The 144,179-nt window shown below is 39.4% G+C and overlaps 6 protein-coding genes across 10 annotated transcripts; 1 reads left to right on the top strand and 5 right to left on the bottom strand.

The window, feature by feature from the left end:
• Positions 1-12,415: 12,415 nt before the first annotated feature.
• On the bottom strand, positions 12,416-32,846 carry rps6ka4 (ribosomal protein S6 kinase, polypeptide 4). The gene is made up of 18 exons (XM_079474664.1): positions 31,981-32,846; positions 31,528-31,599; positions 30,008-30,075; positions 27,397-27,547; positions 26,805-26,920; positions 23,601-23,708; positions 22,943-23,023; positions 22,517-22,620; positions 22,221-22,371; positions 21,320-21,481; positions 20,720-20,845; positions 20,505-20,638; positions 19,609-19,702; positions 19,331-19,501; positions 18,119-18,316; positions 17,542-17,701; positions 15,928-16,091; positions 12,416-15,158 (listed from the first exon to the last, which is right to left on the bottom strand). Exons 1-18 carry the CDS (start codon positions 32,066-32,068, stop codon positions 14,946-14,948), a joined length of 2,361 nt encoding a protein of 786 aa, XP_079330790.1. The 5' UTR covers positions 32,069-32,846; the 3' UTR covers positions 12,416-14,945.
• A 948-nt stretch (positions 32,847-33,794) lies between these two features.
• On the bottom strand, positions 33,795-40,759 carry rom1a (retinal outer segment membrane protein 1a). 3 transcript variants are annotated; one of them, XM_079451308.1, is made up of 5 exons: positions 40,200-40,759; positions 36,058-36,488; positions 35,408-35,654; positions 34,771-35,119; positions 33,795-34,687 (listed from the first exon to the last, which is right to left on the bottom strand). In XM_079451308.1, the coding sequence occupies exons 1-4, from the start codon at positions 40,347-40,349 to the stop codon at positions 34,910-34,912; spliced, it is 1,038 nt and encodes a 345-aa protein (XP_079307434.1). In that variant the 5' UTR covers positions 40,350-40,759; the 3' UTR covers positions 33,795-34,687; positions 34,771-34,909. The 3 variants fall into 3 exon arrangements, with proteins under 3 accessions (XP_079307434.1, XP_079307435.1, XP_079307433.1); XM_079451309.1 differs by having other exon boundaries at positions 33,799-34,666; positions 34,995-35,119; XM_079451307.1 differs by having other exon boundaries at positions 33,882-34,687; positions 34,762-35,119.
• Positions 40,760-61,657: 20,898 nt separating this feature from the next.
• Positions 61,658-67,898, bottom strand: cdca5 (cell division cycle associated 5). Its single transcript, XM_079487613.1, has 7 exons — positions 67,788-67,898; positions 67,499-67,669; positions 67,284-67,396; positions 67,010-67,089; positions 66,448-66,510; positions 65,862-66,365; positions 61,658-62,454 (listed from the first exon to the last, which is right to left on the bottom strand). The coding sequence occupies exons 3-7, from the start codon at positions 67,336-67,338 to the stop codon at positions 62,374-62,376; spliced, it is 783 nt and encodes a 260-aa protein (XP_079343739.1). The 5' UTR covers positions 67,339-67,396; positions 67,499-67,669; positions 67,788-67,898; the 3' UTR covers positions 61,658-62,373.
• A 762-nt stretch (positions 67,899-68,660) lies between these two features.
• rwdd2b (RWD domain containing 2B) lies at positions 68,661-71,125 on the bottom strand. Its single transcript, XM_079451155.1, has 5 exons — positions 70,837-71,125; positions 70,425-70,654; positions 70,280-70,347; positions 69,629-69,994; positions 68,661-69,374 (listed from the first exon to the last, which is right to left on the bottom strand). Exons 2-5 carry the CDS (start codon positions 70,617-70,619, stop codon positions 69,134-69,136), a joined length of 870 nt encoding a protein of 289 aa, XP_079307281.1. The 5' UTR covers positions 70,620-70,654; positions 70,837-71,125; the 3' UTR covers positions 68,661-69,133.
• Positions 71,126-71,250: 125 nt separating this feature from the next.
• zfpl1 (zinc finger protein-like 1) lies at positions 71,251-78,029 on the top strand. Of its 2 annotated transcripts, none has more exons than XM_079483664.1 (8): positions 71,251-71,418; positions 71,746-71,862; positions 71,971-72,082; positions 72,177-72,370; positions 73,811-73,886; positions 75,097-75,267; positions 75,957-76,080; positions 76,215-78,029. In XM_079483664.1, the coding sequence occupies exons 2-8, from the start codon at positions 71,761-71,763 to the stop codon at positions 76,399-76,401; spliced, it is 966 nt and encodes a 321-aa protein (XP_079339790.1). In that variant the 5' UTR covers positions 71,251-71,418; positions 71,746-71,760; the 3' UTR covers positions 76,402-78,029. The 2 variants fall into 2 exon arrangements, with proteins under 2 accessions (XP_079339790.1, XP_079339791.1); XM_079483665.1 differs by having other exon boundaries at positions 71,269-71,532.
• A 14,481-nt stretch (positions 78,030-92,510) lies between these two features.
• LOC306904714 (serine/threonine-protein kinase PAK 3) lies at positions 92,511-120,952 on the bottom strand. Of its 2 annotated transcripts, XM_079474760.1 has the most exons (16): positions 120,741-120,949; positions 108,051-108,241; positions 106,370-106,470; positions 105,982-106,135; positions 105,374-105,411; positions 103,052-103,114; positions 101,660-101,812; positions 101,232-101,406; positions 100,331-100,394; positions 98,521-98,569; positions 97,528-97,640; positions 96,820-96,937; positions 96,629-96,728; positions 96,241-96,437; positions 95,779-95,916; positions 92,511-95,703 (listed from the first exon to the last, which is right to left on the bottom strand). In XM_079474760.1, exons 2-16 carry the CDS (start codon positions 108,217-108,219, stop codon positions 95,614-95,616), a joined length of 1,722 nt encoding a protein of 573 aa, XP_079330886.1. In that variant the 5' UTR covers positions 108,220-108,241; positions 120,741-120,949; the 3' UTR covers positions 92,511-95,613. The 2 variants fall into 2 exon arrangements, with proteins under 2 accessions (XP_079330886.1, XP_079330887.1); XM_079474761.1 differs by lacking the exon at positions 103,052-103,114 and having other exon boundaries at positions 120,741-120,952.
• Between the last annotated feature and the right edge of the window lie 23,227 nt (positions 120,953-144,179).

Raw genomic sequence — 144,179 nt, 5'->3', positions numbered from 1 at the left:
TCAAGAGACCGATAGAAAGGGAACGTCTCGGTTAGGTATGTTTCTCTGTTCCCTGATAAAGGCAACGCAACGTTTTGTCCTTCATGCCACAACATTTGCTGTCCACTGCAGCAGTCGAGAGATGCTCTCAGGCTCCTCAGCACAAAAGGTGAATGAATGCAGCAGGCCGTCTCCCCTTTATAACAGGATATCCGGGGCGGAGTCCGGCATGCAAATGTAATTGACCTTTTCAAAACTAGTCAGAAGATGATAGGTTCTCAAGTCAAACCCCATCTGTCTGTTCAACACAACGTCTCGTTCCCTCCATCAGGGAACAGAGGGTACATACGTAACCGAGACGTTCCTCTGTGTTGTCTCCTGTCCGTCCTTGCTTGTACATGCTTCTTCTATCTGTAATCTTACTTTCTCTCCTTCCTCATGGTGTCTTTTTCTATTCTGGCTAGCCTCAGGGAGAGCCTCACCTGACTGACTAGGGCCTTCCTCACCATCATCAGCAATTGCCTGCACCCCATGAGTACAATGTTAACATTTGAAATCTTATAATTTCAGTTAACACTCTACACCTCTACAATTTTGAAATACAACATATTCCAGATATTTTTTACTAAAACTACTAAAGTAATGACTGTTCATTATTTCACAAGTCTAAGAATAACTCATAAACTATTTTAAATTGTTAATTACAGGTTTGTTGCAATTTATAGATTAGAAATGATAGCTTTTTCAAATGATATGTAACTAAAATAAATATCCATGTTTTCCATAGCCCTTAATTTAATAGCGGGCATAAACATGATTTTGTAAACATGAACTATCAAGCTGAAGATCTGTATCCTCCGTATAACTGATTCGTAACTTTAATAACCGCATTAACTCATCCACTGCATTGTTACTTCAACAACTGCATTAACTCACCTATTGCATTGCAACTTGTTTAGTCTAAATTATTATCTGCCCATATCCACCTGTACATTAATGTACTTAGTATTAATGTTCATAGTATAAAGTAATCTGTATATATTGTTCATAGTAAATACCTACTGTCATATTTCCATAGAACATACCTACTGTAACATATTTTCATAACTGTATAATATTTTCTCAATATTGTATTCTGTATTTATTCTAACTGTATATCCTGCACTTGCTAATTGCACTTCTGGTTAGACCTAAACTACATTTCGTTACACTGTACTTGTATATGTGTAATGACAATAAAGTTGAATCTAATCTAATCTAATAACAAAAACATGATTTCCAGCTATAAGAGGATGTCAAAAATTCTATAGGCTTTATTTATGGCTTGCATTAACCTTGCACCACACAAATTTATTTAAAATTATTATTTTTTAAATTATAGTGGCTTTCACATGAGTAAATTTACCTCAGTCAACTTATATAGTACATTGGGTTAGATGATAATATTATGCCAGGACACTTATTTAGCCTTCCAAGTGCTGATAAAACTTTATTTCCTGCCAATTTTTTATTTATCTAACCATTCTTTTTGTGTTAATTCGCTATTTGCCTCTGTCCACTCACCTAATTGCATAGTCATGCTCTCCACGTTTTGCTGTGTTTGCTATATACAAAATAAATAACAAAACTAATCTGCCACATGATCTGGGAAAAATCAACTTACATTTGTTTTGGGAAAAAACAAGGTGATTGTTTTGTTTCACTAGCTAAGTTGAATATCGGCATTTGATCACTATGGTTACCTCTGTTAAAGGCACAATTGAGGCAGCTAACAGCTCGTCATAGGACCATAGTGCGAACTACAGGGGAGCTCAGCTCCGCTTAATAAGACATGGGCTTCCCTGAAAACGAGATATGTGACATTTTGTGGGGTTTCAAAAAATATTGACAATGTGAATATTTCAAAGTGCAATTTCAGTTGTGTAATGTGATCGTGATCGATTATTACGTGTAAAATAGCAAAAATATTATTCATTTATCAGGATCCAGACATGGGGTTCCAGAGGTCTGGTCTCGGGTGCCAGACTGTGCCCTTCTCGGCAGGGGGGAGTGACCGTCAGAGCGTGTGCTCTGAGAGCCAAGTCTGGTTGAGCCAATTGAGCGTAAATAGCAGACTTAGATGCTCCTCTACCCTGGCTACGCACAATACCTGTGCAGGGAGGTTCACTGGGGGGAAGATGTACTCCCACTTGTCCTGTAGCCAGCTGTCTCTGTCAGGGAGTACCCAAGCGGGCAATGGGAGGTGTGCAGGGTAGCCAACAGGATCCCAATGAGCTGGACGAGCTGGATGAGTTGGAGTCACCAACTTCCGCGGAGCGACCTGTCGAGAGAGCACGTCGGCTGTCTGATCAAGATTGTCCGGGATATGAATGGCCCGCAGGGACACCACCCACTGCTGACTCCAGCGGAAGCGGCGGGCGAGTTGCAAGATCTGCCATGAATGAACGCCACCTTCTCACTACTGTCCGGGCAAGCACGGCTGAAATTTCCATGTCGGCCTCGTCCTGGGCTCAACCGACCGTAGCCGGGAGCTGCAGGGAGTCCTCAGTGTTTGATATCAGGAAATCGCCACATGATGTTACAACCGAAATCTCATTCTCTGCACGCCATGGGACTGTATGGCGACGCTCATAGGAGGCAGGTTCGGTGAGAGTGACGGGGCCTGGGTGGTCCGCGGCAATGCTGCGACAGAGTTACGCCCACCGGTACTCCAATATCTACACCGCCGCTCGCTGCCGCAGCGAATGCTACTTCAGCATGCCGTTGACCCAGACATGTGACGTAGGAAAGGGAACTCATAAGTTCCTGACATGACGTATTCCATTATTTTGTCTATTAATTTTTTCTCACAAAGCTTACATCCTTTCCCCTGTACCTCTTTGACGTGTAAAGCACACAACATGGTCATTAAATTCACAGGTTTCCTGAGATCACCTGTCTTTCTCTCCAAATGGTTTCATTTAGAAAGAAAGAGTCTTCTTTAAAATCTCCATTTAACACTGTGACATTTGCTTGTGTTTTACAATAAAGCCACATTTTTAATGACAACTGGTGAATAACTATAAGATCATAGATCAGGAGTCATTCTAACAAAATCATTGAAACATCATGTCAGTAATTATTTTAAAATACAAAGCATAATTCATAAATGTCTTCCCTAGCGTGCACAAAGAATATTTTAACATAGGAATTAATTATTTTGGTTTTTTATTGTAGATTCTGTTGAAAATATTATTACAGTAATGTGTCCAGCTACTGTATGTCTGAGTGCATGATATGTTGTCATTTAAATAATTTAGACATCAGCCATTACCTTCAAAATAATTTCTATGATAGTTTTGAGGTATAGGTTTGTCGACCATAATTCTGGAAAAGTTGACAGGTAAAAGATCACCTTTGTTAATAAAAGACATGAGAGTAGGTAAAAAGAAGACAACTTCTAAATCTGGGTTTGCAAGCATAGAATGTAAATGGCTATTGGTGCAGTAAAATAAAGTTTAAATGGAAAATAACAGGAGAATGGATAAGTGTTGGATGAAGTGATAATTAGAATGTTGGCTATTAAATTTAAATGGTAGAGATGAAATAGCTTGACAGGGTCAGATCACTGAAATGAACCAGAAATGAATGGATGAGTGAGATTAGAGGAGCCAGGGTGAAAACACAGATGTGAGATGACAAGATAGGAACAAGTGATAGAACCAGTGAAACAGAGGTTAATGGAATTGAAGCATAGTGGGGGAGGGGTGTGTTGGGGGTTGGATAATGGCACACTGAAACAGAAAATGGCTTTTCTCAGCCATCACGGAATCAATGCACCCAATGCAAACTAAGAGCCATAGCCACTCACAGCAGAGTGTGATGTGTGCTAGTTGAGGAGCTCAAGACATCAATAAAAGTATCATATAGTGCATTCAAGTTATGTCTAATAGATCATATTTACAAGTAATCCAAATTGAGAGATCTAAGATTTACTTTAATTCCCAAATTCACGAGTTGCAGGCATGTCAGTAAAAAGACAGTGAAAATCACAATACTATATGCAGTAGGTAGTTAGCTGTGACATTGTCTGTCTGTTTTATTTACAACAAAATAAGTCGTCTGCACAACATACTGTATTAACTAAATCTGCTTTTCTACAAACTAAGTTAACAAATCTTGCCGTATTTTTGTGTAAATCATTAAAAGAGGATACACTGATATCCTGCACCAAAGAAATGTTCCTGAATTCATACACAACTTCCCAGCTCCTATACAAAAAACCCACCCTTATGAAAATTGCAGTAAGTGTATTTTTTGGTGCATTGATTACTTAGGGCACTACCATTGTTTTACTTCAGTAACCATGGTTTTCAAAACCGTGGTTATTTTGTGATAACCATTGTAGTATTAATACAGTAACCATGGTTTTTCAATTTTAACTGTAGTAAAACCATGTTATTTTTTGTAAGGGAGGAGGACTTTCATGAGAATATGACGGCCCTGATTCTCACAGATTATCTCACGTTAGTTTAATTGGTGGGTTTAATGCCTCAACATTGAACTAACTTTAACTTTGAAGCAAAAAACGACTCTTAATACCTCAACTTCTAACTTAGTTGAGCCTCTTTTCTCTCAGTGTGCCATCTCTCTAATGCTTGCACTTGAGCTTTTAGATGCATCCCAAATTGCGCATGTATTTACTATTCTAAACAATTGAGTATAAAAAGTATAGATATTGACAAGTGTACTTTACGTACCCAGATACACTCATTCAACTGAAAATTTGAAGTGTGGAATACCGGACACACACTCAACCATTGCAGTTTTGCTTATGTATATCATTTGGGACACAACTCTAGTTTTTCCCTTTGTCTGCCAGCACGTATCTGCCCTCACGGTATGAGTTACTGGGAGTCATAATTTAGGGAAAAGGCTACCAACCACCTTACTGGAATGTACCTTTTAATACACACCCTCTTGTGGAGTGAAGAAATTCCAGGGATATAAAAAATCTGAAGAAATTCTAGTGAAAAAAACTGTACAACTTATGATTTTATGACTGTAAAATAAGCTGCACAGTACAGTACTGCAGGGAGCTCAGGAAACCGTAATGCGTGTGCGCTTGTGTACATTGTAGCAGAGATAGATGTCTCAGATCCACTCCCAGATGTTGACTGTTGCAATATTAAAGCATCTTGTGTAAATGTCACTGAGCGTGGTAAAAGAGAGCGAGAAGAGGAACAGAGTGGGAGTGAAAGAGTAAGAGGAATACCGAGACAGGTGAGATAGATGGTTATGTTCAGGATGGAATACTAATGTACTGCTGACTGCATGCTGTGCAGTATATTCTGGCAATGCAAATTAAAAGGCAGATGTAAAAATATGCAGGAACCAATAATAAATAATAAACATGCTAAATTGTAGTCACATGATCACATTTAATTCACATTTATTGAACACAATTCAGCAAACACGTATTTATTTAGTTAGTTATGGGTTCAGATGTCCTTAATTTGGGTAGTAAAAATAGATTTTTTATAGTTTATTTTACACTCACTGGCCACTTTATTAAGTGCCTGGGTTGGACCCCTTTTGCCTTCATTACTGCCTTAATCCTGCGTGGCATAGATTCAACAAGGTGTTGGAAACATTCCTCAAAGATGTTGGTGCTTACTGACATGATAGCATCATGCAGTTGCTGCAGATTTGTCCCCTGCACATCCATGATGTGAATCTCCGATTACACCACATCCCAAAGGTGCTCTATTGGATTGATATCAGGTGACCGTGGAAGCCATTGGAGTAAAGTGAACTCATTGTCATATTCAAGAAACCAGTTTGAGATTATTTGAGTTTTTTGACATGGTCAAAATGGATGTGGTCAGCAACAATACTCAAGTAGGCTGCAGTGTTTAAAAATTGCACAGTTGGTACTGTAAGGGGCCCAGAGTATGAATAGCCACACCATTACACCACCAACAGTAGCCTTAACTGTTGATACAAGGTTGTACAACCATTGACTTTTTGTGCCAGTAAGCATAAGCAACCATCCAAAACACACTAGCAACAATCTGAAACTTAAGTGATCATAAAACAATGTATTGAAAACTACACAGAAAATCATACCAGCCGTATAGTGATGCCCTGCCAATCATTTACATTTAGTCATTTAGCAGACGTTTTATCCAAAGCGACTTACAAAGAATTCAGGGAGCAATAAGCGGTATGTCATAAAAGAACAATAGTACGATAGGTGCTATCATCCAAAGAACTTCACATTGTGGAACAACTTAACACTACTCTAAACATGAACATACTAGTTTAATTAGTATTATTATTTGTTAAATATAAATTTGGAGAAAGAGATGTGGACTAGTTTGTGTTCATCAAACATACCTCAGCTCTGTTTTACTTGGTAATGTCTTCCCGGAAGTATAAGACAGCCTTTTACCCCCATAAGACTTAGGCTTAGAAGTCAATAGTGCCTTGATGGGCAATAGTGCTGTTCTAATATTTGGCTTTTTAATAATGAAACGTTTTTGGAAAGGAGAGATGAAAAATGTATGCAGAAATCTGAAGATATGCGATGGAATCGAGCTCAGCGCTCTTACCAGCACTAGTGGGAGTACACTTACTCGCACAGAGCTCAATAATTCAAAAGTACTTGTGAGAGAAGTTACTTAGCTTGAAAGTGTGAGACACTTAAATGTACTACAGGTCATTCATACAGGTCACTTTTGTTTACTATTGGCAGGCACTGAAATGAACCCATTTGTGTGTCTATTTATGTTGGTACAGGTTTGGCTATACTTAAAAGTGCCAAATGTTTGAAAATGTCTACTAATATAGTAAAGAATTTCAAAAACGGACTTGGAAGGCCTACTCCAAATTTGTAATTCCTGTAAAAAGAAACAGCAATCAGCCAAAATACATTTAGCATTACATCTAATAGCAACTACGGTGTCTAAATCCTTTAACAATCTCTCTCTTATTTTAAGAACTCTTTTGAAACAATAAGTAGAGTGTGTTCGTAGTCAACACTAAGACCTTGGGTGACAGCCAGAAGGGGCGAACTATAATTTATGGAATCCGTTTGATTTACGGTTTTGTTCATATCCATTTGTGTCATGCTCGATATATCACAATTTCCTATGCAAATGATCCGCTTACACATCATTTTGATAAATGGCGCTTTGACAGTCACATTAGGGCCGTTTTACCCCTTGTGTACAGCGGGCTGCTGAGAGGCAAAGGAGATTGCACTGACATCTGGTGCGCTTTACTGGCTAGTACAAGACCTAAATGATGTGTCGCCCCTGTGCATTACTATCAAAGTGAGAAAAAAAGTGAAAAAGTAAAAAATGTGCACCCACCCTGTACACTGTCAACCCTGTACCCAGTAAAGAAACCATTGTCAAAATTATTATTTAAGTTTAGTAACCATGTTTTTTGCCAAGTTACCCTAACTTTTTTAACCATAGGAGAGCTACAGATTTTTTATTTATTTGCTGTCCAATGAAATGCTTTTAAAATCTTAATTTAAAACTAAGTTCTACTAAATACTACTAAAAAGACCAAGTTCTAATTTGTACTCATCACCACACTACCGTGGAACTTCATGACTGAAAATGTAATCAAAATTCAAAGTGGAAACACTTGACAAAAGGTTATATTTGTTAACATTAGCAAAAGTAACAATAAGCAACAGTTTTTCAGCATTCATTTTTTATGTAAATTAACCCACCGAGCAGCGGTCGATACCAAGGTCAGATGCCGCTATCGCCGCAACATACAGTAGACAGCATTAAACCGCCATCTAGTCATTGTTGCTTAAATGTATGACACGGGTCAGCGCACCGGGTTTTACATTTACATTTACAAAAACTAAATCACTCTCTGACCTCACAGTAACATGTGAAGGGCTACAACATACAAACTTAGAGCGAGGGACTAGGGAAAAACGTCTCGGTTACGTATGTAACCTCCGTTCCTCTGCTTTTTAGACGAGGCTCATGTTTATATTAATAATCATCTTGGGGGACAGACTCTTTTAAAGTAATATAATCATCTGACTTCAGCCATGTCAGACAGAGCATGTATATTTTATGATCTGTTATCACATCATTAACAAAAACCTGAACCTGACCTGGGCCCCAGTGAGTCATGTTTTATCATTAAGACTATGTGCCATATTTCTAGGCAGAAAGATAGCACCAGCCCAGGACGAATGGAGACTGCCACTTTTCAACAGGTCAAGTTTTCCCTCTTAAAACCCACGATGGGGAAAACAAGACACGATAACAATAACAGCAGCAGGCAAACAGGAACAAGACTAACTAATACTGGACTAACAAAGACTAACAAATTAAATCAAACACTAGACACTACTACAATAAACTAACACTAGACTAGACGTACTTGGGGAGACTCGGGTGCGCAATACAGAGGTAGCAATACACGCGCCACACAGAGGTAGAAATACACACACACACAGAGGTAGAAATACACACACACACACACACACACACACAGAGGTAGCAATACACACACACACAGAGGTAGCAATACACACACACACACACAGAGGTAGCAATACACCAACACACAGAGGTAGCAATACACACACAAACACACAGAGGTAGCAATACACACACAAACACATACAGAGGTAGCAACACACACACACACACACCGAGGAAGCAATACAGCAATAGCAAGCCCAAACTCTGAAGGCCCGTCCAGGGATGTTGTCTGGCACTGCTGCACTTTGTGGGAGGTGATTTTCCTCAGCTCTTTGTGTACCAGAGCTGATGAAAACAGTAGGAGTTGAGGGGTCCAAGTATGTGTGTGTCTCCTCTCTGTGTCGATGCTGGAGGTCTCGATGCAGGTCTAGAAGGTGTTGAGGTCATCCAGCAGAAGCTGATAGTACTGCTCGTGGTGGGCTGTAGTCTGTGATGTGCTGTATGCCTTGCCACATCCGCCCGACATCAGCATTAGAGTAGAAACTGTCCAGCTTCTCTCTGTATGTCTCTTGGCCGCTGTAATGTCTTTTCTCAGTCCATACTTAGCAGCTCTGTACTCTGTCTCGTTGCCTGATGTAAATGCAAGAGATTGAGCACGCAGCATGTGACGTACCTGACTGTTTATCTAAGGGCTTCTGGTTGGGGAACATCCTGTAACGGTGGTCGGTTAGCGCAAGCTTTTAGCTTAGCATGAAGCCCTCCCCTCTTGCCTCAGTTGCATTGCCGTCTCAGGGGCCTTCACTTCGGGTCAGCTACCTCGCTCGAGCTCGATGCTTCTGGGCCTTCCTGAGGGTGTTGGCGGTTACTGTAGGAGCGACTAATGTGTTGTAGCTCTGGGGGTATAAAACCAGTAAATTCAAGATGGTTGACTGAGTTGGCGATGTCCGGTAATGCCTATCTGTTATACGTTAGCAGTGCACCACATTTGTGCACGACAGATAAAACAGAAAACAAACAAAAAAGAAAGAAAGAAAAAACGGTATTTGAGAGCGGAGCGAGCAAACACGTCTGCCTTGGGGGGCGCCATCTTGCCATTATTGTCTTCACGCATCTGTCTACTTCACAAGTTGTATGGCTCTGTAAGTCTCCCTTGTGGACTTTAGGTAGGAGGGGCTCTTGTGCATAAAGTAAATAAAGATTATATTTACATTACATAGCATGTTTAGTTCTTCATGATGCTGACAAAACCCCTTTTTGGATAAAAAAATATTAGTAAAATACTTTGTAAGTTTGTTATTTAAGTAGTTTTTCAGCAAACTTGAGTCATTGAGTCACTCTTACTTAAGTCATATTCTTTTTCAGTACTTCAACTTGAGTAAACTTTGCAGGTTCTGGATCATTGAAAGAAAAGCCATAACCCCCCCCCCCCCCCCCCCAGAGGAGCCTATCTGACGCGACTAATTTTTCTCTAGATGTATGTATTGATGTTCTTGCTAATATGTCTGTTTAAACATTCACCCAAAGTAGTTTGAATGAATGTGTATAACTTCTGGAATTACTCGATTTGAAGTAACTCTTTTAACCAAGATGATGTTTTGGTTCTATGAGATGCATTTGTGATTTCCTTAATGTTAATCTTTGTTGTGTTTTGGGTAATTCTGTCTATATTAGTTTTATTCAACTCTTAGACGTTTTCTTAGAAGACATCCGATCAGCTTCCACATGCAAAACAAGTGCTGGAAGACAAAGACAATTTACTTTCCCTCCAGAGGTGCCATCGTCTGATTGGGTCAGTCACATTTGTAGGGCGTGACATTTTTACAACTTAAGAGACCACTGTCTCTTCCTCTCTCTTCTCTTCTTGTTCTCGCTCTTTCGCTTTGGACCTTTTAATATACCTGCCTCGAGCAGAAACCAGTTTGTGGCGTCTCTTGAGAGACCGCCTTTCCCCCCACTGAGGGGAAAAGAAGGAACAATGGACGATGCGGCCACAAGGCCGGAACTTTTCCAGCAAGACTGCATCTTGACACCAATTGAACTTGTCCATCTCTCCAAAAGCATACGGATACACCTCTGTCACACCACTTATGGCCATGAGATAACGTAAAGTGTATTATTCATTGATGCATTCGCTAGACGAATGAATACCAATATTGTTAAACTGTACATTCCTAATCAGAGACTGTAAGATATGTATATTTAATCACGGTTATTATACGTATTTTACTTTGAGCTAAACTAATTCCTTGACTGGAACTGATGTTTTAAATAACTCAGTTCATGGATTTGATCTTGATAGATCTGGCAGAGATTTTATTCGGTGAGCTAAGCTCATCATTATTTGAACATGCAGCTAATACCGCTACAACTTGTAATTTCAGAAATAATTTACTGAAGAACAATTTTTAGTACTCTTTTCACCACTGCTGAGAAAGCAGGTCCCTTCCAATCGGAATTGGCCAAGGGGGAGAGGTCGACAGCTCCAGCAACTCGGGGGTTTCAGCCAGCCAGCTTGAGGCAACTAGTGTCATTGATTCTCTCTCGTCCTTGATCTTGCAGAGCACCAGCAGCAACATCTTCACAGAGGGCAATGCATACTTGCTGAAGCTTGGCCATGGCATTGTCAGGGCGTATTATAATAACTTTAATATCAATACACAAATGCATTGGGAACACTGCATATTCTATTCTAAATCAAAACATGAAGGAAAAAAGTATCAAATTTCTTATTATAAATAGTTCATTACAAATTCAAACATTTACTGTATAAAATTACAAATGATTGAAGATTTAGCATTCTTGTGAATCACTGAACAAATATTAAGTTGTATAGCCATGGTTTCTGACAACTGCTTCACACCTGTTTGAGTCGACCAACTTCTGGCACCTGTGAACAGGTATACCAGTCCAGGACGATTACACTTCAGACCACAACTCAGAAACAGCATTTTTGATGTCTCTCCACAACTGATCCATGATCTCCGGAATTCGATAAATAGTCCAAACACTAGTATGAAAAACATCCCCATATCCTGATTCTTGCCCCACCATGCTTCACTGTGTTCACAGTGTACTGTGGCTTGAATTCAGTGTTTGGGGATCGTCTGAAAAGCTGTCTGCGACCCCTAGACCCAAAAAAAACAATCTTGCTTTCATCAGTCCACAGAATATTGCGCCATTTCTCTTTAGCAAATATGATATAATTTTGATATAATTCCTGCCCTTCTTTATGTTTTTCCCTCTCTAATTATTTTTTTTAATCAAAGTACGCTGTTCTTCTGAACAATATCTGGAACGACGCATTTTACTCAGATTTTGAACAGTACAACATTTGCTGCCTTCGTCCTTAAATAAGGGCCACTTGTCCGACACCAGTTTTTTCACAGAATGATTTAACACCACACTGCTATTATTTTGTACACACGCTTTTCAATGAATGATTCAGTTACACAGAATTAGAAGCATGCATGTCATGATTATTGGGTCTGTTGGTTTTCTATTAATCTACTACAAATACAAGTAAAATATATAGAAATATAATTTCTACCAAAAGGTAGCTTATTAGAACTTAATTCTGGGTATGTTAGCTTCTTATGCTTGCATTGTCCTGTTTTTTGTCAGAACTGACAAGGAGGCAGCTTCCCGCAAGAGAAAGTCAATGGAGAGGGCTGGATTGTTTTCCCTCCAGTGTGGGTGTGGAATAGATGCGCTCTGTCTCTATTCGTCCCAAACATACATTTTGCACTTATGCACACGCGTGACCTCAAACTCAATCATAGTTATTTTGATTAAATTATTATTGACAAATAATCGATTGCCGATAAATCATTAACATCCCTTATTCTATTATACAACATAACGTTGAGGAACAGCACAAAGAAATCAATTTTAAGAGATTTAACAAAAACTACACTATAAGCACCTCTGGCCAGCATCAAGGGCATACAGTAAAAGCAACAAAATGTAAACCTATGACGAAAACAAATAAGAAGTGTGGTACAATGTTGTATTTTTTGCTTTGGATTCAACAATGTTCTCAATGCAACACAAAGCATATACCTTACATCATCTTAAAATAATCATAATGTCTTCTTACATTTCATTTCAGACCCAAATTTTTTCTTGAAGTTTTTTCGCAGAGACATAACACTTAAACATTTAAAGAAGAATGGAAAAAAAAGTATCAAAACATGCAATTCAGAACCCTTAACATAACATACACAGATAAACCAAGTAATAAAAACAGACAGGCTTACTCAACCTCAAACTGCAGACGTATATTCTAAGAAACATTTCTCAATCAAAAATTTACATTTCTTTAACTTCCACAAAAATATAATGCAGTGCACAGAACAACTTATTACTACTTACAAACTCATTTGCCACATAAAAAAACGAAAACCAGTCACAGACTAAATGAATGTAGCAGAAAGCCATAACACTGTGAAAAGATCACCATTTTAACGATATAGAGCGCAAAAACAAATAAATAAAATATTTGGAAAGCCAATACGCCGACATGACAAAACTTGTGTGACAGAATTGACAGAAACTTAAAATGATAGTGTAAAATATGTGTGATCCTCATTAAATCGTCCCTTAATTGCCCTAAACTAAAAATATGCATCATACGGCTGGAATAACAGTGCAATTCACATCTGAAAGATACTTTGATCAGACGGCCGGCAAAATTACACCGTTTTGACCCTTGGCATACACTATGCAAAATTAAAAGCAATTTGTCCCAGTCTTTTCACAAATAGTTGCAATGAGAAGCATTGCTTGTGCAAAAAAGAGAGAGCGTCTGTATCATAAACAATATGTGCAAGTAATGCTGAAACATTTTAAAACATAATATCCTCAACTAGCAGATTATTTTGGCACAGAAAAATTACGAATGATATAATACTTCAATAATCAATCCGTTTGACTTAATTTGTTACACACCTTTTAGGTTTTTTAGGTTTATTTCAAAATGCTTGAAGGTATTTTACTGTGACTTTCCATCTGCTCACATCTTAATAAAACCCAGTCTAAACATTTTAGACACACAGTCTAAATCCTTAGTGTTGCTTGTTTGTTTCATACACCACATTCACCAGAAAGACCAAAATATCTGAATGCTTATACAAACACACCACTAAAAACTATATTGAAGATAGTTCAAGAAATGTTCACGAATTACATATTTCTCCTTTGCAGTTCATTCCAAATTCATATGACTTAGGAGCTACTGTATGGTGGAAATGCAGAGAATTACAGACAAAAAATTGGTCTCTTCCACAAACAAAACTATCGCGTTGTAAATTAGCACACAAGTCAAATAGACAACAATACATTTTGTTGTCTTTTTTGGAGCTTGACATCCATATGCGTTTATCATATAAATGCAAAAATCTATAATCTGCCTAACAGTCTCCAAGGAATAAAGAAAATCATACACATTTGGAATGACACAAGGGTGATGAAATGACAGAACTACGCGTTCCCTTACTCTGGCTCTTGTCACAGTGCAAAAGGGAAGCTCGATTACAACATGGACAAGGTGAAAAGCGTGTGATTGAGAAAGCCCTTGAAACTCTGAGGGATTGATTGCTGTCTTGTGAACCTCAGCCCTTAAAGTCAGTAGCAGAGTTGATCAGGCAGTGAGTGCTTGGATCCCTCAGGTCAGTAGAAAAAATAAAGAGTGTGCTGGCTATTCAAAAAACAACATTTCAAATACACTAAAATAGTCTGATAAAGGTGGCAAAAGCTCAGCGGCTGATTATGAAAGCCAACCATTAATAACGCAAGCCATACCTATTAAATCAGTCAAGTAAAATGTTGACAGCATATAAATTAATCTGTACAAACTTCACACGATAACTAACAATGAAAACACACAAGGCAGCGTCATTACAGCGAGAATCGTATAAAATCGCATATTTTTAACCAGATAAGAAATATATGTTTTGGGGGCAAAATTATGATTTTGTTGGTATTATTTACACAAGATTTGACTCCCAATACTATTCTATAAAGCATTGTGTCTGAACAGGATAGATTTTCATTACTGTATTACAGAGAAACATTTCTTGTCATGTAAATGCCACAATGCAGTTTCACTGCAGTGGTTGGCTTTTGAAAATGCAAATGTTCAAAATGCTATAACCATGCATAAGTGGGAAACATTCTGGAAGTAGTGAGACAAATGTAAAGAGCCTGTACACATAAAGCTTTTCATAAAGGATCATTAAAACATTGAAATCCATTAAAATAGAAGTCCTCTCTACTGCTTACATATGGCTTTGCTCTCTTGTGGCTCCCTTGTCCACCATACCCATAAATCTGTTCAGATGTCACTATTCAAACATCTTTTGATAATCACCGATACACATATTCCTACTTTTCAATTAAATTATCTTATTATGGAGATTATTTCCTTGGCATGGAGTTGACACGAGCCAGTCTTTAGTCTTTCTGTCTTTCTTCTGCAAAACCGCAGGCTTCCGCGACATATTCTCTCACCACAGCAATGCAACATCACAGTTTGGAGTCTTCAGGGGGAGTCAATGACTGGCAGTTTGGCTTCTTGGAATGGGAAGCTGACGATGAAGAGGAAGATGAGGAAGACGAGGACGAGCTTCGTCTGGTCTCCACGCCGGTGCTGGTCATTTTCATCTTTCGACGTTTTGCTAACGGAGCATTATCAACGCTTTTAAGGAAAAACCCTTCACGTTTCCCCCGGTTAAATGCCTGGGTGTAAAAACAGGAAATAAAAATATTGTGAAGCACAGCTACATGTAAATAATATAACAAATGACAGCAAATTTTTGTGACATTTCCTTTGCCAGCAACCTGAAGCGCCCTGCGACCATGTTTCACCCATTGCACTTTAAACAGGCCTCATCACAGCAAAACCAAATCATAATTTCCTTATTAGTTAATCGTTATAGTGTGCATGGATTTTAAACATGGAAAACTTTTAGAGTCAATGGCTTGTTAGCCCAAAAATGATCTCAAGATGACTTGTGGTAAGAACAAATATGCTACAAAAGACCAACAATACAGAAATAAATTCAGTGTCAGTTGGAACAGGAGACCAAAGACCACTAGGTCAATGCTAAATAATTTTTTGTGATACTTAATATCAAATTTAGACATGTGTAATTCTTAAATGCATGTCAGAAAGAATTAACTATCTGAGATGGGAGCAGTGATTTAATGCTGGAGATGGAAATACCACACACTCTAAAACTGAACTAATTCAAACAGTAAAATATTACATGAAACATGTACATTGTCTTTCTGATAAACCACACCTGTGTGTACTTGAGCAGAAACTAAAAAACTAAAAGCGGAGTTAGTTCTGAAAAATGGTTTAGCATTATTTTGTAGCAAATATGACTTAATAATTGTCAAACGCATAATTTCTAAGTACTATCTGAAGAGAATAGAAATTTCAGAGAGAAAAAATTATGTTGTTGAAACAGACAAACAACATTATCTGATAAATAGACTAGACCTTGTAAGTGGCGTTGACGTAGGTCCGGACAGTTGGACCACAGGACTCCAAAACATCTGGGGTGCAGAGAGGGGTAGAAGACATGACGCCCCCTCCCTGAAGCCAAGCATTTTCTTTCAGAGCGGAGAGTTTCAGACGTCGCTCAGGGTCAACGGTTAACAAGCCTGTGAATGGAGAGATAAAGCGAAGAATAGAAAAAAAAATTCAGATGGGAAGCTAATTTGGGGGATGCAGATACAAAAATCCTTCATCCACTAAATCCCCCCAGTAGTATTTATAGTATGTGCTTGCTAAACTCCCCCAGCCTTCATATTGGTTTCGAAGAGTTTTTTTTAAATGAATTTCCATTACGTAAAAACGTATCTTTTAATGGTCCCATATTGGACAATTCTCCTGGAAAAGCACGCCCACATGTCAACCAGCAAGAGGTTGAGAAAAAGCACGGCCATCAATGCTTCATTCAGATTACGGAAGTTTAGCTGTGTTTGTTTGTTCGCTGCATTTTGCTGATGAATTCTATAATTCTATAAATTGTGGATATAACAGTGGATTTGCAGATCGTTTGAAACTGAAAGATCGATCGGTCGCAGCGCTAAAAGATGCTGGTCATGAACCGCACGCAGTAAGTGAAACTGAGTCACATGTCTGTGTTTTGTTGGCATTCGGCATAAACTGCATGTTTCCTTAAGGGTGTGCTCATATATGTAGTCCGGTTCTTTTTGTTAGGATAAAAAAAATGTAGTCCTGTTCACTCAGCGATCACGCTCGCATTTTAACAGCGAACCTAGGGATACCGAACTTGACAGCTTACGTGTAAAGTCTCAATGTGATTGGACAGCGTTTCTGATTTATATTTTAGAACGGAACTTACTGGGTATAATATGCTCAGTGTGTGCCTTTGCATGCCCAATTCACTGGTTTAGCTATTAATACTCCTAGAAATGTCTCTTTGCATCACATTTTATATGTGCGTAGCATACAAACACAACATTTGTTGTTGAAAGGTTTGACATATGAATACTTTCTTACTTTTCATTCAGAAGACGTTCATAAATCCAACTGAACCGAATTGATTACTTTTATTATGGATGAATGAGCAGTTCACTTTTTAAAGTTTTGAACGCTATTGTTCTTGGACACTTTTCAATGGCATTACAAAGCTGGGAAGAGCCAGGATAGTATTTATTATTGGACGAGTAAATTATTCATTTTTCATAATGATTTAAAAAATACTGATTTAAAGATATTGAGTTGCATCAATGCAAAACACTAATATGACCATTTTGCATCATGTAACATTTTTGGAAAAAAAAATAGAAAAAAATATAACAAATTTCAACGAAATTATTGCATTTGATCAGAAAAAATGCAAAGATAGAATCTTACCTCGTAGACTAAAACCCATTGGGATTTCATTTAAGTTATTACAGTATAGGCTTATATTTTACAGAAGACTATACAGTCTAGTAGTACTGTAAGTGTTCCTTGGAACTTAATTCTACAACAAATTTAAATTTTAAATCCACAACCTGATTTTCTTTCCAATTTGTGATCATACTGCCCTCGGGGAATACATGTTCACCAGTTTTTATTTCTTTTTTCTTTTATCGGTACCTCTCACTAGATCTTTGGCCTCTTCTGACACACCCTTCCAGGCTTCTCCATCTAAAGAGAAATCTCCCTCTTTAATTTTGTGCATGATGTCAGCTGCGTGTGATGATGTCATTCCTTTTTTGTCACTCTGGAATGGAACTTGGCCGGAGAGCATGGTGAACTGACAAAATAAAATCACAATATCAACAGAATGTCTGTGGAATGAATTACGAGTCACGGCAAAAGACAACGGTTTGGTAAGAAATTACAGTCAAACATCATATCACCCCATCATTTAATGACATTGTCTTTAATGACAGAAATAACATGAGAACGGTCAGACAAAACTTTTGTTTAAGGAACAGTATAACGTGTCAACCCTGTGTTCAATTTCACTTTGTTAAACCCAACATGCTTCACGTGCTTTGTTATAAATGTTGTGTAATTTAAGCAGCTAACCCTAAAGCTAACACTAACTTTATAGTAACAACCCATCCGCTTATGTGTAAATAACATTTCCCATTTTGCCTAAATGCGCTGTATTTCATTTACACACAAACATAGTCTCAAACAGTCAGCATCACACTCGCAGACCTACCAGGATGACCCCCAGGCTCCAGAGGTCACACGCTTGGTCATATCCGGAGCTGTGGAACAGCTCAGGTGCGGCGTACTGCAAGGTAAAGCAGGGAGTCTGCAAGGGGGCACTGCCACTTCCAGCGGGAAACAACCGTGCAAAGCCAAAATCAATCACTTTCAACACGGAGTCATCCGATTCATCAGCAAACAGCACGTTCTGCCGATAAAGGTGGAAGAGAAAGAAAAAAAGTCATTTCACAAATTTAGTAGACGTGTCACCATTCTACAAATCACTGTAATGCATGGCACGGTGGCTTTTTTACAGTACGAATCCACTTGTTAAGTCATGATGTAACAGAAACAATTTCGGGTCCAAGCCTCCACTCGTTTCAGGTGATGCAACTATTTAAATCATTTGACTTCATATCTTACATCAATGTTTTAATAATTCTTAAAAAATGAAATTCTGTCGGGTCATCTTGGATTTAGTTATAAATGTAAAGGTTAGAATTGTGTTTTTGGTAAGTTCACAGTATGTCATGAGTGTATATTAGCTTTTCTTGCAAATTATTCCATTATGATTTCAGTTTCGCAGTCATATCTGAATAATAAGCTCTTCAGGAAAATCTAAACAATCAAGAAAAGCTTTGAATTTACTTCTCTACAGTACTTTATTCTTGCTTATGGACAGGACATTAAGATTCCACAGCACGGAGACAGATTCAGCACATGGACAACTGAACACAATGCCAATGTTCCAATGCATAATATCATAAGTGAAGTGAAATCAGTGAAAACTGTGAGGAGTAATTACAGCTGACGGGAGATTAAAATGGGAGAAAGAGAGACTGCCGAAGCTGAATAAAAGCTGGCATGGCCAGTTACTGGCACAACAGATGCGGGAAAAATGCATCTGTCGGCACATAATAGCACGCTTTTATACAATTAGAGAGCTGAGAGAATCAATAAATAATGCACTGAAGCTCCACACTTATTTTCCAAACCTTCCAGCCTTTCCTTTATACTTCAATAGCCACATTTTGATCAATGAAAGTCTGCCATCCAAGTAATTATTTACCTGTTTGCGGTTCAGTTGTTCACACAAAAAGTGCTTAAGCAAAGTCAAAATTGATTTTTTTATTACTTTTGAAAAGTAGTCTGACAACTCTCCCCAACAAGCAGCCCAATTTGAAGCAGGCATGCAAGTTTCCTTCTCTCCGTGTCCCTTTACCTCTGGTTTGAGGTCTCTGTGTACAACTCCAGCCTCATGCATGTAGCTGACAGAGGACACCAAGCTGTTCATTAGCTGGCTGGCCTCCCATTCCGCAAACATCTTCTTTTTCCTTATCCTCTCCAACAGCTCTCCGCCTCGCAACAGCTCCATGACCAGGTACGTGTGATACTGGTTAAGAAAGCATTTTGTGTGAAAGAGTGAACGGAAAGCAGAAAAAGCACCATCGAGGCAACATATTCAAAAAGCCAGCTAAATGTATGCAGGGTGATCACTACCTGATCAGTATGGACCTCATGGAGCGTGACAATGTTAGGATGAGATTCACACTGTCTCAGTGCTGCAATCTCTCTCTGAGTCATAGCCTCCATCCTAAAACGGCATAAAATAAACAGCTTTATAGGCATTCTGTTTTTATACGACTTTATACGACTTTTTCTTCTGTGAAACACAAAAAGGACATTGAAAGATATGACTTTGAAGTTTTATGTCTATACAATCGTGTCAATAGGGGACCAATGTTAATTTGTTTTTTCCGTTCTGCAAAATATCTTATTTTGTGTTCTTTAGAAGAAACAAATCATACAGGTGTGAAATGATATGAAGGTAGGTCAAATTAATTTTCATTTTTGTGTGAACTATGCCTTTAAATTTACACTTGGTCCCCACAGTGTCAAATATGCAGTAACATCTATGTGTGTTAGGGCCAGATTGTGATATTATGTTGCCTCTACACCGGTAACACTGTATTTTGTTTCGAGCAAGCGTAGAAGCCAAAATTTAGCAAAGAGGGAAAAAAGATTGTTTCATGAAAGTTTCATTAATTGAAAATGTCAAATATATGTAGTGCATCCACAAGTTGTAGTGCAAAATGTTATTTTTAATACAGAACTATAATGTGTTAACTCAAGCCTTGTTTGTCTGAAACATTCGCTCGTGTTGTTATTGTTCTAGGAAATGTTCCCTAACTAAATAATAAGCGATAAAGGCACAAATTAAAGATCAAATAAAAGCAAAAATGTTGAAGCCAACTTTTCTTCTAGAAAACAAATCATTCACATTTAATATTTTATACCACATATATTCATTTAATCTGCTCGGATGGCCATAGCGCTCTGCCCATTGGACTTAGGTTTGCTCAGCTTGAACAAAAGTGAAACAAGTGTATCTCTACCTTCGGCTGACAATTTTCACAGCGTATTCTTGGCCACTCTGCCTGTGTCTGCACTTCCTGCATACAGAAAAACTGCCCTCACCCAGTGGCGGCCCCTGCAGGCACAGCTCATAGAGCTGAAAAAACTGTGACTCCTGAAAAAATTAAGGAGAGAGGAATTTGAACGTTTCGCAAAACCATCAAAAGAGAAGCTTTTTAAGTTTGTTACTGTGTACCTTCAGCATAGCACTGCGCTGGACGGCAGCAGAACCGGGCCTGTCGATGTTCGCCTCAGCATCTAGAACATCCCCCATTACTACATTCTTATTAAACAAGATAGAAGGAGCAACAAAGGAATATCCCTGAAACCAAGAGAATACATAGGAAGTTTTAGTGTTGTGGTTGCACTGCCAATAGTAAGATGTGACAAGATTGCAAGAGATAACATTGCGGAACAGGATATACATGACTGAGAAGGTGTTACAATAATTGCTAAACCTTGTGTGTGTGTGTTAGGGTGTGTGAGACCTCGGGATGGGGATTTAAAACTGAATGCACACAAACCCATGGGGACTCATGGGGTGTCAAAAAAAGCGTATTAATCATACAGATCAATATTTATCTAAAAATGCTAAACGTTTTCTATGATGGATAGGTTTAGGGGATAACATATACAGATGGTACAGTATACAATTCATTTCGCCTACGGACTGGCCCCACAGAGATTTGCGCGTGTTGGTATAGTGGAGTGGCAGGAAATTGGATTAAGGTTATAGTAGGGACATATATGCAGTAGTGCCCATGCAAGGCCCACAAGGGCAGGTGCATGCACGTACCTGAAACAGGCGGTCTGTACTAGGTGGTGTGCTGGCAGGGGAATATACTGGCTCCATTCCTGTAAACTCTTCAGCAAAGTTTCCCACATCCAACTCATTGCGTAGTTCTGGTCGAAATGGGCTCGCAACTTTCTTCTCTGCCAAGTCAGACCAGTTTAACCCCTAAAACACCAAGCAGTCATTTTAAATGTGAGAATCAGACAGAATTAGTTTGATAACAACAAATTTCACTAAAAAGTGCCTGAAGAATTTGCATCAGGGAGAGAGACTTATTTTGTCTCAAATCAAATACTGACAAAACGGAATGGATTTAATCCTTTCAAACTGTAGCACCAGCAGGCCCTTAGCTACAGAGTTTTATGTCACTTTGACGTAGTCTATTTACATAATAAAGATGGTAATGTTGTTGTAAAGCCTTTTTATAAGTGAAATATTTATGTTATATGAACTTGCTTCATATGTTTATGAAACATTCTATTGAAAAAAACATGAATACTTTAACAAACTACCAAAAGATATGTTATTGAATAATAATAAATGGAAAGTATTGGGCCACTGGTCAGTGGGGGAAATTGTCCCCACCTTGCGACAGCCCTGAGCCCCGGTAAGGATTGGTTTTGTATGTGTTTCATAAGGTTGTTTATAAATAAGATTTTGGTTGACAAAATTGTAGGTATAAATGTGACTTAAGTACAAAATAACTGTCAACATCGTAAATTCACAACAATAAAATGAAATAATTATATTATTTTAAATTCTAATATTCTATATTTGTACATTTGATGCAACTGCTCTTGTTCAAAACATAATGTTTAAAGCATGCAAAGTTCTGCAGGGAGAGAAAAGATGAGACAAAGAAAGACGAATAGATTATACAAAATAAAAAAATGATTGAAAGAACCTTGAAGAAAGGATGAGACTTGATCTCTTCTGCTCCTCGAGGCCCCGAGCCCAGTCTCTTATGAGGGTCTTTAACCAGTAACTTCCGCAAAAGGTCCTGAGCCAAAGGGCCGATGATAGAGGGGAAAGGAGGTTCACACCGCAGGATGCGTCTGAAAGACCGTAAGAGCTCATTTCATTCTGGGAAATGATTTAACTGATGCGATCATAACAACAGCTGTTATCACGGGGAGTTTAAATATACACTGCGTGTGAGGAGAAGGTCATTAGAACAACCGAGGTACAGTCAAAACTCACTTGGACACCTCACTCTGGGAATTTCTCTCTCCCTCCAGAGTGAATGGAGACGCTCCTGTCAGTAGCTCAAACATCAGAATGCCCAAACTCCACCAATCCACCACCTGCATGCAGACAGAAAGATCTAACTTAATTTGTCAGTCTTTATACCCATCAGTCATAGAGGTCTGCATTTCCTGAAGCATGTTAAAAACATGCAGAGGTCGTATTTCAGCCCCAAAATTAAACGAAAAGGCAATCCTATTATAAGAAAATCAATTCTATTTTATTTTAGTTTCTTAGTATTGTGAATTTTCAATGAGAACAGTTAATCAGAAATGTTTCTTTTTGCAGATTTTGCTTTTGCCTTCGTACTAGAATGTCCAAAAAGACTATTTGAAACTATATTTGTGTTAAATTCACACAATAAATGATCTGTCTTCTCACCTTGCCATGACCAGCTTTACCTCTGATGATCTCTGGCGCCATGTACTCTATAGTGCCGCAGAATGAGTAGGTTCTCTCTTTCTAAAGGTGAACAAAAAAGCAGAGCACCACATAAGAGCTGCGCCCAGGACATAGTGTAGGCACACTGAAAATTCGAACTAAAGTTTATCGAAAAGCCTTTATATTATGTGAGCAGGAACAGCACGCTGATGCAGGCTGCTGAAAACTGAGCACTTTCTAATCATCAGGCTACATGTCAAAAGCAAGTTGGTACGGTGTCGACAATCTGTGCCAATAGTAGGTGGCGGTAAGCACACTATTTAGTAGGGCCGCCCCCTTTCAGTCAACTATTTGTTATTCGATTAGAAGTCACTTCTAATGTATTGAATATAATATTAAATGTATGTATATTATTATATTATTTATACACCCTTTCGGTGTTAGGGGCGAGTTATCCCTTATTTCTCAGCATGAGAAATACAAGGTGTGCCGTGTGAACGGGCTGAAATACGTGTTTAAAGGTGAATGAATGAGTAAGACTTGAAAGCTCTGCCATTATGATCAGCAGCTTGTGACATCACCTTTTGTTCTCAAAAAAGTAAGAAAATGTGATGGTATGCTGACGGTGGCAGCTTTGTCAAAAACATCATTTTCTCACCTCCTCTTCCAGAAACTCCTTACTCAGCCCAAAGTCTGTCAGGACCACATGACCATCACTGTCCAATAAAATGTTCTCCAGTTTAATGTCCCGATACACAATGCCAAGCTAAAATACAAAACCAAGCAGGGGGCTTACAAAACACAATCACATGTTAACACATTAATAGACCTCATTGAACTTAACAATATACATAATGGAAAGCTAACATAATAAAGTATGAGTATCATAAGTTTTTGAGCTCAGTTTGATTGAATAATACTTACCCTTCAGCAAAAGTTAATGTTTAATAAATGTAGAAAGTGTACAATTTACTTTTAGCTGACTCTAGTGGTCAACCGATATACTGGCATGGTAGATATATACGGATAAGCCAAAACATTATGACTACCTATGCTGTTGGTCCATCCCGTGCTGCCAAAACAGCACCAACCTGCCAAGACATGCCCTCTGTAAGACCCCTGAAGGCACTTCAAGTTCTGCAGACATCTGTGTGACTTGTGGCATGTATTAACCTTTTCTTGGCTCGGATCAGGCGGCATAGTCTTTGTTGCCCAATGCTCTTATGAGTTGCTGAGCCTTATTTGCCCAACACCCGGACGCCAGATTGTGGCTTATTCCTCCTCGTTGTCACCACTGCTAAGTGAAAGCAATCCAAAAGCCTTTCCTTTGCAAAGACTCTGTGAGCCAGTCACCTTGCTGTAATAATTTGGCCACTGTATCTTTCTACCTGGCCATTTTCCCTGAATCTACCCAGAGCTTAATATGCTGCTGTGTTAGGAGATGATCAACAATATTGGCTTCAACTGTGAATTATAATGTTTGTCTCAGTGCATTTCTCTTAAAATAAATTGAGATAATTCTCCTGTTTGGCCGATTAGTTTTATGTGCCAACATGACTTTTTTAGGAAACAACCTCCAGCGGATTTGAAGTAGAATGGTACTGTATATAACATGTTTGAGCACACCTTTGTATAAGAAAATATGATAAATGACATACTATAGTTATCAGAGCTGTTGTTGCTGTTTCCATCATTTTATTATTATTTCTAAATAGGATGACTAAACGACAGTAAGGAAACCTGCATTTTGTAAGATGTAAACACTGGTCCAGTAGAATTTCCGGTTTCAGTTTTTTCATTTAATATTTGTTTTTTTAATCATGTATAAATATTAAAGATATTTGTTTATCGTTTCGGTTATAAGTAATGTGTTTATAGTGCTGTAGTGCTAAAATCTTCGTCGCATTAAATCACAGTGCACCACACATTATAGGAGCAAAATTATTAAATCTAGGATTTATTCTCCTCACGTTTGCGGTCTCTCACCGTTTAAATATCTTATAAGATTCAACAAAATCTTTTGGAGTGGCCCCAGCACAGGTCAAGTCACGAAAACACAAGTCCACTCCCATAAGTGGAACATTTGTAAAACATGAGCCGTGCCACCTTTCTAATTTATTAAATGTCACTCATGTTGATAATATATTATTAATTTACCTACTGAAAATCATTTGTAGACATCAATAAAGAGACAAATCTTGCACTTAACCTTTTCATGGGCATTTTGTTTTCATAGTAAGGCAGATTTTGTGATAGGGCTGTGTTTCACCAACAACTTCACGATACAATATGCATCATGGTACAAGTCCACGATACAGTTACATTTTTATTTACTAAAGATGTAACCATATACTCAGCTCACGGTGCAATACGATTTATGATACTGATCTCACAATACGATTTTGTTGAGTTTTAGAAATGAACAAGTGCAATTATAATATTTCTCAAATGCTGCACATTTATTTTTCAAATACAAATATATATTTTATGGCAAGTAACAAAACTAAGTTGCAATTTGAAAACAAAATGGGTAAAAAATTAATAATACAGAAGTGTCTTTAATATATCCAACCTTAGACTTTGACTTTGTTAGGATGCATTAAGATGATCAATTATTGTTCTGGATTACAAACTCTAGGTTCAGAACATATTACAGATTTACAACCAAATAAACTACATAGTAAAATATACTATATATTCTAAACTACTAGCGTAACTACTAAATTCATTTTGCCGTGGTACGCCCGCACACCATAAATCCCCCTTCCACGGCTTCCCATTCATCCCTTATTTGTCCGGCCTGTGTTGCTAAATTAGTGACAGTGTTACTGACTCTTTGATATATAAATACATACATTTTGTGTAAATATGCACATTGTTCGCCAGACGCAGCCAAAATCACTGCTCTTTAAGGTGTGTGGTGATCTTGTCAGAAGATGTCACAGTTATAGATCAGGACCACAGAAACAGAAAATATGTACACGAGAACGGCTTTATTGGGCAATAAGCTCTATTAAAATACAAAATGTTTAGAAAGAAGCAAAACGAGTCTAAAGCTGCAACTTAGCACAGTAAAAAAACACAAAATTCTTGCGGAAACGCTGAATGACAAAGTTTCTAGAGATACAATTAAAATGAGGCAGGTGCTGTAAGATCTTTGCTCTAAACTTAATATTACACTCACAGTTACTGTGTGGCTTTTTTTCGTCTCGTCTTTTCAAATGCCTATTATGAGCGAGATGTGCTTCATTACATCGCTATTGCAGATAATGCAGAAGCAGTGCTGCGTCACATATGCGTGTTGAATTAACAGCTTTAACTTTACACAACAGTAAATTTCTCTCATACGCAACCGTTTAAGTGATTTGAATGCGCTTTCATTCATACAGCACTCACGGATGCAGAGAGAAGGTGAGAGGTCAGAATATTATCATATTGATATTATCATACCGTGATATTATCATATTGTGAGCCATGTGCCGTATCGTATCGTGAGGTGCCCTGTGATTCCCACCCCTACTATCAAGACGATTCTGGACCAACATTTATTCAGGACTTTTACTTAATCTACTGTCACACAGATTTAATGCAGTTGAACCAATCAACCCGAGTTGATCCTACCCTTTGCAAGAAAGAGGTACCTAATAAAGTGAGCAGAATTACATAAACATTGTAGATGTAAGCCTATTGTGTTCTTTAGAAATAAAAATATGTCATGAAAATAGCATTGATCGACCACTAGATGTCACTGTCCTTAGACAGAATGTAACTTTCACAAAAAAATAGACAGACATGACCTTTACTGTGATGCATCTCAGTTTCATCTAAATGTAAACATTATTAAAAGTCAAAACATTTCTACCTTGTGCAAGTGCTCCAGGGCTAGGATAATTTCTCCGACATAGATCCTCACTTCATCTTCTGAGAAATGATCTCTCTGATACAAATGAGTAAACATCTCCCCTCCACTCACATAGTCTGCCAAAATAAACATGAGTCAAAAAACATGGATTTTCTGAGGGACACATACCTAAGAACTAGAGGAACTATTTATTTAGCCAGTAATCATTTAATTGAAATTAAAACTATTTTACAACTGCATTCTGCCCAAATAAAAGTCCTGTTAACCTGAACACTCAAAAAATACTGTAATGTACTATAGAATTAACTTAAGCAAAATGTAGTGTTCTGGTCATAAATTAATAAACTGTAGTAAACACAGTAGTATACTTTAATATTTACAATAGTAAGGTTCTCAAACGCTGCAGAATTTAGGAATTGTACTGCCGTTTCCTATAGTAAATATTACTATAGAAAAACTTTAACTTAAAAATGAAAAAAATACGATTTTAGGAAAACTAAAAACCATATGGCCCTAATTTATTATTCTCTATCCATTATTCTAAAGCTCTAAACCTGTGACCATGCAATAAAACAAGTATGCCTTCTTTTACCTAGTATAAGGTGCAGTTTGGTTTGGGTCTGAAAGGCGTAATGAAGGGTGACAAGAAAAGGTGACTGGCGAATGTGTTCTAGAACCTGCCGCTCTGTCCGAGTGTGCTCGGCAGTCTTTGCCTTCTGAACAATGGCTGCTTTCTTCAGAACCTACAGGAGAAAAGAACAATAACCGATTCAAATGTGCCTAACTTAATTAGTCTTTATATATTCAATTGAAATATTTTGAACTAGCTTGAAAAAAACTGCAACTGTTTTTAAACACTATTTCGAAACACTCAACAACACTGGTCCAGATGCACTTCCCGTTTCAGTTTAACACTAAACAACTGTTAGAACAAAATACAACTGTTTAGAACTGAATTGAAATGTTAAGTGAAGATCTTGAATACGTATTAATGCCACGGGGCAGTTAAATGCTTAATTCTGATTGGCTGAAAAATGGTCCATGGGTGTGCATTACTTTTCAGTAAAATGCACTCCTATGAAGTAGTTTCAGATTGACCTAATTACAGTTACATATCAATGCGCCAAATTTAACAAAATTAGGTCAAACTGTAGCCTACTTTCCACCACAGCATACAGATCTAACAACAAACAAAATGACTTTTCTTTTTAATTTTGACATTAATTTGGAGATAAAATGGAAAATTATTAGAAATAATTGAAATAATGCTTCATTCCTACTGCAGAGTGATGAAATTAAAAGCTATTGTATCATGTATACTTAGAACCCTTAGAAAAGATAATACATCATTGGATTATAGTGATATTTTAAACTAATTACATTTATACATTTAGCAGACGCTTTTATCCAAAGCGACGTCCAGATGAGGTAAACAATGAAAGCAATTGACTTCATTAGTTTATTTAATTAGCATCACAAACGTATCCAATCTTGTCATCAGTCATTCAGCCTATTTAAAGAGAGAAAAGTAGTCACTGTGCTGTTTGGTATCATTGTGTGCCCCACACTGAACATGGACCAGAGAAGGGACAGGATAGAGTTGTCTGAGGAGCTCAGAAAGAAAATAGTAGACATGCATTGGACAGATGAGTCAGAAATGGAGCTTTTGGGCAGGTCACATCAGCTCTGTGTTCACAGATGAAAAAAATCAAGCTTTCAAACAAGTGAACACCATCCATACAGTGAAACATGGCGGAGGCTTGGTTATGTTTTGGGGTGCCTTGAATCTGTGCAGGGCACAATTCAATCTCAAGTCTATCAAGGCATTTTGTAGCGAAACGTACTATCCAGTGTCAGAAAGCTCTGTCACAGTCTCAGGTTATGGGTCCTCCAACAGGAGAAGGACCAAAACAACAGCTAAAATCACCCAGGAATGAATAAGAACAAAACATTGGACTACTCTGAAGTGGCCTTCTATGAGTCCTGATCTGAATCCTATCGGACATCTATGAAAAGAGCTGAAACTTGCAGTCTGGAGAAGGCACCCATCAAACCTGAGACAGCTGGAGCAGTTTGCTCAGGAAGAGTGGGCCAAACTATCTGTTAACAGGTGCAGGGTTCTCATTGACAGCGACACAGAACGTTTAGTTGGGCGTCCCATCATTTTTATCCATGATATTATCATTTGTTTTATTATTTACAATATTATATTGAAAAAAATCTATTACATATGGAATAAACAATGGTGATGTCAATTTCAAGTTATTTCAGGGAAATTGTGCATTATGGAATGATGACAGTTATGGGAAGTGTTGGTTGACAGTTTGCACTAGCATGGCAGCTCGCGGACACATTTTTTTGTGAGGAGGTGCGGAGGCTTGCAGAAATTTGGTCTGATGACCAAAGCAATCAGTGTGGTCTCAAAAGGAACCAACAGCGCTGATAAATGCTCGATGTATCACTTTTTGCCATCGGTCCGAACCAAAGTAGCCAAACTAAAGGTGAGAAAGGTGTCATACATAGCAATAGAGTCAGCCCCGCCTCCTCGCTAAGATGTGATGTGTAAGACATTAGTCCTACCAAAAAGAGCATTCCAGAACAAATACCTTTATAAATATCTTGATGGAACACCTGAACAACATATTTTGGTATGGTAACCATGGTAAAGCGGAATAATTGACTCCGGTACGTCGAATTCTTCAAAAATGATGTACAGACCTTGGATGCATTATTTTCGAAAAATTCAGCGGCCCGTCGTCAATTATTCCTTCCTTATATATGTGAATTAAAGAAATGTTTACAAAACTGAAACAAGAAGTGCTTTTGGACCAGTGTTGTTTACATCTCTCGAAATGGTCTATAGACAGTTTCAGCATCCACAACATAAACAAACGTTTTGTAGCCCAAACTTAACTTCCGGTATACTGCAAAATATCACCAACTGTTGAGTAGTTTTAATTTCATTTAATACAATAACATTTTCATATTGATATCAATTGAACAAAAAATGTATTGTTATATTACTTGCCACTAGCCAGACCGATAACCAAACACAGGCCGGAAGTTAACCTTGGGCCAGGTGAGTGCATCCGATGGTACTGTCTATAGGCTTTACGAAACTTGCCCACTCATCAACTGTATTTGTTTATAAATCAAATCTTATTCTTGATATCTTTTCTGAAAAACAAATAAAAAACACAAACCTTCATGGCATAGAGTTTGCCTTTATCATGACCACTTATTTTTCTGATCAGGAATACTTTTCCATAAGCTGGTGAAAAAAGAGAGAGAGAAAAAGGAATCTCTTAATGGACATTCTGCCAACATTTTGGGGTCTCATTTATAAACGTTGCGTACGCACAAAATGGGGCAGGAAACGTGCGTGCGCCACTTTCCACGCAAAGGTTGCGATCTATTAAAAGCAAACCTGACGGGAGAATCTGTGCACATGTATGCAAACTCTGGCCCATGCATACAGACATTCTTGAGGCAAGGGGCAACACAAGTGAGTTTAAACTCAAGTTAGATTGTAGAAGTAAGCGTGATAAAGATGATTATAAGCATTAATGCCACATACACGTTTAATATCACATCATATCTGTTAAATATCCCCATGATCGAGAAGATTCAATCTACAGAGTTATTTTGCTTGAATTGAGGGATAATTGTTTGTATCCAACTCAAATCTTGAATAAAAATTCAATCTAAATATTTAATCAGCGCTGTCTCACCATCACACTTTGAGTGAATGAGGAGATGGCCCGACTGCATGGAATAGGAGAGCATCAAATACGATAACTGCAGAATACAGTGCAAATAAATAACTATATAACTTATACATGTTCCTTAAATACTGTGCATACTCATCAAACGTTAAAGTCAAATTTGATCTGAGGTTAGGCACTAATTAATGATGCGATTTTAATGCGGTGTTAATGATCAGTCTAAATGCTACAGATACGCTATATAGATGCCTCATTCATTCAGTGTTAATATAATTATTATTCATAATTATAAAAATTATTCATTTGTAAATTGCAATGAATCTCATGTGTGGCCATTTGTGATTTTGTTACGGAGATAAAGGATGGGATCGGGGGATTTCAGCAGTTTTACATCATTTTGTGTTATTTTCCGATGGCATCCGATAGCGGTTGGAACCGGAAACGGTATATGTTCATTATGGTGCGTTACGTCAGGCTTCACTAGAGGATTGGATGCCAGTTTTATATATATATATATATATATATATATATATATATATATATATATATATATATATGAATCAGCATTAATGAGGTGCTTTGCATTTACTATTTATGGGAAAGAATGGGCGTGTACAGGCGGGATATGAGGCTGATTCACCTACGCATACTTGCAGTTCAACTGTGATTTATAAAGCGAATGTTGCTTACATGGTTTTATCCGTTTGAATATTTTTGGCCGTACGCTATTTTGGGCTTTTCATACGCACGGTTTAATAAATGAGATCCCAGGTAAGGTGCAAGTGTAGCAACAAAACCTTTAAGAGGGAATAAAGAATACCAGTTACAGTACATTCGATTACCTCTGAAACCTGTGCATTGCACATAATAGTTCAATTGTATTTCCTATGCTTGTAGTACAAAGAACAGAACATCAATCTATTTGTTTGAGCAGCCAAACTGGACACAATGACATTTAATGGGTTGACTACAGTATGTATGAGTATGAACTTTCTCACCTCCAGTGCCAAGCACTTTGAGAAGTTCAAAGTTCTCCATGCCAACTTTCTCAGGATATCCTGTAAGATTAGCTGAAAAAAGATGTTCAGTTAAACTCACTTCACACAAGCCTGTACATCAATTTCATTAGGAATAAATCATTCCTTTTAAAATGATCCATTAATATTACACTACATTATAAACTGATACAACTTTTCTTCCGTGTCTCCACTCCACAATACTTTGCGTGACACATAACAGACATATATATACACAAGTATACATATCATCACCACCAAAAACAGCACAACAGGGTTTTTAGGCAATACTGTAGTATTCTTTAAGTACCATGTTCATTTCATAATCATTTAACATCATGGCTTGTATCGAGTTACCACCTCATAAAACCACAGTTGTGAAATAATACAAAATCGCTAGGGTAACGTAAATGAATGAAGTATACAGTCACCTACCATTCGTGATCTCGTGCTTAACGGTGCAGACTTTACGGTGGGTTTCTCGGTCGGAGTCTTCGCCGCTACCACTACTATCCCCCGACATGATGCGTTTTATTTATTGGGTATTTGGTCAGGAAAGTGAGTTTGACAGAAAACACTTTCAAAGAACAACCATTTACATGAAGCCAAAGAGTGCCACAAACTCCCCGGGAAATGTTAAGGATTTGTAAAGCAAAACTTTACAAACGGCTTATGACAATGAGGATGACATGTTTTATTATGCATCTCATCTTACAAATACCTTTGACATCCTGCCGTTGACACTAATCCTCATGAACCTAAACATTAATCTTACCTTTGGAAACAACAATATACTTTATCATATTCTATATATATATATATATCAAAAGCACAATGATCGCTATCGGCAACACTTCACCCGCAGTTAATTGCTCATAATGTCGGCCAAAAATGGCTGTTATTTCCGTATTACCAACTTCGACACAACTGTCGTGATCTTAAACACAACTGCAATAAAGCTCGCCGATCTGTCAGAGCCCGTCGAGCACAATGCGTTTCTCTCTTTACAGCTACATTACCTGCAACCTACTTAACGTGAAGCGATATATCGATCCGTCAACTGAGCTATACGCTAATAGCGTACTTGCTAACTATCAACCGTGACAGATAAGACTAAAAATGTCCCTAGTAGCTAATTTTATAAAGGCTAAATGGACGTGTTTTAGTGTTGTCCTTTTCTCCTGTCATCCGGATGTAGTTATGCCTGACTCGCTTTTAATACGCGTTTGCTATGGAAAAGACATTAATTTAACGATAACTGTTTGGAATAAAGTGTAAAGATCACTTCGGCTACGGAAGCCGAAGTAGTGATGTCCGATTCGCAAGTGAATCGTTGTTTGAACCGGATCTTTTTATTGATTCAATAGTCGCAAGGCATATTACATCATTCGACTGTATGATCATCCCTGGAATGATAAGGAATGCTAGATCGAGGTTTATTTAAAACACATATTCGGCTATATATATATATATATATATATATATATATTAGTTTGTATTCTCCTCAAGAGTGTATTATTTGAGCGAAACGACGGTTCATTTACATCACTATTCGAAGGAGCCGAATCCCTCAAATGAATCGGACCACGGAATCGGCCGTGCCGCTGTTGAAAACGGGTTTGAAGTATATCAGCTGTGGGTTGGTTCTCCGTGTAGGTGGTGGAAGAGAAAAACTGGTGCAATACAACTTGAAAAGGCCGTGTTAACACAATCTCTCAACCGCTCAAGTTGTATTTTGTTTGTTAACCACCTTTTGACTCTCACTGAAGGAGGAAAAGCTGTCTAACTGAATAGATAACCACTGTTAACAAAAAGTTGGGTAATTAGGCAATTGTGCGGTTTATGAAGGACAGATGTTTTCAAATAACATGTTATTGCACAACTAATACAAATTAATAAGATATATGAACCAACATGCATTACATTACGTCTTATCTAAAATCCCAACGCGGTGTTAAGATTAATCGGATACAATGAGTGCAAGTGCTTGTACAGCAGTTTGTGAATTAACAGATTAGAGCGGATTGAGAGGTGTCAGGTCAGAGGACATAGCAGCAGGGCTTCCACCGTTGTCCTTCATTATCTTGCACCTGCCTCTTTGTACCTACCTGTGTGTGTGGTCCTGGTGTGGGGGTCAAATGTCTCCACAAGGGTAATAAAAGCAGACCTCGTGGGGGCCAAAAACGCTTTAATAATATTTATTTGAAAAGGTAAAAATGCGAATAGGTTTAATATTTTTAGATTTTTATGGTGAGGGTAAGGGGATAGATTATACAGTTTGTACAGTATAAACATCATTGTGTATTTCCACAAAGGGCACGACACAATAGGTGTTTGAAACATCAGATTTATGAGATTTAGGTCAGATTTATCACAACAGCAATTTAGTTTTAAGCAGAGCATTGAGCGTTGTCTACATCAATTTACAATAAACGGATTGTCATGCTGATAAAAAAGAAACATTTATGTATTTAATACACAATAATATATTGAATATTGTGTACTAGATGCAACATTTCAAGTAGTTTGTCTGACAATGAAAGTGAGAATGTTGTGCGATACAATCAGCCAATTACACATTAAATGTAATTATAGGTTGATGAATATTAGATTTGAATGGCATTGTTTGGCTTTTTAAATGCAATTTGATTCTTTTACAAATATCCATGGAATTACTTCAAAACATCCTTTGTTTCACAATCAGACATTTTTTAAGATAAGTTTAATTTGGGTACAAATGTCCTTCAGTCTTTAAGACCTCTGCTCATTCATCTATTAAAAGCATAAAGACATTAATGATCAGGGGTGCCTAAACTCAGTCCTCAGGGGCCACTGGCACCATCGATATTGGCTTATAATTGCTTCATCACTTCCCTGGAAATTAAGTGAGACCTTGATTAGCTGGTTCGTGTGTGTTTGATTAGGGTTGAAGCAAAACTGGGACCTCCAGGACTGAGTTTGGCCCTGCTTTAGATGCATGAAACAAAATAACATTTACCAACCCCAAGTCTAGCGATCACACATATATGCCTTGACCAATGTGGAGTGAGAGGTAATGTGCTGCAGAATTGATACCACTGAGACTGATACTAATTCATTTTAGGGCAGGGGTGTCCAAAGTCTGTCCTTGAAGGCCGGTGTCCTGCAGAGCTTAGCTCTAACTTGGCTCAACAACCTGTCTTAAACTTTGCAGGACACCGGCCCACCAGGACTGACTTTGGACACCCCTGTTTAAGAGTTAAAAATTATAGAAATGTTTTAAATATTCCGTTTTTATTATTTAACACTAAAACGTTATATAGTTGACAGCACAGAGGACTCATGTTAACACCCACTTGAATTAATTTTAGATAAATCTGACTCTTTAGCTGTTGCCGTCTTTTGTTCCAGTGTCCTCAGAAGAGGTTACTTGGTTCAGCCACATTAGTTTCAGCACAGGATCCAAATACTCCATGACGGTCTCCTTCACTCCCTTTTCTAGCAAGTAGCCTTCGGCATCCATCTCTACATTCTCCTGTCCTGCCACGGCCTCCATAGAAGTCTGCAGTAGGCGTAAGGTAGCCAGAACTGAGCTCTGTAAACGAAAGGTCATTGAGGTGGTAAGAGAATGATACTCCAAAATATAACTATTAATATTAATAGATAAACAGTTAAACAGTTAGTAGCAGTTCACCAAGATTTTAAGATTTTAATGGAACTTTTACATATCTGTACAAATGTGTTTCAGCATGTCTATCTGTATGGTCTAATGAATGATGGTGACGTATGAATTTATAATTATGGAGCATAAAGTACAAGTAACTCCAAATGAAGCTAGTATAGTAAGCAAATACTATCTTGTGTCTCAGAATCAGCAATTCACCTGAATTAGAAAGACAGACATTACTACACCACCAATTGTATTCATCAGCCCCATGTAATAGTTGACCAGGGCTTCTCTGCATCCACCAATGAAGATGTTGAGCTCCTCGGTCTGATGCTCATAGTTGTAGTGGGCAGTGTTGTTGGTGATTTTGTATTGGATACAAGGTCTGGGGGATCTAGGATTACAGCAACTGAAAGGCACACCATCAACCAAGTAGCGGCCATCCACATTGCTCTTAATGCGGCTGGGGAATCAAAAATGGGGAAAAAAAGATGAAAACAAGTTTCTAAAAGTAAGGGTACTGCTCACAAAGTCATCAATGGAACCTTAAAATCTCTACAGTTCCCTATGTTTACTTTAAAGGTTTATATTTCATTGTGCTCTCACAACATGTTGTGACAATCACTTGCAATATTCTTAAAAATAGGCAAATGATTCCCTGTGTACACTTGTATTACACCTGATATTGATGTCCATCCTAAATAGTCAATCACAAATACATCACAAATGTGTTTCCTATGAGCACTTACTCAAAGCACATACCCATAGTTTTTTAGGAGAGAACATTTATAAACTGAACTATGGATGTTAAGACAGATGTTTATAAACAGGCCAGAGACTTTTAACTGGCACTGCTTTTGACTCACTCCTTGACTTCCTTTGAGCTGAAGTCCAAGTAGCGGTTGCTAATCCACTGCACCTCAAACCAATCCTTATAGTCATTGTTACCACAGCACTGGAACTCCATTTGAAGGCGGTCAATGGTTTGCTTTTGGAAGCAGCGACCTGGGGTGTCAGTGTCCTTGTAGAAGCGGATGCCATTCTTTAACCCGATCTTCAGAGAGGACTCAAGGCTGCCCTTCATGACGTAACTCAGGATAACTGCTATCAACATAAGGGTGGTGAAGAATATTGAGCCTCCATAAAAGGGCTTTAGGAAGTTCTTCCATCGTGGAAAACGACCAGCATCTAGGGCATCCTGGCAAATCCGACCAGCAAAGTAATTACTGCCCATCGATGCCAGGCCCACAATCAATAAGGTGTTGGGTACACAGTGGATATCTGTGTTGTCCATTACCTAAAAGACATGAGTTTGTTGATGTCAAACTATTTGAAGTTTGCGTTGTACCCATCTGTCTTATTGAGTGTGTTGACTCAAACTTGAATAACTTGAAAAATTATTTGATTAATTTAAGCTCAAAACATGTAATTTATTGCATGGTCCAAGCTGATCTTTAACCAACAACTAAAAATGCCACCATCAGGGGCAAGTTGTTTAGAAAGATATTATACTATATACTGTATATACATAATATGCTGTATATATATATATATATATATATATATATGTGTGTGTGTGTGTGTGTGTGTGTGTGTGTGTGTGTGGGTATATATATATATATATATATATATATATATATATATATATATATATATATACGTTATGCCATTTTTGCAGTAACCCTGTATAATAACTTTCATCATTAAACCATTGACAAACATTATATAATGCTTAACAGATCATTGGTGGCTATATATTTAAATAGGTAGAAATGTATAATAATGTGTTTTTTATATTTACTAATACACTTATTAAACATTAACTAATGATACATAATTCTTTAACAGATTATTATTTCATGTAAATTAAAATACTTACAAATGTCATTCAACTTTTAATTCATATGATAATGCGCTTCTTGAAAACTGAGTACTGTTAATATCACTTTGACACATGCGTTTGTGCGGCGACTCCAAAAATGCTCTCGTCTAAGAAGACGAAGAACTCTCGTGAACGCACGCTATACACTGACAGGTGTGTGAGAGTATTTAACAATGTCTTCAGTACTTTTCTTGACCTTGGCAAAAACTGACACCATGATGTCTATGTCTAAATCTCTCGGATGTCACCTAAATATCTTCATTTATTTGTGCTCCGAAGATGCTGGAAGTTCTCTAAACATGTTTAACATCATGTGGGTGAGTAAAATAATACCACAAAGTGGATTTTTGGGTGAACTTGCTCTTTAAAAAAATAATCTGTTAATCTTTAGACAATGCTTAGTAAAAATATCTTATATTTCTAGCTATGTGACCATAATTAACTAATGATCTGTTAAGTGTTATATAATGTTTGTTAATGACTTATGAATGAAAGTGTGTCCGAAAAGGCTCATAAGAATACTTATTACTCGTTACTTTAACAATTACACTTATCAATATAAGTATAATGTGTGTTGTGACATGATACAAATGTATCTTTGACCAGTTTTAAAGTTTTATTAAATTGTTTTGGTTCCTGAAAACCACCCTTCTACCGAGATCAGTAAAATTAAAACATTTTCAACAGATCAAAACCTACATGGGATTGGTGATCTAATCCAATACGCAATAATTGTTTCAGAAGGTTATGATGACGGTGCGTTTCCGACAGTAACTGACAGCATAATGCGATCGTTTTCCACCCATTCAAATGTAATATAATGTCCAATGGCCCGGCATTTTTAGTCCTTCGCACCAGGCCCAATTTACAACAAACAAATAAAAAAGGGAAGGACAAAATAAAGCCCACCCTACATTTTCTTTTCAAACCTGGACGAAAACACGCAATTATTTGGACTCAACGGTGATCATTACAACTTCCCTACAACTTCAGGTGTTCCTGGACACTGAAATGCATTTCCTGAAATTATAAGCAGTAATTTTAGTGTGTTTTGCCACCCACAGGGGGCGCTCCGGCGTGCTTACATGGTAAAGTGACGACACGTCCATACCCTCCATTTGAGAAGCAGTTTCACTCAGGTACGTCACAATAAGGGAAATAAAGTTCATCTCAACATCCGTTTCAAGATGACTTTAAATAGGTGATTGGACGCGATTTCATGTTATGCTTTTGATTTAGTTTGTTATATGACCGTTTTTACATGTATACGATGTCCTGTCACAAAACGTATTATTTACTCTAACTAAAAGAGATCAATCACACCCCCACGTTTCTACATCAGTTTGTTGGTAGTGTTTGAATGACGCCCCCCAAATGTACACGCAAAGAAGGTTTATCTTTAGTTATTGCAGCCATGGTGCTGCAGCCGGCATGTCACAGCGTAATGCATGAGATAAAAACCATACCTCTGAAAAGTGTCCTTCTGGTCGATCCATTGGTTTAATTCTCCTGACTAGGTTTAAAGGCAAACAAGTTGCTGGTTTTACTATTTATGCACTTAATGCTATTTATTATAACCGGTCCAACACGAATCCAGTGGGTTGCAAGGCGAACTGATGATCGTTTGCATGGGAGTTGCAAACTCTGGGCTTTCACACACTGTCTGGCCTCCGCTGTGCTTGCATATACAGTTTTGATGAATTATTTAGATCTGACACTGCTGTTATCAGTGTACTGTTTTGCAATTGTTATGACGCGAAACGTCTCCAATTAAGAGGACAGATGAACTGACATTCGGCCTCGTCCTGGAAATTTGTGGTTATAGAGGGTATGGACGTGTCATCACTTTAACACGTGATGACCACGTGAGCATCCCCCAGTGAGGGGCAAAACATTCAGCAAAATGACTGCTTACAAACTCAGGAAACGTAATTCGGTGCAACATTTCAGTGTCCAGGAACACATGATTATTTTGTAAGTCAAAGGAAAGTCGTAAGGATCACCATCGAGTCCAACTGCTGTCCAGACATGCTGTCTGCCCAAGGGGGAGGACCAGGGGGCGGGGTGCCCGCTTCTGTCTCCCTACCAGAGGAGCCCCCGCCAGGGGGTGCGAGATCTAGAGCTCAGGGCCACCGCAAGGCACCGCAAAGGAGAGTACCCCGGCGTAAAAATCGAGGCGTTTTACCCCTCCATCACATTACAAGCGACAGGTTACCAGGGCTTGAATGTTAGATCGCTAGTGGCCGTTCCCACTACTGGTGACATTTACTGCAGGAGCTGAGAGGAAGAGAATAATGTTTACTCCTATCTTCTCTTCTATTGGCTGTCGTTCCCAAAAGTCGCTCCTCATTTGCATAAAGTAATTTCTCACCCTTGTCGCATCGCTAGAAACACCCCATCCGGTCGCCAACGGTTTCTACTTCTCGTGTCCCTGGAAGTCGTCTGCTCTCCATTGAAATTAATGGGATCATGTCGCTTGTAATGTGAACAGGGCATTTGAAAGGCAGGGCATAGAAGAATTACAATAATATGCGTAATGGGAAAGATATTGAGTTTTTCCTCCTAAAAACACATCGTATTGCTCCAAAAACACAAGTTAACAATGTTTTTAATTTTGTCATATCCCCCCTTTAATTCTAATATAAACTCAGAAAATTTAAAATAATTGTTAATTATAACATATTATTAAATATTATTGTTGTTGATATATGTGTGTTTTGAAGGAGGAGAAAAATGCTAAAATGTTATATGTCCCAAAGAGTTGCTTTTATCCAAAAGCACTAACTGTGTATTTAGGCTATAGGCTACATGTCTTATATCAGTGTGCATGTTTCCTTGGATTCAACTCACAACCTTTGTGTTTCTAACCCAATGCCCTACCAACTGAGCTACAGGAAAGCAGAATTTATTCAGTAGGTTGATGATGACATATCTAGAATGTTGAGGAGCTCAGTTCCAAAGATCAATTCCTAAAGCCTATTATAACCTACTTAGATAATATTTTTATTCACATAGGTTAATCCCTGCCAGATATTTCTACAAAATTATAACAACCCTTGTAAAACATTTATTACATTTGTTAATATAGATTCTATGCTAATGATTTAGGTAAATGTGAATAAATACCTCGGTTCTTCTTCGTAGCTCTGTCTTTAGGAAGCATCCTAAAGTGAAGGTAATTGCTCCACACAGTGTTGCCACCCATGAAAGCAACCACAAACCCTGGGCCAGTTTAACCCTTTTCTGGAAAGTTAACTTCATCTTACCCACAACCATGTTGAAAAAATATTTTGAAGGACAGTTGAAGTAAAGAAACCTCTGAAAGTGAGGAAAAGTAGAACTCAAAGGCTTTCAAATGTAGTCAGACTGTAAAAGATGTCTTGAGATTGAGACTGCTTGTAAAATAATTGAAACAGTCGGAGCTTCAGAGGTTCCGTGACAAAGGAAATAACGTTGTGTAGTCCGTGGAATTCCTTGTGTGAATATAAGATAAAAAAATGTCATCCAAACAACGCAGTCTTTATTGTGTTTTATATTGCGGTCACTAAATCCCTTAGCAATGGTCAGTCCAGATGTTTGAATGGTAAGTACACTGAGATGATAAAATTCAGATGGCCACTCAATGGTTAGAATGGTGCCCTTGTACCTCCATGTCCATGGTTGGGTGAGACACACTGGATTTGGCTAAAGTTAGAGGTCTTGGGCGTCTTACCTGTAATCCTAACCTATCCTATTACAACTTCCCTCTCCAATAGGAAACAAGGCCACTGTCTGCTCAGCAAAACAAGCGGTGCATCCTTTCACTGCGTCACATAAGATAAGGATAAAGATAATAAACAACAAGCTATTGCAAGGGTTATGATAGCCAGCCCATGAGAAATATTGTATGTCAAAAATATTGGGGCTCATTCATGAAACACAAGCAGAAAGTTTTGATGCAAATTGTTGGATTCACAAAAATGTTCGACTTTCAAAATGTTAGTTGGTAAGATATAAACCCTACCACATTCAGGGGTTTAGCGGACGGGCATGCACTGCGAGGGCCCCCCCCAAAAAAACGTATTTTCGAGGTGAATAAATAGGACTATCATTTTGGTGTTCATTTTCGCCTACCACTGTTTGGTGATCACAGTATCCCTTGTCATCATTGTTGTTCTCCAATTTTAATGGAGAATAGCTACAAATGTCCTGGAATGTAATACACAGATGTGGCTGGCTATGCTCTGAAGTTTTTTAGTCCCTGTCACCATGCAAGTGGCGATCGAGATGTCGTTTTCTAAATGAAAACTAATTTAAACTTGTCTGAATGCAATGAGCCAGAGAGACTTTCCAAACTTGCCATTTCAAGCATTGAAAGCCAGCGCGTGCTTTAGATGGACATTGTGTAAGACGAAAAATGCCAGAAGAAAGGAACGTTTAGACAGTCTTAATGGTAAGATGCTTTATCGCGTACATTGTCATGAACTTGCTGTATTTTTCGTGACGGATTTAGAATTAGCTGAAGTTCCTCTTAATATATTAAATATACTTAGCCTATGGCCTTTAGAAAACGCTGTTTTCGTGTAAATGAACAGCCAAAATGCATAAAAAGTTTTCAGTTTTTATTTGAAAATGATCTTGTATAAACGGTCTCTTAACTATCAAAACAGATGTTCACAAAGTATTTGTGAATCCGGAGCAGAATTTTTCGGTAAGGTCTGATTTACTGTCTTACAGCCTGACATTCTGCTTTTGATAGCTGCTTCTCTAACCTTGTTGGCCTACACCCACTTGTCAGAATACATTCTATAATTATAAAAACCCATTCTGGATGGGACTGCAAAAACATGGATGCCGAGTGACTTCAAATTTAATGGAAAATATTGTAGGAAACTCACTATAGACCCTTTTTTGTGACGCTTTTTCATGTTCGAAGCCTAGGTGGAGGCAGAAAGATTCCCCTCGCCGCTTTACTACTTACTGCAAGCGAGCACGTTTTGATAGCTTGTTTTTTGACAATGACTTGAGAGAATCCGATTTAATTTGAATATGTAAGGTCAGTTACAGCCCAGATCTGTGACTTTTGAAAAAGTAAACTTTAACAGGTAGGATCAGATTGGACGACCTGTAGACGTTCACTCAATGGATGGACGAACTGTCAGGACCTTACCTCCAGTTAAGTGGTCTGACATCCACACATACCAAATAGAGAAAGAAGCCAAGCGTGTCGTAAACTGAGAGAGAATAACGTTACATCTTTAGATGCCTATGTACTGACAGTGGCAAACGTTTGCAAATGCAGCTTGAACACACACCAGACACACAACATGAGCCTTCTCACTGTTCGCTCTCCCGGGTTTCTACTTATACACTTATGAATACTGAAAGGGAAAGGGATTTAGTGTATGTCAGATTAGAGCCTTCACACTGTAGAATCTGGCACTCAAAAACATGATATTTAAAACTCCTTATGTAGCTAACTATGTGCTGATTTGTATTGGCCGCCTCCAGTTTTCCCTTTGTTTTGCTTCCAGCTAAGGCCATGAGGTAATCGTGAGGTAATCGTCACGTGTGCTCAAATGCGGTCTATAGATGTACATTTCCACCATCAGGCAAAATGGTTCAAATCACAGTGCAGAATGGGTTTATTTCGACCAGAAAACTTTAAATGCACTAGCATTAAAATTAATTGGTACCCAAAGGAAGTTCAGTTTTTCCCCAAGTGTCAGCTGTCACTGCAGAGATTGAAGGGTAATTATTATGTGAACAATAAGAGAACATCTTTTCAGAAACTTGGGCTCCATTGTGTTGGCTGCAGCAACCAAGAATATAAATGCATGTGGTGTTATGCATAAGAAATTAAGACTTTGTTTGATGAATAAATTAGAAATTAATAGAAATTAGAACATTTAAAAAGGCAGCATTTACTTATTCAGAGAAGCTGCACTACCTGTGTGTGTTTCCAAGAAATCATATGATAAAACAGTACGAGTATATTTAAATAAAAAATGACTGCAATTGGTTTGGTGTACTTTTATTTAAAGGGGAAGTTACCTAGAAATCCACTTGGAGTGATTTTTTTACTCACCCACATGACGTTAAACATGTTTAGAGAACTTCTGACTTCTTCGGAGCACAAATGAAGATATTTAGGTGACATCCGAGAGATTTCCAGGCCTCCTCATAGATATCATGGTGTCAGTGTTTGTCAAGGTTCAGGAAAAGTACTAAATACATTGTAAATCCATCCACATAGTGGCTCAGTTAAATTGTTTTTGTACGAAAAACAAACCACAATACCGACTTTAATCGATATATTCTCCTCTGTCTTGTCAGTGCATGGCGCGTTCTTCTTTTGTACACAGAGTTGCGATTCCGTGTTGTGAGTCAGAGCACCAGTGTCCATTAGGGGCAAGCCCCATGCGCCGTTCGCCGCACAAACCTAATACGTATGCGTCAAAGTGCTCTCGTCGACCTTGTTAAAAACTGACACCATGATGTCTGTGAGGAAGCCAGGAAATCTCTCGGATGTCACCTAAATATCTTTATTTGTCCTCCAAAGATGACAGAAGTTCTCTAAACATGTTTAACATCATGTGGGTGAGTAAAAATCACACAAAGTTGTTTTTGGGGTGAATTTCCCCTTTAATGTTAAGGAGATGAGAAATATGTTTTATTTTACTTTTACATTTATTAATATTAACATCAAAATTAATACAGTCCAACAGGTAATACATGTATTATAAGAGGCATTGTACAGGTAATAAATGCTAGTGTACCATTTTATTAAATTAAACATACAGGAACACCAGGAAACTATTCCATCTTGTTTACTTTTCTCAGTGTTTGGAATTATTCTATTATTTATTGCTACCACATAGCACTACATTCTACACATGTTACCATCATACGGAAGCTGACATCCTAACATTTAACATTAAACGCAACTGATATTAGATCCATAGTTTTGGTTTTCTAACAATTATATACAAGCCTTAATGTGTCATACATAAATAACTTTTTTTTGTCTTCGTTACTTTCACAGGACAAAAATTTGGCAGTACTTAAAATATTTTGCAAGTAGTTAACAACATAAATCTTCCCCTCCAGTACTTTCCCACTATCTCTTCTTTATCCATAATATGCTTTAAATATTTACTGTACATCTCCTTATTACTGCCTTCGTACTATCATGCATGCTGCATAAAGCTTTAGAACTCAGAGTTTAACAACTGCCAAAAGATTAGCAGATACACTTAGCAAAGCCATAAAATATAATAACGCTAAATGTTGAATACATATGAGTTTATTCAAGTTTCAGTAATTTCTATCCTAAATTGATTTAATACTGAGCAAACTCTTACTATAACTAACTATATGTCTGACAAGAGTTCTCTGAAAGCAAATATGTCGAGAACATTGTCATGTTTGCTGTTACTCTGGAACAGATTAAAGCAGATCTCCATGTGGTGCTGGAGAAGGATCTTAATATTATTATTTTTATAATATATATGTAGAATATACAGCTGCGGGCTAAATCCAAATTTTCATTTCAAATCAACATCTGATGAATGAAACAAAATGATAATTTTACCTAAACACATAACTATAAATAGTAAACTGTCTAGCTTACATTGCATACATTTTCACCTTTCACAGCTTCATAAACCCAGTGTTTCTCTACCCCATACACTCGTATCACAAGTGTGTACTCTCTCCATCATGAATAAAGTGGTTCAGCATTTTTTGAGCAGACTCCAGACCTACCATACTATTATCTCCAGAACTCTGGCCATTGGCATCTCTCCAATTACAAACAACGTTATCCTCATATGAGGCCTGTCTGGTACTAACTTGTGATTGGTGGAGGTCCATCAAGGATTTATTGCTCCTCAGCTGACCATAATGATCTTCTTGATGCTGCTGCTTTAATAACCCTATCGAATGAATCTCTTCTAGACTAGCAGAAAGAACGCGAATGGAGGAGCCTAGATTACGCACATCTAGGATCTGGTAAACCTCAGAAGATGGGTCATCTAGGCTCTGCTTAAAGCAGGCTAGGCTGACGTCTGCAATTGGAACTCGTAGTGTTTCGGGGTGAACAGTAAACTTGAGATGTGGTATCCGTAGGGGATGTGAAGGATTGTGATCTTTGTTCTCCTCGCCACCAGATTCACTCTCTGTGTCACCATTCCCCTTCTCATACGGATAGGTCCCCTCCCAGCAGCCTTGCCTCTGCTCCCACTGCACGTAAGATGCATTTTTATGAATTCCATGTGAGCCCCTCAGTAAATTGTTCTGTGCTTCCTCCCCGATGTCTGACCAATCAGATTCCTCCTCTTCTGGAAGCGTGCCCAATGATTGCTCATCCCCTGTCATTGAGACTTTGTCATAATGGTCATTATCCATGAACTGAGCAGGTGGGGGTGCAGCTGGTAGTGGAGTTATGGGAGCATCAGTCTTCAAATGTTTCACCAGGGCGTCCTGTAGCATCGAAGTCACCTGGTATGGAGCAACAGCACTGAATTAACAATCTGATCCTCATGAACAACAATCTTGGAAATCATGAAAAATAATAGAGAAACAATCAAAAACCCAGAGCATAATAAATGTGGGTTCAATTGCTATGAGAAAAGCATGGTATTCATTCAGTGTAAAATAAATATCTCTCACATTAACAGTCTCTAGACTTTGGATGGTTGTCTTTGAAGCAGACAGCTGCTCTGTGAGCTCTGAGATTCGCTGGTTCAGTCTTTCACGCTCTCCATCCATACTTTGTGCCTGAATTGAAAACAATAATACAATTTGAAAGAAATAAAATACTTTGAGCTTTGACTGAAACTTCTTTGTTTAATGTGCTGTAAAATAAATGGAATACATTTCTGAACTTTACCACACAATGCAATTTGTTCTCCAGAAGATGGTTGGTTTGTTGCGTGCAGGAGTAGCTATCTTGAAGTCTGTTAAAATAGAGTCAAAGAAGGCCACATAAAGTAAAGATTTGTTTATATATCTATTTGAGTTCATCTGACTATTGAATGTTGGAGCACTTTTAAACATAAATTACACATTTGTGCTTGTTACTCTATGTGACCGCAACCAAAAATTTGATCAAGCTGAGGGAACAAATGTTTTGTTAAAATAAATCTAAAATTAATCTGTCAGAAGGTGAAGCAATCTTTTTTTTATGGTCACAAACAAAATTATGTATTGGTATAAAATTCAATGTCATTGAGGGGATCCCTAACATAAGGAAATCCATAATGCTGCAAATTATGAAAATTCATCAGCTAATAATTTAAATGGTATTGTATAATATGCCGCATATACTATGTATGATACATGATACGGTCTAGTTCAAGTTAAAACATAATAATGCTGATCTAATGCTTTACCTTTTAAACCAGTCCATTAAGCTGGTAAGTTCTATGCGTGTTCTTTGTAACTCAGATTCAAGGAGCTGATGGCCAGTTTTGAACTCAGCACCCATACATTCCATTCTCATAGTGGTCTTCTGCAAACTATGGTGGAGAACATCATTCTGTTCCTGTAGCATCCTAGACAGGAGCGGTGGTGACAAGAATAGATATCTATTAAATCGACCAAATTTATAAACATATTTAACACTATACCACCTTTTATGGATATTATCTGGCAGACAATTGTTTAATTAATTGACTTAATGAATTCTAACATTACTGATATTTTAAAAACATAAAAAAGTTCCAGCATAAGGATACCAATACACACACAGAAACAACAAACAAACAAACAAACAAACAGAAGAAACATGCCCAAAAGAACTCACATTAACCTCTCCAGTTCTGAATCCTTTTTCTGTGCAATGATGAAAGCATAGAATACGAGGATTCATTAGTGTGCTGACTAAAAATAAAGAAACTATACAAATAAGAGTGACTGCATGAACAGATGAGGTTGTACAGAAAACCTATGTATGGCAATAGTCGGGTCTTTAGCAAAGTATGTGCATATCCTCATTTTCCCAATGATCAATTTTCTTCTACATTAAAGCAAGAGTAAAAACAACTATTCTAGAATCTAAATTCTCTATAAATGTTTATTTTGTGAAAACCTGTTCTACGCACATTTGAATATTTAATTATTAGTGAATGTGATTAAATGTGGAATCTTATTTAAGTATATAGTTCAATAATTTCGAAATAAGTTACAACACAATTTTTGAATGCAGTCTTTGCCATTTTGATACTAAAAGAATAATATTTGGAATACCCACCTTTGGGAAAGAGGATGATCCTTGAGAGTTCACTGTGGATGGGTCACCATGCGTAATGGAACTATCAGATGAATCAGACTCATTAGAATGTGGAGAAATAGACCGCTGGCCAACTGGAGAGTGACGAAGAGGGGTTGGGTGATCGTTGTTGTGATTATCTTCTTTGAAATGGGAATGACAGTGGTTCTTTTCAGAATCTGAGTTGTGAACTGAATAGGAAACCTGACTATGTTTATCAGGATCATAATTGTCACAATGTTGATTTGGAGAATGGTGCTGAGAAAGATTAGATTCTGAATTTAAATGGTGATGGGAATCTAAAGGGCAATGATGATGTGTATCTTTAGGCTTGTGAAGATGGTGACGACCAGATTCAACACAGTGATCATCAGCAAATTCTGAGTGGAAATGGTTAGATTCCAGGGGCTCGTGATCATTGTGTTGTCCGGGTTCAAAATGGGTGTGGTGGTGATGATGATAAGTCTCTGGATGGTCAGAATTATTTTTGCGGTGGGATTCTGCATGGGAATGGTGAGGGTGGCTATGTCCTTTGGAATGTGATGGGCTGTGATCTTGGGAATCTGAGTGTAAAATACAGTGAATTTCTGTATGATGGGGCATCTGTGTGTTAGCATGGCTTTTTGGATAACTCTCAGGCTTGTGATGGTGATGACGGTGTGTTTCAGTTTGAGATAAATGATGATCTGGTGTAGGGTCATGAGATTGCGAGAGTTGGCGTGTTTCAGTGTGGGAGTTATTATGAAAATGATGGTGCTGCTGTTCTGAAAGTGAAGAGTGATGGTGGTAATCAAGGTGGGATGTTTGATTATGAGAAGATTCTGGATGGGAATGACGATGGTGAGAATTCTCATGGTGGAATTGATAGTGTTGGTTGGATGTGGGATGAGAGGATTCACAGTCAGAATGATGGTGATGTTGTTCTATAATGGGTTGATTGTGGTGAGTTTCTGAGAGGGCAGAATGATGAGATCTGGTGCCATGTTTTTCACATTGGTTGGGCGATAGGGGTGGTGTGAGATTTGCGTGAGATTCTGGGTGGGAAGTTTCTGAATGGGTAAAATGATGTTGAGGATGTGATGTGTTGTGATCTCTGTGGTGTTGGTGATGGGATGGTGAGATGAAGTGAAGATGGTGTGAATCTGCATGGGAAGGATGCTGGTGGGTCCCTGGGTGATGGTTTGGAGATGGGCTGCGGTGAGTTCCATGACAGTGATGTGATAGAAGTGGGGGCTGTGGATCAGAATCTGAATGAAGGGAATGATGGGGTGGAGATGGGCTGCGGTGGCCTCCATGATGATGATGTGATGGAAGGGGGGGATGTTGATCAGAATCTGAATGAAGGGAATGACGGGGTGGAGATGGGCTATGGTGGCCTCCATGGTGAGGATGTGATGGAAGGGGGGAATGTTGATGGGAATCTGAATGAAGGGAATGATGGTGTGGAGATGGGCTGCGGTGGCCTCCATGATGATGATGTGATGGAAGGGGGGAATGTTGATGGGAATCTGAATGAAGGGAATGATGGTGTGGAGATGGGCTACGATGAGTTCCATGATGATGATGTGATGGAAGAGTGGAATCTTGATGGGAATCTGAATGAAGGGAATGATGGGGTGGAGATGGGCTACGATGAGTTCCATGATGATGATGTGATGGAAGAGTGGAATCTTGATGGGAATCTGAATGAAGGGAATGATGGGGTCGAGATAGGCTGCGGTGGCCTCCATGATGATGATGTGATGGAAGGGGGGAATGTTGATCGGAATCTGAATGAAGAGAATGATGGTGTGGAGATGGGCTGCAGTGGCCTCCATGATGATGAAGTGATGGAAGGGGGGAATGTTGATCGGAATCTGAATGAAGAGAATGATGGTGTGGAGATGGCTTGTGGTGGCCTCCATGATGATGATGTGTTGGAAGGTGGGAATGTTGATGGGAATCTGAATGTAGGGAATGATGGGGTGGAGATGGGCTACGATGAGTTCCATGATGATGATGTGATGGAAGAGTGGAATCTTGATGGGAATCTGAATGAAGGGAATGATGGTGTGGAGAGGGATGTGATGATGGTGCATGATGGTGATGTGATTCATGATGGGTGTGTTGTTGGTGAGATTCTGAATGGAAATGATGATGGGCATTTTCTGATCCTGGAGAACAATGACGTGAAGGTGGACTTTGAGTATCTTTGTTGCAAAAGTTGTGTGATGAAAAGCCTGTTTGCTGCGAATGTCGATGAGCTGATGAGTGAAAATGTTGTTCACTGGGTGTAATGTGTTGCTTCTTCTGACTCATGTGAACTTGCTCTGTCCCAGATGAAAGACTTTTCGAGGAAGAGCTATTGCTTGTAGCATTGTTGTGGTCATGCTTTGGAACAGCCTGGTGCTGTTGTTCGATGACAAAGTCCTTTGCAGAATGAGACCGCTTGTGTGAGCGGGAAGTCTTGCTGGAATGTGAGTGCCATCTGCAATGGGAGTGCTTATGGGAGTGGGCAGTCGATGTAACAGAACTGGCACTGCTTCTGCGTCGGCTTCTGGTGCTTTTTGATTTCCTGTCTTGTTTGTTTTCAGGCTTTAGAGATTTTACTGAGGTCTGCCCCGGGCTGGATGGCCTGTGAACATTTGTTACCCCAAGGGACGTAAGCCTTGATGGGCTAAGCACTTGCTTTGTGATTTCATTTAAAAAGGCAGAAAACTTAATCTTTTCCTTCATAAACTTTGTATGGGCCTCTTTTTTCTTTTTCTCCACCTCTTGCTCATTCAAGGCTCCCACACCAGAATGATCTGTCTGTCTGGACAGAACTTCCATAGACTTGGTCTTTCTAATGTTAGCAGCCATCACCTGCCCTTCAACTCGATTTTGTTGCTTTTGAACACCCTTTTCACATTGCTGTTTTTCTTTCCTTGCAGTACCAACACTTTTTGCTTTGCCAACCAAATTCTTGTCCATGCCTGTGGATTTCTGGAAATTTTCTTCAGATTGTAATAATGGCATACTGTCTACTTCATCTTCATCATCCTCAAAAGCTTTCCTTCCTCTGGGGATATCCATACATGACTGTGTGTGCTGTAGTCGTTGAATACGTTGCCTGGACTTGGAGGCAGCAGGGACATTTTGGTTTTTGGGACTGGTTTTAGATGACAAAGATGAAGATGAACCCGAGGAAGAGGAAAAGCTAGAACTGGAAGAATATGATTTAGACGAAGAAGAGGAATTAGAGGACGAGGACGAGGATGAAGATGACGGTAAGGAATCAGAACTGGATGAGCTAAATGAGACTGAAGATGAGGAACTAGCGGAAGACCCAGAGGAGTTTGAAGAAATAACAGAAGTTTTAGAGTGGCATTTCTTTTTCTCTGTGTGGCGTTTAGCCTGACGTCTATCCTGATGTTGAAGGAGTGCAGAGTGATGATGATAATTGCTTTGTGAGTCATGTTGCTCATGAATGTGATGGCGAACACTGCTGCTCTCAGAGGCACTATAGATGAAAGTGAAAAACAGCTATTAGTGGCTCTTGCTTGGAATCTCATTTAAAACCCTAAAGCATAAATTAGGGAGACAGAACAAATATTATTAGTTATCTTTTAACTTCACTAGATATTTTTTAAATAATGACTATATTCCTGACTGAATGTTCTCTAGTGTTGTTCAACGATTTATCAAAGAGCTATAGCAAACACGTTTTTATACTGTAATATTAATTAATATTGTTGTTTAGAAAGGAATATTTTGAAATAAGAGTTAATAAAACAGGTCTTTCTCTCAACAGGTAGTGGTCTAGCTTTTGTTGAAACTTGTGACTTTGTATTAGCACCTATTGTATTATTGCTCCTGACATATCTCTTATTGCTCCTTGAACTCTTTGTAAGTCACTTTGGATAAATTACGTCTGCTAAATTACTAAATGTAAATGGCATGTAAAAAGGCAATTGTGCGTAATTGGACACAACATCTGAAAACCTGTCCTAACCAAACAGGATGCGACGCCGCAAAGAGATAAAGGGAATATTTTCCATGTTGATCAGAGGTTTTGTCCAAACCAGCCGCAATAGCGAAGTGAGACGAGCAACAGCCGTTTTAAATTTAGAACTATTTCTGCAACGTTGCTGCTAACAGCTCCGCCCACACAACGATCTCAGTCGATGTAAATTCTGAACCTCATGAATATTAATTGGCAAACATAGATAAGGACAAGCTATACAAGTTAGAGGTGGGTAGTAACGCACTACATTTACTTCGTTACATTTACTTGAGTAACATTTTGGAAAATATGTAAAATTAAAAGTGGGTACTTTTACTCTTACTTGAGTATATTTCTAATAGAAAATCTGTACTTTTACTTCGTTAAATTTCGTGACTTCGTTCCTTCATTTTAAAATATGCATTATAAAATGCGTTGTTTATTTCAAGGTTGTCGTCTGTTTTTACGGGCATTCCCGAGTGATTGATTCTTTTTAGTAACATTTTTTAAAGCATTAATTGAACAATGTGCAAACCCATCTGAATGGGTTCACGAATCAGTTCAAATGGGTTCGCAGCACCATCTGAATCATCTGAAGCAGCGGATTACTCACTCAGAGTCCTCGTAGCGCGAAACTTAAGAACATGCAGAACACAAAGAGTGGATATGAAGTGGATATGAATCTATATCTATCCATTCAAAACTGCATATTGTTTGCCAGCAATGATAAATGCCGGCCATATGCGCGCACCCGTGTAACCTGTTCGTCAGACACAGCAACAGGCGCGCGACTTACAGAGACGAAGTATACAGAAGGTAGAAAACTTTTACAAGAAAAAAAGTGCACAATGCATACATGTGACACAGCATGTGAAAACATACATTAAGTCTAAAATCAGTTTGTATTTCATATGAGAGAGCAATGCAGGTGTGTCATGATTCTGCCACATCATGTCGTGTTTCTCTTGGTTTAGTGGCAGGATCATGACAGAACCTCATGTTTAATGTGGAGAGAGGCAATTATTGTTGATTTGGCTTGCCATACCTGTAATACACCTGTTCCCCTCTTGATTTGGTCCCTTACATAATTCCCTTGTGTCTTCTTGTGGTTGTGTGGTGAGTTCCTGTGTCAAGTCTAGTCGTGTCTAGTCTATTCTAGTGTATTTTGTAGTTCTTGTAATGAGTTATTTTTTAGTCTTGTTTAAGTGTAGTTAGTCCTGTCCTATTCTATCCGGTCTTTATATCCATCCCTGTTCTGTTATATTACCCCCTCGTGGGTCTTTGTTTTGCTATTTATATTATATCTAATTCTGTGCTTGGACACAGAAAAACTGTTCTTATTGGCTGTGTTTTGTCACTGATTGTCCCGCCCCGCCCCTTTTCCACGTTCAGTTTTGATAGACACAGTAATTGCATTGCGTTCGGGTGTCGCTCCTTTGATTAAAAATGACATGCATGTCATACAGACCTTTGTTCCTCATGTTCCTCTGGTTGCTGTGTGCTGTGACGGTGATGATAATATGATGGGTGCCGACGATGATGATGAGAATGGGGATGAGCCATTGGTTCTGGTTTCTTCTTAAAAATATATTTTAATGTCCCTTAAATTCCTCTCGTAGTCCTGAAATGATCCAGATGGGTGGTACTGTGGAAATTACAGTGTTTAGTGTGTTTCTCTGTCACAGAGCTTACTTTATGCAAATTGTAACGTACGGTTCGGCTGACTTTTATAAACATTAAAATACACAATAACATTTTCAATAACATGCCCAATATGTTTACCAACATTACCAACTGTAGTGCAATATATCAAGGAGTTAAGATAAAGAAAGCTTTGTCAAAATAAAATGGTAACACTTCCATAACTAGTTAGCTAGCACAGACTAACAATGATCAATCATTTGTCAATCTTAGTACATGTTCATTTCAACATTTAAGACATTTTTAAATCATTTAAAAGATGTTTAAGTTAATGCAAAATATAACAAACATTATTGGTATGAACTAACATGATCAAAAATATCTACCAATATAATATGACCAAATTTGTATCTTACATATATCTTACCCTGATGAAAATGATGAAAAACAGCAAAAAATATAAAAAATAAAGCCAGTCGTATTCAAGAATTTTAAATTTGATTGTCTATATGTTATATGAATTCAAAATGCAATTTCAATTCAACATTGGACACTAATGCACTAATAAGTCCATATGCAATATCAAACTAAGCTGAATGGTTGACAGGTTCTAGAGAAATGGAGAGAGCTCTGGTATGATCAACTTTTCTATCCATTTTTGTCCTGCCCCTTTATCTGACATATGTGTATTTCCAACACACAATTTACAGTTAGCACAAAATGTCAATACATGTAATTGTCTAAAGGGCCCATGGCAAATTTGCCAAACAACGTCAACATCTATTCACAGCTGAAAGAACTAAGAGAAAGTTTATTTTCCACTGGTCTTTTTTTGCAATAATTTAATTATTTAATATTATTTATTCACATTTGTAGGTTCTGAAATCAAATAAAAGCATTTGTTATTTTCACTAAATGACAGTAATGAGTAACAAACCATCTGGATTCTCCATCCTTTGATTTGACCTCATACGTTGTTGTTTTGACTTTGTCAAATATGTGAAAACATAAATTTGACATAAACTCTTAACCAGAAGTTGGTGCAAGGTTTCCTCTGCTTAAGAGCTCGAGTTCTGTCATCACTATTGAAGCCTCACGTGTTATGTTAATATAACAGGGATGTTAATTCACTCTGAGAATGGAATTATTGAGAATCAATTTGAATTTACAAGAGCAGCATAATCCATGTTCAGAGGCACATGTTTGCCCTCACCGTCAGCATGTCACTATTTGTCAATATTTATCTTCTTTATTACTGGTGCACTGGTTTCATAAACTTCATTAATGTCAATAAAGCCTCATGAAATAATATATTTGTAATAGGGTTTGAGAATATTATTTAAATAACTTTTTGTTGTATATTATTTATAGAACAGTTTTATTACAAGCAAAAGATCTGAAACCTTTGACCCATGTAATTAAATATATTAAAGGGAACCCAGTTTTTTAGAGAGATGTATGGCTAAATGCGTTGTAATAGCCTTACACTACTAGCATTTGTCGTTAGAAACACATCAAATATTTTAAAATCTTAAAAAAACCCTAAATGAAATACTCATTTTAACCTGAGGAGGCCGCAATGTTCTTTTTTGATGACATTCAATGGTTTCAAGCACAGCTAGGCAGCCAAATTATAAACACAGACCACTAATCAGTTCTTTAGTGAATATAAGGTTCTGTAGGATAATATATATATATATATATATATATATATATATATATATATATATATGTATATATATATATTATCCTACAGAACCTTATATTCACTATATATATATATATATATATGCTAAATGCTTAAATAGGAAAGAAAGAAAATAAAGAAGCTATTTGGTGTATTTTCAAACATATTAATATTGTTTGTCAGAAACAATACATGCATGCATATTAATAATAAAAAAATGATTTTATTATATACACAATGTTGTAGTCATTATACAATGCATTTTATCCAGATTTTTACTTTTTGATGTTGATTTATCACGTTATTGTCTTCTCTCCCTCGGTCATTAGCTGATGGGGGCTAAAATTCACGTGTGCTGTAATATAGAATAAATAACCCAATCGCAAGCATCATCTTATTATTGTGTTTATCAGTATATTCTCATAGTGTCTAAAGTATACGATTATGGTGGATGCTAATGTCTTTAAGGGCGGTAGTTTAAAAGCTATGATTTAATGCATGCATAGTGATACTGAACATGTTTCGTTTATGGCAGGCAGGCTGTTTTAAATGGAAAACGTTTGTGCTTCGCTGTTGCGAAAGAGAACAGCTTTAGGTTGCAACCATTTGACATCACGGAATTTGATGCAAAAAAATGGCAGCATCTTTTTTCAAAGTTTATGAATACTGTGACAGTTACACTGTTGTTTTTTTATTTCACAATTATAAAGTCAATGCCATTGTTAATATATTAAGCCACAAAGTACATCGCTCCATACCAGGGGTATTCAATTAAAGTTCCAAGAGGTCCGGTCTTTATATTTTCTTCCAAACGGAGGTCCGGTCAATATGTTTATTGAAAATAAATAAATATCTAATTAATTTAGCCCAGTTGGATGTACTGTATAAAAGATATGGTCTTATATCAGGCCATTTATTTTGTATTTGATATATGTATGTATAGGCTCTGTGGCTTTAGGGGAATGCCCTCTTAATAGAAGTCTGATAATTAATATTTGTAAATAAATAAAAAACTACTGACAACATGCAAACAGCAAATTTAATGTAACATGCTATAACAATTTAAATCATAAACATAAAACAAAGTTACTCAGTAAATTAGCCTTTCCATGCCATTTGGACCTTTTCACATTCATACCAGAACTACACATTTAAATAATTTCCAAATTAAAACGATGTTCATTACAAAGTGTGAACCTTAACGTTATGGTTAATAAAATATCACAAATCTGGTTGAAAGGTTGGAGACATATAGCAAACAGTAAACAGACTGACATGATACATATGCTTTTATATTCGATGCATTTTGTTTACTGTAGTGTGTCCATTTTCATGCGTCTTTGGGTGGAGAGAAGCAGCATGCGCAGAGCAGAAAGAGTTAAAATGAATTGCGTTTGGCGCTAAAGATATTAGAGGATATAGCGGCAAAAGATCAAGTACATTATGTTCCTGAGAGCGAGTGTGATGTGATCATCCGTTGTGAAGACCAGCGGCTCAATTTAAACAACCAAAATAGTCAAAAGTTTTAAATGGTTTAAATTGTCTCGTGGTCCGGACGGAACGAAGCAAAGGTCCGTATCCCGACCGCAGTCTGCCTATTGGGGATGACTGCTCTATACCCATGTATCCTTTCAATGTATTTTATTTAATGAACAATATTTGCAATGTAGATCTTAAGATGTAAGATGTAGCACCATTTGTAGCACTGTGAATTTTCCACGTCAAACTAAACAATGTCATTAATGATTTTCTATGGAAAATGACAGAAATGAACTGAAGTAAAGGTTAAGGGAGTCTGCAATGTTTGCATGTTTCAATGAGTTCATCCCATTCTAAACAATCAATGTAAATTATGTAACACTGTTGAAGCACCAACTAATCAATGTTAAATCCAGTTTTAACCTCCAGAAAAGAACACATGGATACAGTCCCAACCACAAGTTGGGTCCTACACTCAAGGACATCAATTTCCTGTCAACTTCCTCTCATTATATAACACTAAAATGCACGCAAGGACATTTGCTGAATTCATTTCCAATGTGTCTTTTAAAGTAACCATCCCTTGTTGATTAGTTTTTTTCTGCTGCACTCTGCAGTCATATTAAAGCGTATTTAGATGGATGGATTTTACCCTTTACTGTAGAAGTTAAAATGTATAATTTAGTCCACTGTTGGATTGTCAAATGTTAATCTTTTTTATAAAAATTGCACAAATTTTCTCAACAAGCCATACACTCTGATGTATCACTATAACATACACCGTTAGATGTTCACACAAATTTAGCACAAGAGGTTTTTTCGAACTAATAGTTCTAAGACTTAGAATAGCTTTAGAAAGCAATAGTTCAATACATATAAAGCCACTATATGTATGCCCCAAAGATTCAAGAACATTCAACACTATCATCATTTTTCAAAAGTCAGATCACAAGCCCCACTACACATATGGCGTTAGCGTTTCTGGAACCTAATAAAATCAAGGTCAATAACAATAAAAAAACAGGATATTTAGAAAATATCTTTCCTCTCATTACACGATGAAATCATTATCACTGCATTCCATTTTATCACCAAGTTCTCCTAAAACATCTTAAGTTAACAGTTTTCTCTTAACACCTATTTACAAAGATGAGAGCAAAGACATATAAAGAAATCTTAACCTAAGAGAAAGGGTGGGGTCGAACTTGTTGCTATGGATGATGTCAGCAAGCTTACTAACCAAGCCCACAGTGATTGGCTGACAGGGGAGGGTTCTCTGTCAGTAATTTAATCACACAAATATTGCAGACCTATGTTGTCATATTTAAATAAAGATCAAATTAAATCAAAAGGATAACCATGGCTGATAGTAATGATCTTTTCGAAGCCTCATTATGAAGAAATATCCTTAAAATGTTTGTTCCAAGGCAGATTGCTGGGGCCCGTTTGAATAAGGGGGTACAACCAACACCGAGTTCAAATTTGAACTCTGAGTTGATTAACACTAAGATGTTAAACTTTGTTCACAGTTTTTGGCTTAGTTCAACAAACTCTGGGTAGGCTTTCACTAGCTGTGTTCCATTTGATAGTGTTCCTACACACTGTTCACTGCTCACTGCTCCCTACTCCCTGAGCACAGGATATCCGTTAAAGTGGGCTTTGTTGACATAAAACTCTTTTTTGGGATGCCCTGCAATGCCATCAAAGAAAGACAATCACACGGTTGTGCAGATTATATTATTAATAAATATTGTAACTTTACTTTTAAATGTATAGAAATATACATATAACACAACAGAAATATAATCTTAACTTTTGTTTATGCTTGTATTTATTGTAAGCGGAATGTGTCCACCCATCTATGGCTACAAAAAACAGAAAAGGAAGAATACCCCCGGAGTCTGAAAGAGTGGGGGTGCAAGAAGACTCATCGACTGGTAGCATCAGAGAAAGGTCTTAAAATCCATCAGGGAAAGAAGTGCTTGAGAGAAGTAGAAAGGAAAATGGATTGAAGAAGACCTCAGATACTTTGGCCAAAATCCTGCAACAAAGAATGGGCAACCATTTACTCGGATCACATCCAGCTTTTAGCAGGCCAAAAAGGAGATGTCGAAAGAAAATGGAGAATATAGGGGATATCATCTTCAACTATGAGCAAGAACCCAAGTTCACAGAAGAAGACGATGGGTCGAACTAAGTCCAGGAGACAAAAATAAATGTATAGACTTGCGAGAGAAAGGAGGAGCCTGACGATACAGTGGAAGAACGCCACAGAAGAGGAGAGGAAGGGCCTAGAGGCACTACAAGGCGATGTTAAAAGTTGCCTGGCCTCCCTGCGAAAAGCAGAGAGCTTGAGAAAGCAACATAAGAAAAAGAGCAAACCAGTACCCCTTTCTACAAAGATCCTTACAAGTTCAAGAGTAGTATCTTTAGCAAGGAGAAAACTGGGACCCTTAAAGTACCTATAACAGATGCACAACCAACATTGATTGGGAACCATAAAAAAAGTGCATTATCAGCAGCAACTCACCAAAAGGCATCTTTCACCCATGATAATGAATGTGATGAAAGTGAGATTACAACTCCTGGCAAGAAAAGGCAAGTATGTATTTCTAGAATCATTAATCCCCAAACACAGAGGATGCCTACACGAACCAAGTGAAATCCCAGACCTCCTTTTCCTTAATTCATATTCTTGACTGCTCCCTCTGTCATACATACGGCATGGGAAATTTCCTATTGGGCAATTCAACTGTGCTGAAATCGTGGGATTATAACACCTAGTCCCAATAAGAGAATCTTATTATTTGACTGATGCAGCTTTGATTATTTAAAACTCTACTGTTATGCAATACAAAAATACATTTTAATTTGGTCAACTATGTGTTCTTAAACCATGGTCGCGTTGGTCTCATCTCGCTTTTTCCCCTTTGTGGTGCAGCCGTAAACATTCCTGAGGTAAATAACATAACATAATGAAAAAGAAATGAGGCCCGTTTCAATAAGGAGGTTCAACCAACACAGAGTTCAAATGTGAGCACTGAGTTGATTTACACTGCGATGTGAAACTTTTAGTTTTTGGTTTCAGAAAAGCTTATTTGAGTTAGTTCTGTCAACCCTTGGTAGGCTTACATTGAGTTAAGCGCTTGCGCCACAAATATGACAAGCAATAATCAATGGAGCTCCGATATTACTAATGTGCTGAACATTACTTAAGTTTATTAAACAGATAAATGTACCAATAAACAAACAATTTAATAAGTAAATAATACATTTTCAACTATTTAAATATTAAAAAGTCTAATGTTCTCATTCCACATCAGTGCTCAATAGTGATGATGAGTATGAGATGTCATAGTGTATCATACACTTGTTAAGGTGTCAGACTTTCGTGTCAATGTCAGCCAGGTTGCCGGTCCGAGCCCTGCTCAGAGCAGTTTGGGTGGGAATGGCTGCATGTCTAAATATATTGTTTATAGCTTAATTTCATCATTTGTCTGTATTTATTAATTTCTTTGTTTGTGCAATTGTTTCTACACTTTAATAAATAATTTCTTATCCTCCACAGAAAACGAAACTTTTGTGAGAAAATGTAAGGGAAAGCATATGCTCTGATGTAATACTCGGCCACTATGGCTTATGATATTGATGTAAGGATGGATGAGATATACACTGCTCAAAACAAATAAGGGGAACACCTGATCATCACAGCTCAACACCAAGTCAACCATTTTCACTGGTTTTGGTGCAAATAAAAGTGACAACAGGTACACTTGAGAGGCAACAACAAGGGTGGTCTGGGGAGGACCGCTCTCAGAGACCTCCACGTGCTATGAAGTATTGGGATGAAATCCTCAACTCTATTGTCAGATCTTATGCTGGTGCAGTGCAGAGCCCTCCTGGGGCATGATAATACCCGACCTTATGTGGCCAGAGTCTCTAGGCTGTTTCTGGAGGATGACATTGACTGGCCCCTCACGTTCCCCAGACCTAAATCCTGTTGAGAACCTCTGGGATCTCATGTATCCAAAGCCATTAAGTAGCATCATAGACTGCCCAGGACTTCATGTATGCTCTGATCCAGGTCTGAGAGGAGGAGACCATGTGCCATCTCATCAGGAGTTCGCCCAGACATTGTGGGGAGTTCATACGAGCACGTAGGGCCATGCACATTACTGACTTAACATAAGAGTTACTGTGGTAAAACTTTAAGTTGAATGAGCCAATATTTCCATTTTTTTACAGTGATTTTACTGTAATTCATGCACTGAATGTCTTCATAATTTTGGCTTTCATTGACCATTGTCACATTATTTTGTTCTCGCAAGTTATGCAAAGTATGTAAGTGAACAGATTTAACCTGGATATTTTGTTCATTGAGATGTAATGTAGTGTGATTAAGGTGTTCCCTTTCATTTTTTGAGCAGAATATTTTTATATATCTAATTAACTGAAAAGAAAAATGGTACAGCTGTAATAAAAATGCACAGGTAAATGACAATATTCCACTCAGGTCCTAAATTGCTCTCCTGAAATCAAAGTATATACCTATGAATTAATGCAGCCTCTTCACATATAGGATCCTCTATAAAAACACGTGACATTTTAGTCACTGAGATGGTGTCTGTGTGATCAAAATGTATTCCATAAATGACTGTATTAAATGAATGAATGAATGAGGTACACCACTTGGACTTTAAAAAGGGGGAGATCGAAATAAACTTTCTGTTACTGACTCCGAGTATGAGTTACCTTGACTTAGCCCGCTATCTTGGGTTTGACATACCTCGCATTCTGAAACGGAAAACCCAGAGATTTCCTCATTTCAGGGTTAATATACTCAAAGTTTTCACTAAACCACAAAAAAAGTGTAATGATATGTAATTGCTCAATAAATTGTTCTGCACTTAAAATACTTTAACTGTGATTTTTGGAGATGTTTTAATAAACTTAATTCAAAGTAAATACAGTATTCAATATAATGCCTAATTAGTTTAATAATAACAGCATCCATTGTTTTATTAAAATATATAATTTTAAAGGTTAAATAATAAAGTTAATAATAAAAGTAGTTGTGAATGCTGAATTGCAATAGGTACGATTGGAAATGTAATTGTAATATTGCTGTAAAATAAAATGAAACATAATCTGTGCTTCGACGCCCACTTGACGCTCATCAAATACGCAGACAATTCCTCAAGTTTAGTAACATTTCCTTGAAATGAACTAACCCTGAAACATGGTTAGCAGGTCATCTTCAGAGCGAGTTCCTATGGTTATCCTGAAAGGTATCTCCACTTTCTGAGAACCGAACGTTGAATGGGTGTGTCACATAACAAACTTTCTGGAATACCCCTAGTCATTTTAGGGTGGTTGTGATTTGATCTGTGACGTCGGATTAATCTTGACTACACGTTTTGACCAGGGATTTCCCATTTTTCACACCCATCTCCTGTTGAAACCTTCGATTTATTGCACCGAGGGACATGATTCGGCAAAGTGTTTGGTCCTACGCCTTTCACAGATGATCTATAATCATAAAAATACCAATGTATCACTTTACTTATTGATTGCTATCAGAATGTTAAGAAACTTCTATTTGGTAAAACCAGGACAGGATATATGCAACAAGCTCCTGTTGAAAACCCCAACACGCTGCTTTATTTCAGTAGAACAGTGAAAACTAAAATCTAAATACATTTTTTATATATCTGGTGAATCACACATTAAATATAAAGCGGTTATACATAAATGTCACAGATTTAATTAATGACAAATAAGTGAACAATGTACCAACTTATTTGCTTCATACTGCACTTTCAAACTAGTTCAGGGACTATGAAAATTCAATTTATTCAATGTATAGGCCACTACAGATATTTGGCAATACAGGAAAACATATTTAGGAAATATAGGAAAAAGATTGAACAAACGTTAAAAGAACATCAGAAGGATTTTGTAAAAAGTCCCACTAAAGTTGTGGGCAAAAAAGACCTAGTCATTATTAGAAAAGAAACCATGCAACACCACATTCATCGTTGTTTTTGTTTGTTTCTTAAAGTTCCGTTTTGATTTATTGCTGGTTGTAGCATTGTAAAATGACCTTATATAGTACAAGAACAACAAAATTTGATTTGTTTGATCTCACAAAACATTCTGATAATATTGACACGGAGAATAAGGAACAGTATTCAAGTGTACTGAACAATAATTAAGCAATATATGTTCTCAAGTAAGATGTTAAAAAAAGTCCTAAATGCGTGGAGCTTCTCACTTGTTATTCCACCACCAGTTCAAAATTCTCAGCCTCTTCAAACTCTGCATTCATCTTTGCAGCAAGATGATCCAACTCTGATATCTGACAAAAAATGAAAGAAAACGTGTAAATAACCAAGATTTAAACCATTAAAGTTACAGTATACAAGGAATAATGTGATACGTAAGGGGCCATTTTCCTTCGTTTTTCTATGTCAACACGTGCTTGACGGATGTGCATGACCGTTAAGGCTGATTTATACTTCTGAGTCTGAAATAATGCAGAGACCATAAGGATGCAATGTCCACGGGCGTATGAACAAATGCGGCCCCATCACAGTTTTTTTTTTAAATAAAAGTAGAGTTGTCACGATACTAGGGATGCTCCGATCCACCTTTTTTGCTTCCGATACAGATTCCGATACCTGAGATTCAGTATTGGCCGATACCGAGTACCGATCCGATACTAAGGTAAAAAATGTAAAGTGCACAATTACTTAATAAACTATGTGCATTGCAGTACAAGACATCAGGCTCGACTTAACATAAATTTCCTGACCCCGTAAAACAAAATAACAAACTAATGATTCAAAAATTTAGTAAATAGTTTATTAAACCAGCACCGGTGCAAAACAAATGAAAAATAAAACAAAACTTTTCACTATCTTTGGACAAAAGACATTCAAAATTAAGGTGCAAATTAAGCAGCTGAATAAAACAACAGCTTCACTAGCTTGATAAACGGGTATACATAAAAATTATCAAGAGATTTTGTTTCCATTTAAGAAAGTGCAAAAATAATTTAAAAATCAATTCGCAATAAAGCAGCTGAAATTGAGCAAAAAAAGTAATAGCTTTACTGCTTTAGATATATTTAAAATAACATGAATCAGATCTTTTTAATGCTTTAGTCACTAAAGCAAAGTCCACTTAACTAAACTAAAGTTTAGTGAAAATAAAATTTAACATCCAACACAGAAACAGATGAATAAAACGCTAGCTTCCCTAGCTTAGTAAAATTCTCCATGCTGTTCGCTGCTATATGTTCACTAGTTCACGTGCACTACGTACAGAGCACGTTGTTAGCGTATGATGTCGCACGTTGCTAGCTAAAGCTGGCACGTTGCTAGCGTATGATGTCGCACGTTGCGCAATGCACAGCCGCCCACGAGAGAGTTTAAGCGCCGGTGTCTCCATGAACTTTTACATCGTCTAGCACAAATTTTATGTCAGATCGGGTATCGGTGACAAATTGCACCGAAACCCGATCGAGAATTTTATTACGTATCGACGCCGATACCCGATACGAATATTGGATCGGAGCATCCCTACACGATACCTAAACTTTGACTTCAATACAATACCCAAGAAAAAGAAAAGTCTTTCAAATCCAATACTAAATCGATACCATGCAAGAAGAACATACAGGAAGTTATTGAATAATAAATAACGAAACATAATTAACGGTGGAATATGTTTTTATAAACTGCAGTGTGTTCTTGCCTTGCTTTTTGAGCATGTCTTCCTCCTCATTTAAAAATAACATTTCACCACAGTGACCATACAGACCTACATATGAGTGTCAGGTATCAATCTATGATACAGTTCTAAATGTCTCAGTACTCTTTGCTGTCTGCTTAAGTGAAACGAGGAAATAAACCTTAAAGCATGGTTAAATTCATTTACTTCAAAACATTACATAATGCATTCTGACATGAACTAACATTAAATCTCTATTAACAGAATTTATTAATTTGTTAATGTAACTTATTACAAATAACTTAATATTTTTGTTGAAATATTGATATCTCCTCGTTTGTGGTTGACGCGTTGTTACATTTCTGGAGAGGGGCATGTCAGGCTGCACGTGCTATGCACAACCTACAACGTAGTTACAGCGTAGTTTCAATGCAGAAGTATAAATCTGACTTTACACTTGCGTCTTTAACAGCACCTCACACATGAGCCCCACTCAAATGCGCGACACGTTCGTGTCAGGTTAAAAGAATTTAAATTTTTACACAGTGCTGCACGACTATTTTACATGCAGCCTCATAATGCGATTGTAATATGATTTTGGCATTACTGGGATTACACTTTACCTGATGATGCAAACATTCAATCTAAAAAATTAACTCACTGGACACTTTATTAGCTACACCTTAATAGTACCGGGTTGGACCCCCTTTTGCCTTCAGAACTGCCTTAATCCTTTGTGGCATAGATTCAAAAAGGTACTGGAAACATTCCTCAGAGATTTTGGTCTATATTGACATGATAGCATCACGCAGTTGCTGCAGATTTGTCGGCTGCACATCCATGATGCGAATCTCCCGTTCCACCACATCCCAAAGATGCTCTATTGGGTTGAGATCTGGTGACTGTGGAGGCCATTTGAGTACAGTGAACTCATTGTCATGTTCAAGAAACCAGTCTGAGATGATTCACGCTTTATGACATGGCGTGTTATCCTGCTGGAAGTAGCCATCAGAAGATGGGTACACTGTGGTCATAAAGGGATGGACATAGTCAGCAACATTTCTCAGGTAGGCTGTGGCGTTGACATGATGCTCAGTTGGTACTAATGGGCCTAAAGTGTGCCAAGAAAATATACCCCACACCATTACACCACCACCCGCCTGAACCGTTGAAACAAGGCAGGATGGATCCATGCTTTCATGTTGTTGACGCCAAATTCTGACCCTACCATCCGAATGTCGCAGCAGAAATTGAGACTCATCAGACCTGGCAACGTTTTTCCAATCTTCTATTGTCCAATTTTGGTGAGCCTGTGCGAATTTTAGCCTCAGTTTCCTGTTCTTAGCTGTCAGGAGTGGCACTCGGTGTGGTCTTCTGCTGCTGTAGCACATCCGCCTCAAGGTTCGACGTGTTGTGCGTTCAGAGATGCTCTTCTGCATACCTCGGTTGTAACGAGTGGTTATTTCAGTAACTGTTGCCTTTCTATCAGTTCGAACCTGTCTGGCCATTCTCCTCTGTGCCTACAGAACTGCGCTCACTGGACATTTTCTCTTTTTGGGACCATTCTCTGTAAACCCTAGAGATGGTTGTGCGTGAAAATCCCAGTAGATCAGCAGTTACTGAAATACTCAGACCAGCCCATCTGGCACCAACAACCATGCCACGTTCAAAGTCACTCAAATCACCTTTCTTCCTCATTCTGATGCTCGGTTTGAACTGCAGCAGATCGTCTTGACCATGTCTACATGCCTAAATGCATTGAGTTGCTGCCATGTGATTGGCTGATTAGAAATTTGCTTCTGTTTACAGCAAGTTGGCATAACATGGCAGAGACGTTTCGAGACCCAAGCATTCTATGCTGCACTTTTTATAAAAAAAACATTCCTGAGCTCTGCATCTCCCATTTGTATGAATGGCCCTAATGCTGTCTGCAAACTTTGATTCTCTTTTATGTAATACTAGCTGTAAAATGTTTTGCCTAAATAGCTTTAGAGTTTTAGATTACCACCTCATTTGCTCATTGGCTCTTACCTTTATCTGCTGGACCCGCTTTCGCCTTGTCTTCTTCACCAGACAGACACCAGGGATGTTTAGATCTACTTCAGGAGGGTTGGAAGCGCTATCATCAGCAGCAGAGATGGTAAAAGAACCCACAATTAATGACATGGAGCCCTGAAGTCCTGCCCTAGACCCGTCTGTTTTACGAATCACCTCTGGCGTCTGAAGCCTTTCGAACCCAAACAGGGTCTCCCGGCTGTTGGGAGAGGAGGATGAGGCAGGCTGGGATTTCGGGCTTTCAAAGGACTTGTCCCCCACACTCAGGCGACTGTACGAACGACGAACCTTCTTGGACCACACAAGGTTCTCCGTGGGTTCTCTAGGCTGGGACGATGGAGATGAAGGGGGCAGAATAGGAGAGAGGATTGCTGTCTTGGGTGCAGCTGATTGATTTGGGGATGATGTAAATGTTTTGGATGTCTTCTTTAAAACTTCTGTCAACCTTTCCACATTTTCCTTGTTGCTGTCGGAGGGGGCCTAGAGGAACATTTCCAAATAAGTAAAAGGCGGCAGTGGTACATGATCAACATTCAGTCATTCATTGAAATGTCAGATTTACCTGTGTTTTCCTGGGTGCAATTTTCCTAACAGTGATTGACCGTTTAACAGCCACTGGTGGGGCCTTAAAAAAAAAGACATCATATTAGATATCCAGCACAAAAAATAAAACATGTTTATTGTTCATTGACTCTTCAGACCTGTTACAAAACAACACACGTTATATTGTACAGAATTTTACAAAACTCCTTTAAGCTTTAAAACACTTTTAAATTAAAAACCTGATAAATGTTAAATGTATATATGTTTTAAGATTAGAAAAAAAAAACATAAATATACATGTATTTCTTAAGTATTCACAGCAGTATTACTGCTTCAGATTTTGTGTCCATTTCAGATTATCAGACACAACCTTGAGAAGTTAAAGTCACCCAGACATGACAGCAACACACGCCTAATGCATTTAATGTATGCTAAATGTAAATTATTACTATTTGTTCTTATCACTCGGAATTTAATTTATTCAATAAATTGGATAACAGCAAAATGTTCACTACAAACGGTTTCTATGTATAATTTTCAAACCTTTCTGTCTGTTTGATTTACTTTCTAGGTAAACTTACCAAAACTTTAGAGGTGAGGTTTTCGTCATTTGCTGACAGCCTGGAAGACCGTCTTCTAGGGGGACTGCCTCCGTTGGACTCTATGAAAAATAAACAAATCACAGAATCTGTGTTTGTGCAATGAAATTATGCAACCAAGAAAAAAAAACAAGACATTTATAAGAAATCCTTGAATTTTACAATGACAAACCTAGCTAACCATGCATTCCCATCGATCGTTTCCCAACCAACCAGGAGCTGGTAAACTGTAATGATTCAGTGTATTAACACTCACTTCTGATAAGATCGGTGCTTTTTCGGGACGTTAATCTTGGGGTTTTGTTGCTCATTTTGCAACAAGCTACAGTTCCAGGGAGTACAATATTCCTGCTAACGTTAGCAAGTGAGCTAAAACAACAAATAAAAACAACGTTACATATATGCAACAATCAGAGGCGACAACAACACTGCATTGAATCAGTCAAAAAAGAACATTATTGTTTTACTTACATTTCACAGTATTATATAGGATAATGTCAAATGGAAGACAAATAATTCTGTCTTGATGAAATATAAGAATCCGCTGCATTCAAATTCGCCCGCCTTTCCATGTAAAAAGCACAGGAAACATGGCTGGTGTGGCAAGAGGGGTGGAGCTATACCAGCCACAAATCTACAAGACTTTTAAATCAGAGATTTTAAATATTATAAGCATAAAGATGCACTCTTGATATACGAATGCAAGCCTATTAGAACCATTGCTGTACTATTATTTAAGAAACATGTTAAACATCATTACCGATCGCAGAGAAAAGACAAGTATCACGTGACATTGAGCTTCCGTCTATCTTCCTTTCCTCCCGTGTTAGCGCCATCTTTTTTTTATGATGCGAGGGCGATTGCGCCTCCCAACGGTCAGACGAGGATGATGCAGAAAAGCACTTGCGGAACAGTTTAGGCTCATGTGCCCTTCATTCGTTATATTACATTCGTAAATGTATTTTTATGTAGTAACATTTATGTGACATCTTGGTGGGCACAGTGAAGGACCTGGGAAGTTTAGGGAAAGACATAAACTGAGGAGAGAGCCCTGCCAAACTGAGCCCCAGAACCCGAAGCTCCTCATTTAATCTGGGTATCATGTCCTCTCTTGTCTTCTCAAAATATTAAGTCCTGGTCAAGGAATGGAATGCATCCACAGTTCTGACCCAGGAGTGAGATCCCAGCAATCTCTCAGGCCTAGGTCAAGTGGGTTTAGCAGGAACCCAGAAGAGAAAAGCCACCAGGAGTACCACAGAAACTGCTAAGAAAGCCTTACTGTGGACTAAATAGAGTAACCTGACACAATTCAAGGTCTGATCAGCCCTGGCTTGATCACACAGGCGAGGGTATGTTCGCAACAGCCCAAAACCACGGGTAACAATACTGATGATGACGTGTTGAAAGATGGCTCTTCAACCAAGTGTACTTTAAACTTTGTTGTGATTTTAAAAATGTGATAAGAAACTTCCGCTCCACCCACACACTGAATAGTACAGCGTCAATAAAATGATTCTGTTTCTTAAAACACAGTTTGTCTGATCAACTACACAATGTTTTCTCCCAAATAAAATTATGACTATTACTCTTTTAAAGTAAGGTTTACAAAAACAATAGCATTTCACCCAAAATATACAAAATAAAACATTTTAAATGTTAAGAAACATTAAATAATATTCATTATTACATTTTGTACAGTACATCAAAATATCATGCTTCCCAAATGGCACAGACAATAAGACAAAATTATTTAATGTGTTATTTGGCTATTGCCTGTTTCCAGGTAAATATAGAAAGATAGAACGACATGATCAAAATCCTAAATTAATGTAATAACACTGTTGGCATGGATATCAGATTGCAGCATCCCATTTTGTTCCCCCTTCTGGAGAAAAACAATGAACAGCCATCAATTGAAGCAACAAGCAAAACACATTTGTTTTGAAAAGTTTTGTAGGCTAAACATTTTTATAAAGGTAATTAAACATTATTTGTTGAGCCCAAAAATTAAGGTTAAAATCATGTTCCCCATATTCTAGAAAGGGATGAGAAGCCGTTTAATTTACTGCATGTCCTTTAACAATGTCCACGCACATACATAAACGGTTATCTTCCTTCAATCCCAAAGTACATTTGAAAGATATCAGCACATCCCTTGTCATTTAGAAACTGAAACAGCTGTCCAAGGTCCATGTGATTTCCTCTGTTTCCATGAGGGTCAAAAATCGCTTCATTAAAGCTAGAAAACTTGCGGAAGGAGTTAATTCTGTCCTCTGTCCAGGTGTCATCCAGAGGGAAATCTTCTCTGTGACGAATCATAATTCTTTTCCACGTTAACACTTTCACCCTAGTGGAAAAAATAAACTTTTAATGTTTAAAAATGAAAATGCATGCATATAACAATGACCGCAAATGAAGGCCTGATGTCAAAAGCAATTGGTTCTTGCATGATTTCCAACTGGTTGCAAAGCAAAAAATCTTAATGAATAAAAGCGTGAAGGTCATTAAATAATACAATGAATTTATTTTCATTTTATTACTTTCCCTTATTTACATCAAATATTTTATAAATTCTAATAAGTTTTGCATGTCAATCAATACCTGGCCCAAAATTCTTCACAGGCGGACTGCAGCCCTTCCACACACACAATACCAGGCTTTCCAGGCATACTGAACCCAGAGAGATTTAGCTCCTTTGACCATTCCAAAAGGTTCTTCCTCTTGATCTTGTTGTAAATGTGATGACTGTAGATCCAGAGTCTGGCAAAGGACTCTTTTGACTGTGTCAAGACACTTTCCTTCTTGGACTCGCTGTGTGGGATACTTCTAATGACATATTTTTGTGCACTGTCTTTTATCCACTGTACAGCAGACAGAACACAAACGTCACCGCAGCAGTTTCCAGACAGGTAAGCGCTGAGATCAGAGTGAAGCTGTGTCTGCTGCGCCCTATTCAGCTCCGGGCATCTGGAAAGGTGAATTACATTAACATTCATTAATTTACTCTTTTATCCAAAGCAACTTACAAGCAAGAAAGCATTTGTAACACATTCAAGTCTCTTTAAAATTACGGGTCACGGCTGGTCTAAAATACATAAATAGAACAAAATATTAAATTTATATCACAGTGCATAATAGGACTATAGTCAAATAAATGCCCCTGTATTCCATAAAAGGGAAGGTTTCTTTCAAGTATTTCGACCATGTACAGTACGATAGGGCTTTCTGGGCAAAAAAAAAATAAGTAAATACCTGACAGTAATTTCTGGCAACACTCGCGGGTAATCCGTTGGGTAAGTGCACAACAACGTAATGTTCACCTGCAAAGACAACAAATGAGCTTAGAAAGCAAACTATTAATGAACACAGTAATGCATAATCTATTTCTTATACTTACTTCAGGGTTTTCCACCTTTAACATAACAGAAAATTGGGGTCTAGTGCTGGGAGGAGTGTCAGCTGAGCCCTCAACGAAAGCTCTGAGCTCTGCGTGAGAGAGTTGGTCCACTTGTAACTCTTCTTCACTTGGAAACATGCTTAATAATAGTTCTATTTCTGCAAACTGAGCCTCGGCGTCCTCTGAGCAAGCCATACTTCTAGCTTTCTTCTTTCAAACTTCACACCAGACTGTCAGAACCATAGAAACGGATATGAAGAATGGGAATTAAAGCAGATCACCAAATCCTGTAGCCTGTTATGGGCCAGATACAAGGCTTGTGCAAATACTTTTCCAATTTTAGCTATTCGTGGTGTATATTCACAAGTTTCTCATCAACAGATACAAACCATTACATATGTATAAATATTACCCAAAGGGGAAAACTCCATCGGAATTCGAAGGATGACGTTCAACGGAAGATTTTGCTCTCTGATCCAACAAGGAAAACACATAGATAGCACACGCACGTCGCGGAGACGTCCGGAAGCCTCCCTTGCAATGTTCATACGAAGTTGCTCTCTGCTGCTTGTGGCTTTACTAATAGAACATTATGTTGTTATGAGTTTTGCTAGTCAGAGACAAACGTCTCTACAAACGTCTCTGTCAAGAATAGCATGACGACTTAACGGAAACAAGAGTTTCAAAATAAGAGCCTTGGTGTTGAAATCATTTTCGCATATATATATATATATATACATTTATTTAATATATATATATCAATTGTAGGTATGCATTTAATATATTTAAAAGAATATATTTATTTTGATTTCGAATTACTGCTGTTGTGGCGTATAGTGATGTCATTGCCATGCGACGGTAGCGGAAGAGACGTGGCAAAAATAGTAAATTCCAAAGAAACGCTAGCAAAACATAGAGAAAAATATCCGTTTGGTCTTGATGTTCACATTTACATCTCTGTGTGGTCATCCAGTATTTCTAGCGTTCGTGGCAGGTAAATACAGCATTGGTTCGCAGAGGTGTTGAGTGCACACAGGAAGTTTGTTTCGTACACTTAAATCAACTGAAAAGCTAATCAGACGTAGACGGCCAATGTCATCTTAAAAACGTATGTTTTATCTGCACGTTCACTTTTCGAAATTTGCCTGTTGTATGAGTCAGTTAGCACAATAGGGATTTGACGTTAAAGGTGCTAGCAGGGTTCAGGGTTAAGCTGGTGTACTGTAAGATTGCCATGTGTTTTATTCTATTACAAGTGAAAGGATTGAGCTTACATGAGTTTATATATGAGTTCTGTATGTTAAAATGCATGAATGTTTAGCTTGACAGCAGGACAATGGGTTTGTGCAAGTGTCCCAAAAGGAAGGTGACGAATCTGTTCTGCTTTGAACATCGAGTCAACGTGTGTGAACATTGCCTTGTGTCCAATCATAATAAGGTTAGTGTCCACATTTTCTATTTCTGATCTATTAGGCATGAGGTTATGTTTCTATTTACAGTTGCGGCAAAACCTTTTTTTTCTTGTGTGTGTCATGTGTTTGTACAGTGTATCGTCCAGTCATACCTACAGTGGCTACAGGACAGTGATTACAATCCCAACTGCAGTCTGTGCAGTCAGCTCCTAGGTTCTCAGGATACTGTCCGGCTGGTTTGTTATGGTAAGGGATTACAGAAATGATGTTTTACAGTGAACTTCATGTGTTAAGAAAAAGCAACAAAGATTGAAATATTTACATTTCTTTAACATTTCAGATTTGTTTCACTGGTCATGTCTAAATGAGCTGGCATCCCGTCAGCCCCTTTACACAGCGCCTGCTGGGTACCAGTGCCCGACATGCCAGGGACCTGTTTTTCCTCCCCCAAACCTGGCTAGTCCTGTAGCCGACACTTTAAGGGAACAGCTGTCCTCTGTCAACTGGGCAAGAGCAGGACTGGGCCTTCCACTGGTGAGGGCTGTAGCTCATCACTGCAGAACTCGAGATCCAGGGGCTAAGGTTGGATCCATATCCAGTCTCCTCCTATTGCATTGTGATTGGTTGACCCTCGATCCAGTCTGCTCCCACTGTCTTGATTGGTTGACAGATTTCTGCAGCAGTTTTGCATCACACTCTTGTTGTTGTTCGACCATTTCCGCATTGAGTCGTAACTAAAATTATTCTTTTGATGGAAAAACAAACTTGCTGAAGACAAACTTTATTTATTCATGTATTTTTAATAACATATTCTATTAGATTTAGGTTTAGTGTAGGTTTAACATAACTGTGATCATTACTTCCAGGCGTAGACTAAATTATGATTAAACTGATAAGAGCAAACGTTGGCGACCACGGGTTGTAACCATAGACTGTATAAAACATGGATGTAGTGTCTGTGACGTCACCCGTAGGCTTCTGATGAGCTGTTTTCAGGTTAAAGGTGGGCGGAGCTGGCCCTCATCTCACCAGTGCGTCACTCCCTGATAATCGAAAATGGGCAAAGAGGGCCGACGTGGTTGGAGCTGAGGCGCCTGATTGCTAAAAGTCAATGAATTGCAGTTTAAGTCACTTCCGTGTTGGCCACACGAGAGAGATTGGAAGGTTGCAGTTCAGTTGTAACTTAACTCCAATTTGCGGCCAAGTATAAAACGTGGGAAGAGTTGGATCTGGATCGCACTTTGCCCCCTGGATCTTGTGTTCTGCACTTGAGGACCATCTTGGGACCGTGGACATTTGACGCTAGAGATAACTAGAACTTGATAATATGAATGGATTTTAGGACTTGCTTACCCATAGTATAAAGATGTGTTTTGAGCTCAGTGGTTGGTTGACGTGTGCATCAACCTTGTATTTTCTGGCACTAGTCAGGATATACGCCTAATGCATTTTTCACATAGTTTTTTAAAGTATGTGCTTCAATGTATTTTATGGCTGCTACATGTTAAGTCTTTTAATATTTTCAATACTTGATTTTGATTGGCCAATCGCGACATTCCAAGGTATGATATTACCAGATATCAACCCCTTAAACTGGTAACCCAGATGCTGGTAATATTTTTGACATGCATAGTTTAATATTACACAAAAATTAAATACAAAATAACATTTGACATGATATTTGAGATGAAACCTTTAAGTCTTACCTTAAAACCAAATACAAACAGGTTTTCCTAGCAGAAGGTCTGCATTTGTTAGAAATGAGGTTTTAACATATATCAAATCAATATTACATTTCCAGTAACATACTTGTGAGGTAATAAGCGGGATAATGTACAGACAATGTCTGGGTTTTTTCTTGCGATAACAACCGGCTGCCTGCCCATTACCCCTTAAAGCTTAACTTTAATTTGTTCTGTAAAATGGATGTTGTCACGGCTTCAAACATGAGCTTGTGATATTATTTCTTTCTAGATTGAGGATCCTCCAGAACGAGAAGAGCCTACAATAAATGATGTTACACGTTATTCCGAATGGTCATCTTTTGAGAGTAAGTCTGTTAATGATTTATAATAATAACAAACATTGTATGCACTGTAAATGAAAAACTAGGTGAAACAAATGTCTACACTATTGTGTGTATAATACCTTAGAAACATCTACTCGGAATAAGATGTAGTCTCCACCCATTTCATTGGCATGTTTTCTCAATCGTTTTTTTATTAGCTGAATCCCTTTTACCTTGAAGTACTCCCTGAATTGCTAAAATCTTTATTTTTAAAGCGGCCATAATGCAAACAGTTTCTGCATATCTAATGTTAAACTTGAGTACTTACAGAACAGTAACGTACCCTTCTAATATCCGTAGAGTCTTAAGTTTGTTCATATTTATAAAAGACAATGACAGCTGTACGATTATTTCAGAAAACATGCAACGCGTGTGGGGGGGAGGTGGAACTAAAGCACGTGCGCACACATAACAAACAACAGTTGTGCCAACAAAACACAGACATCAGTTTCACTTACCGCGGGCGGGCGGGTCATGTCCGCCCGCCCGCCCATCTTTTAGCGCTGGCACCACCGCACCATCTATCAGTTTCAAGCGATCTCCAAATCCTTCGTTACATACATCATTTATATAATATTCATCACCCAAATGCAGTGAACAAACAAACACAGCTGAACTTCGCGAACATAGTGCTCTCTCTGTCTCTCCTGCACACAAGTGAAAGTGAAGTGTGCGCATGCTCCTTCTCCCGCTCTCCCTGGTTGATGCATGGGCATGCCGCGTGCTTTTGAGAATTGTCCAACTGAGACAAGTTTTACTGCACCTATGCATTGTTGTTCTTTTGTTACACAAATTGCTTCTATTCTTTTTCCACTATAATTTGTAAGTTGCTTTGGATAAAAGCGCATGCTAAATGACTAAATTTAAATGTAACATTGCTTATACCGTAGTAACAAACTTTAAATGTGCCAACGATGTTGGAAGATCAAAAGACTAGTGGAATTATAACTTTTTCCCCCCCAATTAATACATCTAACTGTCGAATGATAGAAAACAATTATTTATAGAACTGTTTAAATAAATTATTAGTATAAATGAAACATGGGTAGTAAATATGTTTGAATAGGATATATGTCTTATGGCATCGATAAAGTATCAGTAAATCATTAAACAAAAATAGTATAGGTGCACATTTAAGCTTACAGATACTTTGTATGTAATAGATATTTCAATATTTCTGTCAATGCTACAGCCCCTGCAGTGGATATGGCAATCTCAGACCCCTCCTCCACCAGTCTACTACCCCATCAGGATAAAGAGCTCATCCACAACATTCACAATAATGGAGAACTGCCTGCCCAGAACCACTCTGTCATTAATATGAGTACCACATCCACTACTGACACAATCACCATCAACACAGGTATCCACTAACACTGACATATCCTTTTCTGTAATTATTGACATAATCAAAGTTCTTAATCTAGTGCCGTTTAATAATTAAAAGGAACCATATGAAGATAGTGGTTTAACTTCACGTATACTTTGGCTGTGTTTAGAAAGTATTATTAGTTTGTTGCATCTTGTGTACTGTATAGTGTACAGTTACAAAATAGGATGAGAATCTGCAGTATGCAGTTGGGCGTCAACTGTCATACAAACAACAATGATGTAAACTATTGGCTGAGACATTGAGTCACTTTTTAGATGCACAAAAATTTGATTAAAATGCTAGATAAATCATCTCTGTGGCATTTGTGTATAAACGTTGTAAATTTGTCAGTGCAATCAAATGGGGACCAATAACAAAATGAAAATGTTATAATTTGCAGAAGACTTCTGGTTCACATTTAACTGAACATTGAAAGTCACAGTTTCACCCTTGGTGCATACTGTAAGAGTGGATACTCTGCATAGTTTTCATGATGCAAGTGTAGTAGTAGTATGCTAACAGAACGTGTTAGCATCACCCATATGATTTGGTTTACTTGAGTTAATGCTAGCGATGTGCTAGTTTACTTTTTGAATCAATGTAGTTCAGAATTCAAAATGAATTCCTTTCTTTGAACTCTAATGCACTCTCCATTGATTTCTTGCTATTTTTCGTCTTAGCTACTTCCCCAAGGAAGGTATATGACACACGCGACTCAGGCAACGCTTCAGTGATGCAGATTGACTTTGATGATGATAAATATCGCAGACGACCTGCCCTTAGCTGGTTTGCACAGGTCCTAAAGTGAGTGTTCGCAGTTGGCTGTTTTCTTCACATGAGCGGTTTGAGTTGAACAGATCATTCCATACCTTTGTACTGGTAAATAGTAAAATATTTGTTAGGCATGTTTACTGATATGCCTTTGTTCTTCCTTATAGAAATCGTACAGGCCCTAAGAGAAAGGCACTTACGCTGAAACAGCGGATCTTCATGCTGTTGTTAGTTGGAGTGATTGGATTCTTTACCCTCATCATCATCATGGCAAAACTTGGCCGGGCCTCTGCTGAGTCTGACCCAAACCTGGATCCCATGTTAAATCCCAACATCCGGGTAGGCAACATGTGATGGAACACCTGTCTGCTTTGACTCAATTTGTGGATTCAACCTGGAATTTTGCTCTGTGGAAAAAATGACTTGAAAGTGCTGGAGAAAGAATGCACCTCGGGATGCTGGGACCAGCATGAAGATGCCTCTGTGGAATAATGTGACTTATAGAGATTGTCAGAAAGCTGGAGCAAATGCTGTCGCACAACAAATTTCCCATTTCTATGTGGGATGATACAGGCTTTATAAGACTTGCAGTGTGTTTCGTTCAGTTCGGACATCTTTCCTTTTAAATTAGTGTCACCTTTTTGACACTGGGAAAAAGAATTTGAAGTGGGTGTGGCTGTGGCTGTTTTTGCAATCTGTCCTTAAATTATTTATAATATGCATATGAATTCTTTGGGATAACTCATAGTGTGAATCAGTATAGGACGTGTTATTCCATTTGAGGCTCTGGTTACTTGAGTTTATTGTATGATTGCTGATTCAGTTACCAAAGTCCCACTACTAGTAAAAACTACTCTGCATATTTATATTTGTAGGTAACTGACTATGTTCAGATTGTAAAACCTACTGAAGCATTAAGATTTGGTTACTCTCTTACAAAATTGTAAATCTGACTACCAGAAAAATATTGACATCTTATTCTTTGGCCCTTTTACACAGGTTTCATATATAGGTCATACTGAAAATAACTTTTTTTGCATTGTGAGGTTCAATAACTATTATATTATTACTGTCAAACAGTAAAATGTTTTTGTCTAAAATAATTGTCCTGCATAATTTTTTGGCAGTGCAACAAATAATACTATGATGCAAACTGAAATACTACTAGTGTACAGTTAAAAAGAGCTCATCATATTCACACAGGCTTCTGATAATTGTGCTTGGTTGTCGAGATCCTCACAATGCAAAAAATACTAAATAAACTTTTCTGTTGGCATCTTTCATCAATTTTAAAATACATTTTTTGTTGGATTTCTTGACAGGTGACACCGAAGAATATATTATATTGAAGGATTTGCATATTTAAATGACATTCTAAAATATCCAAACCTGCATTTGCTAATTTCAGAGGGCTCATATAATTTTTTTCAGAGAAAGTGATCAACTAACTTTACTGAGATCCAATTGCGTTCTAGAATACTGAAATGATTTCCAGTTGTTGCACACTTTTAACTTTGTCACTTCTTTGTAATGTACACAATAACATATGTCTAATTCCAACATGTTTTGGTTTCACAATAACAATTATTTTCCAGGGTGATAGGGTTGGTATCCAGTAGAATGTCCTGAGCTGGCAACAACAAGTGAAGACAGGAAGTGATACGTCAGTGGATGAATAGCAGGAGAAAATCTGCCATGGGCATATGGAGGAGATAATATGCCATGTGCAGATCATGCCAGTGGAATGTTCTTTCACAGGCATCTCCATGACAGGGAGGAATAGGAACACACATATTCTGTGTTGGGGATATTAGCTATATGATGCATCCATTTCAATATGTTTTACTTGAGGGTATCTTTGGGTATGGCCATGTGGTGATAGTAAAAGTGTGTGGAACGGATTCATATATTTAAATATAATGTGATTATAACTGCACATTGAATTGAATTAAATTAAATGTCAATTATATAACTGCTCTCTGAAACATAATTTAAAGTGTCATTTTATTTCTTTACACAAACAACACTAATCCTAAATCATGCTTCATGCACTCATACTACTATGGCATTTTTTTGTGATGTTGGCTGTGACACCAAAGCTTCGATGCTTGTGTCAAAAGAAGGTGCTCGCTGCACAAACCAAGGGCGTGGAGCAAAGCTCCAGCTCCACCTCTTGGGACCTAGTGGGCGGAGCTTGAGCTACTCTAGCCACATGCGCAGGCCATCGGAAGTTACACAATTTGCATCGCACAGTAAGAAGAGCATCCATTAAAGATTAACTCAACAGATCTATTGCTGTCTCGACATAGCTAATTATTTTTCACTTTTTTGACATATTAATAGGGAGTAGGTTAGCTTTAGCGTTAAAGTGCCATTCCATCCCCAAAACTACATTTAGCATGTATTTAATACTACATTTAGCGTGTGTATTTTTGAATTAGCAACGCGGTAACAACTTTGCAGCATAAGCGATCAGCACTCACCAAGAGGGCTTGAGATGCCAATGAAAACACGCCCAAAAACTAGAACCTAGCGAAAGTGTTCTGAGAACACCATCCACTATATGTCCCGAATAGATGTGCCCTTAGACCAGGCCTACGACGAGGCGATAGCTCTAGTCGAATGAGCTCTAATACTGAAAGAGCAGTTCTGACTCTCATATGCCAAGGTAAAAGCGTTCAGACGACCGGGAATATGCGCTGCTCTGATAAGAGTAGATGCCGATCCACCCACAGCAGGAGCCTTGCCGCCTGCTTGAAAAGGGGTCTGGAATGGACCCCTTCCTGGCGATTTATGTACGAAACTACTGACATGTTGTCAGTGTGAATCAGGACATGTCTCTTCTCTAACCATACCCGAAAAGTCTGTAGAGCTTAGTACCTTCAGCTCCATACGATTAATGTGCCATCTGCTCAGTGACTGTGACCAAAGAACCGACGCCGGCATGCCTTTGCACACCGCGCCCCAAACTGAGGAAGTCGTATCCATCATAACCACTGTGCGCTTCTTAAGCCATAGATGTAGAGGTCGCATGTGCAGAAGACCCAGGTGGCAGACCAACAACGCCATGAGACCCAAACGCCTCTGAAACTGAGCTTATGCCAGCCCGAACGGAAGCACTGAAAATTGGTATGCTGAGCCCTCGAAAGAAAATCGCAGGAATTGCCGGGAGAAAATACGCATCCTTCAGGTCCACAGATGCAAACCAGTCCCCGGAGTAGTTGATGGGTCTCAGGTCCAGAATCGGACAGAGACCTCAATCTCTCTTGGGCACTACAAAATACCGGCTGTAGAACCCCGCTTTCTAGCTCGCTCGGAGGGACTGGCTCTATTGGCTCCTTTGGCGAGCAGGCTGCAAATCTCCAGATTTGTTGCGATAATGTAAGCGACAGGATCACGCCAGTCTGCAACTGTAAACTGAAGGGAATACCCGTGTTCTATTACGTTCAGCAGCCACTGAGAAGTGCCCAGGATGGCTCTCCATGCGTCCAGAAACGGACATAACGGCCGAATCTCTTCGCTGGCTGCATGACAGCCATGCAGACTCCCTGGGGAAGCACTCTGCCCCTGTAAGGCTAAATGCACTGGCCGGGGAATGGCTTGTGTGTAAGAATCTAGCCAGCTCTCGCCCACGGGAGCAGTCGTGATCGAGGGGGGGATGTTTATAGCAGACATTAACTGCGGCTTCACACTGCAACGTGGCAGTATGGGCTGGATGAGGGGTGAGGAGGTATGTGTTGTTATTGAGTTTACACAAACAACACTAAGAAAGAATCTGGCGCTGGAAGATGGTGCGGGAGCGGCGTGCTGCTTGGACGGTCTTTGCATGAAACAAGACGAGGAGGAAGAGCGAGCTCTCGAAGATGACTGAGACGAGCATAGAGGCAACATGTGACTCGTAGCCTTTGTGCGCTTCTGCCCCGCACCGAAGCGCTCCACTACAGACTCCTCGAGTTCGCCGAAGAGGCCTGAGGGAGAGATAGTAGTGTTGATAAGGAACTTACGATCAGCATCCCTGAGATCCACCAACGTAAGCCACATATGACAGTGGATGACGACTATAAAGTCCATAGATCTGGGGATGGCTTACGCGGTACGATTCGTAGCCATCAGCATGAAGTCAGTCGCCACCCTCAGATCCTTCATGGTGTCCACCTCCAGTCTGCCACTATCCAGCGACTTCAGGAACCTAGCCTAGAAAACCGGCAGCACTGCCATTGAATGCAAAGCGGAAGTCACTTCCCCAGCAGAGATATAAGTCTAGTCGGCTAGGTGGGCTTTGAGCCTGCAAGGCTTTGACGGCAGGCCTTGATCCTAGTCCAACAAGGGCACAGATGAGTAGCGAGGGTCTCCTCGTCATTGTGAAACATTTTGCAACAAAGCACTTTCCCACACTTTCACCACCAGAGGTCATAAGTGATCTCTGATTAAAAAATTCAAATTATGAAAATTTTTCTGATACAAATAATTTTTTATTTACATAAAGTGAAAACGGTTGGATAAATAAGATTTGTAAATGGCCAATGCTCGACTACTGATGCTGTCATTGTGCTGCTTTTGACATTATCATCCTGTTCTAATGGGTAGACTTCAAAAGATCCAAAAATGAGTATGCAGTCATTAGCAGGTCATTTGTAATTCTGCATGTTATGATGGGACATAATCCAGATTTTTAGAGGTAGTATTTAAAAATAAATAAAGTATTTTATTTTTAACTTTTATTTCAGATCGTTTCAGTACCAATGTACATCAAAAGTTAGTCAAATCAAATAAAAATACATCAACCTTAAATTAATATATTTTTGTTAAAAACTGTATACCCCAGCATCAACCGAAATCGCTAAACACATGAGACTGTGTCTGTGAGGTAAAACAAATAATCGTTCATTTTTAAATGACGTGAGTTCACTGCTCATGCACGTGGTCTAGATTGGCGCGCTTCTATCAGAAATGCGCACTACAAACACACAGTTTTAGGTATATATATGTAAATATTCACCAATAATATCACTTACCTTCCACAGCGGTTTTCACGATGGTCTTCTGATGTTAGCACAACGCAGATTCTTAGAACACCGGCCCTGCCTGGCCAGTATGCTGAATCACCGGCTTTCGTTCTGAACCGACAGACCCAGTAGCTTGAAATTGCGCCTCACACACCCTACTCAAGGCCATTGCAATTAGAAAACTGCAGTCTGATTTAAAAAGCCGAAATCATCATTATAGTGCAGTTTCATGTAGACAGCTAGTGTGTGGAGGAGAATGGTCTGGCGAAGACGCTATTGAGTGTATCTGCCACCATTAATAATATTCTCAGAACATTTTATGAATGTTGCTTTGTAATTTTGGTAAAATTCCTTCTTTGTTATTATAGAACATTGCAATTTTTTTATCAAGGAACATTCTGCAATCTGTTACCTCATCGGAATTCCCAGAACATCCTGAATATCTTGCAGTCAAGAATGTTCTACCATTGTTAATGTGTCACATTACAGGAACATTTTATAAAAAAACATTCCATTATCTTAGGCCTCAATAATATTCTCATAACATTTTATGAATGTTGCATTTAATGTTCTTCCGTGTTATTATGGAGCGTGGTATCAATGTTTTATTAAAGAACGTTGTATAATCTGTTATCTAAACAACATCCCCAAAACATTTTCAGTATGTTGCAGGCAAAATGATCTACCTTTGGAAACACGTGATATTACAAGAACTTTGTTTTAAAAACATTCCATCATCTCAGATCTCAGAAATATTTTCAGAACATTTTATGAATGTAATGTTCTTCCTTTGTTATATGCACATTTACAGAATACAATGAACCGACGAGGGCCGAGGGGCACTGAGACTATATATAGGGAAACACTAACCTGGAGAGATTGAACAGGGACGTGACAAGGATTAAACACTAATGGGGTCTGGCTGGACAGGTGAGCGGGATGAAACACTAATGGGGCACTAACGGAGAAACAAGAGGGGGGAGTTAAAGGACACGACACCGGAGAGAGCATGGCATGACAAGACAAAAACAATGCCATGCCCTTTCTCCAATTGAAACACATGGGTATGACGGGATCCCGTCACAAGACTCGAGAATCAAGACAAGTTGAGGTGGGATCATGACACCTGCCACAAACATCCAGTGAAAACATAACAAATCTGGAATCTTAAAGGACACAAAGAAGTAAACACATTATCAAAATACAAAACAAAATACAACTTGTGGAGGAAGCTCTAGAACACCTTCCCAGCACACTAGTTCTAGAACTCCTGGCAGTAGAGAGTGAAATGCATACAGATGAAGCCTCGATTGTAGCATCCAGTCCTAATAGGGCTAGATGTGCGAGAGAAAACCATAGTGAACAGTGCATCGTCTCGTACGACACAAACAAATCTACTTCCGCCCAATCAAACCTCCTGCAAATCCGCTCCACCACCCCGAGGTGAGATCTCCATTCCCTGAGTTTCAGCCACTGCATCGACAGGCGTCTGCGCCCTGATGCAGATGTCCAGGCATGTTAACTTCTCTCAGCTTCCTCTTAGACCACAGGAGAATCTGACTTGCCAACTTGTTACTGTAGAAACCCCTGATGATTTATTTATGAGACCTCTCGTGTGTTGTCTTTTCTGATAAGCATATGCTGACAGATAGTGGTCCTACCATCGACCATGTCTACATCTGTGTTCCATAATGGCTCCCCATCCCATGAGTGAGGCATCGGTTGTAAACGCAATGCACCAACAATAGCCCCCCAGACCTGGGCCTTGGGTCAGAAATAGTATTACTAGAAACAGTATTTTCGACAACAGCTGCGTCGTCAAAAAGACATGGGACATCCAATGAAAACCTTGTGAGACGATTTGATGTCTGACAAGTTTAACCACAGATGCTCCTCAGTTGCCACCATAGTGCCCATGGAATGGCCCAAGGCACTGGCCGCCTCACAGGTGGCATAGAGAGAAACATCTTTGGTATGACGCATGCCATACAGCATGAGTCTAACTGCATCTCCATTAAAAACCCGCCCAGAGCCGTAGAAAATTAGAATAATGACACTCACATAGACCTCCATTGGAAGAATGAAATGCGGAAGTATCTCGCATCCGAAAGTTCCAAATATTTTACTGAATCCCATTCATTTCGTATCCAAAATGCATTTGCTGTACAGTTGGTGAAATAACTGCATGTTTTTACATTTTAACGAGTTGGCAGTTGAATATAAATGTTAAAATGAAACACAAAGACTTATATCTTAAAAAGCTTATATTCATATTGCTCCCAAGACATAAATGTAGTCAACATAGTAATCAGTGTACACAACATACTAATATTTAGCTAAATGTATGCAAACACAATTTAAATAGGTTGACAGCTCGGATTTGTTTGGAACTACTGAGCGCTCCATGAACCACTTGGCGGTGAGATCGAGTGTCATAAGTCTCATATTCAATGTCAGTTCCTGTAGTGTGTCAGCCTGGAATGTTTAAAGCAGGGCTGCTTTTATTAATTTAAAGCTAAAAACACCCATATTTTCCAGAACAAATCCTCCTTTTCCCATACAGTGTTTTACCACCGAAAATAAGTCTGCCCACACGGCTCATCCTAAAAGCTGCCATCTTGGGCAACTAACTATTTTCACATACATTTAGGACCTTGTGTCAGGAGCCAGGTGTCTGCTGGTGTCCACTCGCTCCACGTGAAGTATAGAGGGTATGCATGCACGTGACAAAATGGCTTCCTGCAATATCAGGAAATACAATTATGCACAACAATAGATGCTGTTAAAAGTCCAGTCAGTAGTATCTAGGGGCAAGGTTGCAAAATACAAACAACCGCTCACTCCAATCCTCTCCCACCCTTTCGAAATTCTACGACGGCTTACTATATTACTAAACAGAACATGGATTATGCATGGTGTATGTAGATAGTAATAGCTTATTCTAAGTTAATAAAAACATAGCGCTTCATTGTTTATGCTTATTATACACCTTTGAAGGCATAGCTATGCATATTATATTGCATTTCTATCACTAGATCATCCCAAAAAGTACATACTGGACATACGGAACGAGTCCGAAAACAGCTTAACATAACCTACCGAAACAACGACTATGCAAAACCAAACTTCCATTAAACCTTAATTGTAAAAAACACTAGTCACTGTTAAAAGAACAAGCACTTATTCGAGGGCTAAAAATAGTCTCACGTTAAGCTTGTTTATTTTAAAGAAACTACATAAAGTGGCTCAAGGCAGCGACAAACTGAGAATATAAAACTTTTCTGTTATCATGTTTATGTTTGATATCACTGATCAATAAAATGTATTTAATTTGGTTTTCCGTGGTTGTTGTTTTGGTACGTTAAGCTGTTCCATTATAATGGATTTTCAGAAGAAAATGCTTAGCGCAACATTTTTTACTTGATCTGTTTAATAAGGGCTCGTTCTTTTTACAGCATCTAGTGTTTATTACAAGTAAGGTTTGACAATTATGAGGTGGAAATTATGCCCCTGGGTGTAGAATATCTCACTTAGTTGCCAACATTTCAATAACTTTTAAAAATATAATGATTTACACTCTCTTAGCATAACATAACATTTGATGCACAACAATATCGAGGTGCAAATAGTAACGTTATTTTCCACTATTTAAAGAGTTTGGTTCCAAAATGCGATAACTCAGTTAAATGTTTTTTTTTCAAAAATCATGTTTTTTTATTGTGCATTCCGATTAATATCAATCAAACTGCAGTTGGTTTGTTTTCGATCCAAGCTATTAAAACTAAATAAAATACAGCAAGCTTACAAACACAATAAAAACATAATAATAAACATGATTTTAGATTTCTTTGTTAAACAGAGTTATATCTCATTTTGGACTCTTCATTTATAAGGATCAATAGCATCTAACTACTTAATAAAAAAAATTCAGCTATTTTCGTTTTTTATAAAAAGCAATTCTGCCTTATTTACTCAGTGTAATGTTTTGTCAAAAATAAATATAATACATTTAATGAATGTGTATATTCACCAATATATTATTGTTTTTGTTTTAATAACGTTGCTGTTACATTGATAACACAAGTGTCTCATAACGTCACGGCGTTAGTGAAGGTCAAGTGTCACGAGTGGTCTAAAAAATATTTTTTTTACTAAACATTAATGTCCACATACACGTCATCAGCGTCAAGCCAGAAAGAAATTTTGCATGCAGGCCAGCAGTAGTTATTTCTTTATTTGAGATCGTGGCTAATAGGTCTACAGGAAGAACGTCTCGGTTACGTCTGTAACCTCGGTTCCCTGATGGAGGGAACGAGACGTTGTGAGAGACTGACTGGGGTTTGATCTTGAGAACCTACCTTCTCCGAGATAATTAATTAATAAAACGCCAATGGGCTTGGCGAATGGCACGCGCACGCCAGTCTCCGCCCCGTGCATACGGGTATAAAGGAAGATGGCGGCGGTCATTCACGCACCCTTTGTACTGAGGAACCTGAGAGGGCACTCCCGTTCACTGCAGTGATTCGGTGCAGCGTTGTGGCATGAAGTCACAACGTCTCGTTCCCTCCATCAGGGAACCGAGGTTACAGACGTAACCGAGACGTTCCCCTTCAGTCGGTCTCTCGACGTTGTGAGAGACTGACTGGGGATCAATCTTAAACGCCACAGCGCTTGCACCGATATCACGACCTCTAGCGGAGCGACCCTGACTGGGCTAGCGAGTCCCAGAGTGCTACCGCGAGACGTAATCTTCCAGTCATATAGTATTGGTCATACCGAGAAGCCTCTACTGACGGCCTCACGGACAGTGGCGTACGCCTCTAGTAGCGAGGAGCTGTCCGGAGCCGAACACTGGGGAAACACTGCTCTCCTCTTAGAAGAGTGTGCTACGGAGGCCACATCCTACCCGGAGGGGAGGTACATGTGGAGACATGACATGGTCTCCCCGGCGGGGAGAACAACATGCGGAACGGTGTTAGCCCGAATAGGGGGACAATCCAGGTGGGATTACCACCGGCGGGGAGGTCACAGATTCACCAATCGGGAAATCCTGAGTGAGGAATTCAACACACGGGACGACCCAAAGGGGAGTCACTACGTATGGGGCACTAGTCCTAATACAGGGGTCTGCCTGAGCAGGGATGACTCTACCTGTAACGGACCTGGTTCTAACAGACGGCTCCGCCCAGTCTGTTACCAAGTGCAATGCTTAGTGATGGATGGAATGCCTATACTTTGCCCGAGAGGGGAAAGTAGGTAGGCTACAATAGCGCACTAGTCTCACCTGGTGAGGGGAGAAGGCGCTTTCGCAGGCGTACGCCCAAACCAGGAGCCCACCCTAAACGTTGGCGGCGTTTAAGGGATGTGCTGCAACTGGTTCCACGTGGAGATTGTAAAATCTCGTGAAGGTACTGGGCGTAGCCCAACCCGCAGTTCTACAAATGTCTGCCAGAGAGGCGCCCTGTGCCAGTGCCCACGAGTGGAGTGGGCTCTCACTGCCAGCGGGCACGGCGATCCTGGGATTGGTACCCAGTGCGCCACTTCTGTTTGGAGACAGCCCCCCCCGGGTGCAGTCTCCCAGAACAGACAAAGAGCTGCTCAGAGCTTCTGAGGCTCTGTGTGCGGTCCAGACCGAGGCGCAGCGCGCGTACTGGACACAACACATAGAAAGGTTGGGTCTTCCTCTCCGGAGGGGAGCGCCTGCAGGTTCACCACCTGGTCCCGGAAGGGAGTAGTGGGAAGCTTGGGCACGTCGTCGGGATAGGATCTCAGGACCACGTGAGAATTACCGATCCCGAGTTCCAGGCACCTTTGGGACACAGAGAATGCCTGTAGGTCCCCCACCCTCTTGATGGAGGTGAGCGCCACAAAGAGTGCATCTTTCATCCGACTGAGGAAGATTGGCAATACTTAGGGGCTCACCAGGGCCGTACCAAGGCCCTGTAGGACCACATTAGGGTCCCAAGAGGGTACGGAGCGCGGCCAGGGTGGACACACCCCTCTCGCGCTCCTGAGGAACCTGGTGACCAGGTTGTGCTGACGGGGATACTTACCTGCGGGTCAGCACTGATCCGATCAGGCAACTCCGCGGGTTCTCCTCCCGGGGAGAAAACCAGGACAATTGGCGCCACTTATAAGCGTATGACCGCCTAGAGGCGGGGCTCTAGCCTGTAAGACAGTCTCCCGGACCGCTAACGGGCAAGCCCTCGTCCCGTCCAGGGGCCAGGCATGGAGGTTCCAGAGGCCTGCGTTGGGGTGCCACAACGTGCCCTTCCCCTGCAACGGAAGGTCCTTCGTAGGGGAATGGGCCAGGGGGGGCTGTCGTCAGATCTACCAGATCCGAGAGCCAGGTCTGGTTGGGCCAGTATGGCACCACTCACCAGAACCTGATGCCCCTTTCTCTGACCTTGCACAGGACCTGTGCAAGGAGGCTCACTGGGGGGAAGGCGTACTTCCGCTTGTCCCGCGGCCAGCTGTGTGCTAGGGCATCCGTGCCGAGGGGACCCTCGGTCTGGGAATACCATAGCGGGTAATGGGTGGAGTCCGGGGAGGCAACAGGTCCACCTGTGCCTGCCGAACCGCTTCCCACATGAGCCGGGCTGCACGGGGATGGAGTCGCCACTCTCCGTGGGGAGTACACTGTCGAGAGAGCGCATCGGCTGTCTGGTTCAGGTTGCCCAGAAGAAACGTGGCCCGCAGGGATTCACCTGCTGACTCCCAAGGAGGAGGCGTCGGGCGAGTTGTGATAACTGCGGTGAGCGTATGCCGCCTTGCGATTGATGTACGCTACGGCAGTCGTGCTGTCCAACCGGACTAGCACGTGTTTGTCCTGCACGAGGGGCTGGAGCCTCCTCAGTGCCAGAAGGACTGCCAACAACTCTAGGCAGTTGATATGCCAACGCAGTCGGGGACCTGTCCACCGACCCGATACTGCGTGCCCACTTGCACACCGCACCCCACCCTTGCAGGGAGGCGCCTGTCGTTCCCACGACACGCCTCGAAACCTGTCCGAGCGGGACCCCCGCTCGGAGAAAAGGTCAAGTCTGACCAGGGTAAGACAGTGCGAAGGCACTGAGGCGTTACCGTAATCCGCCTGGTGCCGGCGTGCCACGCCGTCCAGGGAACCCGACTCTGTAGCCAGTGCTGAAGCGGCCGCATGTGCATCAACCCGAGAGGGTTACCCCCGTCGAGGACGGCATGTGCCCCAGGAGCCTCTGAAAATTCTTCAGCGGCGTCGAGGGATTCTGACTGATCAACCTCAGACAACGCAGCACTGACTGTGCACGCTCGTTGGTGAGACGTGCTGACATACGGACAGAGTCTAGTTCCATACCGAGGTAAGAGGTGCTCTGCGCGGGGGAGAGCTTGCTCTTCTCCTGGTTGACCCGGAGGCCTAGACGGTCTAGGTGCCGAAGCACAAGGTCCTGTGCGTGCACAACACATCTCGCGAGTGTGCCAAGATAAGCCAGTCGTCAAGATAGTTTAGCACTCGCACGCCTTGCTCCCTGACAGGAGCTAAGGCAGACTCCACTTGTTTGAAAAAACACGTGGAGACAGGGCCAGACCGAATGGCAGGACCCTGTACTGATACGCCCTTCCCTCGAACGCGAACCGTAGAAACGGCCGGTGTCGGGGGAGAATAGAGACGTGAAAGTACCCGTCCTTCAGGTCGATCGCCACGAACCAATCCTGGTGACGTACCGAGACCAGGATGCGCCTCTGCGTCAGCACTCTGAACGGCAGCTTGTGCAGGTGCTTGTTCAGGTGCCGCAGATCCAAAAATGGGCCGCAGCCCCCCGCCCTTTTTTGGGCACGATGAAGTATGTAAAACTCGTACGACATCTCGGTTATAGGGACGGGTTCGACCGCACCCTTCGCCAGAAGGGCGGCGACCTCCGGCCGAAGTACGGAAGCATTCTCTCCTCGCCCCGAGGTGTACAGAATGCCACGAAACTTGGGGGGGCGCCTGGCGAATTGGATCGAGTAACCGAGACGGACCGTCCTCTCTATCCAATGTGACGGGCTGGTGCGCTACCAAGCGCCCAAGAACCGTGACAACGGGACCAGAAGGACAATCTGCCTCACCGTGCCGGGGGAGGCTGGTTCGGTGGCTGACAGTACGGTCACCTCGCACAGGGGGGACCCCCAGGGAGGTTGACGGCTCTGTATGTTTACCTGCTTCAGGCGGCCCAACGCAATGTCCGGAGGAGATTGCGGTCGGCGGCCCGATCCATCCCATACACCGTCTGGACGAGAGTGTTGTGGAGGAAAACCCAGGGGAGATTTGTCTCTTTGAGAGTATGTGGGCGCCGGACCCTGAAAAGGGCCCAGACTCGATGGAACGCGGCAGGCAGCGTCCTTTTCCGATCCGGCATTGGAAAGGCCGGGATTCGGGCCCAGTAAAATCTCCCCCTGGTTCGTCCCGTCAGGGCCGCTTAAAGAACCTCTTGGCGGGCTGCTGACGGGGAACAGATGCCCTCTTCCGCGGGGGTCCGCCTCTGGTGGGTCGTCCTCTGGGAGGTTCCTTAACCGGAGGGCCGCCGCGGGAGGGCAGGGCTGCTGGGAACCAGACTGTGCCCGAGACCATGCCGACCTGTTGGCGGGCACGTTGGCGCGTGGCAGGATCTGTTCGATCGCCTCAGTCTGCCAGACCGCGGAGAACTGCCGTCCTCCACGGTATCACCAAGCAGCCCTGCTTGCGAGATGGGCGCATCCAGAACCGACGTTCTGGGCGCCGCTCACCTGCGCAAGACTAAGCCACAGATGCCTCTCTTGGACCACCATTGTGGACATCGACCGACCCAGTGCACGTGCCGTGGCCTTCGTCGCTCGTAGCGCGCGGTCTGTGGCAGTACGTAGCTCTCATACGAGTTGGGTCGAACTTCCCGCCGTCCAAATCCTTCAGGACTTACCTGAAAAACCCGGAGGACCGCCATGGCGTGGAGAGCGGAGGCGGTTCGTCCAGCAGCACTGCAAGTCTTCGACGAGTGTCGAAGAGCTTACGTGCTCTGGACGGGAGTCTAGGTCGAGCCCCCCCAAGTGGCAGCTGTCTGCGGGCACAAGTGGCCCGCGACTGCACGCTCCACGCGGGGAACGTCAACATAGACTCTAGCCGCCCCACCAACCAGGGAAGTCACAGCCACAGAGCCCTCCGGCCTGAAACGCGCCAAAAGGAGCGCATTCCAGGACTTGGCGAGCTCGTCATGCACCTCCGGGAAAAATGGTAACGGAGCGGGGCGTGGCTTTTGACCACGCCCCCGAAACCGCGCATCTAGCCGCGAGCGTTCCGGCGAGGATGTTGTTACACCCTGCAACCCGATGCACGCGGCTGCCCGGGAAAGCATGGCCGACATCTTAGCCTGAGTCTCCTCCGGAGCTCTCTTCCGCATCCGATGCCAGCAGGCAGCTGTCCGACGCAGCGACAGAGATAGCGTCATCATCCGTGTGCGGAGTCTTACCACTATGAGACGGCCGTCTGCCGCTCGTAGGGGACGAACCAGGTGAGCGTGAAGGGGTATAGATGGTCCGCGAGCGTGAAGCTGACGGAGCGACATCTATCGCGTCCCTAAATCACCCCCGCCGCTCGCCAAAGCGGTCAACCTCGCCGAAACGGCAGCTGAACACGCCTGGGAAACAGACGGGGTGGTGGCAGCGCTCGAAAGAACGTAGCCAACCGTGACCGCAACACCCTGATTGCTATGTCCGCACACACGGGACATTGCATCAGTGAAAACCTGCCTCAGCATGCTTGAGCCCCAAGCAAGTGACACAGGAATCATGGCCGTCAGACTCCGGGATGAGTCTGTCGCACCCAAGGATACAGCTACGAAACATGCTCGTAGCCGGAGGGACTTACCTCTTAAGGTCTGTAGCCTTCTGCCGAAACGCCCAGGGGAAGTCCACCGAAAGGAGAAGTCCGCTGCTCCGCGTCATAAATCCAGCAGGTTTTTCTCGAAGTCGAGTATCGCGTGTAGCATCAGCAAACACACAGGTTCCGAAGAACAAAGGATGCGTGAATGACCGCCGCCATCTTCCTTTATACCCGTATGCACGGGGCGGAGACTGGCGTGCGCGTGCCATTCGCCAAGCCCATTGGCGTTTTATTAATTAATTATCTCGGAGAAGGTAGGTTCTCAAGATCAAACCCCAGTCAGTCTCTCACAACGTCGAGAGACCGACTGAAGGGGAATGTATAATGTCACAGGTTGATTTCAATGTGCTGTCGCAATGCAGCATGCAATTGTGTTTAATCGCATGACTGGTTTGCCCATGGTTTATTATAGGTTGATGTTTGGGTGGTTAAGCTCCCGCCAAGCCGCTAGTTTCATACAACAGATCGTGCTTTGGCTATAAGCATACATATAACATGCGTTTATGTGTTTGTTTTTATGCTGTATTCCATAATCACACTGGCATCCTTCTTTATTCTCGGCAGCAACTAATTTCTGCCAACGTTATTTATTAACATTAATCTTAAAGCTACAGTTTGTAGAAAGCGCCTCTATTGGGCGCAAAATCAAAACAACAACCACCACTTGTAGCTTGATGACGCTGCAAAGGAACGTGGAATGATGGGACCTGTTGTCTTCCACTCCACCGCTGATGGCCATCAATCAGACAGGAACGAGAAATCATGCTGGCGGACGAGGTTCAGTAATAAAGTTTGATGAATATTGCGTATAATTGTGGTCTATAAAAAAGTGATTGCTCGAAACAAGCTAGTGGCTAGACGCTAAACACTACTTCTGCATTTGTCCCCCCGACACTGTTGTCATAAGGTTTCTACGTCAGAAAACGCCGTAACAAAGGGTAACGCGGATGACGCCATTGACAGGCGACTGCACAGCCCTGTGTCAGTGTTTTGATTAACTTTTCTCATGATTTACAAGTAGTTGGAAACATTTGAGATTCGTAACTTCTGCCTTGGTAAAATAAATTCAAAGCACCCCCTGCTCAAAATACTTTCCTGCGGCTATGCCCTCGACTGTCTCTTTCACTATGTTTGTTGGACTACCTACACTATGTTTGTCTGCCCTGTTGATTTGCTTATTGTTTTGCTTGAGGCTGTGCTATACTTAATGTATAACTTTATACTCTAAAAGTGGATAAATTAGTCCAATTTAATACTACAAGTACATTAATATTAGTATACTTGAATTTTTTTTTTAAGTATTTATAAAATTGACATTGAAGTATACTTATTTTCTTGTAAGGAAGGGTCACATCCAGGTCAAAAAAACGTCCAGTACTTTTAAATTGTTTTGTTTTTCATGTAAAAACGTGCTAACATTACAAGTGGACCTCAGAGAACAATATACATATGTGAATTAGGATGATGTATTATTCAACAATAATTGGTGTGGCAGTTCCAGACAGTATTGTGATTTGGACCATTGGATCTAAACAAACAGCATCGTGTCCTGTTTTTTCTTTGTTTTTATTATATTTTTTATATTTCAGTCCAGTTCCCAAACTGTAGCTTTTTCTTTGATTTTACACTCAAGACACAGCCATGCACAACTTAGAATTCAAAAAGTCTATTGCTTCAACCACAATTTAAAATAGCTTATCCAAAACAATAGTTCTCCCCTTCTCTCGAACACTTTTTTCATACTTTTCGAATTCTTTCATTTTTCTTTCAAAGAGCGAGGATAGGACTGGCTAAGATGTGCACAAGTCAACATCAGCAGTTTTCAAATGTCATAACTAGAATAACAATTTAAAAAGAAAACGTTTGTAAGCATTTTCAGTCTTTGTTCCATTCTCAAATTAGACACCAATAGAGGGATTTCATCACAGCACGTGTACAGGTTTCACACATTCAGAAGAAAAGGGTATTTACAAGAGACAAGAGGAATCCTGGAGTGAGTCATTGCGCTTTCCACATCCGTTACGTTTTACATGTGCTCATAGTTCACTTCGGGTCCAAGTCCTGACTGAATACGAAGGGTCTCTCGATGAGAAAGTCCATGGGCTATAAATAAATTTGCGTTGTGTGCAAGAATGTGTTCCTCCTTGCATCTGCTCCAGTATTTCGGGGTGGGTTGCAGTAGTGGGTCGTTTGGTAATGGGTGCATTAGCCTGGCCAATGGTGATGTCTCCGTTACGGGCATGAGATCTGTGAGAGATCTCCGTCATACTTCTGATTTGTTGTATTACTTGGGACAAGGGTGCACAATATTTACAAATATATATCAAAGAGCAGCCTGAATATTACTCTTGTAAGGTTTTCATTAAAAAAACATGACAATGTACATTAAATATCATCTTCAAATGTTTGTAATGCTAACTTATCAAAGGTTACCAGAGCTTGAGGAAAGTAATTCAGTTATGTCATGCATGAAACTGGTTTCGACTATAAAACAACACTCCCATTTGCCTGCTTTGATACTAGCCGTAGGTCTGGTTGTGACATCCATTGCGGTATACACGCCGGCATTAGCTCTATTAAGATATTGCTGTCCATGCCTTTAGATGCCTACGGTTGTCTGCTAAACTACTGTTCTACATCTACTTGTGTACCTGTCTGTTTATGTTGGTGCAGTCAAGTGTAATATCCTGAATTTTCACAGTGATTTGAAAAACAGACTAAAAGCAGGCCAAGGTTATCGTAACTACGCACATACATAACACAACTCCCACACCAAACACTCATTTGTAAAGAAATATATAAAGTTGACATAATCTATCAGACACCTACATCCTATACAAGGGCATATGCTAAGACTCCTGTATTGTATGAATCCCTATTCGTAAAAACCGAGAGAGATTTTAAGGATGACCTCAGCAAAAGTCAAACATTTTTAAACTTGTGACCAATGTTGAAAAGGCATTAGAAATAACACCCCATCAATGTGTGTTGCGCCCCATGAGGTGTTCAAATGGTAGGGTTGGATTTACAGACTGTTCTCTTAAGGGCAATTCGCACAGGACAAATGCTTGCAATAAAAAAATAACATCTAAAAAGAACGTAATACAAAGTGGAATACAATGCTTGGCCTTTGCATTGCTAGTTCGGTCCCATTCTACGTACTGTGCTAATAAATATGTAACAACGAGTTCAACCTCATCGCTCAGCAAGTTCTTTTCAATCTGGGGCATGACTTAAAAGAAAACTAATCATAGAAACCATCGTTTTTATGTCAATGCCCTATAATGTACACAGCAAATGTGCTGTGTTTCTTTATGTTGCGTCACAAACGTTTTCTGCCATAGTTTAGTAACTAGAAGGCCTTTAAAATGAGAAAATACAGATGCGGTGACGAGACCAACAACAAAGCCGTCTCCTTTGTGAACAGTTCTTTACCATGCAAATATTGTTACTGCCAACCAGTTACTGCTCTTTGAATGATTGTAAAGATTCACACAATGTGTGATTAACAAATGATGAAACACCGGCAAGGATTTCCTACTCTATAGTGGCCTAGACATAACATGAAAGCCCACTCTTCTTTTGGCTCTTCATGGGTTGTATCTGCATTTTGCATTAGCTCTTAAAATGCATAGTATAACATTGATGCTGTGTCATATGGCAAAGATATTGCACAAGAAAACACAGTCTGTGAATCCATTCTGTTTGAGAGAGAGAGAGCGAGCGAAAGAGCGGAGTTTAGCAAATATACCATCCTTCAAATTATTACATATTAATACAGTAACAAACCGAAAATCCATTTTATGTGTGTCAAACTCACAGAATCTGTCAAAGGTCACATTTAGCCCCCCCCCCAAAAATAGAAAAATAAATATTGCAAATGTTAACGGGCCTAAAAGAAAGAATAAATAAATAAATACATACATAGAAATAAACACATTAGCAAAGACATTGAATGCTAAAAGTTAGCTTCATTTTTTCTACATTAACGTTTCTCCATTTTTATTATGTATCTTTTGGTGTTGTGGTGAAATGTGACCATGTTTCGTGAGATTCACACTTGCAGTGATTTTGCACTCCATCTTTCTCTCTCTCTCTCTCTCTCCGAAACAAACACACTTCTATGCTCTGATTTGCACTCACACACAGTGTATGAAGGAAATGATTGCTGTGAATAGCTGCAGTAGACAGTCATGCAGATGTTTTAAGGAGATCCAGAGATTTGCAGGTGCACATCTTTGGACATTTATTACAGGGAAACCCTGTAAAACCCGAACATGGTCATTTGTAATCCAAGTCAGTAGTTAAATAAGAGCATAGGTTGGTTGATTTTAGAGGTCTAGTGTAATCCACATCTTTTATTCCAGAGAGAACGACCAAAGGAGTTGTTTCCAATTTGTCTGTCTCCTCTCCAGACGCACAGAGGTGGTTGCATGCTGATGCGGCAGTTCCAAACATCTGAGGGGCCAGGCAGCGGGGCCGACTCCATGCCAAAGACCTTGAAGAGCTCCACTTAGAAGGAGGTGCATGTGTAAGCATGTGCTTGTGTTTGTGTCCAAATTCAGAAATGGTGTTTTTGTGCCATCACACATATACACACATCAGCTCTGGCGCCTGAAGCAGCTTGTGTGCGTGTGTCTTTGTGATTGCGTATGTTTGCATGTGTTGGAACGTCCTAGGTGGAACATCCTAACGGCTGCTGTTCTTGATGGCTTCTTTAGCGGCTACAATCAGTGGAGACAAGCTGGAGAGAGGCTTGGCAAGCTTCAGGAACGAGTGCTGGAAAAAGAAACGATGTTTTATAATTAGGTTTAATCTCTTTCCCAGTTTTACAGTTATCCAGATGTTTGTTACCTGTAGCAATTCCTTAGCCGAACCTCTCCGATCCACATCCATCTCAAGACAGCGGTTAAGAAAGTCTCTGAACACTGAGGATAGCCGTTCAGGATTTTGCAGTTCCGGAGTGCCGTTAGTCGCGATTAAATACAGGGCCTACCATAAAACGAAATGTTTAATGCAGTGTAACAGCGATAGAAAAGCGTGCCCGGCCAACCCACGTTTATAAATAGTCCATTCAAAGAATACTTCATTCACACTGATAACATTGGTCCACATTTTCAGCATGTACGTTGTTTTGATCTCCCAGGTCTGACAAAATACATCAATTAAACGTAATTGTTTAAATCAAAAACATTTATGCATCAGCAAAGTCAGGGAGAGGTTTATCATTTCACCCTATCACATACAGAAGTCTTAACAGTGGACAGCTATTTAAAAAGCCAATGTTGGGGTTTTGGAGGTCCTAAAGGTTCCTACCCTGAGTGGGTTCTCATTCAGGTATGGTGGTTCTCCTTCTACCATTTCAATGGCCATAATGCCCAGGGACCAAATGTCCACTTTGGGACCGTAGGCTTTTCGGGTCACGACCTCTGGAGCCATCCAATAGGGTGTGCCTACCATGGTGCTACGTTTGTTTTGTTCTGGAGTGATCTGAGCACAGAACCCAAAATCCGCTACAGGAAGAAAGAGCGAGTGATAGAAAAGAGGGTTATGACGTTGCACTATGTTCAATATCAGATTTTTTGGTATTTCTGGACATTTGAGTGGTGGTTGCCTGCATGGGCAACATTTTAACTTAACTTAAAACATAGATTAAAAACCAATATTAGACTAATAAAAAAACAAAGAAACTTTTGTAACTCACTGAGTTTCACTGATCCGTCCATCCCCAGCAAGATGTTGTCACTCTTAATATCTCGGTGAATCACTTGATTAGAATGAAGGAAGTCTAGAGCCTGTATACACTATTAAAGAATACATATACAAAAGAGTCAGGTGAGCGTGTGAATTTGTGTGTATTTATGTTATGTCATGCAAATTTTTGCTTGTGTATACCTCTCTGCACACTGCGGCAATCTGTCCTTCGTCCATGCAGGTCTCAGTTACCACATCAGTAAGTGAACCACCAGCCAAATATTCCATCACCACCCACAGCTCATCTCCTACCAGATAACTTTAAGAGAAATAAGAAATTTATTTCACATATGTTGGTTCCTATTTAGTTGGTTCTCTGATTATTGCAACCCAGGCTCACTGGAAATACGTACATCTGCCTACACCCCTGCACTTGTGTTTTTCTCCGTTCTGATGTGGGTTTATTGAAAGTTACGAAGCAGAGCACCTAACCCCACTCCTACCCTAGGGGCTGTGTCCACACCACGTTTTTTGAAAACGCACAACAAGCTAATACAAATCAGCCACGGGTATTTGGTGCAAAAACTGACCAATAACAGTAAAAAAGCATTAGTCTTCTAAACCCATACGGTATCGTTGTGTGAGTATCGCCGGTTCTAATCACCCATGATAACTCGCTTCTGGGATTTGCATACAAAAATGTGTCATCTCTGCGGTACACAGTTTGCAATGAGCCTGTGTTGCATTATTTTAATGGTAGTTTTAACAATTTGATCATTTGTATGGCATTTCAATTTAATTTATGGAACTTTAAACACTATTAAATGTTCTAAACGAATGTAGTATATCAAGTGAAACCATATATTATACATAAGGGTGGAGATTTCACACTTCAGCTCAAGGATGTACCTGTCCAAGTAGTTCACTATGTTGGGGTTTTTGTTTTCCCTCATCACAAGAATCTCATTAATAATGAGTTCTTTCTTTGGCTGCTGCTGCAGGTTCATCTGTTTGATGGCCACCTGAACACAGAAAGGAGGATGGTTGGTCAACAAAAGGCATCATCAGTTCTCCCCTAATATATTAAATAAACCATTGATTGTAATTCATTCATGCCAACACTTTGTTTGTGTATGGTTTGTGTAAAATTTGACATTTTTATTTAAAATCTAAATTGACAGGCATGAATGGACACCTATGTATGCACATACAACCTTGATGGGAATATTTCAAATGGATGAATTATCAATGTATTCCTGGGGTCATACCATTTGAGAATATACCTGATACATAAGAATACCTGACCATACGCTAAACATGTCAAATTATCTCACATTTTAAAGGGAATGTTCACCCCCCCAAAAAATTTCTATCAATAATTACTCTTTAGTTGTCCAAACCTGTATACATTTGTTTGTTGGTTAATATTTAGACAAATGCTTTAACCAAACAGTTCTTGGACTCCAGTGACTACCATAGGAAAAATATTTTTCATGTGTTCATCAGAACGATGACATTTACACCATATACACTTCATCGATGTATCTCGACTCGCATGATTCCCCAAATGATTTATAATATTCAGAACAATGCTGTTCCCTTTATTTTCATTTACTAAAAATTAGATCTAATGTAAGATTGTCCTAAACTACGTAGGTATTATATTCACGTATTTTAACATCAATTATTTTGGTATCACGTTTTTATGGTTACACCCTATCATCCAAATATTCTCTCAAAATGATTTTAAAAACCAGAAATTCCCCAGAAATTTTGGTCCCCAGAAAAGAGAATGTATGCAAGTAATTTCAGAATGTATTTAGAAATGTTAACCCTTTTTAAACCATAGGGACAAAAACCATATATATAAAATGTTATTAACCCATATATAAACATGCTTACCTCTTGCCCTGTGGCAATGTCAATAGCGGTGTATACTGTCCCAGATGCCCTGAAAATACACATCAGAGAAGCTGGTGAAAATGCATGCCTTGAACGTGTACATTATGCAGAAACAGAAGGTCAAAGTTCAGCAATAAGAAATGGCATATATAGGGGGCTATCTACTTGTCTCTTATCTTGTCAGGGCACCAGTCCACAGATCAGGGTGCATAAATATTAGAGCTAGACTGGATCTGGTTAGCCTAACACAGTTTTACTTTATACATGAACCATCAGAAACAAGTACGCAGAAATCTGTCCTTTGTCTATGTTCGTCCAATACTGTAACTGCACATTTGTCAAATTGTTATGACTAAAAAGAGGTGTTTTAGACCAGTGGTTCTCAAACTGTGGTACTCGCACCACTAGTGGTACTTGAAAAGACCCCTGGTGGTATGTGACACGACTGAAAAAAGAAGTACTAAATATTTGTATTTACCTTATATGTTTTAAATACAATTTCAAATGTTTAATACATGATAGATAAATACAGAATACATCTCAGCCTATGTGGAATTTGAATAAAGTGAATTTTTGTTTATTTATCATTGGTTGATGTAACTCAGGCACGTGACAGGTAGCTGAAACACAGAACGTGAGCAGACAGATGCTTGTGAGTCTCTCACTCTCTCTTCTAATGAGCTGAGTGTAAATTAAGCTTCTTGTGTATTTCAGTGCACTACAGACAAGTGTTGTTTGTCCACTAACACTGCTGACTAACTTGAAAAACATGTTCTTTAGTTTGAAAACAGCTTGTAAAGAAAAGTGTTTCTAATAATACATTATAACACGGGAGGACCAGTTGTAAAGATAAAGATTTAAAGCTCTAATATTATTTAGATTTTCTATGGCGGTTGTTAGGTGATACTTGGAACAACTCATTTTCTTAAAGGTGGTACATGATTTGAAACTTTTGAGAACCACTGTTTTAGACTATGAGGGATAAATGCTTGAAACATATGCTAAGCAACTGTACTTGTGTTTCATTTGAATCATGATTGACATATTGCCTCAAATTACGTTTATTACGCTTAACTTGACATGTCTTTACATTTTGTTCCGTTTTAATTGGCGTGAAGGTTAAAAAAAGAAATAACTTACATTTATGAACTTTAAACAGTCTCAGTTTCGCTTTGTTTTTGGCCTATAGTCACACAGGTTAAAGGACCAGTGTGTCGTTTTTTGGAGGATCTATTGACAGAAATGCAATATAATATACATAACTATGTCTTCAGAGATAAATAAAGACGTTACATAATGAAGCGTTATGTTTTTCTTCCCTTAGAATGAGCTATTTATATCTACATAAAGCGCGGATCCCCTTGCATAGAATGTTGTGGACATGTCGCCATGTTGTTTCTACAGAAGCCCTAAACAGATTAACTGCTCTACAGAACACGTTTTTCTAATACGACATCTTAATCCTCTCTTGGCCTCCGTAGTAGGCTACTTCGAAAAGGAGGGGTGGAGCGAGCAGTTGGTTGCAATTCGCAACCTCACCGCTGGATGTTGGTAAAAAAATGACACACAGCACCTTTACATTTTCATCGGCTTCTTTGACATTTCTTTCTTCCTCGCCTTTTCTCCTTTCAAATCTTTATCTCCATCTGTTTTATCCAACTCGTTATTGCTCTTGCCTCCTGTAAGTCGCTTTGGATAAAAGCGTCTGCTAAATGCCTAAATGTAATGTAAATGTTATTTTGTTTCCTTTTAACTTTGCAATGTGCATCTGGGGGTGTGTGCGTGCATGGATATACATGGATATACATACCCTTGCCCTATTTTCTCAAAACGTGTATATTTCTTCTTGGGATCTCCAACGCTAACAATGCTTCCTGGAAGAAAACAGAGAGACCTGTAATACTATATATAACGAAGGAGCAAACACATTCACACAGAGAGTTGTGGGACAGGTGATCGCAGAATAATGAGAGATGCTCAGAGTTTGGCTCACATTCAAAATAACTGTTAAAGACACAGGCATAGATCTGCACATGTCTGTGTGCGTCTGTCGTGACTCGTGAGTATGACCACCGATGCCGGAACAGTAATCTCTGTCATTTGTAAGAACTGTAATCTCTGTTTTGGTACTTAGTGCTATCACTAATCTGCATCACATGTGTGGAGTCAAAAGGAAAAAAGACTGAGATGATTCACAGAGTACACTCGGAAAATAACTGAGCGACATCCACAGTAAAAAGTCGTAAAGGAATGTGTACAGGAATCATTTGCATTTTTGCTTGCATAATTGATGTAATGTATTAAGTGTGCAATACAATTTATTATTACGATGAATGCTTTCTCGAAGCTTTTATTTGTATTACTCCTGGCGCATACACATTTCTTATTGCAACTATTTACCCATCAATACAATAGTACCTAAAACTAATCTAAAACGTCAGTCCTCGAGACCCCCCTGCCAGAATGTTTTAGATCTCCCCTTTTATAAAACACATGATTCAACTCATGTTGTATATGTGTCATAATAACATATTAACCAGTTGAGTCAGGTGTTTTATATAAGAAGAGATCTGAAACATTCTGGGAGGGGGGTCCCGAGGACTGTATTTGGGAACCACTGATTTGGGTGATTGTTTTCCCTTCCACATAATGTATACTTGTGTATAATTGATCAAATCCTAAAGCTAAATACAAAATGTATGTCTACTTACTTAATTTTTCCAGTATTTCTTCATCAGTCATCTTGGATTTTTTCCTTTGTCGGTCAGTGTTACGATACAGTGTGCTGGATGTGTTCTCTGGCTGGACCTGGGACTCTGGAGGGGTTGTGACCTCTTTGACAGGAGCAAGAGGTGCAGCCGGCTCAATAACAGAACGTGTGAAGATCTAGAATCACATAGATAAAGGTAAAAAAAGAAAGAGATTATTGGGCCATGTCTGTTGTAGAAGAACAACAAAGCAAAATATATAACATCAAAAGATTCAAAGTTAAAACATTTCTCATTTCAAGCAAACCTGTTTAAAAGAAAAACTGAACTGTAAAAAACCTTGAGAAATAAATAAAACAGAAAGTAAATAAATGGAAAAGATATGATGATGTTATGTGCCTCAGTGATCTACAAAATCAAATCATACTAACAGATTTGGTGTGTTCTGGTCGTGGAGCAATGACAGGTGGGACCTCATCGTCATCATCATCTTCATCACCTTCCTCTTCGTCTTCATCTTCCTCGTCTTCCTCTTCAGACACCGGTGGTGCAATAGGAGGTTCAGACGCTGTCTTAGCACCCTGCTACACACACACACACACACACACACACACACAAAGAATGAAAACAGGGCTTTAACATCAATGTCACAAAGGCAACATTTTGTGTGTTTTTATTCAAAACATTTTTTATAATGTATACATGGGTAGCGTAGTTGACAAATAAATCATACATGTGTCCTTACATAGCACAGTGTAGAAAACAATTTTTTTATAATATTTATATTTATCATAAAAAATAGCATAAGAGAGATTTTACACAATTCCAAGTCGCCATGTGCATGTATTGTTTTATGCCAGCTGCAAATAATTTAAACCTCTAGAGGGCAACATCATAACCACAGTTGAGAAATTGAGATTAAAACAGTAGAATATTTCAAGCATATCTGTATGTTTTGGATTGTTATGTTTACGGACAGATGTAAATGAGATTATGTAGATTCTTTTGTCACTGTGGCAGTTTATTTCCTACAAATATATCAAACATTGGTACTCTGTAAAAAAAGTCAGTGATGTCATTTATGTTGCTAGCATACCCATGCTAAAAAAACAGAGCTAAATCTTTCAAGCCTTCTTTGTGTAAAGGTCAAACTCACAAGATTAAGCATCACATGCATTTTGATATTTGTCTCTGCCAGCTTAAAACTGGCAATGAGCCCACAAACTACTCTACACCTAAAATACAAGAGATTGAGTTTTGAGTTTTCGGAGGTGTGCAGCACCTGGAGGTATGTGATGAATGGCAGAAGATAGCACAGACACATACACAGGCTGGCACGCATGTAGCACTGATATGGCTGTGTATAGAATGTTACAATGGTGTGGTACAGGAAGAATCTGATAAGGAAAGCAAGTCCAGCAAGCAAATTTCAACAGACATAACCAACATCTTAAAATATGGGTGGGATGACTGTCAATTGAGACCTGTGTTGCCATTAAAATGTTCTTCTCTTAAAGACCCCAAGAATTTAGATTTTCGTGTATTTTACAGTACACAATGTGTCTTGATTTTGAGACAATAAAATCTATATTGTAGTTGACAGTAAGTGTACACTGTTTTTTTGGGGACAGCTAGTAGCAAATGTCAAATTATAGTTTTGGTAGATCTTTCATGGGATCTTTAAACATCATATGTTGATATATTCTGAACTACATTTGTTGTGAAGTTCAAAACTAGACTAGTGCCAGAACATTTAAGGAAGTAGCCTTGCCAAAAATAAGATGCATCTTCAGTGCCGTACAATATAAAGTATAAAGTTTTACCTTGTCAAAAAACGCGCTGCAGGATCTAAGGCTGACAGGTGGCCCGGAAGACAGGAGGCGATTCTGAATGATGATAAGGTTGAGAACGGGAGGATATTTTACTTGACACAATAAACACTATTTAAACACTACAAATGGATTGCAGAGAACGGGTTTGGAGGGAAAGGTGTGAGGAAGGTAGACGGAGGTAAAGGGTGGTTCTGAGTATGGTTCTATATGTGAGAAAAATCAATAAGGGAAATTTATAACTGTTCAGGGGATATTAGCTCTTTCATATGTCATATTCATAAACCCAGATCATCAGTCCAAACCGTCTGTTAAGGGCCATGTAAAGAATGAGATTTTCTCTGAAAATACCTAAACAGCTATTAAACAACATGAATTTATATGTGAAGCAAGGTTGCATAGGAGTAACCTGAAACATAGGCCTATGTCTTTTATCTTGTTCTGTTGAGAATTAGTTATTTATTTTAAACCAAACATTGCACTTATACAGATATAATATTTGGTGTAATGCTAATGTAATATGTTTTCAATTTCAAGAATGCTTGTTTATTAAATATATTCCTGTCAACTGTTTTCAACTCTGTATTCAAGCCCAAAACTCTAAAAGTCTCTAAAACCACGTGGCAAAACTGCAGTGTGTTTGTAAATCTTTGTAGGAGATGATGGATAAACACGTACAAGCACACCTTCCTACAACCCAACACATTTACGTAAATACATTGCATCAAGATTCATTGTTAAAAAGTTGAAAAATAAAGTTGACAAAAATAAGCTTAACCCTCACAGCTTCCAATGCCAGTCAGGCATGTTACAGTAGACAACCTTTTAACTTATGGCATGAGTTTTAGTTCATGGAAAGTCCAGAGAACCTGAGTCAACTGCTGAGTTAAATGGAAAATGGGACTGTTTTTTTACATTTGCAGAGTAAACAATATGTTGCCTGCACATAACATTACTAATCTTCAATTATTGCAAGAAACATATAAATCTGTTGTTTCTGATCTTTGATGACAACATGTTGTTTCTGACCACTGCCACACTAGCCGATGGTTGCCGGCGGGTATAACAATCTAGATGGTGTGGATGGTTGATAAGATGGACCAACAGCTGTTGGTTTTGAGGTCATCCCAGCAAACCTTGGTAAGCTGAGTAGGACAGGTATATCACCATGTTTCAAAACCCAGCCTGACCATGAGTCTACACTACTGCGTTTTCATTTGAAAACTGAGTTTCCGTTTTCAAAACGCTCTTCTTCTACACTAGCGTTTTCCAGCGTTTCCCAAACACTGCCCATCCACACTGAAACGTCTGAAAACGCTTACATCCATGTACTACGAATGAGTGAAACATAATACACATCAGCATGCGTCATTTCTTTCAGGCGTTTATTTACTTTATTTACATTATTATGTTGCGGCAATGTGGAGCAAGTTTTTTTAAATACACGGATAATGAGGTCACTAAGAGATGTTGCGGGTAACACAAGCAATATGCGAACGTGAAACTTAACTTGTGCCCCGCTGCCAAACCATAACTGCGAGATGCCTAATTAAATATTCCGTCTCTTAAAATGCAATCTAAACTATGCATGAACTGACATTAATGCTATCAAACAGTTTTTAAATGCCTCTGTTTTCCTCATCCACATTACAACGCGAAAATGGCGATTGGAAATGTATCCACTTTCGAGTGCGTTTTTGAAAAGCCCTGTTGTCTCAAAACGGAGAGAGATACTGGAGATGCGTTTTCAAACGCATTAGTGTAGATAGGTTCTAAGCTCACGCTTAAAGGAACTGCTTATTTACAAGCATTCATCCGAATATATTTCTCTGTGTTGATCCGAAAAAAATTGTATACAGATTTGGAACTCCAGAGTGAGGAAATGAGGACAGTATTTTTATTTTTGTGTGAACTTTTCAGTTTTTCTTTTAGCAGTTGTGTTTACCATTACTTGAAATTAAAACCTCAATGTGATGGCAAAACAAAATCAGTTACTAAATGAATAGCCACAGAATAATCATTTAAAGGATTTCGCCCATCATCTGTTAATACTAGTACATTTCACTGATCTATGTTGTTTAAAGTGACCACTGTAAAACTTTTCTGTTACTAAGGGAATTATGTAAATGGATCCTTTTATTCATAGACAAACATGATCATATGGGCTGTAAACAATTTATAGCACCTCTAGTATATTATTCATGGGGATATGGAAATACAGAAAGGTGCTTGAATCATGAATCATTTGATTCATGAAGGTGAACTGGAAATTGAAATTGAAATGTTAAATTGGAAAGAATAAGAAAAAAAACTCACCAGAGTATTGGTTGCAATGTAACCATGAGCAGATTTATCTGAAAGCATGAAATAACAATTCTATTAGTGCATAAACAGAATAAAAATGTTGCCTTTTTTATTCTTCCCGAGAAATGTTGTTAGAGGGGTTGGTAAAAGCAGTGTCCTTCATCTCTTCTGTTAAAGGCGGGGTGTCCGAATTACGCGAGTTCCAAAACAACCTCATAGCCAATCAGCAGTAAGGTGTACAGTGTACAGGACGGACATTAGTCGAGCCGAGGGCTGACGAAAGCGAAAGATGGGGTAGGGGTGTGTCCGTTTTGGTGATTTGAACATCAACAACAGCTAAGAGAAATCGGTCACCCTGCATTTTATTATTTATTTTTTAAAGTCAAGTGAAATCTTCTTGACTAATCAACTTGTATACATTTATAAACAATTTATTATGACAAACATTGTATAAGTGCGTAAGAGTGTAAGGCTTTAAACCTAAATGACTAAAAATGATCAAAATCAATGAATTAGACACAATTTAAAATGAGAACAATTTACCTTTAAACTTATATATATATATCTTTTACGAAGAAAAATCACAAAATGAATATGTACTGTATGTGGGCGTGACTCACCTCCAGATGTAAAGCTCATGTATTTCTGGTTGTTGACGGTCTCTTTGGAGTCATAGAACTTGAGAACATCTATAACAGCCTGGGGATTTTTCTTCTGTTCCAGCTTGGTAATATTAGACGTTTGCAATAACCTGGCCCACTGCTCTGGAATACCCTGTGTTCGTAAAAGACACAAAAAAGTACAGAATAAATAAACAATGTGCATGCCTCCACCATTTTTTTCAGTATTGGCCAATGTTCTGCCCTTTATCCTTAATGGTCTCAAATACTCATCATGACTAATATCTAATGTCCAGGCACACACCAACTGTCATAAAAGCACACAATAATAGATACCCATTCCAAACACACACATTCTCAACCCTCTGAGATGTTTGGGTGAACTCACGGTGAACTCTCCAGTAACTGCGTCAAAGCCGACGTGGATGGTGTGCTCGAAATCAGAGGGCAGGGATATCTCAGGACGCTCTTTCTCCTTCTTCTTATTGGCTGTGGAATAGAGAAACATACTTATGATGGTCTGATGGAAACCCTTGCTGGGCTTTCAGATACAAGTAATAATCTTGCGAACATTACCAGTGTAACTGACACCTGATTATGACAGTAAGGGAGTCTAGCTTGTCATTTTACCTTTTTGAAATGCAAAAAGGCACCTTTGTAAATGCCTAGATATGAAAACAATGAATATAAATTGGGTCGTGCAGCAGATGTTGCTTGGTAACCTCTTGGGATAGTCCAGTCACGTACATTATTAATTCATGAGCAAGGTTGTTTATTCACCAGCTGATTATTACACACCTATCAACGTCTTACTTTTAGCACTTAGAAATGCGTTTAAAGTAGGCTAATTCGTATTATGTCATATTAAATTTGCTTCCAACAATCATACGTGCAAGACACAAAACATGTCAACACACTCTCCCGAATACCCATTTTGACTAGTTTTTGGACCTGGCTGTAGTTTTTGGACGAATCTAAACTTTACTGTGAATTAAGACTGTAATGAAACTGTAGAAGCATCATTCATGTATAAGATAATCCTTCCATGATTCTAAAGCAAACGGTGACACCAGTCAAGGCCATACACATCTATATGCGTTTGCTTACTTTATCCACAGTGCTGTTTGCGTATAACAACTTCTAAAGAATTATTTTATTATTAACAGGAGTGTATACCCTCCGTATACCCACTTGCTTTCCTGCTTAAAACGATCGATTTACCTTTAACTGTATGGTCCCTTTCTTTATCACGATTCTTTCATACAATTAGTGTATTTCTTAAAAAATACACAATATAACCTGCGGCCCCGCCTGGTATAGTACACCACTTTTTTTGTTACTACATGGTTCATCACTGAGTGACACACAGTTTGCAAACACACAATAATGTGTATAAACAGTTATTTCCTATATAATGACTTTTGTCATTACCATGGTAAGCTTTTGAACCATGATATTTGGATGCAAGCAACCGATTATGTAGGCCAGGGGTCCCCAGGTCTGGAGGCCCCCTACCAGTTGTGTTTGGCTTCAACTAACCCTAGAGGTTAAAGAGACAAAGATATAACTACAAAAACATGGAACATTTCTTGAATACAAAAACAAGTGATCATAATATTTTGAGGAATGCATTTATGTTTTTGTGAGGCGGGCAGTTGAGAAGAGAATCTATGCTGATGTGTTTTGCTCCTTGCACCCTCAGGGCAGAGCGACGGAATGAATAACCACAGCTCATGTTACAGTACATGACCCTGAGAGTCAAGGATGGGTACTTATATTGTTGGAAACTGGTGTGCATGAGCGTTTACGCATCTAATGGATTCTTTTATGTTGTCAATTCAAGCAGATGATGTCTTTGACTTTGAATAAAACAAGGACATTTTTGTTTGAGCCTACCAACCAGTCCAGCATACTGTAACAAGACATCCCCATATTTTTCTTCATATTCAATGCTTAAAACAACATATGAAAGAAAATGTGAAATAGGGTGTGTATATGTGACTACACACACATTTCCAATAAGATAGCATTGGATCATAATGTTTGAGTCACATTAAAGGGGTACTTACTTTTGTCTCCTCCTGGAAAAATGGACCTGAGACGGGCTTTTTTGTTTTTCTCTTCTGGAGCCATTGGAAGCGGTTTAGAACTGTGTACTGAGGAAGGGTCGCGGGAACTACTGTTCATTCTCAAGGGGGGGGCAGGTGGTTTCTCTACAAAATCGACACTATCGGACATCTTTAGCTGCACTCACTGTGACCTGCAAAGAGAGAGAGGATCAGTGTAAGGTGACGGTCTTGCAAGCTGTATGGAATGATTCAGAACTGTTCAGACATCAAGACATCACCCTTAGTCAATTTTATATGATAAATATAAATAACATAAAACAGTGTAATAGTAACGTCAACTACCCACATACTATTTAACATATATGAGGCATTTATCAATATAAAAATAGCAGCTAGTCTGCACTGGAGAGTAAAACATTAAAGGTAGGGTATTCAGAACAAAGCCAGAATGTTTTACAATGAGGCTTTTTAACACATATGCTCTCCCTGTGAATTTGTTTTGCATAAAACCAAGCACACACACAGACACTGCCTCTGTGCATCAGGAAACAGAAGATTCATGTCACTTCATGATACTGGACATAAACCTCATGCAAATCGGGCACTGCTTCTCAGTTTCTGTGTTGCCAAAAATGTTGTCACATAATATTCTTAAGATTTAATTTCAATGAACGCATCAGACCGACAAAATACAAAGCATTGGTTGCAACATCAGGTCACTCTAAAACAACTTTTTCAACGTGCCACAGAGTCACAGACAGTATCCGTCAACCAATAAATTGGTTAGAGGGTTTTATTAGAAAACTATACATTTAAACTCCACCGATTAAACAAGGAACTGTGCATATGTTTAGGAACCACTGAACATTAACATTCATCGGAAGTAAACACACAAATACACACAACCCAGACAAATAAAAAAACACAGAGACCATGTCACCTTTCTGTAGCAGTCGATTGTAATTAGACTGTGACCCTCTAGCATGGATTTTTGCCATTATGAAACTATATATACCATGCATGACATCCAACTGCCTGTCAGCGCAGCTTTTACAGTATTCAGGCTAGTATCGAACATGTGGCGCACACATGCATGCACTCTTCCATGTAAAAATAATTTCTATTCGCAAGTTTTTTTATCTTGTTTTCTAGTAAGGAAACTGAAGAAATGTAACAAAAGTAATGTGCAAATGGATGGTAACGTTATGTCAACATGGCAGCACCCATGTGGGGATTATCCATTTCCTAGTGGACTAAAAATGATGTTAAACTCACATTTTAGAGCCGACAAGCTCTAAACTAGCGTCTCAAACAAACAACAGCATTCATCTGTTTGCAGTTAATTCTGTCCGCTGTGAAAATCTAGGTGTGGCACTGACTCTTCAACTGTCGTTTTTCTGGCCCAACCGGAACTCTCAAAGAACGAGAATTCCCCGTGTGGGGAGACAGAGAAAGCCATAAACCGAATTTTCTCCTTGACATACCAGTAACTGCTTAAGCCATTGCTGCTAGCTTTAATATGACGTTTTCAAATTAGTAACAGGACAAGGACACATATTTAAAAATGTCAAATTCATAATCAATAATATAACGTTCTACTATAGACATTTCAGCAGCAACAAAATATTGTGGCCCAAATACTGTTGTGATCCTGGTCACTTCCTGGTTGATCCGAACACTTTGTATGTTGTTTTCTGTCCAGCGCATGTGCTCGTTGATTTGTCTACACTATTTGCCCCGCCCTCGTGTCTGCCCGTGCACGCCGACCGCCGAGAGACCGACAGAAAGGGACCGTCTTGGTTACGGCTGTGACCTCAGTTCCCTGATGGAGGGAACGAGACGTTGTGTCCGTCATGCTATATGATTCACCGTCCGCTGCAGCAAACGAGAATGCTTCTTGGGTACCTCAGCCCAAAAGGTCAATGAATTGGCATGCCATCTTTCCTTTTATACCCGTATGTACGGGGCAGTGACTGGCACGCCGTCCCATTTGCCAAGTTGATTGGCCTTTTAAAAGTACAATCAGATATGATGTGTTCTTAAGTCAAACCCCATTCTGTCGACACAACGTCTCGTTCCCTCCATCAGGGGAACTGAGGTTACATCCGTAACAAAGATGTTTGACATCTCAGAAAGATTTTGATACCTCCGCATTCTGTGCAGTCCTCTGCACTGCATTAAAATATTTTGGAAAAAGCAGAGGCTTACTTTGCCACATACTTATCCTCACATCCCCTGAGAAGTGAAGGCAATAAAATATATCTCAGTATGGTCAGACTTGATTTTTTAGATCGCTTTGTGTCTGCTTACATGTCTTTTCTTGACCAAGAATAAACTTATTTTAACAAACAGTATTTATGTGAGAATCATGTTAGGTTTTACCATTTAAAATGAATGACATCAAGATGTTAAATATAACTGCTTGGGTGAACTGACCTAGGCTTTCCTGAGGCAAACACAATCTTTATTTTAAAATCTGAAAAGTTAAATACAAATTTAAATATAGTTAAACATGAACAATTAAGTTATTTTTGCAGAAATATCTGAACTACTCATAATAACTCATATAATACTTAAACTATTTTGTTTGAATTTGAACTGTATTGAGAACTGTATTCTCTAAACAACACAGTCTCAAATTTGGAATCTATTCATTCGTATCAAGGACACCAATTTCCACTCAGAACATACTTCTTTTCTTGATACTCAGCAAGACATTAAATACATAGACTGATTGTGTATGTACATTTATATATTTATAACCTGATATAAAAAAATACATCGTAAATATTTTACCAACATCTTACCTCACCCCAAACTCTAGAATCACAGTCACAATGGCAAATTTTGCTAAAAACGCGAGTTTCACGAGGTGGCAAAGCAACTATAAATGGATGCCCTGACCCCGTCCTTAAACCTAACGTCACAGGGGAAAAGTCAAATCATTACAAAAAAAAAACGAATGAGATCGTAGGAAATAGGAGTTCAAACGAATAATTTAATGGAAATAGTTATGAATTCCCATCTCTTTGCGTTGATATATATTTATACATATTGAGAATTAAAATACATTGGATTGAAAGTCGTGCTGGGTGACACGAAAAAAGTTGTGATGACTGACACAAAAAATGAATATAGCCATAATTCAACATTGCATAACTACCATGATATTTTTACCTGAAACAAGGAGGTGCATCATGGTATGATGAATGGTTTTTTAAAGTATTGATTTATTTTTAGTCTACAGTTATTTATGGAAAGTGTATAAACTCAAATTTCAGCCCCGTCTGTTAACACAATAGTATTTTGTAGAAGATGAGCCCTACCCAACTCTTATCATTAGTAATAGAGGGTCATTATACAGAAGACAAGCGTAGGGACCTGCAAATGAAGCAGCAATGGTCTTTCTCGTTCCGAGTTAAATATGACTGCTGTAGTGCTTCCATACCCTCCACTGTAGCATTAAAAACTCTGACCTATTTAAAGAGACCAGTAAAGAGATATGAGAGAAAATCCCTGGCTCTCCCATTTCTTTCCTCCTCCGTTCGTCTCTCTTTTAAAGCAAAATATGCAATAAACACGCCATGACCCCCCTCTTTGTTTTGCCTGTTGTTTACATTAAAATGATTGTGCCCCATATATTATCTTATTGTATTAGCAAGAGCTACTGAGTTTGACTATGAATAGTTATGTATATAATAATTTTAGAATATGTTTATAACTACAATGTTAGATAATTAATTTCTCATTGTGTTGCAGTGAGCAAGGGAGTATTTTTTAAAACATGTTCTCTAAGATATTTGTGATTTTAGTGTGTATTAATACAATTATATAAACTATTTTAAAAAGTAGCAATTAAAAAGTCATTTTCTGTTTTCAGCCAAGTGCACCCTGAATTTTCAGTATCAGTTTTGGCCCAGAAATTTAATTTCTGTGCATCACTGTGCATCATAATCAAAATTCTTTATTTTTTCAGAGCATGTTACAATGCATTTTCATATTATGGTCGCTGTATATGACACATACAAAACTGCTTTAGATTTTAGGCATAAAAAGGTACAGTGCCCGCTGTTATTGGCACCCTTAGTTACTCATAAGTAACCAATGTCTGTATGTATTGGACAAAACTCTTCTACTACTGCTCATGGTGTTCCACAGGACTCCATATATATATATTACCTGTAGGTTCAATTTCCCAGCGACGCTTTCCACCTATATGCCGATGAGGTGCAATTGTACCTTCCATTTAAACCTAATGATAAAAATCTATTTGGAGCTCTGTACTCATGTATCAAGGAATTAAAATCATGGTTAATAAATAATTCCTTGACTTTAAACATAAACAAAACTGAAGTAATTTTTGTCTGGCCTAGTGACGCGTTTAATGCTGGCAATCATGACCTTGGTTCTCTAACAACATGGATGAACCGTAGTGTCAAAAGTTTAGGTTTCTGTTTTGATACTGGTCACAGGTTTGATAAGCAGATAAACAGAGTGGTCAAACAGTTTTTTTTCCACCTTCGTCACCTGGCCAAAGTCAAAACTTTTGTGTCAAGAAAAAACTTTGAAACACTCATTCAGGCTTTTGTCGCTTCTCGGTTAGACTTCTGCAATTCCCTTAATTATTGAATAAATCGGTCTTTGGAGCATTTACAGTTGGTTCAGACCGACTGGCACGTGTAAATTCCAGCATATTTCCCCTGTTTTGCTAACGTTGCAGTGGCTTCACGTGGCTCAGAGTGGATTTTAAAATACTTCTTTTGGTGTATAAATCGTTACATTATCTCGCTCCTGTTTATATCTCTGAGTTGTTGCATCCACTTTTGAAATGTTATCGGTTCCAAGGTCTAGACTGAAGCACCAGGGTGACTGGGCTTTTGTCGGCCCAACTTTACCTAAACGTCCCGGTAGCGATCCGAAAAGCATCCTCTTGGTCGGATTTAAAATTCATGCTCAAAACACATTTACTTGATCAAAATGTGACGTAAAAGTTTTACTCTTGTTAAATTATTTAATCACACTTCCGATTTGTACTATTTTTGTAACTTTTTTTCTCTTTTAATCCCTTTTCTGAATTACCAGTCTCTTATCCTGTTTTTTTGTTTTATGATGTTTTATTAACAAAGTTAGGGAGGGGCACGTGCAGATAATTAACTCGGCTGGCTTTCGATGAACAATCACAGCAATCATCCTTCAGCCTTTAAGTAGTCAAGCCACCTCATCTCCATTTTCTCTGACGTTTGGCAACGTCCCTCCTCCACCCCGACTCCACACCACTAGCCCGTTTTTACCTCAGGGGGGTATGAGCCCTAGCCCTGGGACGGCACGCCAAATACGCATACTATCCGTCCCAGTTCATTAGCTGCGAAGTGAACTCGTGAAATCTGCAATGTACAGCATTTTGGTCAGCCTATGGTTGTTTTTAAATGCGCTATATAAATAAATTAAAAGAATCATATATTAGCATTACATTGCCCATCGGCCACCTCCACTGTATATGTATTGCTTTTTAATCTAACCATTACGATTTTTTATTCTCTCAACCACAGTAACACTTTCATTTTGTATGTTTGCTGTTGCCATGTAATGTTTTACGAATCTCATACGTCTCCCCATGCAGTTTTCATATTAATTGACCACAATAATCTAAAATATAACACAATGTCTTCCTATCTAGCAGTCTTTCTATATAACACACATTGGGTTTCCTATTTGTGGTAACGGTCCATGGTTTTTACACTGTAAAAAACTTTAGATTCTAATCCCTAACCCTACCCTAACCCTCGCACAAACCTTTCTGGATTTGTACATTTTCAAATAAACATAATTTTTCAATTTGATTACCATTTATCTCAAGGTCAGTTAGGAATTATGAAAATCATCCAGTTTCTTTCCTTCTAAACTATGAAAGGAAAGATATAGGAGCAGTGGTTGAATTGGAAATCATACAGCACTTTACAAATCTGAAAAGATACAGTCCTAGAAAATATTCATGAGATAACATCTAAACTTGACCAAAACATTTGCTCACTCCAAAATAGGCTTTGATATATTCTGTGTTACAGGTGTATAGTCTTGTGAATATAGTCATGGTTTAAAGGCCTTTTTAGATACGGCATGAGTTCTATAGGCCTATTATAAGAAGGCCTTGAGCGCTTGCTTTTATACAACAGATACTAAACAATAATATAAAGGACTTTCCATATATCTAGATAATAGTCTGGAAAGCAGACTATTATATTTTAAAATGCATTCATTATTTACTTATCCTCGTGTTGTTTTAAACGTATGAACACAAAAAAGCAAATAGTTTGAGTTGCTTACAGCCCTAGCCTCACTTTCATTAAATAGACCAACGACTGGTTGGACTTGAAATTGCCTTAAGTCATCAAGCTTAAAACTCAGACATCAAAGTATTTAAAAAAAGAGTATAAGTATACAGGGATGCACAACTTTTCAGTGTTTATTCAATGGAGATGTTTAAGCATTAAGTCTGGTCCCCTTGTATCACTTGTATGTGATAAATGTATTCTGTGCTGCCACAATAGGAATAACGCAGCAAGGCACTGAGCCATGACATTACTGTCCAAATTTAACCTCATATTAATTTATTTACTTTACTGCCCATTTTAGTTGTGCCAGAACCTCTTTGCATACAATGGCTACATGTTCCTTAACTGACACAAAGGCAAAACAACAAGCAAATAAGACATCTGGGATAATGGAGATTATAAAACAACAGAACAATTTTTGACCAAAATGAGGTAGCAGAGATTAACACCTCCTTTTTAAGTGTGGTGACCATAGTTTTGCCATTAACCCATTACGTGGGTTACTGTAATTAGCAGTGAATTAAAAAAGAATCGCTCATAATCTGAACGCAGCATAAAGGCTTGTCCACAGGGACGATAATCGCACGTTTATCGTCGACTTTTAACAAATGGTGACTAAACACTAAACAATGGTGACTGACTTGTTTTTTTGGTTTGAGGAGCCGCGTTAAAAACTGGCCGAGCAGAAGGCTGCGTACTTCGGAGGTCTCATTTGAAGCCTGCTACGTCATCTGGGCTGTCTCGTTTCATAAAAGCAGGTAGGACACTCCATAAGCACCCTTCTAATGAGACCTGCTTTTCCTAGAATTCGGAGGACACATGAGGTGTATCCTTCGTTGCTTGAGATAACCCACAATTCTTAGCGTCGGACAACATGTTATTTGAATTAACGGAACAGCTGCACTTTCAATCAAATATATGATGTTTAAATGTTAACAGTTTACAAATTTGTGTAACTGCGTATTTCGGTTTTTCATTCGTCTATGTCAGGGAGTGAATTTGCAGGTTCACTCAACTCATCGGTAGTGACAATTGCTCGGGTGTGAACGTTGAAAAACATCTCGAAAAACACAGGCGATAAGCGTGCACGATAGCCTAGGCTAATGAAAACCTTCCTTTTCAAACATGCTGTTATCGTTATCTACCACACACTCACTTTTTGGACAACCAAAAATTTGGCATACATATCAACTCTCGTACACACACAAAGTAACAGATGGAACATGATCCTTCATTAACCCCATACTGGCAATACCCGGGCTAACATTACTCGTCTCACTGATCTCGCTATGAACCCAACAGATTTCATATAACAGACACGGACATACCTGTATCTCCCACTTTGAAGTTTCAGTTTAATGTTTTATGTCTTTAAATACTAGTAAACACTAAAGTGTTTTAAAAGAGTACTAAAAGTTCAAAAGGCCAAATGTCTCAGGTGAGGAAACATGGTGTGTGCTTGTGTGACTAAGCATGTCGGAGTGTTAGTCACACATACACACAGCCATACAATCAAACATAGTTTAGGTTAGAACAGCCTATAAGGTGAATAAATCAATAGAAGGAAAAGCTCTAGGGTACTCTATGACAAACAGGTAGAGTATGTGGGGGTTTCTGAAAGTGACACTCACCTACACACACCCCACACACACAAACACTGCAGGCTGTTGCCAGATGGCACTCAATCCTCTATGCTAATCCAGAATGGAGACTGGGGCTCTACTACCACCTTACAATGGCACACCGACACACATGTCCTAAATGTGTCAATATTGATGGGGGGGGAGAATATCTGTGGGTTTTTCTCGTTGCATGTTTGTGTGTGTGTGTGCATGCGTGTAAGATATTATTAAGACATTTTGGTCAAAATCTAGTGACTCACGTATTCTTAGTCTGTGACAACTTTTTTTAAATAATGCCATTTTAGTTTTTTAAGATTTTAGGACTTTTTCAAGAAAACAAAATGTTCTATATAATAATAATAATTTGGGTCTATAAGGTTCTATGTGATCTATCTACAAGGCCAGCTTTTTTTGTTATGTGGCCAGGATCCTCAGTGAGAGTGGGAAATATCCAAGCGTAAACCTTCCGATCGCTCTCGTGAAGCCAACACAGAAGTGACTTAAACTGCAATTCACCGACTTGCCGCTACAGACTGGCTACAAAAGAGAGCAGAATCTCATTGACCCCCATGTTAAAATGGGCAACTTTACTGCTGAAAAAAAATTTTTTTAGAGAGCCTGGTACAAATATTTATTTTGGAATTTATAGCTAATTTTACCCTCCATGACAACTGTGAGGACGGTGATTTTTTTTATAACTCACCCGTTTAACATATATTAAGCCTTAAAATTGCAAATGAATTTGGCCACTTGAGTGACAAGTGGTTTCAGGTAACCAGGTGCCTCAGTACCCGGTTGTGACGCGCTGCTAAAATGGCGACAGTTGGCTCCGCCCGCTTTAAGCTTCAAAACAGCTCATTAGAAACCTCCGGGGGACATATTTTATACAGTTTATGGAAATATCTGAGGAAACAGTGCAACGCAAAACATTTTTTAGAAGAAATCTGAAGGCTGACTCTTTTATTAATATTCGTGAAGAAGAGCTGTTCAAACTAACTTTAGGTTTTGTCGAGGAGATTTTCTTATACACACAACACTTGCCAGCAGCGGTAGCTTCCTAATTCCTGTGTTTTACAATATTAAGCCTAATAGTCAAGAAAGTCAACAGTCTTAATTACAACAATTAACAGTCATCTCTTGATAGTAATTTTACATGTCCCACCTACTCAGGATAAAACATTTGGAGACAAGAATTAGCACAGCCTTTTATGCTTAAAGCATCCTAAAATATTAAATAAGTGTAATAAACCGTGTAAATGTAAAAAGACTTACACATTATAAAGAACGTTTTAACAACAATTATAAGCAATTTGTTTGTGTTGTTTAAAAATAGATTACTTTAATTAATGTTTTGCAGATAGAACCTTATACGTAGTTCCAAGCCGAAAGTGATTTTTCGGAATTACAATGTTCTATCTGCGTTTGACCTGTCCCACAAATCCCCATTTACAAATTTCAGAAAATGTTGATATTGTACATTTAGAGTACATTAAGGGTCTCCATTCAAATATGAAAGAGATTTGTTCCTTTGCTATATGACATGCAAAAACCTTCAAGCTCAATAACTCAAAACTACTTAGAACGCAGATAGAACCTTATATTTCCAAGGCAACGATTTGCCATAGATGATATCAGGTGTGAATCGTTACCCTAATATAGACTTTGCATTTGTATGTACAAACACTTGGACTCCTCATGACCTAAATGTGCCTGCATCCTTTACTAGAATGTAGTGATCTCTTTATCTCTGAAGATATCTTATTAACATCACTGCACCACAGAAAATGCGATGAGAGCAATTTGAGCCAATGTGTTCCATAATTGCATTTGCACCTGGCACTTTGGCTGTTTAAATCATGCCGAAGGACTTAGACATCATTCTCAACTTCCTAATAAGAATATTCTCCATTACCTTCAATCCTTTCCGTAGAAGAAAATAGACAGAAAACAAAATAGAGAAGATCATAAGGCAACACAGAACATCTGAAAATGCTAATGGTTTGCAATGATTCCTACAGGTATGTACTATAACAATGACAAAAATACAGAGGACTGATAGAATATTGTACAATAGACATGTAACTTCACATTAAAAAGTACCAAATGAGCACTGCGGTACCCTAATCATCTATCATATATAGTATAATATTATATAATAATAGGCCTATACTGTATCGACATCTACTTGCCACACTGATAACTAAGTAAACTTCACCATAAAAAATTTTTTTTACCTGGCAACTGTCTGCAAAAGAACTCAAAAGAGCCTTGATGAACACCCACACATAGTTACCAGTGTGATAAAATCTCATATGTAAAGTTAAGCCTACACTAGCATGCACATAAACCCATTCAGGTTTGCAAAGACACAAAAGTCACTCACGCAAAAGTTCCATAACCAGTCCATATCAGTTGCCCCCCACCACTCCCAACTGAACCACACATCAGATACACTGTATATATGCAAATACAGCATGCCCCAGCTGCTGAACCAAGGTACATTCTTCTGTTTGGAAAACAGTCACACTTATCTCATCACTCAAGCTACATAGTTTGCATCTATCCGAAGATTCTCACAATACACAAATTCCCTGACCAGCAAACCTTAACCTTTGCTAACTAAAGATGCTTACAGACACATCAGGATTATGTGGACAAACCATTAAACATTAAAAATACAAATGATCAACAATTATCATAAACAAAATAACAATACAAACATGCTTTGTTTTGATCTAAAGTAATGAGATACATAAGGTTACATCTGTATTTAAAACATTCATGTGGAGCCTAAAACTGTTCACTCATTCCCTGTCCACTTTTTTGCAAATATCATATCATTATTTTAATATGAAACTGCTCATATTGTATAATATGACCTACATGTTATGTCTGGAAAAAACACTGATCCGGATCAGATTTAGTCGGAGATACATTTTCTTTAATTTGAACTACCATTGAATTGACATTTTACTGTGACTTTCTTTTACACAGGACATAGGATAAGCAAACTGTATTTCAGTCATATGCCATACATTTATATTCATTACACAATAACGTTGAGCACAATTTACATGAAAGTGGTCTTATTATTGTGTATTTGCATAATTATATGGATGTATGTGTAACATTGACACTGTCATTTAAAATGCTGATGCTTGACATACAGTATACCTTTATATATCAAATAAATGCACCTAAAATAAAAGTGACAAAAACAGTTATTCAATCAGGGATTGTGATGCACTGCTCTGGCAGTCAAGGTAAGATCATGACTCAGGTCCACAGGACCAGAGTCTCTGGTTGTCACGGTGTTGCTACTTTTGAGGAGGTTAAACAATAATTGTATCTAAAAACCTATATGTATGTGTTTTATATATTAGTCGATAAATGTAAAGTTGTAATTACAATATGTGTAGCTAAAATTGTGTGTTTTCATTTATCATTTGTCTGAGATATAATTGTGAGTCAGAAATACATAAAACAATTAAAGAATTTAAAAAAATAATGTATTTGCAGAGTTTGGTTCCAAAATGAGATAACAAAAAATCATGTGTTTTATAATGTTAACATGTTTTTATTGAGTTTTATTGTGTCAGTTAGCTATATTTTTTTGTTATTATGGCTCAAATCAACTGAAGTTTGATTGATATTTATTGGACTGCACAGTAAAAAATCTCCTCTCCATCCTTAATATTGAACGACGGTTTCCTTGAAGAGGTGTGTTGAGCAATGCTGGTAAAATATATGTCAATAGTATCAGTCAATAAAGATTTTTAGCTTTTTACCCTGTAGGTTTATCTGTCAGGTTTTTATTGTGTACAAGCCCCCAAACGTCATTAAATACTCCACCCCTCACACACACACACACACACGCACACACACAGACTCCACGAACACCCCATCCCACAGGACACATATGCAAATGAATTAAATCCCACCTTTCTTCCTGTCAAAAACATCAATTGTTCTTTGTTCATGCCCCTCTATATCTAATAACAATCCTACAAAAATAGGGGTGTTAGCTATAGCTCAGACCCCTAAAGTGTATGTGTATGCATGGCCTGTTATGCATCTGCAAAGGCTTGGTAGAGGTAAAAATGAATCATTCGGAAGCGTTCCAATAAAAGGCCCAAAATGGACATGAGCACCGCCGTCTAACAAAAGATCGTATTTCAACACCAGTGCCATCAATCTGTCCTTCTAATCAGGCATCCGTCCATCCATTCATCCTTTCCCCCATCTCTGCATCTATCCAGCTGTAGCACCAATGAAACAAGGACCAAGATTCATCAGCCAAAATGGACACAGACACAAATGATGCTTTGAATCTCGGTGCCCCGATATAGCAGTGCTTTTTGTTACAGATTGCTCTGCAGCTGCAGCCATTCTACCATCACAGACCCACACCATAAATTTTTTGCGATATCAATAGAGTTGTTTTTGTGGATGTGCCGCTGTAATGGGGCAGAGGCAGCTGACAGCGGTAGCATCCCCCAGAATGCAACAGCATCTCCTCCGTATGACACAATGCATCAACAAAGCTGCTCTCTCATTTCCTCCTTAATTTATCTGTGTCCTGTTATTCTACTTGTCTCTATTCCTTAGAAGGGCTGAATACTGAAAGCTGAGATAAAAAGCATCCCCCCCGCCCTCCATCCACCCCTCCCCCTTCTCTTCTTCATCCATATTCGAGTCATCGCAGATGGAAAAAGAGCCATTGAGAAAGAGCTCACCTGAAACATGTCTTGACATTCCCCGGCTGGATCTGTGGGAGTCTTGGTGTGTTTAGCTGGTACATCCTCCACAGCACATGTTCCTGAAAGCTAGTGTCCTCACAGGCTCTCCATTCTTTGGTCAGACCGGTTCCTGACCCCAAAACCTGGACTCACTGCCTGTAGTCGGCAGCCTGCCTGCTTCACTGCCTGCCTACTGTTCCCTAGCCAGTGATGTCATAAAGCACTCGCAACCCTATTGGCTATGGAGCTGCATGTTAAGGCAGCTGCTAGGAGAGAGGGGGAGGGCAGCAGCCAGACAGACTGGATCTGCTGTTTCACAGATTGGTGGATGCGAGGTAGGTTTCTCACTTGATCCAGTTTCAACACACAGCAAGTACAAACTGTAATTAAGCTCATTTTAGAAGTATCTTTTAAGGACTTTTTCTATTTAGAATAGTAATTGCATCATTTTATTATATATTTTGCTATTTATTTTATTTTTACAGTGCTGCCATGAAAGCAAATTGCCCTGGATTGCTTTGTAAATAACAATTTATTCTATCATTATGATCGAAATATTGTTGTATTATGCATTATGTCAATACATTATGACAAATCATAAGATCAAACATGAGCAACAGAGAAAACAGATCATACATGAACAAAGTACTGGTTTATAGCATACATACTATTGTAAGGCTAATCGATTAATATTAGTAGTTTATTTAATTTTAGCTGTTGAATTTGTGCTTGTGGAGGACTATCTCTTTTAACTCAACTTACCATAATTCCACTGTGAGCAGCAACACCAAACAAAGTCCTGTTGCAACTTGCCCTCATTTGCCTATGATGTCATCTTTTTCCCTCTTCCTCAACCGCGAATGGCCGATGTCTGCAGCAGCTGCTGTCTTGAGGCGGAGTCTTGCTTAGCTGTTTAGAATCAGAATCACATTGGTTGTCGTGACAACCTCACAGTCCTGGGGGAAAACAGGCCTGATATGTGATGCTGATCTGTAGGGAATAAGGAATGTCAGACACTGATGAGTATTACAACATTTTTTGTTTCCACCACCAGTTTCTGTGAGACAAATACAATCCTAATCTTTCCCAACAGATATTATTCATTACCAAGACTGAACAAGACTAAAATGTAATTGTTTGAATTCTCTATTAATAAAAATAAAAAGACTGAAACTTATTATTTTAATTAATTGAACCTTATTGTAAAGTGTCTTGCAAAGCATTTATAAAGGCATTTATTAATGAGTCAACTTATTTAAGAACGCATTATAAGCCAGTGAAAAGCAATTATAAATGGATAAATAAAAAGAGTGACCCATGAAATTCTCATGAAACTGTTATAGTATAACAATTTATTTTAATTTTTATTCAAATCTATATATAATTATATAATCTTTATATGAAGAGTTTGGTTCCAAAATGAAATAACTATTTTAAAAACTGTATTATGCATTGCAATTAATGCCAATCAAACTGCAGAATAAAACTAACAAAATAAAACATGATAACATAATAAAAAACATGATTTTTTAACATTTTTAAAAACTGAGTTATGTCACTTGGAACCAAACTCTTCATATATATTATATATACTGTAGATCTTATAAATATAATTTTTTAAAATGTTTTATTATATATTAATTGGATTAAATTGATCATTTGTGGAGATATACTGGAAGTTAAATTTGTGCTACATAATGTTTGTTTATGTTCGTGCTGCTGAAACTATCTGTTACTACATGGTTTAAGCAATATTAATTAACATAAATTAAATATAAAATAAATATTATATTATAACCAACACAGACTGCGGTGTACCGTCCCATAGCAGGCAGACTTGACAACCAGATGGGAACAAACTTTCTGTCATAACGTCAGACAGCTACCTCCTGGCATCGGATGCGGAGTACCCTTGGAGCTCCCGCCCCCGGGCGGTGGAGCCCAAGATGAGGCGACACAGATGACAGACAAGCCTGCCCGGGCTGGACCTGGAGGTGCATTAGGAGCTCACAAAGACGTGGAATATGTGGTGCACAGCAGACACTGCCACTTGGAGGGGTCGACCAAGGCTCCCTTCCAAGGCATGTAAACTCTTTGACACTCGTGTCAAATAATTACGATGCTGTGGATTCAACTTCCTCTGCCCTCACGCTAGACGATCTATCTCGATTATGCAATACAGTTCGTCAGGTGCCCGCCCAGGTTTTGGGGCATTCTCCACAGCTCGGGTCGAGGGGATAATGCTCCTGTGCTTCAGGGTGCGATCGAACCCAAGATGTTTTCCGGGTTTACAGCCCGTACTTCATAGTGCCCAAGAAAGGTGGGGGGCTGTGCCCCATTCTGGGTGTATCAGTACAAACTCCTGCCCTTCGGTCTGGCCCTGTCTCCCCTTGTTTTTTCCAAACTCGTGGAGGCTGCCTGAGCAAGGCGTGCAGATACTTAACTACCTCAACGACTGGCTGATCTTGGATCATCCGCAAGATATGTTGTGTATGCACATAGACCGTCTGGGACTTCGGGTCAGCAGAGAGAAGAACAAGCTCTCCCCAGCGCAGAGCTCCTCTTATCTCTGTATGGAACTCGACTGTTCGTAAATCAGCGCATGTCACCAGCAAGAGCGCACAGTCAGTGCTGAACTTTCTGAAACATTTCAGGTTCCGCTCTGGCTTATTTTTAACGCGTTGGGTCAAAAAGTACGGAAGCCGTGAAGTGCCAAACAAAACAACAAATCGCAAAACAAACAACAAATCTAAAAGCCAAAAAACAAATCACAAATCACAATTACAAATCTGAAAACGCAACACCAAATCTGAAAACACATTAACAAACCATAAAGCGCAACAACAATTCCGGAAACAAAATAACAAATCAGAAAACACAACGACAAATCAGAAAACACAACGACAAGTCAGAAAACACAACGACAATTCGGTCAAACCGGAAAAGGTAGGTCTTTTGTGTGACCGGGGTAGTTACTGCTGATTGGACGAAACCCCTGTCAAAAAAGGGACAAACCTAACTTCTGCTGGGTTGTTGAAAAATCAAGTACAAAACCTAGGCCATTGATCTCAGGGTGGCACAGCGGATCCGTGGTAAGAGCTCCAGTTTGAGCCCTGGCTGGGAGGGGAAGCTGTTTTTTTGCATGTTCTCCCTTTCAGCATGGGTGTGCTCGGGTGATCCGGTCTCCTCCCAAAGACATGCTGGCTAGGTTGATTGAGGATTTCAAATTTTCCCCCCAACTTGTGCATGGATTGACTAGTTCTCGCCATAAATAGCCTGAAATGCTGGAATGGCATTAAGAATTAATAAAACATCACAGCTTGGAAATTTCTGTTATGAATGAGGCAATATGGAAAAATCTTGTGAAAACCAGACGTTAAATTTAAACGTAAAATTTCTAAACAGGCTTTAATTTAGAATCCAAGTGCAGGCAGATGAAGGGTTAAGTATAAAACTTTTATTAAATAAAAAAACACGACGGGCAAAACAAGGTTCTTTGAATAATAAAATAATAAGTCCACAAACTTGAAAACAGGAACGAGGGTAATCTGACACTATGGCGTGTATACAATGCAGACTACAGTGGGAACAAACAATGAACCAACAAGGGACAGAGAGAAACTTGGGCTAGATAAAGGGAAACACTAACGAGGACTGATTACACATGGAGAGTGGCGGCAGGTGACTGGGATGAAACACTAAGGGAAGGCTAACAGGATGATTGCATGGAGCAGGTGAGGGAATGAAACACTGAGGGGAATGTAGACCAGGGGCCCGTTCTTCGTACGTCGCTAACTCGGTTAGCTGGATTTGATTGTTGATGATTTGGCATGATCTTGGATTGTTCGGTTCTTGGACGCTCATCCTGGACTTGCTGTCATAGCAACAGGTCCGTAAGCTTGAACCTGCTCTGGAGCAGGCTAACTTCATGTAAACAGGATTAGATTGCGGCTTTATAAGCGGAGGAGATAGGTAAGTCTGTCGCATCCATGTCTTGTCCATTTATACGACAGCAACAAGGTGCAAGAATAATTCGCAGAGCTTTTCAAATGAATTGCGTGATAGACTGGATCCTTTAGCGCAGCGCGATAGTGTCATTGTTGAGAGATATAGTTTTTCTCCTGAGGGTTTTATTTACATCATTCATTTGTTGGAACCAAACATTACGTGTTCAACACGGAGGAGTCGGGCTTTAACGACAGCACAGACTGTGTGCATTGGCCTGAGATTCTTTGCGAGTGGCACTTTCCTTTACACTATTGGAGATGCAGAGAACTTTGTGAAAAGTGCTGTCTGTCGTGCCATTCGCAAAGTTTACCTGGCGCTCAAGCAGTTTTTAGGGGTTTTTGTGGTATTTCCAAGCCACTTAAGACCCCAACTTGTAAAGCAGGATTTTTTTGCTATTGCAGGTACATTTATAATTGATAATGACATGCAATCATGACCATACCAATAAGTATGACTAACAGTATGTGTCCTTCAGGCTTCCCTAACGTTATTGGTGCCATAGACTGCACACACGTCCCCATCAAGACCCCACCAGGCCCCAATGAGGGGGATTTTGTGAACCGAAAGGGGGTTCACAGTGTAAATGTGCAGGTAAATTACTATTACAATTTATAATATTCCTGATAAGTGAAAAAATTGGAATGAAATCAGAAAGTATGCAGTTGACTAAATAAAATCTCTTAGATGGTGTGTGACTGACTCTATGTTCCATATCACCAATGTGGAAGCAAAATGGCCAGGATCAGTGCATGACTCAAGAACTTTCAGACAGTCACATTTATGCACATTATATGGACGTGGTAAGGGAACATACATTTCAAGCTCACAGTATTATACACAGTATTATGCTGAGTCTAACAGAACTGGCATTTTTCCATTATACAGGGGATTTTGAGACAGGGGATTTTTGAGACAGGGGCTATGCCTGCAGGCAGTATTTTATGACGCCCTTCCCTGAGCCAAACCCTGGACCACAAATCTGTTACAATGCAGCTCTAGCCAGGACAAGGGCACGCATTGAAATGACCTTTGGGCAACTAAAGGGAAGATTTCAGTGTCGGAGAGTTGCACCTGACAGGGCCTGTGACATAATTGTTGCATGTGCCATATTGCATAACATTGCCACTATCAGAAAGGAGAGGACCCCTGTGGTGGGGGTGCAGCCTGATGATGACCTCCAGCCAGTGCACTTGGACCAACCTAGTGGCAGAGCTGCACGGGACAGAATTGTGGAACACCATTTTTGAATATAATAAAAGACAGGACAAAAATACTTAGTTCCTTGAGTTTTATTGAAAATGTTCTTTATAAAGAAAAGCCAGCAAGTCATCTTTTGCCTGCAATAAGAGATAGTTATCTTAAGTCAGAAATACTACGATGTGTGATAGTGTATTAGCACTTGCTCTGAAGGTCCTTTTGAAGCATCTCTATCTCCAGTGCAATTTTTCTCTTTTTCAAGATGTCGAGTTCTATTTCTCCTCTTAATTTCTCTTTTTTTCAACTCAAAATACTAAATTTTCTGTTTAAGATGCCGTTTATATAGGGTACGGATGTCACACTGTGTATTTTCGTGAAAAAAGGGTCAAAACATGCCTCATGCAACAAAAGACTGCCCACCTCTGTATCAGTTCTTTGTGCAGACTGTTCTGTAGGCCTTTCTCTAGGTGTGGACTCCTGCAACTCATGTTGCAGACAGAAAGAATAGGTACACAAGTATATACAAATTAGGGTAAAGTTATTTATGCACTTGCATGTTCTTCCTCCAAAGGACAGTCATCTGAGAGGGTTTCTTCACCGTCCTGTGCAATGGAAATAAATGGGTATTACAAAGTGTTGGACTCTTCCCTTTTGATGTAAAAAAAACACAACTTACTGCAAATGCTTCAGCCATCACTTGTCACTTGGGAAATAATGTCATTACAATTAACTACACTGTTAAAAAAAGAATGTGATCAATTACTCGTGGCAACATATTTTAAATGAACTAAAAGTTTAGAAGTTTTCACTTGCACAAACATTTGAAATGACTGTACCAGCCATTTGGATTATACTTCATTTAATGCAGCAACTAACCATTTTACAGTATACAAGAGAATTGAAAGCTCATTTAGCCTAACAGTAATGAAAGTGTTGCTGCTACTGGTCCCTGGCTTTGGGTCTAAGGAAGAGCTGCTCCCAGGGATGCCCTCCACAATGAGTCGGTTTGAATTCAACCCAAGGGCCAGCTCTTCTGCTGGGGTATATTGTGTGGGTGCAGGACCACCACCTGTAATCTTTCAGCCTTTTTCTTGGTGGCTGTCATAAATAGACACATCATTTAACAGTGGCTTTTAAAATAAGGACTGTATAAAAAGTAAAGGCTACCATTTTGTAGAATATTCTTGTACTTCACATTTACTTGTTCCCATGTTCTAGTGGGTCCCGTGGTGGCTCTGACATAAGTAAATATGAAATAAATCAAAAATACATACTGTAGAAAGTGATAGAAACATCTAACATGGACACCAATTACGCATTTAATTTGTTTGAATGAAATGTTCAAATTGGGTATAACCTTCCATTAAAAGCTCTTGTTCTGCTTGGGAGAAAAACTGGGCGCGTTCTTTAGCCATGCTGAACAGCCAATCACAGCGTTGCTGATCATTGTTTCTACTATCGATACATATCCCCTTTTAAACAAACGCAAGAACGCGCAATTATCTCAGATAACTCAATCCAGCGATACTAATCATAAGCGGCAGGTGTGTTCGAAGAACCCAATTAGCCGGATCATGATTAGCACAATGATATTATCTTGGATGTGTCTTTTGATCTCGGATGTAATAAGCGACGTACGAAGAACGGACCCCAGGGACGGTGACAAGAATAAACACTAATGCTGAACTAACGGAGAAACAAGGGGCAGAGCTAAAGGACGTGACACCGGAGAGAGAGAGCATGGCGTGACAAACCAAAACAATGACCTTTCTCCACATAAAACACATTGGTCTGACAGGCAAAGCCATTATACTTTGATATGTCGCTTGCTATTGTAAGTCAGAGGCAGCTATTTACTTTATTGTTGTCATTTTAACAGTAATTGGATAATTCGCCAATATGAATTTTTTCCAAAATAATAATTTTTTAAGCAAATAGATGACCTCAGAGACAACAATCTTGGGCTCACGTCTGATTATGAACAAATAAGAATATCATTAGCAACTCCATGCTTATTACAATAAAATTCTGGAACAAAAGATAAATCAAGTCTTGCAAGAATCCCCTTGTGTTTTATTCAAATATAGACAAAAGATAGGTTACTAGGTTTTCGAGTAAAATACTGGTTGCACTTATTTAAAAGTGTTCTCATAGTTTGCTTAAAAGCGAAATACTGGTAACTACATGTACTTAAAGATTAAGTTTTAAAATAATTGGGGTACAAACTAATCTCTCTAAGCATCTTGGGCATTAAATTACGTATTTCCCTGAGGTCAGAATTCAGCAATCTGCCCTGTATTTGGCCTGTCAGGAATGGTCTGGATTCTGGATTCAGGTGCGGAGGCAACAAAAAGCTTTATTAAAACAAAAAACAATCAAAAACACATTCCTTGGGGGATACAACACAGGCAGAATAATCCAAGGCTAGAGTGCAAGCCAACACGACAGGGCTTGAGACAAGGGTACTAGAGACTAGAGATGAGACAAGGGGGAGGAGAAAAACAAAAAATTTGAACAAGACTAGGACTACTGAGACCCGTTTCAGAAAGCAGGGTAAGTGCAAACTCAGTGTAAGTTAACCCCAGGAAACAGGAAAACAGTTTTATTCCACTAACACGAGGTTTGTTACAATCTCCGCCCCTTTTAGAAACGCGATCGGTGTTGAAGTGGCCTTCGCCATTTGTTTTTTCATTCGTTTTCCTTAATCGGGCACAAGTTCATAACACAGACATTAAAATGGCATGTCCGTTTATTCAGGAACCCGTAGATGAGGAAACTGCATTCATTTAGAGAGAGTTAGATTTACCTCGGGAGAGAATGTATGGTGAAGCCCCATTAGGGTGTTTTATCATATCCGGAAGATTTTTGATTTGAGTGATACAGTTTCTTTACAGTCCATTAAATATATCCACAATCTGCTTCATCCTTACATCACAAACCTCACTCGTGACCGCGCTCTTACATCTGAGCAGTTTCTCTGTACGGCTTTACGTTTCTTTGCTAATGGAAGCTTTCTATATAACACCGGGGGTGCAGAACACATTAGCATGGCAACTGTATGCAGAGCAGTAAGAAAAGTGTGCATCGCTCTCAAGCACTTTTTATACATTTATGTTAAGTTTCCTGTGAGAGCCATCAAAGAGGAGTTTCATAGGACTGCAGGTGAATGGTGTACGTCTTTCTGAATTAGGCTGAACAAATAAATGTGGTCTTGCTGCCACCTCTGGAAGTAACTTATAATTCAAATACCCTTTAGGATTTCCCAATGTGATTGGGTGCATAGCTGTCTTACAAACAGGATTTAGAAAAAACAGCCATGATTTTCTTGGGGGAGCAGGTGCAAGCACGGCCAGTTTTCTGTCTTCTATAGCCACAGTGCTCGGTTCTCATATCCTCATAACATTTAAGGCCAGTTTATTAAATATATCGAACATTTCCACAATGAAAAGAAAGTACATGGTAGGTTGCCAACCAGACCATGTGCTCACATGAAACAAAACATCAACGCAAGAGAACGAAACAAAGACACACTAGACAGGGACCCTGACAGTGGTTCTTCTTGCCAGGAGTTTTCAAGTTCTGTGGACAGGGTCATGTGTCATGATTCTGCCTGCTCTTGTCTTGATTTTCTGGTCTAGGGGCAGAATCATGACAGACCCACGTGTTTTATGTGGAGAGAAACATATTATTGTCAATCAGGACATAATATGCGTTCTCTCCTGTCTCGTCATTTGGCCCCGCCCCTCTCGTTCCTAGTATAGCTTTCCTCCTGTGTCTCATTACCCACACCTGCCCATTGTTATCTCCTTTGTTAGTTTTCCTATAAGATGCCCTCATGTCTATTGTCTTGTGCTCGTTCGTTGTACTTGTTTCCTGTCATGTTCTTCGTCTCTGTCATGTTCTTCGTCTCTGTCATGTTCTTCGTCTCTGTCATGTTCTTCGTCTCTGTCATGTTCTTCGTCTCTGTCATGTTCTTCGTCTCTGTCATGTTCTTCGTCTCTGTCATGTTCTTCGTCTCTGTCATGTTCTTCGTCTCTGTCATGTTCTTCGTCTCTGTCATGTTCTTCGTCTCTGTCATGTTCTTCGTCTCTGTCATGTTCTTCGTCTCTGTCATGTTCTTCGTCTCTGTCATGTTCTTCGTCTCTGTCATGTTCTTCGTCTCTGTCATGTTCTTCGTCTCTGTCATGTTCTTCGTCTCTGTCATGTTCTTCGTCTCTGTCATGTTCTTCGTCTCTGTCATGTTCTTCGTCTCTGTCATGTTCTTCGTCTCTGTCATGTTCTTCGTCTCTGTCATGTTCTTCGTCTCTGTCATGTTCTTCGTCTCTGTCATGTTCTTCGTCTCTGTCATGTTCTTCGTCTCTGTCATGTTCTTCGTCTCTGTCATGTTCTTCGTCTCTGTCATGTTCTTCGTCTCTGTCATGTTCTTCGTCTCTGTCATGTTCTTCGTCTCTGTCATGTTCTTCGTCTCTGTCATGTTCTTCGTCTCTGTCATGTTCTTCGTCTCTGTCATGTTCTTCGTCTCTGTCATGTTCTTCGTCTCTGTCATGTTCTTCGTCTCTGTCATGTTCTTCGTCACTGTATGCAGTTTGGCAAGTTCCTTGTTTAATTATTCTTAGTTTATTTTTGCCCCCCTTGCGGGAAGTCTTTGTTTTCAATTTTGTATCTTAGTTTTGTTAGTGTTTACCCCATCGTTGGGTGTTTGTTTTGTTATTAAAGTCTGTGTGTTAACCCCTTCATCCCCGTGTCTGCCTGCACTTGGGTTCTTCTCCTCACACATCACGACAGAACGAACGAGCCAGAACAGAGCCCAGGAGGCAAGATGGAGGCAAGGCGAGCGACCCAGGCTCATCGCCTACTCCGTCAACGCCAGGGCCTCTCAGATGTGTTGGAGTTTGCGGACCGCTTTTTTGAGGTGGCAGGGGAGATGGTCCACAGTGAGCAGGAACAGATGGTCCTGTTCAATGGCGGCCTCAACCAACCTCTAGCGGGGTGGGAGATGCAAATGCTGAGACCGCTGGGCTTCACTGACCTTATCAGGTATGCCATGAATCGGCCGGAGCCCAGTGTCTCCGCTCAACCCAGTCTTTCCCCCCCGCTGGCCGCCATCCCGAGGGCCGTACCCTGCAAATCGGGGTTGTGGGCCTCTCCTCACCCTCTGCAACCTCCACCTCGTCCACCGCACCACCTCCTACAGTCTCCCCACCCGAGACAGCCACGCCCTTCACCTCCTTCCTCCAGCAGACCACCAGACGGGTGGCTCAGTTGAAGAAGAGGCAACGGAGGGCGGTCCCGTCGAGTCCGGTGGTCCCGTCGAGTCCGGTGGTCCCGTCGAGTCCGGTGGTCCCGTCGAGTCCGGTGGTCCCGTCGGCACCCAGTCAAGTGGCTGGTCCTGTCTTCCTTCCAGCCGGCGTCAAGTCCTGTTCCTCAGCCGGCCTTCCAGCCGGCGTCAAGTCCTGTTCCTCAGCCGGCCTTCCAGCCGGCGTCAAGTCCTGTTCCTCAGCCGGCCTTCCAGCCGGCGTCAAGTCCTGTTCCTCAGCCGGCCTTCCAGCCGGCGTCAAGTCCTGTTCCTCAGCCGGGGACTCCTAGAGCCCCTGGGACTTCGCGCTCTCGAGTGCCGCCCCCCAGGGTGTCCCCTAAGTCCCCTGGGACTCCGCTTTCGAGCACCAGGGACAAGAACTGTTCCCCCTTGTCCCAATCCGGTTGGACTTCCTCCCATGAACTCGTGTTTGGCGAGTAAATGTAAATGTAAGTTTAATTATTCTTAGTTTATTTTTGCACCCCTTGCGGGAAGTCTTTGTTTTCAATTTTGTATCTTAGTTTTGTTAGTGTTTACCCCATCGTTGGGTGTTTGTTTTGTTATTAAAGTCTGTGTGTTAACCCCTTCATCCCCGTGTCTGCCTGCACTTGGGTTCTTCTCCTCACACATCACGACATCATGACTGTACCATGTCTTTTGTGCTTGTTGTGTTTTGTGTGAAGGCAGGTGGCCTTTGATGTGACTGCGCCACTTGGTCTCCTGTCGTGTATCTTGATCCCGCCCCCTTGTTTCATGTAATCTTCCCATTAGTGTTTCATTCACCTCACCTGCCCTTTGTAATTTCCCCTTGTTACTTCCCCCATTTAAGGGCCACGTGTTCAATACCCTCTGACGGTTTGTTGTTAAGTTTGTGTGCTGTTGTCCCCCTGCACTGTTTCATGCATTCTGACTGCTTAACATTGTTAAATGTGCTGGCGTCTCGTGCTAGTCAACTTGTTCTGTGCTTGACATTTTTCCCCAGCAGTCGTATAGGTTATGTAAGTTTTTATCGAACATGCAATTCAGGTTCGTAACACTTTTTCTTAGTCCCTTATTGGACTATTCTCCTGGAAATGCATGCCCACGTGTCAACCAGGGAGATTGGGAGAAAAGAGCATGCCCATCATTGTGCTCCTTCATTTGAGAAGTTCAGCTGTGTTTTTGTTTGACTGCATTTTAGTGAGAAATTGTATATAAATGGGGGATGTAACACTTGATTTGCAGATCGTTTGAAACTGATAGATGGAGCAGACCCAGTACTTAAAGATGCCAGTCATGAACCGCATAATCTGTAAGTAAAACTGAGTCTAATGTCTGTTTTTTTGTTGGCAATCTTTGCGTACGTGCAAAAAGACACACCACATGAATTTAGTGAATCAAGTTATGCAGAGATAATGCGATATGTTAAGAGAGTGAGAGCAACGTGTCATAATCTGAAAACCACGCCCACCAGGGAGAGTGGCATCCAACCATCTCCATTGACACTGTATTGGGGAAAGCTTCCTTGTCATTTCTGACTTTTAACAAAAAACAGAACAATGTTTAAAAACTGCTATGTGGCAGGATGTACAGGAAACAAACAAAAAAACGGAACTACGATTTTAGAAGCTGTAAACCCAAAAAGCGAGTGTTTGAGGACAAGTGGAAGACAACGTGTCATTTTGTAATTTGTGTAAATGTAATGTTAATGTAAATAAATAAAAGAACGATGGTGGGACATACTGTTTGAAAGCTGTTAGCTAAACTAGCTAATATTAGCAGCCCACAAACATAACGTTACTGCATATCTTCCTGCTTTATCCACATTCTAACAGGTCGCATACTGTCAAAATGCTACAGCTAAGAGCTTTGCTTGCAGAAATATAAATTATAAAACTGACTTTGGATATCTGACTTACCAGTGACAAAATGTTTACTGCACACGTATGGTTAGGATCCCACAATTTACCCATTCTTCCTGCTGAGCATTGACGTCTTAATGCCTATGTCCACTTTTGTATCCCTAAAGTCTGTCTTTTACGGTTTGGCAGCTTACAAAAAACGTGGTTCTGGGTTTTTTAGCCTGTTTACTGTGCACCTTGTCACACAGCAGCTTTTTGTTTTAAGTCAGAAATGACAAGGAGGCAGATCTCGCAATGGGGTATATGCATAGGGGTCGATGACGTACTTCCGCTAAAATCTCAGTGAAGCTGTTACATCTGTCAATTGAGAGCGTTTCATTGTATGCATGGTATTTCCTCCTTTCCGGCATGATGGTCATTGGTGGCAGCTGGTGATGAGCAGTGAGGATGCTATGGTAGAGCCTGGTGGCTCCTCACGTTTATGTTGAATGGTCTAGGAGGTGGGTGGAGAGATGTTCAGTCCCTGGAGTACGCCATCATCAACCTGTGCACTGCTCCGTGTGTCTCTGGAGAAGGGGAGAACGGAGAAGATGGTGAAGTCGGGCCATGCTGGTACTGATGCCTCGGGCTCTCCGTCTGTCGCTATGTTATCTGTCCGTGAAGTGGTTGAAGTGGTTGGATTGTTGGCTGGAGGAATACCAGGGGAGATCACTGGAGGCACTGGGCTGGCAGTCGATGCAGGAGGAGGGTCACATTTTTCTCCAGCTGTTTTGCCCATTTCCTGTCTCTCCTTTTAAAACACTTGACTACCTCTCCCTCCAGTGTGGCCCCTGCATCCTTCACAGATTCCTCCAGCTCACAGAATTTAAAATCTTAAGAGTCTTTACAGTCCTTGTCCAGTTTTAAAACAATGTTCTTAAGGTCACACAGTTCAGCACGCAAACACAACTAATAAACCTCACACCGAACATTGTTTGTTTCTATTGTGCTAAGAAAGATCGCTTTATTTACGTTTTCTTAAAAGCAGTTACAATGTAATGAAAGCGTGCTCTGGTGTGGATGGTAATGTACAGTGTGAGCACTGGCCAGCGGGGGAGTGGGGACAATGGATCAAGGAACGCTATAGATGCAGGGCTCTCCAATTCTTAAGTTTGTTCGTCTGTTCAGACGTCTGTTAACTCATCAGAGATGCAGAACACCACACTGCAACTTTTCGGTATTGCACCAGGCACAGTCAGTTGTAATCATTACAAATAGCTACGACCATACACCTAACAAGGTCTACACACCTTCATTCGAATACACGGATATGATGTTTTTGTGGGCGTTCCCAGTAATGTAAATGCTCATCCACACCCACTGATTAACATGTAATTTGCCTGACTTTGAAAATGAAACAAAACGAAACGAAATAAGAGGAAATAAAATAAAAATCAATCTTTACATTTTAATTTTAATTTTGTCAGTTTTATTTTGAGAGCATTAATAAAAACCTTTGTAAAAATGTGTTTTGCTATTTATTTTTCACATTTGACTTTTCATTTTTATATTGGCAGTCTTGCTTTGAGATTTTAGTGAAAATTAAATGTTAAATCACCAATTGCATTTTCTATTTCAATTTGACAGGGACATTGTCAGTGTAAAAATGAAAATCAAATAATTAAATTTTTCATTTTAGAACATATTGTGTGTGCAATTATGTATAATGAAATTGTTAATCTAGTTTTAAGTTTCATCCATTAATTTATTAAAATTTGGCAGGATTTACCTTGCATGATGTAGAACGTGACAATAACATAAATTATTAACCTAATATAATATCAACTCAAATCTATAGTCAATCTTTCTTTCCAAATAAATAAATAAAAAATAATTATAACCAAAATGATTGGTGCGACAATGCAGATATTTTCAGTGCGCCAAACAATAAGGCACACAGAGACACACGCATCCAAATTCAGGCACACAGTCAGAACCGGTCACGCCTTTTCGACAGCTTTATAGCACCTTAGATGTGCTAAGCATCCTGGGACACATGCCGTTAGGATACACTAATTGGAGTACCATCTATCTCACTCATTCACTCCCTCCCCCTCCTTTGCTCACTCTTTTTTTCACAGATGCGTAGTGCTGCAGCACAGCAATGAATCGGTGTTTGTCTTCACGGCAACCCCTCCGCTTTTGCTTCCACCCACCTAGCGGCCATGTTAGCTGAAGATTTATAGAGAGAGAGAGAGAGAGAGAGAGAGAGAGAGAGAGAGATTCTGACCAGAGCAACAGTAAGTATATTCTAGCAACAAAACAAACATCAACAAAATAATAACTGGTACTGAAATTCCTTCCTCATACATGTATTATTTATTTATTATTTACATGTAAAATTGCTAATTTATTAATTTATGTATAGGTAAGTCACATCAGAACCCTCTGGATGCCCATCCATGTGTGATTACAACAAGAATTTACTGTCTGTTTCCCTTGGTTCCTAGAATTTCACAGAATATAATATATTGCATTATATGTGAATGTTAAAGAGAAAGAGAGGCAAACAGAGAGGGAAAATGAGCTTGTGTATATCTATGTAAGCTTTGACCTTTTCGCTGAGAAAATCAATAACTTCGTAGAAACATTTTAATGGTTACTGTAGCAGAGTGATACAAACCAGTAAAGCACCCATTGTTGATTTTTTTGTCTTCTTTAACAAAGTTTTATGAGAAGTGTTTAAGCTATTTCAAATCGTCTGACAGTGGGCTTCATGGATAGAGTCCAAATATCTTTCACAAGTAGCTTTGCGCTACATTTGTGCTATTGTCACATTTTCTCCACCAGTTGTGGGCAAAAAATTATGGTATTCTTTGGAATGCATTCATATATAGTAAAATGTGTTAAATCAGGGCTGACAACTCTCACGCAATTTACTGCTTTCTCACGCTACACATCCATTTTCTCATGCAGGATCTTACCCGCCATTCTGTGGTGTGTAGTAAAATTTGTGATACAAATGCCTAAAAGCCTATCTTTAGGTCTTTGTGCTGCAAACTTTTTTCCTCAGGGGTCTAGCAGTGGACCTTGATGTTAAAATTAGGTGGCCATTGACCAATCAAATTAAAGAAGACAGCTAAGGTTCGAGTGCAACCAGTTAACAACCATAGAATGTTTAGCAACCAGGCTAAACATTCTATACTGTTCCATTTTTTAACTTAAAAACGCAGTTTTAAATGGAAAATATGTAATTTATGTGATTCATGTAATATACACATATGTCATGTACACACATTTATTATCTGGTTTTATTTCAAAAAGGCAACCGTTACATTTCAAGGTAAGAATGAAATTACAATGATTATGTTTTTAATGTGTTTACATTAAATACTGTACATACCTAGAATTAGGTTTTATTAAATCTCCTAAAATAATTAGATGCATAAATAGTATGTTGCTTCAGATTATTAAGCATTTGAATCTCATTACTCTTCCCACTGACTATATTTGATGCATCTTAGGACAGTCATGGTGTAATGGTTAGAGAGATTTATAGCCCACCGGTGGTACGTTTGATTTCCAGTCTGGCAGGCCTGATTTCCAGAATAAGTTAAATTATTGTTTATCACCAATGGCATAGTGTATAGCAAGGTGTTTACAATTTATACGTCCCTTTATCACTTTAATTCAGATACGTCATAAACTACACCAAAAGACTTTTAACTGTTTTCATACTATCTGTACTTCTTAAGAATTCTTTATTTCTGATCCTCAGCCTCCTCTATAGTATTGAAAGGCCTTTCACCAAATCACAATTTGTTATTGGTCAAAATTATGACAACTGTAGCAGTTTCTAGAATTAAAAGGGTCTCCATTAATATGACTACATCGGCAACTGTTGCAAATAAAGCGGATACGATGTCAGTTTTCAGAAAACCAAGTAAAGGTAGTTTTTTTAAGGAACAAAAAAGAGGTTTAATACTGCCTACAAAATTAGCAATGTGATCAAATACATACAGTGCACAACACAATTTTGGTAGACACGTTAAAATAACAGTTAAAAACATCTCAACAAGTCTACACTTTATGTAACAAAGATAGCCATAATGAGTATTTATTTGAAATATTTATACGTTTAATTAAAGGATAAATTTATAGTGTTTATTGTTTTATAAACACATTACTGAAATAATTTAATTTATGGTTTTCAATCCCGCACTTTATACACTGATGCAGATTTAAGTCTTCGGTGAAAAAACCTGATTTATAACGTTTTACATTAAAAAATGTTAAGGTACCCGGCCGTTAACATGGTGATTCGTGCAATCTTTGATCCATTGACAATGTCTTCATGTTGTTTATATTAAACAACTTGTGTCCTTATAAAAATATAAAAGATACATTAACATATTAGTCAATGTTTTCAACCTAGCTTCTGTGTCACGAGGTTTGGCCATGACATCATGCCAGTGGTCTCCTGCTCATCTTTTTAGACAGAACAGGGACTCTTTCATTACACATGCCTTGAGCTTCCCACGTTTTGACTATGAGCTCTTTCAATTAAGCCTTAGTTGATACAGTGGCCCAGCGAGAGCCCTGGGCAAAGCCTGAATGTGCAGTGCTCATTAAGACTAGTCATTTGCATGCTTACGAGGGACAGGTGCAATGGAGGGCAGGGAGGAAAAAGACAGGTATTCACACTAGCTGCGTTCCATTTCACCGTAAGTGAACTGCATATTCCGCCAACTTATGTGAGATTCCAATCTGAAGTGATCGAACTTGTTCTACAGCATAGGGAAAAAGGGAACATCAATACATCACTTCACCGGAAGTGGAGTGTTAAAATTTTTTATAAAAAAACTCACGAGATGAGACCGACATGACACTTTATTAACAGTTACAATAGTAGAGCTTAAAAAATGAATAGTCAAAGAAATACAAACATAAAGAAAACGTTATGATTAGCATATATTAATTAGATACATTATATTTGATTTATTTTAAATGTAAAAGTAAAGTACATTACAAAATTTATTTGGTTATTATAATCTACGCAACCCTGCCGTGGCTTTGATTACTTTGCATGGCTTTCCAAATGAGTGATTATTGTCAGCAAAGTCCATTTCAACGGATACCCCGTGCTCAGGGAGTAGGGAGCAGTGAACACAGCGTAGGGACCCTATGAATTGGAACACAGCTACTGAAAAAATGTACTTTGTGCGGTAAATACTTAATGTGGTCAATCTTTAATGACTGATTAAGATTTAAAGGTGCTGTGTGTAATACCAGGAGGATCTACTGACAGAAATGCAATATAACTACGTCTTCAGAGGTGTATAAAGACATTTTTTGTTAGCTTAGAATGATCTATTTCTATCTACATACACCGCAGGTACCCTTGCTTGGAATTCTACATGTTGTTTCTACAGTAGCCCTTAACGGACATAATGCTCTATAGAGCGTGTTTTGTAAATACGCTATCTCCTTTGGCAAAAATGAAAGAGAGGGGATGGAGTGAGCTTGTCAGGGTTCCTGTCTAGCTTGTTTTAGTTTTTTCTCTGTGTTGATGTTTTCTTTAGGTGAACACATGGCCAGTTTGAATAAATATTTAATGTCATCGTGATGTGACCCCGCCCTCTTGTTATACTGTTAATCACCTCTTTATGGTTTCACTCTCCTCACGTGTTTCTGGTCATTGTATTTCCTCGCTCCTCTTCCTCGTTTGTTTTCAGATTTTCTTCAACTTATATTGCCTGTGTTTCTCTTGTCCTGTGTCAGACTGATTCATGTGCTCATAGCTTGACTGTTATAGTTAGTCTTTCTAGTCTTTGTCTTGAAGTGTTTCAGTGTAGCCTTGATCTTGTTTTATTTTTTGGCCAGTGTCCTGTGCAGCTGCCTTCCAGTTTTGTCCACCCCTGCTGTGCCCTTGGAGATTCCCCTATACGCCTGGTGGGTCTTACAGACACACTTCCACAGCCTTTCACGGCATTCACTAAGCCTCTACAGACCGCGGTCTCAGCCGCGGGTCCCCTGCCCATCCCAATAGAAATAATTTCTAAATGAAATACATACAACATGCATTACTAGTGTTGGAAATGTAATTACATTACTAATTACTCCTTTTAAAAGTAATCAAGTTACTGGTCTGATTGCTTTATTTCAAAAGTAATTAGTTACATAACTGGTTACATTACTAAAATTTTTTGTAAAAATACTGTAAAAATTGTATTAATATGGGTCATTCTATTTTTAAAATGAGTGTGCCTTCATAATCTTTAGTCAAAATCTGAAAAGGCACTTTCTTCCGGTAATGACTATCCATCTTAAATGACGTAAATTAGACGGTTTGGGCGGAGCATCCGTTTGTTCCTCCCCTTCAACTGTCAGTCTACTGCCTGTTCCATTTCAAACTGCAACCGCTGTTTATTATACATCCAATCAAATTGCCTATGGGGCTACCATGTGATAAAACAAATGACTCCGGCCAGAGGACTCGTTATACCCCATGGGGCTGGACATTCTGAGTGCGTTGTGTGGAATTCTGTCAGAAGGTTGGGATCAAGGATATCATCTCGAGGGACCCATGACCTCTCCTCTGGGGTGCATCCCTCCCAGAAAATATGGAGATAACAGCCTATGTGCTGGATCTTTGGTTCAGTCTGTCAGTTACTTTGTATGCAATAACCAGAAGATGATGGTCACACCTAGGAGAGAGAAGAAGGCTTTCCACAGACTTTTGGTCCAGGCTGTTTCCATGTCTTCTGGTAAACCATAGTTACATGATAAAATAGTACCTCAGCAGTTTCCATTGCTGTATGTAGCCCCTTTAGTGGAACCAGATGGTCAATTGATTCAAATGTAACTGTTATTTATGTGGTTTATATTTTTTTTGTTAAGTTTAATGTAGTAGTTGAGAATTAATTGATTGAATTCATTTGTTTTGTAAGATCGTCTGTTGATGCTCAAGCCCAAGTACCGCCATTATTGCCCCTTTGTCTGGCGGATATCTCTTCTAGCCCAGTTTTGTCATGTCATGTGGATGTGTTATCTGCCCTTTGGATTATTTTTCAGCCTTTTTATTATTTTCCCTTTTAGCATTTTTGGATTTATTGACTCTTGTCTTGTTTTCTGTTTGCCAGGGTTTTTGCCGTCCGGCAGTCAGCACATCTCTCTTTGGGTCGAGTTCCCCAAGGACTACCTTTTGCACTCCCTTCCTGACATTACCCTGCTGTGTGTGATCTCAATAAAAATCTGTAACCCGCTATTGAATCTGTGTGCTCAATCCCTTTTCATACAAACCAGTGATATGCTAGGCATTGAACTAGAAATCCAAGATTTGCAAGAATTCTTTTGGACTGATTCTACAGTTATTCTAGACTATATAAATAATGATTTCAGGAGGTTTCAAGTTTTCGTAGCAAATCGAGTACAGAGAATTAAGTTAAGTACTGAGCCTTTTCTATCACACACTTTTTGTTTTGTTTGGAAGCAGACAAGAACTCATAGGATGAAACCTGTATCCGTGGTGCCCAAATTTGTGCGTCGTCAATGTATTGGAACAAATGAGAGATAGTAACCAAATTGTGTTGGTCTTGTGATCAGAAGGTTGCCGGTTCTAATCTAAGGTCATGACTGAAGTGCCATTGAGCAAGGAACCTTACCCCTGATTGCTCTGCAGTAATATGCCACTGTAAAAAAACTATTTTTAAGTCGCTTTGGATAAAAGCATCTGTCAAATGAATAAATGTAAAATGTAGGAGAATGGGCCGACTGATTTAAGCTGATTGCTGGTTGGCGGTAACCTGATGTGTGTCACGTCCGGACTCTCCCGGAGATGTTGATGTTGGTTGACTGTGGTTTCAGTCTGTCCGTGTACCTAACAGTTCTCCGTCGGTTGCTTTACTACACCTAATGACTGCCCTCCCTTTAATCTAGCAGCGAGTTGTTTATCCGGATTCTTGACCTGTTTATAAGAACTTGTATACCATCATTTGGGTCCTGTCTCCGCTCCAATTCCGACCTTCATTACCGCCTTTGGTTTCGTCATGCCCTTCCCCCTCCGTTTGTGCAGGGCGATTAATGGTACAGCTCAGTCGCTGTTTCTGCTGTATACTACAAGAAAATGGCTATATGAAGTTTATGTAAAGGAACTTCTGCTCACACTTTCGTGGAGGAATTACTGTTGAGTCCGTTGTGGTTTTACCTCTGGGCGGAGGATTATCCACACCTGTCGTTTACCTTGAGTCATGTTCTCCTATCGATCCGCTTGGAGCTAGCACTTTCTTTACTTTTGCTTTTACTTTTATATAATTTGTGATTTTGTTTATTGTAGTGCTTTTTGCACTCTTTATTAGTTTATGATTTAATAGTGACTTCATTTTAACTGATTTGATTTTATGGTTTGTAAAGAGTTATTTATTTTGTTTTGGATCTTCTTTCAGGAGCTGAGGTGAAAGATCTCTTAGAGGCAGTGGTGCTGCTTCACTGTTTGCCGTGTGATACTCTTGAAGTGAAGGAGTGTGTAATTTGAGTTCACGGTGTGTGTGTGGAAGTGTGCTCTTTGGATACCTAGTTTGGATACCTATGCATAGTGATCACCCCCGTGGGTAACCTCAGCCCTGTCGTATTTCTGTATTTTGGTTTCTATTCAAACCAGTTGTCAGTTACTGTGTTCCAATATTTTATTTTTCTGTCTGTGTTTTTATGTGATTAGTATAATTTTGAGTCTTTGATTTGTTTTATGGAATATCTGGCGTAGCGTCAAGCTGCCAGTAGTGCTAGGAATGGTTCCATACGAATGAGAATGTTTTTAAGCATTTCTATTATCTTGAATTCAAATTGTTAATAAAATCTTTTATATTTTTATATGACACCTGCGTCCTTCTGCCTACCTACCTATCAAAAATTCAGCTGTGGCCTGGTGGTTAGAGAGTTGGGCTTGTGATCACAAGGTTGCCGGTTTGAATCTCAGTGCCAGCAGGTCATGATTGAAGTGCTCTTGAGCAAGGCACCTTACCCCTGATTGCTCTGCAGTAATGTGCCACTGTAAAAAAAAGAAAACCACTTGTAAGTTGCTTTGCATAAAAGCGTCTGCCATATAAATGTAGATGTAAAAAGGTTTATTTCTATTTTCCTGGGTCATACCTTCCCAGGTGGCGTAATGGATTTTTCTATAAGTATGTCTCATGTTATTGTGAACAACGCACAAGACTTAGTCACATCCTAACGTGGCAGCGTCTCTGCTACGTTCTAGCGTAGTTGACGGGGTTCGGTTACACCTAGAAGAAAGATAAGAAGCAGAAGTTGCTATTGTCATATGGAGAGATTATGGTTTATTTTATTTTGTGTGTATTGGCACTGGTTTGTTTTCTTTCCTTATTTGATCTTATGTTTTTGTTGTGATTTTATTTTATACACGCTATCATGTTGGTGGTTGTTTGATCAGGAGTTGGAATGTGTGGTAACGCCCCCGTGTTCTTCTGGGTGCCCGGACCACAGCTGATTAGATGGGCAGCTGTTGGTGATTGCCACGTCAAATCGCAGACTGTTAAAGGAGCGAAGGAACTGAGGTGGCGTGTGTCTGTGGCCCCGCGAACTCTGTTGTTGCAACTCTGTCCCCACGTTATTGCTCGATTGTTTATGCTGCTATAAAGTTATTGCTGGATGGTTTATGCTGCCACCGCGATCATCGCCCGGATAAATGTCTGCTTGTGTCGAAGCCTGAAGTTCTTTTGCTGAGGTGCCGGTTCTGCTGTCGGCTCTGTGTGGGTTTCGTCTCTTCCTCGATTGTGCTGTGATTGCTGACGTCCTCTGCTGTGCTGCTCGAGCCCCGCCTTGTCCCTCCTGGTCCCGTGATTTGAGGAGCGCTGTTCAACGAGACTGGGAGTTAGATTCGTCTGCTCCCAGTTCATGGGTGAGTGACGTTGCCACTACATTATGCTGTCTTGCCCGTCCAAAGTTAAGATCCACGTCACGGTCTCATCTAAATTGGAGAGCGTCGGGCTGTCCACTATAGTCTTACTGTTATAACTTATTCACGGATTGTAGTGCCTTACTTGATTGTTGCACGATTGATAATTTTTGTGCAGTGCTGTGTTGATGCTGTGTTTATCTATTGTGGAGATACTGGCGGCTTTCTTCCTGTTGTGTGAGTGTTGTGTTGGTGCGTGCGGTGATTGACAGGTGGCCTGCTGCGTATACGTCACTGCCTAGTGCGAGACGGACTTGAGAGCGAGAGAGGGACTGCTTATGGACTGTGTATCTATGGACTTCCAGTGGACTTGAACGTGTTGCTTAATGCCCCGCTTCTACTTGATTAATGGTTTTAAGAGTCTGATTGAGAGTATGCGGGCACCGCATTATTTTTATAGAATTAGTTATAATAAATATATATTTTTTTACTGAATTTGTTGTCTTGGTGAATTTGTTGTGTTGCTCCCACCAAATTACAATAACTTGCAGTTAAAGTATTTCTTATTTAATCGAGTCCCAGCTCTTCAATTGGGTGGCGTAGTCGAGCTATATACCCGTCACACTATTATTAAGTTGGTTCAAGAAGAAGCATTTGCAGATGAGATAAAGATTTTGGAGCTAAAGAAAGTTGTCAAGACTAAAGACAGTAGGCTATACATGTTAAAGGCAGTCGTGGCCTAATGGTTAGAGAGTCGGACTCGTGACCAGAAAGTTGCCAGTTGGATCCTCAGGGCCGGCAGGTAACGACTGAGGTGCCCTTGAGCAAGGCACCTTACCCATACTTGCTCCCCAGTCGCTGCAGTGATAGCTGCCCACTGCTCCGGGTGTACGTGTGTTCACGACTTACTGTGTTTGTGTACACTACTCTCTGGATGGGTTAAATGCAGAGGTCACATTTCAGGTATGGTTCACCATAACTGACAAATAGGTCACTTTCACTTTTTTTAAATCCATTCTTGGATTAAGAAGGTTTTCTATGAGTTGGAGGACGTTTAAGTCAAGCAAAATTACACAATCACATTAGGCATCCGGCAATACTTCCCAAGAATACCCATATATCAGCTTTGCTTATCAAGCATTTTCAAGAGAAAGTATGTCATCAGGGATAGGGTATGACAATAAATGAACTCCAAGCTAATG

The sequence above is a fragment of the Barbatula barbatula genome (assembly GCF_947034865.1).
Source record: "Barbatula barbatula genome assembly, chromosome: 2".
Taxonomy (NCBI): Eukaryota; Metazoa; Chordata; class Actinopteri; order Cypriniformes; family Nemacheilidae; genus Barbatula; species Barbatula barbatula.
This window is presented reverse-complemented; position numbering and strand designations above follow the sequence as displayed.

What these genes read in the sequence shown, in the direction of transcription:
- rwdd2b (XM_079451155.1), bottom strand. Translation starts at nt 70,619, where the DNA reads ATGGCTTGCTCAGAGGACGCCGAGGCTCAGTTTGCAGAAATAGAACTA. An exon ending in TAAAGGTGGAAAACCCTGAA is followed by an intron (nt 70,348 to 70,424) that starts GTAAGTATAAGA and finishes TTGTCTTTGCAG; the next exon opens with GTGAACATTACGTTGTTGTG. An exon ending in TGTGAAGAATTTTGGGCCAG is followed by an intron (nt 69,375 to 69,628) that starts GTATTGATTGAC and finishes TTTTTCCACTAG; the next exon opens with GGTGAAAGTGTTAACGTGGA.
- cdca5 (XM_079487613.1), bottom strand. Translation starts at nt 67,338, where the DNA reads ATGAGCAACAAAACCCCAAGATTAACGTCCCGAAAAAGCACCGATCTT. An exon ending in AAGCACCGATCTTATCAGAA is followed by an intron (nt 67,090 to 67,283) that starts GTGAGTGTTAAT and finishes TATTTTTCATAG; the next exon opens with AGTCCAACGGAGGCAGTCCC. An exon ending in TTGCACCCAGGAAAACACAG is followed by an intron (nt 66,366 to 66,447) that starts GTAAATCTGACA and finishes ATGTTCCTCTAG; the next exon opens with GCCCCCTCCGACAGCAACAA.
- rom1a (XM_079451308.1), bottom strand. Translation starts at nt 40,349, where the DNA reads ATGGTTGTGGGTAAGATGAAGTTAACTTTCCAGAAAAGGGTTAAACTG. An exon ending in AGCTACGAAGAAGAACCGAG is followed by an intron (nt 36,489 to 40,199) that starts GTATTTATTCAC and finishes CATGTCTTTTAG; the next exon opens with GTAATGGACAACACAGATAT. An exon ending in AGCTCAAAGGAAGTCAAGGA is followed by an intron (nt 35,655 to 36,057) that starts GTGAGTCAAAAG and finishes TTGATTCCCCAG; the next exon opens with CCGCATTAAGAGCAATGTGG.
- LOC306904714 (XM_079474760.1), bottom strand. Translation starts at nt 108,219, where the DNA reads ATGTCCGATAGTGTCGATTTTGTAGAGAAACCACCTGCCCCCCCCTTG. An exon ending in TTTTCCAGGAGGAGACAAAA is followed by an intron (nt 106,471 to 108,050) that starts GTAAGTACCCCT and finishes TCTATTCCACAG; the next exon opens with CCAATAAGAAGAAGGAGAAA. An exon ending in GGACGGATCAGTGAAACTCA is followed by an intron (nt 96,438 to 96,628) that starts GTGAGTTACAAA and finishes TTCTTCCTGTAG; the next exon opens with CGGATTTTGGGTTCTGTGCT.
- zfpl1 (XM_079483664.1), top strand. Translation starts at nt 71,761, where the DNA reads ATGGGTTTGTGCAAGTGTCCCAAAAGGAAGGTGACGAATCTGTTCTGC. An exon ending in TGTCCGGCTGGTTTGTTATG is followed by an intron (nt 72,083 to 72,176) that starts GTAAGGGATTAC and finishes TTAACATTTCAG; the next exon opens with ATTTGTTTCACTGGTCATGT. An exon ending in CACAATCACCATCAACACAG is followed by an intron (nt 75,268 to 75,956) that starts GTATCCACTAAC and finishes TTTTCGTCTTAG; the next exon opens with CTACTTCCCCAAGGAAGGTA.
- rps6ka4 (XM_079474664.1), bottom strand. Translation starts at nt 32,068, where the DNA reads ATGTCGGGGGATAGTAGTGGTAGCGGCGAAGACTCCGACCGAGAAACC. An exon ending in TAAGCACGAGATCACGAATG is followed by an intron (nt 31,600 to 31,980) that starts GTAGGTGACTGT and finishes ATCTTTTTTCAG; the next exon opens with CTAATCTTACAGGATATCCT. An exon ending in GTGAAAATTGTCAGCCGAAG is followed by an intron (nt 19,703 to 20,504) that starts GTAGAGATACAC and finishes ATGCCGTTTTAG; the next exon opens with GATGGAGGCTATGACTCAGA.